This window comes from Tiliqua scincoides, chromosome 4 (assembly GCF_035046505.1).
Source record: "Tiliqua scincoides isolate rTilSci1 chromosome 4, rTilSci1.hap2, whole genome shotgun sequence".
NCBI lineage: Eukaryota > Metazoa > Chordata > Lepidosauria > Squamata > Scincidae > Tiliqua > Tiliqua scincoides.
In genome coordinates, this window is record NC_089824.1 from 80498804 (window position 1) to 80642982 (window position 144179).

The 144179-nt window shown below is 44.1% G+C and overlaps 1 protein-coding gene and 2 pseudogenes across 1 annotated transcript; 2 read left to right on the plus strand and 1 right to left on the minus strand.

Annotated features, from left to right (window-relative positions):
- Positions 1-4280: 4280 nt before the first annotated feature.
- F13A1 (coagulation factor XIII A chain) lies at positions 4281-102736 on the plus strand. The gene is made up of 15 exons (XM_066625772.1): positions 4281-4356; positions 5127-5309; positions 20030-20218; positions 35776-36027; positions 40870-40988; positions 46445-46552; positions 51787-51961; positions 61709-61847; positions 76709-76812; positions 80021-80109; positions 83380-83533; positions 84965-85246; positions 91761-91921; positions 97122-97258; positions 99841-102736. The coding sequence occupies exons 2-15, from the start codon at positions 5150-5152 to the stop codon at positions 99986-99988; spliced, it is 2217 nt and encodes a 738-aa protein (XP_066481869.1). The 5' UTR covers positions 4281-4356; positions 5127-5149; the 3' UTR covers positions 99989-102736.
- On the minus strand, positions 24773-24891 carry LOC136649832 (5S ribosomal RNA; annotated as a pseudogene).
- LOC136650584 (5S ribosomal RNA) lies at positions 46850-46969 on the plus strand (annotated as a pseudogene).
- Positions 102737-144179: the final 41443 nt, after the last annotated feature.

Below are 144179 nucleotides of genomic sequence, written 5' to 3' on the forward strand. Positions count from 1 at the left end.
ATGCTTAATAAAATGTGTTGCTTGGCCCATACGTCGAGCCCTTTCTGTATGAAACCACTGAGGATATTTTCTGCAGTCTGAGCACCATAAATATTTTTTTCAGTGGAAATTTGATCAAATCAGGCTAGAATTTTATCAGCACATATCAGGTCGCACCTTTGGAGTTTGATAAAGCAGTCTCTTCTGAAATTCAATTTTGACAGCTAGTGTCTTTACACTGAAAAAAAGAGTTAACAGAGCAGCCATAGGTTTGGATAATATTTGTGGTTTCCAATGACTATGAAGTCTGTTTAGCAGATTTTAATTCAACAAATCCCAGCCTGTGCTCCAGAAAATTCATAATTGCTCCAGCAAAGAAACATAGAGATAGATCTTCATTTTGTCTGTAAAATGTCCCATTTGTGATCTTAGTAGAATATGTGGTGTACCCCTGAGGGTGCTTAGCAGCTTGCTTAACACTGTTTTCCAAATTTAGTTTTGAAAAACGTCCCGCTTAGTTGATCCCCAGTGTGCCATATTTAAACACCATATGCATTATGATGGTATAATTTGGTTTCCAATCTTTTCAGGACATTTGCTTGCCCCCATGGATTCACCAAAACTTTAGGAGGTACTGAACAAGCTCAGTCAAGATGGTTTTTCCAGCTTTGTTACCAAAGAACAAAAATCCTGCAGAAAAGTATGATGCAACTTCGTTCAAGATTTGGCTCTGCAAGTGCCAAATCACCACATAGGAGCAGGACACATGGGGCAGAAACCACAGTTTTAGTTTTGATCATGGTTTACATTTAACAGCTACTTTTAAACAATAAATGCCTAAGGATCCCAACAGGCTATGTAAGCCCATTTGTACAGAAGCACTGTGTCATCTGTGTACAATAAAAATAAGAGTTAAGAATTGCCAACATAGGTTAAAAAAATGTTACCAATACTGCGTTCAGCTACTCTTTGATAAAAGAAGAACAGAAAAAGGGACAAAACATTCCCTTGTTTCCTTCCTCTAATTGTTGAGATAATTATTTGCCAATAATCCCCCAAAAGAAGAAGTTTCAACCCACAGGCTTATTCTGTTCACTAACAGTAGCACGTGATGATCCACAATAGAACGAGAACATTTTTCCTATGGTCTCTCTTTCTCTCTCTGTTAAGAAAAGCTGCATAGAGATGGCCCGCTATAAATACCACAATGTATTTATAAATCAACTAAGCAAGGACACAGCAATTATTGGTGGCCTGGAACTTGCTCACTCCTCCATGAAAATGTTCATAAGCATGACCCAATTCTCCAATTAATGAACAACTATGAAGAAGTAGCAAGTATCAAACTCACAGACTCAATCCTAGGCATGTCTACTCAGAAGTAAGTCCCATTAGTGTCAATGGGGCTTACTTCCAGGAAAGTGTGGATAGGATTGGGCTGTAAGATATCAATTTATAATGCTGCAATCCTCTATAAATTTATCTGGGAATAAGTCCTACTGAAATCATTGGGCCTTAGTGCTGTGCCTGTATAGGAATAGCTCTGCTTTTAGTACTGATTTCAACATCTCTTTTTGTCCCTGTAACATTGGCAACCGTTCTAATGGAAGCAGTGCATTCTGGCCAAATTAGCACCATTTTTCTGCCCACTAGGATGATGATATCTCCAATAGTGCTGTTTCATAGCACTCAACTTTTGGTGGATGTATCTCCCATGCTATTCCAGGTATTGCCGTGTCATCAAATCTAATTGGCATGTCTCACTAAGAGTGTTATTACCCATGCACTTACAATCCAATCCTATCTTTAAGCTACACCAGTATAGCTCCATATATGCCAGTGCAACGACAGCCCCACCAGTGTAGAAGCCCACCCACTGACTGATGTGCCATGGATGTTGGTGCAAACCTGGAAGAACACCACAATGTTGTAGCTCAGATGTCACTCTATGGCAGCACAACTTCATCAGCTGAGAGGTCCAAACTGGTAGTGATGTGGGAAGAACATGGGATGGACATGGGATGCTGGAGGAGGAGGTGACGTACACCATATACTAATATCCCTTCAGATGATGGACACCCCCCCAACACCTGAAAAATGTCGTGCCAACCACCGACCTGGCGTAGTAAAGAACAATGGTGAAAAGAAAAACAGCAGAAAATCTTACCTCCTGCCACCTCTGCCCACTTTTCTGTGATGGAGCATAGGATACAAACTACATTTGGCAGCCAACCACTGCACACCAACCTCCGTACTAAAGCCCCTGCCAGGGAGACTACAGCTCAGATGATCAGATGTGCCGCAGGGAACTGTACATCACTGGTCACCCAGAGGTGGTGATGGGAACCTAGGCGCAAGGCCTTCAGCTGTTTTTGCCAACTGTCATTCAGGACACAACAGCCGCGCACCTTTTGCAAGATCCATAGCTGTAAGAGATTGGATTGAGCTGCAAAATTCTGAAACAATTGCATCTTGTTGGAAATATGCTAAATGTTGTTCCCAATAAATATTTGTTACATTTGCTGTCATAGAGTTGCTAATGACTTAATAGCCCTTATTAACTAATGGCCGATTTTGACGCCGCTCTTCAATTTGATGCCAAAGTCCAAGTTGGACCATAAATGTTTTTGAAACTTTTCCTCAACAACTTTCTTTGATGTCTCTTTGATATATTTTTATTTTCAGTCCATCAAAAATATAAGTGAAGATGTGTCTTTAACGTGCCTAGTTATGTGACAGATGTTTGGGTGGAGAATATATAATGAAATACTATCATCCCAGTCATAAGGGAATATTTAGGGTTTGTCTTGACAGCAGTTGCGTTGGTTGTGTAAGGCCAAAACTAAACTTATTAAATTTTGTTTCCAAGAGTAGGAAAGTATTTTGCAGCAAGCACTGAGCTATGAAATGAAACATATACGGTAATTTTAACATATCATAAGAGGGAAAAAAATTCAACTGCAGTGCCATCCCATTTCAATCATTTGGTGCCCACTAATTCAGATTCTCCTCTAATATTACATCTATAATGAGTCGATCCACTGCTAACAGATCCACAAAGCCAATTTTACAGCCCAATCTGATTCTTAAGATATGCCAACACTATCAATACAATGAGGGCATTTCCAGTGCAGAAGTTCACCCACCTCTGGACATGCCACAATTCCAGCAGAATGTTGGAAAAATGTCACAAAAGCACCATGCTGGCATAACTCAAGACCAAGATGGTAGGAGATGGGGTGGGACATGAGCAGGATGAGGGGGAGTCAGTATATGCTATATCCTAAGCTCCCTTAAAATGATGAACATGCCTAGATGTAAAAAAAATGCTAGACCAGCAACAGAGGTGGCCTAGGACAGAGAAAATGCATAGGGAACAATGGAGAAGGAGAAAACATCCACAGCAGGGAGGAATGTGACGGGAAGGAGAGTGCTGAGCTAGAGCACTGGAGAGTGAAAGAAGCAGTAACTGGCCCATAATTGGTAAGGGGCACAGCATTTGGCATGCCATCTCAGGTGTCAGGAGATCTTGGGCTGACCCTGGTTCTGGAATCTAACGAGAGCTTAGGCAGGACCAAGGTGTGGGTCAGGAAAACGAAACAGCCAGGGCTGTTCAAACAAGCCCCCTGACTGAGTTAAGACACCTTTTCAGACAGTCAGCCATGGGTTGAGGCCTCCACTGGATCCACCTCCCTCCTAGGTCGGTCCCTCCCCCATTCCACCCTCCCCCACCCCGGAATGCCTCTCTCCATCCTAAAAAGCTGCACCACCAGCTACTTACTCCGGCTGCTCTTTGCTGGTGTCTTCCTGGCACTGGATCTCCCTCCTCCCTGGGTGCCACAAATGTGCTTTTTGGCATGTTTGTGACACCTAAAGTTGGTTGTATGCTTGTACTTCTGGCACTCAAGCCCTTAAGGTTGGGCTCCAAGTTTCAGTATTGCCCTGTTGCACATGAAAACGATGGATCATCCAATAAGGACATACAAACTGGTTGTGATGCTTCGGCAAGCCTTGTATACTTGTTATTCGTTATACAGTATTTTAGCGAGGCCATGCTCTTTGTTTCTCAAGGCACACCTCTGAGATTTAGTACTGCATTTTCCCTTGGGACGAGAACTGGGGAGATTCCCCACTAACTGCTCTGAATAGTCTGCCCTGTGGGGAGAGGACAAGCAAGAGAGGAAGAATAAACCTAGACTCCACTGCTGTTGCTAGTTCTTGAGGGTAACTGCCCTGTTGCAAGCCTGGAGGGGAGGGGATGGAGGAAAGGGGTGGGGGGTGGTATAGGCCCTTATATAGCAATTGCTCAAGCATATCTCTTGCCAGAGTTTGCTGTGCATGGGAAACTGAGGAGAATCAAGGGAAGCAACATATAAGGTATCTCTCTTTCAGCTCACTAAATGCCTGTTACAATTAAATAATTGTCATACTCTGTAAAATTGCTTGACTATGATGAGTTAGGAAGGATCTGAGCTAACACAAAACATTTTGTAAGCAGGATGCAATTAGAAATATTTCCAAAAAGCCACTTCTTATCCTTCTCCCCAACCCATTCTTTGTTTCAGTAAACAGGGAGATCTCTCTAGTAAACAAGCTGTAATGTACAAAGCAAGTATTTTGTTTTCTGTTTGTTTGGTAATTTGCTAGTCCAGCATGGGGAAGGGTCCTGTGTCTATGTGGAATACTGTTCGTGTGTGTAAACTTGTCAGTGTGAAGCTGTGACTGAGTATCATCCACAGTGTGTCAAGTAATGAAAAATTGGTTGTTTTTTGGATTTTGTTTTTAAAATCAACATTCTTTAATGTATTTTTAAAAAGTTATCATTTAGTCTTCCAAATAATTTTGTTTTTAATCCTGTTGCATGCAGTTTTCTAAAAGTTTTGACATTCTGAGTTTTCATATAAGTTTTTGTTGTTGATTTTTTTTTCCAGCCATGCATTAACATGTACCGTTTACTGCAGAAATCTAGTGGAGTTATACTTTATGCTGAAGTGACATTATGCGAAAGATTTTTGTTATTTTATATCTTTGGGACTAAAAAATTCTAGCTTGCTAGCATCACACACTTAAGATAAGCTTCCTTGGAAACTACAACTCTAACTTACTCTTATTTCCCCCTTTTCCTGCTCCATGTTCTTTCTTTAAAGAGGACACCAGTGAGATATTTGCAATGTCTGAACCAGCAGCCACTGTGAAGGAGAAGAAAAAAGGGACTCGCGCTGGTCTGAGTGGGCGAAGAGCCCTCCCACCCAATGTCTCCAATGCAGATGAAGATGAGGTTCCTACAACAGAGACATTTGGTTTGGTGCCAAGAGGGTATCAGCCAAAAGGTATGACATATCAAACACATTGTTGGATTACCAGAATTTGCAGGAGAAGGATGCAAAATTTTGCAGTTCAGTCTTCCAGAGTAATGTGAATTCAGGCTTCAGCTCCTTAGTGCAGAAGGGCAGCAGTAGCATTCCCAGAGGGGGGCACAATGCTAAGTTTTGCAGGCGCTTTAATGTGCCATGTAAGCAGCCCCTCCCCCCTCGCTGTCAGAGCTATTCCAGGTGGTGAAAGCAAAGTGGAGGAGTTGCCTCCATGTTGCTCTCGCTGCCCGGAATGGCTCCAACAGCGAGGAGGAAGGGGTTGCTTACACAGTGTGTTGAGGTGCCTGCAAAATATAGTGCTGTGCCCCCCTCTGGGAACGCTTCTAAAGGGCAGATAAAGGATCTGCTGTCCTTCACTCCTTAATCCAGTAGAAAAAGTAGTTGACCTTTCTCCATTTAGTTGAGCAGAATTAAATCCAAGGGGGACAGCATGCACACACATCACTTCCTGCATGCTGGACTGAACCTCAGGTTTAGAAGGAGGGGGAGAGAGTCAATAGGCAGGTTTCAAAAATGAAAGACACTTTGGCTTGTGTGAAATGCAGGAAACCTTGGCTTTTGTGGGCATGCAATGGGCGCTATTGGCAGTCATGTGGCTTCCTCTGGTAGTTTTACTATGGACCACGTGCAGCCTCATCGGAAGCTGGTTGTCTGCCATGTCCTGGCGCATTATGAAATTTTTACAGTACATCTCAACTGATCAGAAACTCTGGAAAATGAGTTTGGTAAATTGCTCTATCGCATGGCTCGGTGCACACAACTCAGTTTCCATGTTACTACATCTGCCTTCTCCAGGGAAGATTATACCAGTAGTGGCCACAAGATTAATGGTTGTATATTAGCACACATAGTCCAGGCTACATCTTTACCTACAGATGAACTGGTGCTATGGAAAAATACAACAGATAAAAAATAAATGCTTGTGACTAGAATGGAGCCTTGAACAACAAAACATGTTGCATTACTAGCTTTTCATGTGATAAAGAAGGAGCTCGTAGTGTAAAGAAGTCTTGCTTGGAGTTTCAGCAAGACAATACATGAGATCCCTCAGTTCCCTGAAAAGTCACTCTTGACTACTGGGGACCCTCCAGAGTGGCATCCATTGTAGAATAAGGTAATGCAGCAGGACCCCCATGTGCTCAAGGAAGCACCTAGGTATGCATGAAGGATTTTTGGTAATAAAGTAAGTGAGATATTTATAGTCAAGTTAATAATAAAGATCATTATCCTTTTGATAGTTGTCCACTTGAAAGTATTTTGTTTAAATGTTGTAATACCCGAGAGACATTCAGAGGTACTTTACATTTTTAATTTTATCGGTGGGCCAATAAGAAGATGCCTTTATTTGGCACTGTTTTAAATTTAGAAGCCATCTCCCCTCATGGGAAGAGAAACTGCCACTGAGGGAAATTAAGAGAGACTATTGAAGGGACAATTCTCAGAATAGTTATCAGTAGTCCTTCATCTGTGCTTCTCAGGAAGCGATGAAACAGACTGAACGTACAAGGAGAAAACACATGAATTAGCAAAACAGGCGGAAGGGAACTGGTGAATAATAAAGCACGATATGAAGTGTACAGTATTTTTATCCCACCTCCAATTAATAGCGGCTAATTGTAGAGAAGCAATGTCTCTGTAGCCCTAAAGGAAGCTAGCACGAAAGCAATCCTAGCTGCTTGTTGGGTGTATGTGCAGTATTAAACCTAGTGTTTTACTCCCAGTTTCGTCACAAGCTTTGGGTAAAGAGGGAAGAGAAGAACTTGTTAATTTTGGTAACCCTACAGCCTGGTCTTACTGCATTCAGCTGAGCACTGAGTCAGCAGCTTTCTGATCCCTGCTGATCTACATTTGCTTCTGTCCATCTAAATAGCAGCACGATGAAGGCCTATTTTTCAGCCCAAACTCCTTGGATCTTCATGCATGGTTCTAAAATTACTACTATCCCCCTTACTACTATCCCCTCATGTCAATTCTGATTTTTTTTTTGTACAGTCAGGTTGATCATGATGTTCATTCACTGAGACTTTTTTTTTTTAATTGGTGAGTGATCTTGGGATTGTGACACCAGAGTCCTATATGAAAACTGTTCTACACATTGCTAAGAATGACTGAAACAGTATGATTTGGGACAATGCCACATCAGAGACTGCAGGTGGAGTGTCATAATTTTGAATGCTCCCTCACATATAGAGTGGTTCCCGAACATAGTAAATCATATCATTAGCAGATACAGCTCCTTTAAGAACTGAGGTGGGGGGCACAGCCACATATTTTCTCCAAACATTGCAGTTCATAGTTGCATCTGTACGTCTTCTGATTAGGATCAGAGGCTCTGATGCTTTAGGAACAGGAAACCCTGAAGTTGTTTCCTTTGTGTGCAAGTGTGATGAGGATAGACATGTGAGCAAGGAGCTCCAGCAAGGCACACATCCTTTGGTGTCTAGAGAAAGAATGGGGTATGTGAGAAGGGGGGAAGGAGAAAATAGAGTTAGGTACCACACCTCCTGCAAGAACCACAGAGCGGACAGATAGTTGGTCTCAGGTGACCAGACACTATACTGCCTTCACAGTCCTGCAGGTGGCATTCCACCCAAATTTATTATTTATTTTATTGGATTTATATACCAGTTCCAGCATTCACAAGTGCAGCATGGGATTGAACCACACAGAAGTGTCTTTTGCATATGTACAAGGCTTTAATTTCCCATTCAGAAGATTATTTGTGATAAGTGTTGTGACATATTTGAGTCAGGTACTTCCTGGTGGCATGCCAACTTCTTCCTTCTTGTAGAAGGGACAAGGCCAAAAGGGTGGCGCACACAGCTGAGCATTGCTTTAAGAAATGCAGCTCTTCACTTTCAGCCCACACCTCTTGAGAAATTTCCTTTCCCTTGCCATTGGGAATGTCACTGAGATATATAACTTACTGTTTCCATGTCTCCCATTGTTTGGAGGTTACTGCATCTCAGTGAAGAAGAGGATCAAGGACAGCTGTAAACTTACAGCAGTCACACATAGAACAGCTGCTAGGATAGCGATTCCTTTTTATTAGTGTTCCTGACGTGTTTCGATAAAAATCCAGTTTGTTAGAGGTCACTGCAATGCAGAGTTTTGTGAGCTGGTTCATAAAGTACTCAAATATTCTCCTCACAAAGATTTTTTTATTGAAATGCACTGGGTACTCCAGTAAAAGGAAAATGAATCCTGACCAGTTGTCCTATCTATGTACAAGGTAACTCCATCTCTTTTAGGCTCCATCATTTTGTTCTTGTTGTTGTTTTGATTTGATTCCCAGGAGTCCTTATTTAATTCATTCTCATAGCTACTGGTGATAAAGGAGACACTTATTCCCAGTGCTTTTTTTGAAGGAAAAAAAAAAAAAAAAGGTGCAGGAACTCACAACTTGTTAATATTTATTTATTTATTTATTTATTTATTTTTAAACTGAACTTTGAGGAGTTTTGCAGCCTCAACTGGCCCCCATTTTGGCAACTGGCAACCAACCTTTATATTTTGCAGCCATGTAGCTCCTTCCCTCCTAAAAAAAAAAAAATTTCTTCCTCATAGGGATTTGAACCCCTAGCCTCTGGCTCCACAGACCAGCACTTTAACAACTGAGCCATAGGAACTCTTAGACTCAAAGTGTTTGGGACTAATACTTGAGGCGCTGATGGCCACCAGCTGGGCTCAAGACCTTATATATTAGTTCTGAGCACTCTAACTACAGGCTTTCCTATAGCTCAATGGAGAGAGTGCTGGGCTGTGGAGCACGAGATCAGAGGTTTGAATCCCTCCCTAGCCCGCATTTTTAAAAAAAGGCAAAGCGCAAGGTCAGAGCCGGGGGGTGCCCCCCCAAAAGGTGGAGCATGAGGTCAGAGGTTCAAATCCCTCCCTCAGTGAAAGGGGAAAAAAAGGTGCCGGAACGCTGTTCCGGTGTGTTCTATTACAAAAAAGCCCTGCTTATTCCCATTTTATAGGTAGAGAAACTGAGGCTATGTACTAACTGGACCAATCCAGAGCCAGGCAATAAACTTATAGGTGCACAGACTTTGCCCCATATTTAGTGGCATCGCTAGGGGGTGTGGGGGGTGAGGGCCTCACCGGGTGAGGCACATGGGGGGGTGACGCGCATAAGAACATAAGAACAGCCCCACTGGATCAGGCCATAGGCCCATCTAGTCCAGCTTCCTGTATCTCACAGCGGCCCACCAAATGCCACCAAAATGCGCAATGGGGGGTGACATGCTAAAATTGCGGTGGTTAGGAGTAGCCCCATCATATTATATACCATTGGATGTGGAATTTCAAGTGAAATGTAATGCAAAAAACCAGAGTGAAATATCTTCTTTCTATCAAAAGTTATGGCCAAAAAACCAGAGAACAAAAAATGCATGGATCCCTATGGAAAGTGTAAGTGAGCCGTATCGCGTGTTTACTTGTGAGTAGGCAAACTTGCCTTAGTCCTTCGGAAAAGGCAGGCTGAGAGGAATCCAACAACACCAGAATGGTCCTGATCCAATGAATGCAGCCCCCAAAAACACCTGAGAAGGAAGTCCCTCCATCCAAGCAGATGAATGTATTGAGCCCTATGGAAAGCTAAACTAAGCCTCACAGATGCGTTTACTCACGAGTAAGCAAATGTGCCTTGGCTGGTGTGGAAGATCAGGTGAAGGAGAGTACAAGGCTACCAGATTGGTCCTGATCCTATGCACCTGGAGCTAAACAAGTGCTCCAGAAGGCAGCCTCCCCCCCCCCCAAAAGGATCATAACAGAGGCTGCAGCTGATAAGGTGAGACTTGCAAATCCAGGTGGATCCTGACAGTGATCTGGTTTAAACAGAAGTTCTTAAATTGAACTGGGCACTGGGTAGGGCTGAAAACCTTACTGGTTTTGGAGGGGGGAGGGTGTTATTGCAGGCAGGCTACAGCGGAAATTCACTTGGTGGAGCAGGGCTGGCTTCTGCTTATTTAATTATTTGTTTTACTTTAATTATTTTAATTTGCCTGATTATGTCACTTCCACCATGACATCACTTCTGGTGGGTCTTGGACAGATTGTCATTCTAAAAAGTGGGTCCCAGTGCTAAACGTTTGAGAACTGCTGCAATAAGGTGTTAGTAAGTTGACACCCTGGGTGTGTGTGATACCACTAGTGACCAAAATCACTAAAAACACAGTTTGTAGGAATAATACCATCATGTTATATATCAATCAATTTCTGAATTTCATAATTTCTGCATGCATAATTTCATGCAGAACGTGTTCTATCTTTGTTCTATGAAAAGGTACAGCCAAAAAACCAGTGGGGGTGGAGTGATGGTACATCACCATGCCCACCACCTGGGGTGTTGCCCCACCCACTGCATGGGGGGTTACGTGCTGGCATTCCGCACCAGGTAACACAAACCCTAGTGATGCCACTGCCCATATCTGCAGGGTTTCTGTTCCGGAACCCCCCACGGTTAAATGAAACCATGGATATGGGCAAACACCCCTCACCCTCCAGAGGCAAGGGGAACTCTGCTCTCTGGAGGGTCCTCTAAACCCAGCAGAGGCCACGTCTGTCTGTCCACCGCCTCTGCCAGCCCAGTCTTGGAATGAAAAAAGTAATTTCTGGTTTAAAACAAAAAAAATGGAAGTGACATTTTCAATGCCTTATAAGACATTAGGAGGCCCTGGGAAGCCCTCCATAAGAGACTTTTTCATTCTAAAGAACCGGAAGTGACTTTTCTCATTCTAAGGTTCAGTCTGAGCCCAGCAAAGGTTGCAGATGGATTTATGCGACCTCTGCTGGACTCAGAGGACCCTCCAGAGGCGAGGGGAGCTGCTCCCCTTGCCTTCAGAGGGGGCAAGCGTGGGAAGGGGGGGCTGTGGACCCAATCTGCAGATAAGTGAATCCGCAGATACAGGTGCCCCTCTGTATATCTGAACTGAACTTTTCTGTGTCTAACACACAGAACATTTTCTTTAGCTCTTCTCAGGCATTATGTACCTGATCACAGTATACCAAGACCTCTCAGCAGCTTTCAGCACCATCAGCCATGATGTTCTTCTGGGTTAGGTGGCTGAGCTGCGATTTAGAGGCATTGTTTTGTAATGGCTCTTCTCCTTCTTAATTGACAGGTTCCAAATGTGGATCCTGGGGGACTCTGCTCAATGAAATTTGGGGTGCCCCAAGAGTCTATCTTGTCATGTTTGCTGTCTACACAAAGCCACTGAGAGGTCATCTGGGGTGATTTGGGGTGGGCTGTCATCAATATGCTGATGACACTCAGTTCTTTCTCTCTTTTCCATCAAATTCTGAGAGGGCTGTCAAGGTCCTGGAGGCAGTTGGGACTGGATGTGGGTTACTAAGCTGAAAATAAAATCTTGATAAAACAGAGGTCCTCCCAGTCTGGAAGTCCATGAAGCGGGTGCTACAGTACCTACCTGTTCTGAATGGGGTTGCACTTCTTGTGCAGGAACAGGTGTGCAGCTTGGGAGTCTTCCTGGACCCACAGCTACTCCTGGATCACCAGGTGGTGGCTGTGGCTAGGAGGACTTCTGCCCAGCTTCAGCTGGTGCACCAGCCTTGGTCATACCTGAGTCAGTCAGAACTGGCCACAGTGGTCCATGCCTTTGTGACATCTCAGTTAGACTACTGTAACAGGTGCTTTGTGGGGTTGTCCTTGAAAGTGGTTTGGAAGCTGTAATTAGTGCAGAATGCAGTGGCTTGTGTGGTAGCTGGGGCTTGGTGGTTCCACTCTGTTGGGCTGCGGCTCCAGTAGCTGCAGTGGCTGCCCAGTTCTTTCTATGCTGATGCTAGTCTTTAAAACCTTCTATGGCCTGAGACCAGGATATTGTAGGGACCATCTACTTCTGTATATTCCCACCTGTCCTTAAGACTATCTGAGGGTCCCTGCTTTGTATGCTGCCTCTAACAGATTTTGGGGAGTGACAATGTCACTCCTCTGTGACAGTGTTGCCACTATGGAACTCCCTGACTCTTACTAGTTAAGAATAGCTTCCTCATTAGAATTATTCTGACAGGGGCTGAAGACATGTTTATTTTGACTGGTGTGTGTGTGTGTGGGGAGGGAGGGGGTCTGACCTGTTTTTATCCTTGCTGCCCACTTTTAGGCAGCACTGCCCAATTATCACTTTTGGTGCTGCTGGTTTTTGTTGGGAGCTTAGCAGTTGATATGGCTGTTTTAATTATTACATGTTTTTATGTTGCTGTGTGATTAAGGAGATTATGTGTTGATGTTTTGGGGATTTTACTGATTGTTTTGTTTTTACTATGTATTTTATACTGTGTTCTTGATTATGAGTTTCCGTGAGCTACTTTTTGAGCTTTGGAAAGGCAGGATACTGATCTTTTAAATAAAATAAATGAAGAGTTGCAGGCCAGACAGACAGGAACACATTGCGCAACCCTGCTTCCACACTGAAACCTTGCCCTTCAAAATGTACAGTGTTTCTCTGAAGAGACAAATGCTAAACTTCCTGAAGAGACACATGCTAAATGAGTTCCTCTCTGCGAGGTGGAAGAAGAGGCATCAATGTGGTGGGGAAGATCTCCCCCCAAGTATGATGTTTGTCTCTTCAAACAAGACTTGGTGGAGGAGGTGTTTCAGCAAGCATCAGCACAGAAATTGCTTGGTCTTTGAGGCATTTTCCCCTGCAAGTTGTATTTAGGTACTGCATCCATGGATTTAGAACACAGGCTGAATAGGGCTTTAGTCCAAGGATTTTGAATACTAGAGTCTAGTGCAACATACATTCTGTGTTAATGTCTTGAAAATACCAACCTCCAAGGGGGAAAAAAAAGATAATATAATACCACTGCCATTTTCCAGAGATTGAAAATTACCCTCCTCTCCCTGAAATGTCATTCCTCCCCACCTCAGACTGTTTTCAGTTTTACCTGTGGGGCTGAAATAGTGATCCCCCTCAGTCAGCTTTTACCTCCAGCTCTTGGAAGCACCTGCTCAAGCAATCATTGCAATTTGGGGCTTTTGCATTTGTTGCTGGCGTTTTGCCTGAGCTGGTAGAGAGGATGCAGAAGAGAATTACTCCAAGCATCGCCATCATCCTGATAGAAAACCCCAGGGGGATTTCCTCACATAAATTATCAACGATCTTGTCAGGGTTGTTGTAAAGTGGCTGCTGGCATGTGTACAAGGGAGTGAGGTGAGCAGATGGTCCTGGCATGAAGAATCAGTGGGGGTGTGATTTTGAAGAGAATCTGCTGCCATGGAGATGGGGAATATCATGGCGAGTCAGGTCACTTGGGATACATTTCTGACTTGCTATATGACCTGCCAGTTATTTTGTCCAAGGAGTGAGTTAACACTTCAAGGTCAACTGGCCCATGGGATCTCAGGACCACATACTCAAACTCTTTTAAAAAGAGCTCTTACGTATCACCAGACAGCACTGAAAAAATCTGTTGTACTTACACATTTGGTTAGAAGTTTTTCTGGTACTTTAAGGATGGAAGTAATGTTTTAAAACCAATGCAGTTACTGGCAAAACCAGTATTCTGTGTTCTCTCCCCCTTCTCTGTAATACACAATATGGCTTAAAACCATTTGCCTACTTAACTAGGGCTGCAGCCTTTTAGCTGCAATCTTGAGCATACTTAATAGGAACTTACTCCCAGGCAGTCACCCATATCCAGTCATCCACAAGTCATGCTTAACTTTGGCAAGATGGTTATATTATGTATCTCCCTGGTTGAGGTTCAGGTCTGCCTGGAACCACTCATGCATGCTACCTTGAAGTCCATGTCAGAAGAAAGATGGGATATACAGTACATGCTGTAAAATAAAATAAAAAAATGCAATGGAACTTACTTCTGAGGAAACTTCCTTATGATTTTACTGTTGATTAGATTAACAAATCAAACCCCTTTTCTAATTGTCTAAAAAAGCATCCCCCATTAATTGGGCAATACATTATTTTAAAGCAAGAATTCTTTTTAATATAAGAACTTTTGAAAACTGCAGATGACAGGCACCAAATTTCACTTTCACAAGGGAGGTGATGTGCCTGAAGCAACATATACATGCACAGTTAAAGGCAAAGTAGTGAGATTTGAAGATGTGAATGAGCATGGCACTAGAGCCCTAAAGCATTCTGGAGCCAGTTTGTCTGGACTGGACAAAAGTGGCCTAAGAAATATTAATGGCCCAAGAAACTCCTCAAATGGAACCCTCTATCTACAGTCCTCTAGATCTGCAAATACATCCATCTAAGTGGAGGGGCTCTAAGACATGAGATGATTCCTCCACCACTGAGTTACAAAAAAGACAAAGGGTGCAATCCTAACCCACTTTTCAGCACCCACATAAGGGGAATGCAGCTCCTAAGTAAGGAAACAAAACATTCTCTTACTTTGAGAAGGTCTCCATGAATGCCCGCCCCCCAACTGCAGGATGCGGCACACGTCCCATTGGCAGACAGCATTCCATACCAGTGCTGGAAAGTGGGTTAGGATTTGGGCCAAAGACAGCATGCCTGGGGTTTGTGGAAAAGGCCAATCTGGGAGAGACAGCAAAGGAAGCCAAGGGACAGTTTCAGACGTGAGAAAAGACACGTGTAGCTTGATTGCTTGCAGGAGTGTGTGCGATCTAACAGCTTCTCACCATTCAGGGAAATGGGAGGCAAGTATGTAACAGCACTGCATGGTTTTCCTTCAAAAGTGTTGTTCTTGCCATATGCAAATTTATGCAGAATGATCTGATAAATTCATGTATGAAAATTCATTTGATTAATTGACTGCCTGGGAGGCCCGTGTTCACTGCCTTGGGTTCCGTAATGGAAGAAAGGTGGGAATATTAATGTAACCATAAATATCACAATTGCGGGGCTTGGGTAAGGGCAGTTTTGCTCCTCAACTCCTCTATGTGTTCAGCTTATTCTGAAAAGAGTACACTGTGTGTTTGTGTGTGAATGCATACATCACTCAGAAAAATCTCTCTCTTTCTCTCTCTCTCATCCTTCCTTCTATCCAAGTTTGTTTCAAAATCATTAGCCTCTTGCATTCAAGGTTGAAAGACTGAGAATCCCAGACACTATATTAGATTGCAGTCACAATCCCTCTTCTTTCACGTTTGTACTGATCGACCTGAGTGAACAGTCTGCAGTGAAAGACGGTTGACCTATAGGAGAAGCCCCGCGCAACACAAGTTATAGCTCTCTGTGTCTGCAGGGTTTCCCTTTGGCAAATAATGGATCTAGTGCACTCCTAGCAACTTGCTTTTGAGCTGTAGGGTCAGTTGGCTAATTAGTTCATAAGCAATTGTTTATTGAAAAACGCCAGCAGAGCAGTACCTGCACTATTCTGAAACTAATGCACAGTGGAAGGCCGACCAATCATTACATCTTGAGAGTGTGTAACAAAAGAACTTGGATGCCATGGTGATGGCCGTTGGACGAAAACCAGACAGATGCATTTGTAATGTACAGAAACAGAACACATATTCCCACCCCCCAAGAGGTTATTCCTACTTTGGATCCGAAAGCGAGTCCAAAGCAAACAGGAAATAGAACTCATTTAAACAGGAAATAGAAACCATGTATCCATAATGGCATTATTTTGTTTTTCCCCTTTTTCACTGCTTTACAATTCTTGTAAATCCTCTCCCAAACTTTGTGATAGTCACGAGGCTGAGGAGCCATTCCTTGCCTGTAATGAACCAGTAAGTTTCATAGAGAAATTGCTGATTGGAACTGAGGGCAGCAACACAGAAGCTTGCAGAGGGGGCTGTGAGACTCCAGGATCTTCATGGTGGCTTCAGGAGCCCAGCAGTTATGTTACAATGTCCCTGGGTCCCCATGGCACTGTGATCGCTTCAGCGCCATCAGGGCACCCATTCCTGGGCCCATAAGGGGAAATGGCCTGTTTCTGCTTCCCCTGGTGGGTTATGATCCACCAGTTTGGAAACCACTGTCCTAACACATTAGCTTTAAAGGTCAGGTACAGTCTTATGTAATATGTGATCCAATCCTGGGCATGTTTACTCAGTCCAACCGGATCTTTTCTAAAGTAAGCTTCCACTGGAGTGCATTCTTGAAGCAAAATACAATATATTTTAAATCTGAGGATTTGGATTAATGGACGGTGAGGGCCCAACTCTATCCAACTTTCCAGCACTGATGCAGCCACAATGCAGCCTTGAGGTAAGGGAACAAACATTCCCTTACCTTGGGGAGGCCTCTGTGACTGCCCCCCCCCACACCAAGGTACAGCCCCACCCAATTGGCATGGCTGCACTTGTACTGGAAAGTTGTAGGATTGGGCCCTTAGTGTGCTTCAAGATAATAGAGGAACCCTCCTTCTCTATCTCTGTCTGAAAGTGTGATTCATACCACTGATCCAAGTGACAGAACAAAGTTTCAAATCATGTCTTCACTGTGTGGAAAAAGTCAATTGGGAATAAGTGTTATGAACTGAAACCCACTTGCCACATCACTTTATTGCGATGATAGTGTATGATGAATCCTCTGAGAACTCCTGGCATGACTTTCCTCGGTTCACCCAAGGACAAGTCTGATTAAAGTGCTCCTGTAATGGCCGGTAGCATACGGGGCAGTATATTTTCTTAGGGCAGCTACAGTATTCTTTTGTTTGATGTGACAATAAGATGCTCAGCTGTTGAATTAAAATTTAATGTGGATGTAGTGGAATGGCCTCCAGGACACATTCTGCCCCTTCAAAGGCCCTGCATCATTCATGAGGCTGCATTTACACCCCTTCAGATCAGAAGTCAGGCAGTTGCAACTTAGGGAAATGACGCAGGCCGAGCAAGCCACAGCTAATAAGGGCTGTTATGGATGGTACAATTGCCTTAGCTGCTAGTGCATTTCCTGATGTGCACTTCCACTTGAACAGTCTCCTCTCCAATATATTTACTGTAGTTCTGTCCGCACTTCTAAAGACGGTAGTTTCTATGACAGTAGTTTTCGCACTTCTAAAGACGGTAGTTTCTATGACAGTAGTTTCCTTGTAGTTTCCTGAGGAACAAATTAGATGCAACGCTACACCTGTTATAACCAATAATCATAATCATAATCATGGACCATGTCCATAGTTACAGTCTGACCAGGAGTGTACCATCCAACCTCGTCAATGTGCTTCATAGCTCTTCTCCACACTTCCCATTCTCCCTGGATGCCAGGGAGGCATCCAAGGCAGACAAGTTTATCTCACTGTATCCAGTGAGAGAACCTCCCTGCGAAATAGAATGCTGGGCACCCAGCAGACAAATGTTGTCCCTGGAACCACAGAGTACAGCAGTGGCAGGGGTGGGGCTTGCTGGTGTTCTCATGGTTGGGCTGGTTACAGTAACAACTGAAAAGGTCTGCTAATGCATCATCTTCTAGTTAGTGGTTTGCCTTTACTCAAATGTAGTAGCCACACAGGGACCTGAAGTGGATCAAGCTGTGGCATAAGATAGGTTCTGTTTGACCTTTACAATACTTCCACACAGCTTCTTACAGAAAATTGCCCCCTCTTGAAACAGCTATTCAACTCCGAACGTGCCATTTGGCACTACAATCAGGGTCTGGACATTTTTGGCCCAATCCTATCCCACTTTCCAGTGCTGATGCAGCTGTGCCAACAAGACATATGTTGCATCCTGCTATGGGGGGATGTCACTCACAGTGTCCTCCTCAAGGTAAGGGAACATTTGTTCTCTTATTTCAGGGTTGCTTTGTGGCTTCATTGGCACCAGAAAATTGGGCTCTCTGTCATGGAAGTTAGAACACATCAGAACACATTTAATGTATATCCAACAAATAGCCACACATTCACTTGAGCATCAAGCCTGTAATTAGTCATACGCATGAAAATATTTCAAGAGGATTCATGCATAATGAGGCACAGGATTTTAGCTTGAATTGAAAACATAACAAACAAAAGTAGACAGTTTATTTTGGAGTGTGGGTGGTGTTTGGAGAATTCGGGTCATATTAGCCATTATGGCCAGCTTGTGAGTAGAAGATGTTGACTTCAGAATTACTGGATTCAGTGCTGAGTAAGGTACCATTGTAGAGCAGAAAGGTGTGAGCCACTTACTATTGTAATCTAATCCCAACTCCTGGTTTCTAGAAGAATTTGATAAACTGCTCACATGCTAAAGTTGCTCATATGTCGTCATCCACCCCTTCAGATCTTGCTAGTTCTTTTCTGCACAATGAAAGCTCAGGAATCCATGACAGCTATCAGACCATACAATAGTCACTTCGATGTACATTTATAGATTCCTTATCTAAAACTGGATGAATCACACATCATACACCAGTCACTTTGATGTACATTTCTAGATCCCCTATCTAAAAGTTGATGAAATGAGACTCTCATTTCCAAAATTAACTTGGTTGAAATACTGCAAATTCTACAATAAAACCTGAGCCCAACACTCGTGAAGCCAAAGACCACTAATGAGTATCACGATTATAACCAAAATAGCAATGTGTTGTTGATTAGTTCTGTATTCCAATGCCATGTCTACTACAAAATTGAAAACACATATGAGGATGTAGCCAATTTACATCATGTGCTAACTGGGAAGCAACCCTTAGAAACAACTCTAAAGAGGAAAGCAGCGGGCACAATTCCCAACCACAATAGCTTATAGCCCTTTCCAGTGGGGTTTGGAAGATAATGGCAAACATAACAATGCAATCCACCAAGACCTGTTTCTACATGTGAATTCCTGTAGAAGAGCTGGAAAAGTCAACTCCCATCCCAATATATAGAATACATAAAGATGATAGGGAAGGAATCAAAGTTTTTTTCCCCCCAGTGCCTTTCATATAATACATGTCACTAGTATCTGTCTGAAGCACTGGCTGTACCTAGTGAACTGTGAATGGGAGCCAGTAGATGGTATAATTGCTGCTATAGGGTTTGAATGTGTGTGTGTGTGGCGGGGCGGGGGGGGCTAGGTTCAGAACTCAGGTAGTTCATGAAGCTGGGCATGTCACTAACTCACAACCTTGGGTAGAAACATTTAACATGTTGTGTTAAATATGTTATTTGGCCCCGTGTGTTCTTTTTTCCAAGCTTAAATAGCAGCCGTGTGAGAGCAATAAGGACTGTTGTGTAGGGGAAGGGGGACTTTTAAGTCTTCACTATGGTCCTCGTCTGCATGATATCCCCGGGGTGGTCATGGTCACATTCCATTGACAGAAACAGCAAGCGGTACACTCCTTCACAGACTTTTCACAGACTTCAGAAGGCAGGCAGGTGGAGGGTGGGGGAGGGATGTTTGCTTGAATGCTCTTATATGGTTAAAAACAAGCACTACTCTCTGGACACAGAAGGGGGGAAAGAGACCTTTCCTTATTAACTATCCTTGTTCTTGATGTACCTGATCACAAAGACAATTTCTCCATGGGTACAGCAGTTGTCAGGGGTCAGGGCATCAGGAGTGAAGCAGTGGTGGTTCTCCCCACTCTCACTATCACATAGTGAATCTACACTAGTTTGTGACATTTCCACAAGGCTTCAGAATTAGTGACATCTCAGAATAATGTATTTCATGTAATATATGTAGTTCTACATTGCTTTTAGTGAGAAGAGTATGAGGCAGTTCCCTGTCCCAAAGGGTTTGCAATCTGTAATTGTGAGAATGTGGTCACGTTTGCTAAAACTATAACAGATTTCATCTCTTTCTCTATTTTTAGATGTTCTGGAAGTCCAGGATATCCTTTTGTTTAACCGCGAATATGAAATTAATAAGCAGGAACACCACACAGACAAATACTTTAACCTCAAGTTGATTGTGCGCCGAGGCCAGCCTTTCTATATGCAGATTCATTTTAACCGCCCGTACAACCCAGAAAAGGATCAATTCTGGATTGAGTATGTTATAGGTAAGTGCCAAAAGGGGACTATCATCATCATCACTGTTTATTGTTGTTGTTACGCAAGTGAGGCCCAAATCCTAACCAACTGTTCAGCAGTGGCGTAGCTGGGCCAATGGGGAGTGCACTGCATCATTCTGTGTGGTGGCAATCACGGAGGCCTCCTCAAGGTAAGGGAATCTTTGTTTGTACCTTGGAGCTGTGTTGCCCTTACCTCGATGCTTGAACGTTGGTTAGGATTGCGCCCTGAGAATGCTGCAAGTGGACATACCAGGTGAAAAGAAGAGCAGAAGTCAGCTCCTTCACATGATGGGGATGAGGGATCCCTAGACATTTTTAAAAATGCATGAAAAAATGATAACATCTTCCTAAGATCTTTAGAACTAGGAAAAGTCTTGGGCTGTACCTGTGCATCTGAAATGGGCATTGGCAGTTGAGGGTAGCAATGACAGGGCTACCTACCTAACAATGAGGGCAACCTACCTACCAATGAGGCTTAATGACAGGGCTCACAGAACATTGGGAAGAGGAGCTGGCTGAGCAGAAAGCAAACAAAATGCGTTCTCCACTTCACCAACGCAAGGAATCTCAGCCTCTAAACCAGGTTGTCAAACTCGTTTCATAGCAAGGGTTGAATAGCATTCATGATGCCTGCTGAGGGCCTGAAGTGATGCCATTAGGGAGAAAGTGATGACATTAAACAGGTCATAACCAAAAACAAGCTCTTTTTCTTACTTAGGAACTCATTAGCCACAAACAACAGAAAAGAAAATATGCAAATCTTGATCATATTTCAAGATATTGGAGAGCCCAATTTTCAAGTGGGCTGCCCTTTCTGCAGTAATACCTCAGCACTGCTCAGCAGCTGAGAGCCTGAGGGCCAGATAAAAACCTTCTGCGGGCTGCGTCAGGCCCCCAGGCCTTATGTTTGACACCCCTGCTCTAAACAATAAACAGTAAACTTTCAAACAGCAACAAATGACAAGAGGAAACAATGAGAAAGCCTTCATAATTGATGAAATCTTGAGTCTGCATGGCTATATTTATGTGTCTGTTGCAATCAGATTTTCCATGTTCAGATGTACACTTAAAATATCTATCCTTAAAATATCACCTAAGCTAGCGGGCACTGTCACATCTTACAGAGTGAATTTCATCAGTTTAATGATGTGGTGTCTAAAGAAGAACTTTATTCTGTCTGTCCTGAACTGGGTGTGATTCTAACTGAGGATGAGAATAGCAGATTATTTGTGGCTGCATATATGAACCATCTCTTTGGAAAAGCAGAATGGGGTGATATGGATGTTCTGTATGTCATGATTAATCCGTGGTGACTCATTCACACATGCAAATCATCATTCCCTGCTATCCTGATGCATTTGCATTACTTTCTGGTTCTGAGTCAGTCTGACTGCACACTATCAGGTACATCAAGTTTGTAGCAAAGCTACTATTTCGCTCTGAATGAGTTACTGGTGCTAATTTGTCTTCACAGCCATCTCCCCTACTGTTGCAAACTCTTTGAGGATTGGTTTTAAATTGACATTTAATTTATCTTCCTGGGAACTAGCTGCATTTTTGAAATTTGTGTTATTGATTTTCCTTTCTGTTGCTGCATAATAATCATGTAGCAATTTATTAAATCTGCTACTTATAAAATAGCATGCGTTTAGCTCTGGTGGAAAGATGTGCTGTATTCAGGTTCCTCCCCCTACTCCTGATGCCTTTTATTCTGGTTTGAGTTACAGTGAAGATTGCTGGGGTGGAGTAGTCCAAGTATGTAGGTGAAAGGATTGGAAATCCTTGGGATTTTGCCAGTTAGTGCTCGGCCTTTCACTGGATCTACAATATTTATGCGTTTCCCAAGGCATCCTATTGTATCTATGGTGAGTCATCATCAACTCACAGGCCAGAAGGATGCAGCGGATGCTGTGTCAGTGTCCTAGCACCATGCAGGCTGGCCTAGGATAGAATTGGGCTGTAGGATATACAACCTATGAGTGGGACTGAAAAGACTTCAAAATGAGGGGCAAGGGGGTGGGCAAGCTTGTGGGCAAGCTTGTGTGGCAACAAGACGCTTCCTTCATGATTGGGGCCATGATACAGAGGGAGTGTGGGTATAACCCTTTCCCTTGAGTTGATTTTCCAGGATGAATTACTCCGAGATGCTGCTATAAGTCACTGAAGGGAAAGCATTCAGGCACCTGTATTTGGCTAATAGCAACTCCAGGGGAAATGTTTTACTCCCTCTCCCCTGTGCTGTGCCTCCAATCCATATCGGCTCCCCTCCAATGCTGCATGTAGTAGAGGAAAATGCTGTGGGGAGCTCCAATTTGTCATTTAGCATTGATTTTGGCCCTGATTTATGCCTTGGAGTCCTGCTCAAATCTTTGGATTCTTGTCTTTGTAATGTATGCAAATGATTAGAATTTGTACCTATTTGCTTACTGTACTTTGCACAATTTATTCTGCTCCAAGAGCTAAGAAGGGCACCAAAGCCCTGTCCGCTCTGGTCCCGTCCCTGTGGTCTGACATTTGCTCCAGGCATTGTTTGTTAAGCCTGTCTGCCTTAGGTGCTAGACCAGGGGTTGGCAACCTTAAACACTCAAAGAGCCATTTGGACCCGTTTTCCAGAGGAAAAAAAAACCTCAGGAGCCACAAAACCCTTTTGACATCTAAAATGAAGATAACACTGCATATATAGTTGTTGTTTTTTTACCTTTATGCTCTTATAGGTTCCATTTTTATAATGTAGCCCCCTCTTGTAGCTTTTAGTTAGTTTTGTCATACATTCTTGTCCTGTGTTTTCAGATGCCTGGTCCTCTATGGTGTTTTGCCTGATTCCAAGGCCATTCTCTGCCTGGAGAATTATGCCCACTTTAAGCAAATTAGCTCCCCTTCTTTCTCCCTACAAATGACCCTGGTTCTGCCCTGCAGTCCTGCTGGACCCCACCTCCAGGGTACCTCACCTGTTCAACCTGCAGAGGTCCTCTCTCCTGCCAGCAGCCTCCCACCACTACAGCAGACTCTTGGTCCTCAGCAGGTCTTGGGCACAGCAGCCACACACAAATCTCCAGTGTCTCCAGCAGTCCATTAGTCACAAAGTCAGTCAGAGTATCCAGGGCAGAGTCCAAAGTCAATAAGCCAAGTCACAGTCCAAGGTCAGATTCCAAAGTCAGTCAGTCAGCCTCCTTTCCAACCTGCACTCCTTCTCCAACCCACACCCCCCTTCCTACCTCAGGTGCTCCTTATATCCCTGAGGGCCCTATTGCCTTCAAGTGGCTGCAACTGTGCAGCACACTCTGCTGGATGCCCAGGCCCCTTACCTTTAAAGGGGCTACTGCTGACACCACATCTACCTCCTCACCAGATCTTCCAGGATTCCAATACATATGGCAGTTATGACATCTGCTTATCTTACATGGATACTAAAGAACTCCCCCCACCTTCCAGAGGCACCCTGCTGGAAGGAAAAAAGGACACAGACTCCAGAGGTGGGGAAGAGAAGAAGCCAGAGCTGGGGGGGGAGCTGGGGGGCAGCCACAGGCCAGCTTCTGCCCTGCCTGCCTGTCCTCCCTCACTCAGGCTGCAACCCTCTCCACACTATCCTGGGAGTAAGCCCCATTGACTACAATGGGACTTCTGAGCAGACAAGTTGGTTGGAGCTCTCAGGTTGCAGTCCTCTCCACACTTTCCTGGGAGGAAGCCTCACTGACTACTTGTGAGTAGACCTGCACAGGAGGAGGCTGAGGCTACAGCCCTCCACACCTTCCTGGGAGGAAGCCCCACTGACTACAGCTTACTTGTGAGTAGACCTGCACAGGCAGGGGGGGGGCCTGAGGCTACAGCCCTCCACACCTTCCTGGGAGCAGCCCAGGGACTACATCGGGGCTTGCTCTCGAACAGACCTGCGCAGGCTCCCACTTACCCGTCCTTGCACTTGGCCTTGAGCAGGCTCCAAGGCTGCCATCCCAGGCACCCTTTCCTGGGAGTAAGCTTCATCTGCTGTAATGGGGCTTACTACTGAGTAGACACACAGGATGTCTCCTCAGCTGTGGAGGAAAAGCCTCTATTTGCACTGAGTGGGGATCTGCTCAGGGAAAGGCTGGCTGCAAGGGCTTGCAATGGCTGAGGAGGAGGGTGTCCTGCTGGAGAGTTGGAAAAGGGAAAAACAGGGAGCTTAAGCCTGCAGAGCGGGCAAAATTGAAAAGGGAAACCAATGTGGAGCAGGTGGGGGTGAAGGGAGAGGAGGGCAGTGAGCTCAGGGGGCGGAGGGAAGCAGCCTGTCCTCCCAACACAGGTGCCTCCTGTTACCCCCTTTGCCACTTTCACCGGGAGGAGCCGCAGCAGACAGCTGAAAGAGCCGCATGCGGCTCTAGAGCCACAGGTTGCCAACCCCTGGGCTAGACACTTGGTTTCTGAACTGAAAAATAAAACCAAGACTTTGGGAATGACCAGAATCAAAGCGCACACAAAAATCCCTGCCTAGCTTTATTGCTATAGTAGACATTATTGTGACAATGCTATGGTTGGCAACCTTCAGTCTCAAAAGACTATGGTATAAGCCTACAGCACTTGGTATTCCCAGGCAGTCTCCCATCCAAGTACTAACCAGGCCTGACCCTGCTTAGCTTCTGAGATCAGACGAGATCGGGCATGTGCAGGGTAACTATGCTATATCCTTATTGAAATGATGAGGTCTAATAATGGCTTGTTTGAAAGGCAGCTCAGTGATTGCATGTGCTAACAAGGCCTTCAATCTCTCTTTTAATCGTATCTTCCTGGGTACGACAGTAAATCTGTTGATAAAGTTATATGCCACCTCCTGGCATTATCTGTTTCTGTGCATAGTTGTAAATCTTAGGAGGTATTTGAGTCCATAAATGGGCTCTTTGGGTTCAGTTCAACCTTTTCTTGGCTCCCTTGTTCCTGTAAATTCATGGAGTCTTGGACTGAGAGTAGTTATTACTGACCCATTTAGTGTGTCCATAGACATCATGGAAGTCTGTTTCACTCACCAATCGTGGATGAGGACACATGACAGAATTGTGCAAAAAAGCTCACAGATTTGTTTTTCCTAGCTTGGCAGCTGGTGTGCAGAATTTTTTGGGTGTTCCACTGGCTTTAGGAAACATGATTTTACAATTATAAATAATATTTTCTTTAACGGATGTGATCTTTTTTAGTAAATGAGAACAATATGAAACAATTTGCTCAGGTCATCACGACCTCCTCTGTGTTAGTAAGCCTTTGCTAACTTGTTTTTTTAGATATAATTATTTTTTTATAAACTTGGCATTTGATTAATCAGCCAGACAACAAACTTAGCTGCAAATGGCATGACAAGAAAGCTAGTCTTTTTTAATTAACATAATGAGCACGATCTGCTTGAGAACACAGAGCATCCCAGTCAACTTTTGCCAAGATGAAGAAAAACTTGTGGCGCAATTCAAGATTGTATGACATTTAAATATTTGAATGTTGAAATCTACTATTGAGGCTTAAAATCAATGTGTAATTTCATAATTACATTCAATAGCACAAACATGCACCCCAAGAGAGTTCCTATGCAAGAGGCAGAGCTGAAATACATTTTGGGAAAAGGAAGGAAAGAAACTCAACCAAATTGATCTAATTGATATTTGATTTCAAAAATTCAAATTTGTGTTGTCCAAATGAAAGTTACAATTATGGTATGATTTTTAAAAAACAAACCAAAAAAATTGAGTGATACACATGTTCAGAAACAACTTGGGTGCAATCCTATCTTGCGCTGGAACAGCAAGCCAGGAGGCTTGTGCTGTATCCAGCCTGAGATAGGGTGCCACAGTGGCTCACCTGAAGGTAAGGGGAAACTCTTCCCCTTACCCCTGGGTAAGCCTCTGTAGCCCCAATGGGTCTCCTCCAACGTGTGCCACCTCCTGAGGTGGCACAAGTTCGAAGAGAGCGGAGCGGCTTAAAGTCACTGTGCGCTGCTTGGGGAACGGGGTTGGGATCCGGCATAACTGCTCTCCACCTGCCCAACCCCAGGGCTGCCCATTGCCCACCCTCCCCCCCCACCCCAGAACACTCCTGCCTCCTCCCTGCCCACCCCAGAGCCTTGTGTTGGCTGAGTTTGGCTGATGCAAGGCTTGGTCCCTCCGTTGGTGTGGAGGCTGAATTCAGCCTCCACGGGTTGGCACACCTCTGCACGCCGGCCTAACCAAATCACAAGGAGGTGCAAACATGCTTTTCAGCAAGGGACTTGCGCAGGTCCAAGGGTGCCTCAGGATTGAGCCCTATGTGATATAGCTCTCCTTGGACAATATCACTGAATGTAGGAGGGGATGTCCTATACTTGAATGTCAAAAATTCCCTATACATAGAAAATCAATATGAACTTTCTATCAAATGTGATAATCTTCTGTGTACATGGAATGTCCCCTTCTCCCAACCTCAAGCAGCATCCCAAAATGCAGTTTTTCACCTGCATTCTGAAGTGGTTCCATCCTAGGACTTCTACACCACATGCTTTTTTGAGTGTGCAAAGAAGCTCCCAGAATCACACTGTTCTAAAGAACATCGTGTGCCACTGGGGTGAAAGGCCTATCTCATTTTCTTGACAGAAAACTGCAAGGAGAAGGAAAAAGAATATTTCATTCACTGCTGGGCTGTGCAAATGGCAAGGGGTTAGCTGCTGGCAAAGCCTGCACTGAAGGTGTGGCTGGTCCTCATGTTGGCGCGGCAGTAACTGTTGTGCTCAAATGCCAGCACTGAGTTTTGTGTGGCTGATGCCTCCCAAATGTGATTGTACACTGAAGCCTTTCTCTGTCTCTCAGTCTTTCAGTTAACACCTCAAAGGATCTTATTGTTCCTTTACCTAGAGGAAAGCCTGTGTGTTGTGGGGTAGTCTAATTGGATGTGTGCTGGCTAAATAGCTGGCACAGGTCTGCATGACCCACGCCATGGGATCAGGTCTGGGAAGGGGGATAGGATATCAGCAGTGCTGGCGCCACCTACCTTCCCTTCCCAGGCCCAGTTCGCCCACCCCACCCGTCCACCTCTCCCACTGTGTTATTTGCTCTGACACATGGTGGGAGAAGTGCTGGAGCAGGCAGGAAAGCACAGGCCTTCCCATTGCCCTCCTGGCAGCACACTAAATACCGTGCTGTCAAAGCACCTTTTGTGAATGACACTGACTGCGTAATGGCAGTCAGTGCCAGCAGAGATTTGTCACGATGTTGGGAGGTCAGAATAGGATTAGACCCTTATATCAGAAATAAGCAACTGCAGACAAGCTGTGGGTTCTCCCCCCCTCAAGCTTACGTATTAGTAATGCACTCAACTTTTCTAGCAAGCTTTTAGCAATAAATAGTTGAGTGATCAGATGAAGTCTGTTGTATGTTGCGATTTTCACGTATCCAATACAGTCATTCCACCATCCAAGGCTGAGACTATAGATTGCTCCCTGAGTTCTACCATTTTCCAAGTGGAGTCAGGAAAAGTTCAGCTTCCCTGACCGCTTAACGGCCAACTGCTCCACCTAAGGCGACTGAAGAGTAATGATGATAACTCATATTAATTAAACACAAAAGGAATATGTGCGTTTCTGTAAATGGCTTTTGAGAAATTATTTCCTCAACAAGTGACTAACAAATGTGTTGAAGAAATAATAATAGGCCTGAGCTGAGGGCTTATTGTGGAGACCTGTGGAGCTACAGGTCTCCACAGGTACTGTATAGGGAAGGATTTATTTCTCTGGTTTTATTTGTAGCAATAACAGTGATTTCAATGTGGTGTCTTTTTGTTAGCGATTCTTTCTCTATGGCTGTTCAGGTGATTTGTGGAGATTGCTTGTCGAGATGCCGACCAACTATGGCTCTCATCAGAAGGCGACACCTCCCCTCTGACAAAGCTGCCCAAGTTATTTATCATTCTGCTGTAATTATTATATTTCCCGGACATGCCTGGAAGCCAATTTTTTATTCTGTGTATGAAGGGTCTATCTGAGTAAAATAAATGAATCAAACAGAGGGGAAATGTATTAACTTCACTGTGTGTAATACCTTTCCCGAAGGCAGAAAAATGCCTAAAAACAAATGAGATTGGTCAAAGACAGCAGCGCAAAATAATAATAATAATAATAATAATAATAATAATAAAAACAGAACCTTGTTATACTTTAACTCTAATATGTTATGGTGGCAAACACCTTCCTGGATTCCAAATATTACTTTAAGGATGAAAACAAATATTTGCCAGAGCAGTTGAGAGGAAGACAGCAACTGCTACAATGGTCACCCAGCCAACATTTGTTGTTTTGAGTACTGGTCTTCCCTCTACTGGTTGTGTCATGTAATGCACTATGTCTGACAAGTGCAGCCACCTGCAGTGCAGATTTTAAGGGGCCTGAGATAGATGTTGTTGAAGATGGTGTGGTAGAGGCAATGTTGCCTATGAGGATTGAGGTGCTTGTCATCATTGTCATCTATGATCAGAGATTCTGTTGTAGAACACTTCAAAACTATTCAAAAACCTGTTTGACCAGTGGGGTAAAGTACCCATTTATTTCCCAGACCAGTGTTTCTCAAACTGAGGGTCTGGACCCACCACCTAGATGGTTCACGAGCCAATTCCATTTGGGTCCCCATTCATTTAAATGCGTTATTTTTAATATCTTAGACTTGATGCTACCATAGTATGTGACTGCATTTGGGGAAATGGTACAAACATGTACTTTTAACAAACTACTATGTATATTATTTTAACAATGATAGTCAGTGGGATTTACTCCTGGGTAAGTGTGGGTAGGATTGCAGCCTAGGATTGTTAAAAATCTTCCTGCTTGATGACATCACTTCCGGTCCCGACATCACTTCCAGTGGGTCCTGACAGATTCTTATTCTAAAAAGTGGATCCCAGGACTAAGTGTGTGAGAATCACTGTCCCAAACTATATTCCTGAAACAGCTTATACCAGATTGCAGGTAGTCACTGATCAGTACATTGGATTGGAATACAAGTCTGTTCTTATTGAAAGAGGGACACACTTTCCCTACAGTCTGTACCATGTTTTAATGGACATTGCTTGGGACATCTGATGCAGCAAATGTTCTGAACCTTGTTCTGAGCCTTGTTTCAAGAGCTACTTTGCAGTTTGAATGTGGTTCCCTCCATCCCACCCCCCAATCTCAGTCAGTTTGTTTGAAAAAGAACTGTTCACACATTAAACTCGAATGTTACTGGGTACATTTGTGTATTGGGGTGCAATCATTGTTAACTGTGCCTGGATACAGTTAATTGAATGCTCCTTTCAGTGTAGGTACAACCTGTGTAAATGGGATTGTTGATTTGTGAAAATGAACCCAGGTACAGTTATTGAAAGAGAAATGTGTACCTGGTACAGACAGCTATACAGACGTACAGTATAGCTCAACTTAAGGGTAAGACAGTCTTGCTGGCTAAGGATTGCTCAGGGCTCAGTTCAAGTGAGAGATAGGAGCTCTTCCAGGCAGCAGAGCTTCTCGTGCATGAGTAGCCCAGGCTTGCTGGTTGATGTTAAGAGTATTCTGTGGTTGCTTTTTATATGACTCCAAACTGCCGAAAAGAACTGCAGCAGAAGAGGAAAGAAAAGGAGGAATACCTTGGCCCCTTCTCTTTCTGGAAAAGATTGGTGTGATGCACACACAACCTTGGATACCTAATGAGCCAATCATATACTTACTGTCCAATGTCCTAGCTTAGTGTTTCCCAACCTGGGGCTCACAAACCTCCAGTCAGACAATTGTGTAGGGCCCTTAATATGGCTCTTTCATGTTTCACTGCTGCCACCACTAAAGGCATTTTTATTTTTACCTACCCATGTTCAGCAGTGGCAGTGAAACCTGGAAGTGCCTTCCTAATGGCACTACAGGTTCCCGGTTGTGTCACTACACTCCTTAAGCATCCCCAAAAAGATTGGGAGCACTGTCCTTGTTCCTCTTCTACTGGTGCTGACTGTCATAAAAGGTATTTCCGTAGCATGCTCAGTAGCATGTTGCTGGGGACACTGTTGCAAAGGCCTACTCCTTCCTGCCCTCATAGTTGGCTCTCCCACCCTCTAGCAAAGAGGTAAATCAGCAGGAAAAAATGGGGGGATGGGGGAGGACTTAATGGGGTGGGCAGGGGTGTAAGGGGGGGGTGGATGCAGCAGTGATGGTCACACTGGCTTCTTTCCCCCTCCTGCAGCCTCCTCACCTCCTTTCTCTCCTCAGACTTGCACTAGTGAAATTGCTAGCACAGGTCGAAGGAGACCCTTTGCAGGTCAGGAGGCTTACAGAGGTGTAAATGGATTTAAATTCCCTTTTGCCTTTGAAGCCTCCCAAGCCACCCCCACTGGGTACAGGGCACCTGATTTTGGCACAGCTGCACCGGCAGGGAAGGGGGAGATAGAATTGGGCTCTATAATTGAGGGACTACTCCTGAAAACATTCCTCCGGTTGAATTTCTCTCCCATTATGTGTAGGGAGACTTATACAGCAGGGTGATTTCACACTTTCGTGTTTCCTGGCCCCATGAGTGACAGACAATGATGGGCAGCTAGGAAATGCACAATGCACTCCTCTCACAACATTGGTAAGTATTCCTATAAACAGTGGAGGATGGGGGGGGAACTCAGCATGGGGACCCAGTTTTTGAAAGCATCCTCATGTCTCCCATGTACTTGCAGTTCAACTCTAAACGTCGACTGTTTGCTGGGACAATCTACTTGGTTTTATTCTAGTGCAAGCGCTTTTGAAATGCATGGGGATTATGTGGTACCAAAGATACCTGAGGGCACAATCCTATCTAACTTTCCAGCACTGGTGGAATCACAAAGCAGCCCCAAGGTAAGGGAACAAATGTTCCCACACCTTGAGGAGGCCTCTGTGACTGCTTCCCCACCACAGGATGGTGGGGAATGCCCCATTGGCATGGCTGCATCGGCCCTGGAAAATTGGATAGGATTGGGCCCTGAATCCTTTCCTCTTCTAATCATCGGAGTGATTCACTGTGAGCATTGTACCTTCACTTTTCTATCCAAGCCAACACCAAACAATAGCCCTGAGAACTAAATGATAAAAGTTGGAGTCTTTTTATTCATATATGTTTAGGAGTAGGAAGGCAAGGGATTAAAATTTTTCCGACACTCCCCACCTCCAAATACTTCTGAACCCTGAAACTTATACACTGATTTGCCATTTTTTGTTTCAGGTATTTCTAATCGCTGGAGCATTTGTAACTGTGCATAAGTAGAGATATCAAACTGATATTTTACAATCCAGTGGGGTCGCAGTTCATCTATCAGATATCTGTCTGGTGCCACTAAATCACAACTATAATGTGTGGTGTCAAAAAGAGGGCATAAAAGTTGGGAGAACATCTGTCTGAAATAAAATACAATGAAAGAGAAAAGGAATTTCAACCTTTACCTGCATTGCACAGGGGTTAAAAATTTATTTTCTATCCACTTAAATGTAATGAACCACTACTTTTCTAGCTCTCTGTGTTTGTGAGAGGACTGGATACTATCTTTATACGCATAGTGGATGGGAATCAGAATTCACTGCATGAAAGCAGTAGCCCAAGGATAACCGAAGATAATGAACAAATCAAGGTGCCACCTTGAGAAGAAAGATCTGGCCCTCCTAATTAATGTTAGACATAATTTACCTGCGAACTGGGTAAGGGCACTCTTTCAAGTGGGTGCTCCTCTTTTACTTAGCAGGGGGAGAGTAACTGGCCCACCTCACCCCAGCAGTGTCTTTTCTAGTGGCTGTCTGCTGCTGTTCTTTTGCATCTTTTTAGATTGTGAGCCCTTTTGGGACAGGGAGCCATTAAATAGTAATAATAACAGTATTTATATACCGCTTTTCAACAAAAAGTTCCCAAAGCGGTTTACAGAAAAAAAGAATCAAATAATCAAATAACTAATGGCTTATTTGATTTTTTTCTCTCTGTAAACTGCTTTGTGAACTTTTAGTTGAAAAGCAGTATATAAATACTGTTAATAATAATAATAATTATTATTATTATTTCTGGTTTTGCAAAAAAAAACTGGAAGTGTCTTTTTTTTTGCCTAAACAGCCATTCTGAGGTCCACAGATGCTGCGGGCAGATGTATGTGGCCTCTGTGGGGCTCAAAAAACCCTCCAGCGGCAAGGAGAGTGCAGCTCCCCTTGCTTCTGGAGGGAAGGGGCATCCCCAGTATCCACAAATTCAGCTATCTGTAGGGTGTTTCGGAAGAGAACTCCCATAGATACCGGGGCATGCCTGTATTTTAAAGGTTTGTCTATGCAATCAGTTATCCCAGCCCCTTTAAGACTGTAATCTTATGCACACATTTCTGGGAGTAAGGTCCACTGAATACATACATAGGAGTGTGTACAAAATTGTTGCTAAAGGGACAAAGAGGAAGGGATAAAAGGATAAAGGGAAGCTGTGACCCCCCTAATGCCTTTTAAAGACATAAAAATGTCACTTCCAGTTTTTGAAAAAAAAACTGGAGTGACTTTTGGGGGCTAACTGGCCATTCTGAAGCCGCAGAGGCCACAAGTGGATGCACACGGCATCTGCAGGGCTCAGAAGACCCTTGCACAGCTCCCCTCACCTTCAGAGGGTGCTGGGGGAGTGCACGGGGCCCTCCCGCATCCACAGTTAAGTGAAACTGCAGGTACGGGATCTGCGGATTCGGGGGCCCCTGTAATGGAGTTTTGTGCCATTCAGTAGTGGTTCTGCCTAGTTGCTGTTTTTGAAGTGTTCTCCTTATCCCACAATCACCACATGATGGTAGCTTCACCGACAGCTTATATCTGTCTTAGTGCTTGGATAGATGCATGCCTCCTAAGGACATTAACAACACTATCTTGAACAGTAATGCATAGGCTGCAATCATGGGAGTAAGCAGACCCATTGAACAGTGAGAATTCAAAGAATGTGCATAGGATTGCATTGTTAGAACAGAACATAAATATATATTTCTAGACACAGCCCACCTCTGTAGCTAGAGGTGTGATTTTTTTTTTTAGTGAACAAATTAAAAACACATAAAACCCCTTTCTGCACTTCTCATTTCGTAAAATAAAATCTGCAAAATATCAACTGGGAAATCGGTGAAAATTTTTTTAAAAAATGGGCTGGACTGGGAGAGGGTGCATGAGTAACGACTGTGGCTGCATCTGCTGTCACTATACTGTCTATATCACCGACCTAGTCCACTTTTAAAAGTGATTATAATTATAATTTATAAACCTGTATATTAAATTGGAATAAAAACACAGCTTTCTGCACTTTTCCTCCTTGGGGAAAAAACAAAATCCGCAAAAAATAAAATTTAAGAAGACCTCTCTCTATAGCACACTGATGCTTTTACAAATGTTCAAGTTCAGCTAGTTGATTTTCTGTTGGCATTTCAGAGTTTCTTTAGGAGTTGGGTTTTGTTGTAAGTTTGGTTGACCGTTATACTATATCAGATCTGAACCTGAGCATCTACTGTAAAGAGAGGAAAGGTCAGATTTAGCAGCCATTCAAAGAAGGAGTGTGCATTCAACTCAGAGATCCCAATTGTAAAGCAGCTACCAGCCTCTCGTCTTGGTTGCCTCTTCAGTGCAACCCTCCACACCCTTTGAAGCCCCCTTTTCAAGTGTCCTTTATTGTATCTTCCCAAATGTGCTATTGATTTGGCTTTTTCTTTTCTTTCTTCTGCTGCTTCTTTTGAAAATCTCTTCCTTTTGCCACATGGCTCAAATTGTCTAGGTTATAGCTCAGGTTTTCTGGGTTATGTCACCCAAGGCTTTAAGAACCAAAATATCAGATAGAATTGCACAGATGATAATGAGAACCACAAGGCTGGCCCTTCCATCAAATCAACTGAGGCAGTCCCCAAAGGCAGCAGCAGACTGGCAGGCTAACACCCTCATCCATCTGCCCACTTGCCCCAAATGTTCCTTCGCCTCCTATTCCCTGGATTGGTAAAGGAAGAGGGGCACAGAGCAGAGAAGGAAGTGTGGAGGAGATGAGAAAGGTGGGCTATAGCCAGATCCCATTTAAAATACTGCATCAACCTGAAACGCAATTCCCAAATATGTGCTTTTGCAAAGATATCCCCTGCTAAACAAAGTTTAACCATTCTTGCCAGTACCTTGCCTGGTACAGCATGGTCCTGATAGCTGAATGAGAGCTACCTGAATGAGAAAACTGTGGACTACTCTGCACTCATCTTTCAATATGGAAGACAGGTGACCATCTTACTTCCTGTGCAGAAATCTGTACAAGTTACATCCCAAGCTACCGCATGCCTTGTGTGATTCTTGTGCCAATGCAAAAGAGAGAAAAAGAGAAGTAGGAAGGCACCAAGCTGAGCACTTGATAGCCCATTCATTTGCTTGCCTCCTGCTGTAATGGCTCCTTTGCCTCAGTCCCTCAAAAAGGGGGAGCCAAGTGGTAGTTAAGGGGCATGCCATTTTTGTTACTGTTGTAACACCATACTGGAGTATAGATTACTTATGACCTATACAGGTTGGTGGCTGTGAGAGAGCTACATGTGCTATCTCTCCTTTTGCATAGGAAACTTCATATTGAGTCTGTCCACTGGTCCATCTGGCCCAGTATTGTCAACAATGTCCTGCAGGGGCTCTCCAGAGTTTCACCCAGGAATCTTTCTCCATCCTACCTGCAGGTGTCAGGGACTGAACATGGGACCTTCTATATCCATATTTCTCAAGAGGTAGCATGCATACCACTAGTGCTACTTGAGGTGGTGTCTGATGGTACGCATGTGACCCTGGACACCCACTACCCAGCAACAAGATCAGTTATGCAACGCAACAAACAGTGTATGAGACTTGGCTTGGTGGGCAGAGCTCCAGTGTGTGCTTTTCGCTAAAAAAAAACTTCCTGTCTGAGCCTTTTACTCATGTTTGTCATGTTGCATTTGGCCTCCCAACCCAGAAGTAAGTGACAATGACACCATTACCAGTTACTTCTGGTGGTACTTCCAATAGGTGGATCATGTGAAGTGGTAGGGTGGGGGATAAATGTTGAGAAACACAGTTCTATATGCAAAACATGTCTTCTATCTCTGAGCTATGGACCCATCCCATTTGTGTGGTCATATGACTTTGTAGCTAGAACTATGAAAGAATCTGCTTTTCTCTTTGACTTTAGACTGTGCAGTTGGTAACATCTCCACAAAGTAGTTGATAGCTGCTATTATGGCCTGGAATCTTCTCTATCTAGGATGAACTGGGGGGAGAGCTAGTGGGGAGAAGAGCCCGTTGTGTACTAAGGAGACTTTTATTACTCCTAGTTCTAGAATGCATGTGTTCCCATTCTGTGTGTGCAACACAAAATTGTGTCTGGGTCAGATTTGAGTTTGAATTGTAAGGAGCAAGAAGATGTGAAAGACAAAAACTTGGAAGAAAAAGCTAAATTTATTCAGGTAGCTGATATAGTACTTATTTATGCTGACTTATGTTGGGCAGTTCCTAGCCCCAATTTTGCCTACACAGTCAAAATGTGAGACAATTATTCAACATCCTTTTTCCTCGTTTTCTTTTTCCATTTCTGCAGGACGATACCCACAATCAAACAAAGGAACATATATCCAAGTCCCTTTGGTACAAGAACTGCAAAGTGGGAAGTGGGGTTATAAGATCAACCGCAGTGAAGACAGATATGTCAGCCTGACTGTCATGTCTGCTCCCAACTGCATTGTTGGAAAATTCCGCATGTACGTTGCAATCTTGACTGATATGGGCATTCACAGAACGCGTCGAAACCCGGAGACAGATACATACATACTGTTCAACCCCTGGTGTACAGGTAAGGCATGTGTAACATGTAGACATCTTATACATCTTATACATCAGAAGTGTGCCAAAGGTCACTCCAGGGCTGCATCGTGGCTGCATAGGCACTGGAAAGTTGGATAGGGTTGGGCCCATAGCCCCCAACAGGCCCACAGGATGCAGTGGAGGCTGTGTCAGCAGCACAGCACTGTGCAGGCTGATCAAGGATAAGACCGGATTGTTAAAGACTTACAGTCCAAACCTAACTAAATTCCCCTGCTCAGATGCAGCAGTGCTGGCACAGACTACATGGCATCCCATGGGGGATTTTCAGCTGCTGAAGGTCTTCTCAAGGTAAGTGGACATTTGCCAAGAAGCCACTATGGGTCATCTTGGACCTGCTCCAGAGATATCAATTCCCCATCCCCCAGCACTATGGCACAATAGTTTTGATGTAATTCAGAGCAGAGGAAAGCTGGTATGAAATATTTTTTGAAGTGATAGGAGATCTTCCTGGTCACAGATTTCTCACATAATGCCTTAGGGTCAAACTAGATGTGCTTATAAATGTGTGCTTTTGAGCTTGCTTTTTTTTTTTTCCAGTTTAGCCCGTCACATGTTGGTAAATGTTACATGTGAAACAACCTGAAATTACAGCAGGGGTAGGGAAACTTTCACAGTCCCCGCTGTAGTTCCTAGCCCAGTTGCTTTCACACCCACATGCTGTTTAGAGTAAACAAAAAGAAGCTGTGTGTGTGTGTAAGTCCTCAACTCCATCACATTTTGTGCTATTTCTTATGCCTCCCTCATGCTATTTGGAAACAAAAAATCCCAAAAATTTGAGGGTCAAAAGCAATTTGCATGTGTATCCAGTTTAATCCGAAGTCATACTTGACTAGCTCTGCTTTTCCCCCTATTTATTTATTTATTTATTTATTTATTTATTTATTTATTTATTTATTTATTTATTTATTTATTTATTTATTTATTTATCACCTTTCCCCTTTAAAAGATGTGTTCAAAACAGCTAACAATTATTAAATGATTATAACAACAGAATAAATACCACATTAAACACATACATGCACAGCAACTCACAAAACAACAGCAAACCAAATTTAACAGGAAGACGAAATCACTGACGCTTGGAGAAAGCAGGGTGGAATACAAGAATCTTAAGGCTCTGCCAAATGCCTGCAGAGAAGGGTCCAACTTCAGTTGAGGCTGGGAGAAAATTCCACATCGTGCCACAGTGAAGACCCTCCCCTGTGTCACTGCCCACTGAGCCAGAAATGGTGACAGCACCCACAGGAAGGCTTTTCTAGAGGATCTTAATATGCTGGCTGTCACATATGGGGTGAGGCAATCCTTCAGATATTGTGGCCTTAAGCAGTGTAGGTTTTAAAGTCAACATTAGCACCCTGAACTGCACCCAGCAATTGATCAGCAGCCAGTGTAAGTTGGAAAAGCAATGGTCAAACTGCCTGGCCCCTGTCACCATGCATGCAACCATATTTTGCACTCACTGTCGTTTCCAGATGGTCATCAAGGGCAGACCCACACAGAGCTATACTGTAGTCTATTCTTGACATCACCAATGTATGGATTGCCATGGTCAGGTCTGACTGGCTCAGATATAGACACAGATGGTGCACCAGCCTAAGTTGCACGAGGACCCCTATGGCCACAACTACCACCTGGTGATCCATGAGCAGTACAGATCCAGGAAGGCCCCAAACTGTGCCTTTAGAGGGAATACAGCTCCATCCAGAACCAGTTAATAGTCCAATATCTGAGTTGTGGGTCTCCAGATCAACAGCCCCTCCAGACCAACAGTTGAAAGACTTAATTTCATCTATCTCACTGACTCCAAAAAGCAATTCATAACATCCACAGCATTCCTGGCATTAGATGGGATTGAGATGTAGAACCGGATATCATCCACCTATTGGTAACACCCAACTCCAAATCTCCCAATGATCTCTCCCAAAAGTTGAATATTGAATAAGGTGTTGAATAAGGTGGTGGACAGAATGGAAGCCCTCCAACACACCATAGACCAACTTAAAGAGCGGGAATATCCCAGGGCCACTTTCTGGAATCTACCAAAAATGGTACTCCCAAGCCCCAATCCATATCCTTCTCAAAACCTCCTCCTCTGTGCCACATCACAAGCTATCCCTTTGCTTTCAGAACCAGCTTCTGGCATAGCTGAGTGGAGCTGAAATAGAGAAAAGAATGTTAAAAGCCCCATTGCTCATATCTACCATATAGCTATCTTCATTAGTTAGGGCCACAAACTATGTGCTTCCACAGAATTGCCGGAACTTTGTTAGCCCCCAAGGCTCTAACTCATTTGTCTTGTTCATGAAAACAATACATATTAGAAATGAAAAATTTCCTCTTCACTAGAAGTATTGCTCCACCAGCTCACAGAAACTACCTGTAGGGCACTGATAATCAAAGTTCCAGGTTCCATTCTAATGCAAGCCATATCAATAGCTATAAAAATCAAAGCAGCTCTTTTCTGCCGCACACTTCCATTCGCAGCAAGCATTCAAAGAACTTGTTCTCTTTTTTCTTGAACAAAAACATGATGTAGGGCACATGGCAAAGAAAAATGTATTAATCTCCATCTCGTTTTACCAATATTTGCGAAGCAGAAGTAGCAGTGAAATGAAAACTGATTTCAAACTGCTAATATTTTCTGAGCCGAAGAAAATGTACATCCAACGCCATGAAACACATCCCAAAGTGGTGGAAGGATTATGAAAATCAGGCAAATAGTGTGCCTGTCTAATTTGTTTACATAAACACTCAGCTCACACATAATGTGTCTATGCAGCATGTGGAGTCCTGAGAGCTGGACCCCACTAATGGTGGGAGTTTATAGTTGAGCCAAATGCCTGAACCAGACCTTACTGTTCCCTTTTATTCTTCTGAGTTTTCCCATATGCTGAACCGGTCATGCACCAGCAGTGAAAAACTCACATAAATGTTCATTGCACTGGCGCTGCATATAATACTTTGCATATACATACCTTTGATGTCCACTGATACATATTTGCTTTTTAATTTGATAGTTTTAACATGTCAGTCTCCATCTTGGATAAAGTACTATTATTTAACTAGGCTGCCTGCTCATCCATGCCTTTCTTAGACAGTGTTTACACCAGCCTGTGATCCTGGGTACAGTGGGTGCTGTTTGCACAAGATCCTGAGTGGAGTCACTGATCAATGTTCCACTTCAAAATTGGTTATTAAGAACACATGTTCCTCTTTAATAAGGAACTCTTCCTGTGATATTCTGCATGATGTTTGAACAGACAGGGAATGGAGAGTCAGATCTTCTGGCTCGGAGGCTCCAGCCTTCTGCTTGAAACGGAGCCCTCCCTTGCTGGAAGCTCTGAAGGAGCCCATGTAAATTTTAAAAAGAGCCTTATACTTGAAACTGATTCTTTCCCTCCACCCTCACTACAGTGGCAGCTGGCTTATTTGTAGGGTGCTGCGGATCTGCCAGCCGAGGAGGACTCCATTTCAAGTGAGAAACTGGAGCCTTCCCAGATTGCAGATTGGCTCAAGAGTTGGCAGCTGAGGTTGGGCTGCTTACTCAGGAGAATTTTGCTCCTGCTCTTAGCAGATGCAAAGCAGAAGTATCTTCCAGGATGAGAAAGGACAAGAGGGATAGCTCCCCCCCCCCCCAAAAAAAAAAAAAAAAAAGAGAATTGGTGTAGTGTGCACATACAGTTGTGGCCTAAAAGAAACAAAAAAGAATTGGATTTCCTAAAGTCTGTTGGGTCACCTGGAGTCAATCCTTACTCACCGTAGGTAACCAGGCCTGCATTTTATATATAAAAATGAATGAAGTAGTCCTTAGTTTTTACACAATATAAACTCTTTCTTCCAAGTTCTTCAGTCAGTCTTTTAATCCCAGTCCAGGTTTCATCTTTAAATCTTTTGACATTGAGCTGCTCTCCATTACCATTAAGAAGTTTGAAATTGTTCTTTGATCTGCTAGGCAGATGCCTAATTGCATCACCTTCCTTATGAGGAAAGGCTACGGCGTTTGGGCCTCTTCAGCCTAGAAAAGAGATGCCTGAGGGGGGACATGATTGAGACATACAAAATTATGCATGGGATGGATAAAGTGGATAGAGAGATGCTCTTTACACTCTCGCATAACACCAGAATCAGGGGACATCCACTAAAATTGAGTGTTGGGAGAGTTAGGACAGACAAAAAAAAAATATTTCTTTACTCAGTGTGTGGTTGGTCTGTGGAACTCCTTGCCGTAGGATGTGGTAATGGCATCTGGCCTGGATGCCTTTAAAAGGGGATTGGACAAGTTCCTGGAGGAAAAATCCATTATGGGTTACAAGCCATGATGTGTATGTGCAACCTCCTGATTTTAGAAATGGGCTATGTCAGATGCAAGGGAGGGCACCAGGATGCAGGTCTCTTGTTATCAGGTGTACTCCCTGGGGCACATGGTGGGGCCGCTGTGAGATACAGGAAGCTGGACTAGATGGGCCTATGGCCTGATCCAGTGGGACTGTTCTTATGTTCTTATCACCATGCTCAGACTTTTCAAATTAGCAGTGCAGAATCATAAAACGCTTGATAAGAGGTGACATTTTAATCATGCTTTACGGAACCTGCTCAAAACACTTAGGAGTTGTCATCCTTTAGCTTTTAAGTTGCCTGGTTTCCAATTACAGAGATTGTGTGGGCAGAAAAGATACCCTACTGCCATGCCAGATGAACAAAAGACATCCTTTTCATTATCATCATATCATGCTGCAGTATTAAAATCTGACATCTATTATAAGCAAAGTGGCTGTATTAATGAGCCTTTATAAACAACTTTCTGATGCAGAGGATGCTGTGTTTCTGGATGATGAAGCAGAAAGGCAAGAGTATGTCCTGAATGACCTTGGAACTATCTTCTATGGGGACCCTACAAATATAAGAACTAGAAGCTGGAATTTTGGCCAGGTAAGTCCTTTTCAGTGGAACAGGCTGAAGTTCTGCTAATGCTCCAGTTCTGAGACCTTCTATACCAGCAAACGAACACTGTGATTGAATGTGGGGTCTGACTGCAGGGTTGGTCTAGTGCCATAAATCGTAGTGCTGTGTGACATAACAGTACACTTACTGTCACATCCTTCTGGCAAATACATTGTTGCACACTCTTAAGACTGGGGTGTTAGGCTGCAATCCTATCCACACTTACCTGTGAGTAAGACCCATGACTATAATGGGACTTACTTCTCAGTAGACATGCATAGGATTGGGTTCTTAGGCTACAACATAATTTAACAGTGCAATTCTGGGCATGTTTACTCAGAAGTAAGTCCCATTATGTTCAATGATGCTTACTCACAGGTAGGGGTGTATTGGATTGCAACCTCAGTTGCTTAGATGCTGTCCTGCTAAGTTTAGCAGGAATACTTAAGATAAACTTGCAGCCCAATCCTAAATCTGCTCTGGTGTGTTTGGATTTCTTCAAACATTATGTTTTTCCGATGTACAACTAAGATGTATGAACAGAGAAAACATGTGTTTGAAAATATGTTTTATTTATGTGAAACATTTTGTTCTACTTCTCCAAGGTTCAAGGTGGCTTCCAGCAAAAATAAGCTAATAAATATAGGAATAAAACGTATCATAAACATCAGTGTATTCTAAACAACAGCCTCAGAAACAGTATAACCTACAGCATAAATAACATAGGACTAAAGTGCCCATAATTCATCTTTCAGAAGAGATAGATATTGTATACTTTTCAAAAGGCTGCAAGAACTGAGCACCTTCTAACCATTTTGGGGAGGTAGCTCTATAACATTGGAGCAATTGTTGTGGCCCTTTTCCTTATCATACATACCCTCATTTCACAGTGTGAACTGTAGGCATAGATTAGGGCCCATCTCACAGAGCGTAAACAGTGAACCTATATGGGGACATGTGTTCAGAAGTGTGTGTGCGCTCCAAGGTGTTTGAAAGGTGACACTTGAATTAAGCCTGAAAGCTAACTGGTAACCAGGACAGTTACCACCGAATAGGTTGACAAATCTGTTCCTGCTTTCCAGTATCTAACAGGAGGTCAGCAGCAACTTGTTGCAGTAGGTGAAATGTCTGAGCCATCTTCAGAGTCAGGCTCAGTGAAACTGTATTGCACTTGTTGAACCTAGAAGTTACAAAACCTGGACAGCAATGACCACAAGAAATCTGATTTAGAACCTGGTGAAAGTCAGTCAGGCCAGCTCAGAGTAAAGGGTGCCTCAGCCGACAACTACAAGATTGAGAAACTTGTATTTGATTAAACAGATACTTGCTTCTGAAAGCTTGTCTCATAATAGATTTGTTTGCCTCTAATGTGCCAGAGGATTCATAGTTGTCTTTTGCTACAACAGAAACCATGGCTACTCTTTACCAGATCTAAACGCTTGAAAAATGGATGCACTTGTCTAGTTGTAAGAACACATTTCTGAAGAACCATTTCCCAGGGAGCTATTCTTGGTCTAGCATTGTTTACAAAAGTACACCAATGAGATTTGTGGGCCACTCTCTAGAATAAACAAGCAGCTCTTGAAACATGATATTGTTTCTGGAAGCAGCTCCTTTGGGAAGGTGTTGACCTCCACTGTGAACTCTGGTTAGCAATATAGGATTATAGCTCATTATTTAGTAATGAGCTTCTGTTGAGAAGGAAACAAAGAAGTAATGCAATTATAGGAAACAGAGCCAAGGAGATGAATGATGATAAATGCACAGTGTCCAACCTGGATGCAGTTGCATTAGACAGTTCAGCGTCATGTTGGTATGTTAAGTAATCAGTGACATGATCAATTTATTGTTGCTATTTTTTGTCCAGTTGGGTGATAAATTATAGTAAAACTAAGATCTTGGACTTCTCCAGGAAACCAAAAATTTTGTGCTGGAAGGTCGATGGCCATAAAATAGAGCAGGTGTCCTACTTTAAATATTTGGGGGTGGTATTCCATACAAATGGTTCTAGGAAAGCGCATGGAGAATATGTAGCATTAAGCAGTCAGCAAACCTCTTCTGCTATTCTTCAATTTATGCGAAGTAAAGGAGCCCAGCATCTGCCAGCAGCCCTTAAATTGTTTGAGGCAAAGGTGATGGCCCAATTATTGTATGGAGCGCAGTTGGGACCTTTTCCCAACATCACGATAATGGAGCGTGTCCAGTCCAAGTTTATTAGGGCCACCTTTAGTGTATCCAGGACTGTCTCAAACACTTTTTTACGTCTGGAATCAGGCCTGATTAGAATAGAGGCCTGTGTCTGGATAGCCATTTGCTCTTACTGGTTAAGACTGAACCTATACCCATTAGGGATTGCTCCCCTAATCCTCCAAGATGAATATAAATCCAGGTGGATTAAAGGGCTGGAACGAAAACTGTCCTCTCTGGGATTTTCCATACCATCTTTGTATGACATGCGACTGGCTCAGGTGGGAGTTAGGATCAAGCAGTGGATCTTTGACATAGAGTGGCAGGAAGACCTTAATAATGTCAGAAAGTTTTGTATCAAGGAGGAGCTCAGATGTATAGCTGCCCCAGCTCTCTATCTTTTGCAGTTGGAAATCCCAAGCCACAGAAGGGCGTTTACATTGGGGCGGTGTGATAGTTTGCCCTCAGCTGTAGTGGAAGGACGCTTTCGGAAGATCCCATTTTTAGAGCGACTGTGTCCTTGTGGAGCAAACCAACCAGAAACCACCAGTCATGTTTTGCTGGATTGTGTTTTTTATAGGGATATACGGTTATCCCTCATCTCCCCACTGTTAGAAGAGCTCACCAAATCCCCAGGTCAAGATTATAGTCATTCTCTTCTATCAGATGCAAATCCAGCGATAACGCGGAGGGTGGCTAAATTTTTAGCCGCTGCAGGTAGCATCAGGAGGAAAAGGGTGGATTGTGGCCTTCCAGGTTGTTCATAGAGGAGTATTTATAGTCTGAATAAGTTTTTAATTCAATGTGGACTAGAAGACTTTCAGAAGTACCTTCCTCAGTTACTGTACTCAGTTCAATCCACAATAACTAGAGCAAACTTAGTCTTATCTAGACTTAGATCTATTAATTTTTAGTATATTATGTTGTCAAGAGCCTATGTTAGAATGCTGTGATGGGTCGTATGTATGTTCAGTTGTATACTATGAATGTATTGTTATTTTTATGCTAGTCGGTGACTGTAATAAAACTGAACTGAACTGAACTGTCCAGTTGGTATTTTGGTCACTTTTTTAAAGAAACAGAGACAAGCTTGAAGCCATAAGGAAAAGTTCTAGTCATAGTCTGTGACAGTGTAGCTCTCAAAAGAGATATAATTTTGTCACATGTTCACCACTTATTAGAGAAGATCATAATTGAATTTGTGTGCCTTTGCCACCATCTTGGCAATTGTTTTCCAAGAGAGACAGTTTCATGTTTGGTTGCTATGCAATTTCTTCCGAGCAAATTGGACTGTATCTCAGGGCAGGCTCTTTGATAATGAATTTGGCTCTATTTAGGCACTTCTGCCCCCTATTTATTCCTGTCCTTGTTGTCATTAGATCCCAGCATTTAGCGTCCTTTGTTAGAATTCATTCTTAAGACAACATGTTCAGGTCACTTGCTGTTATTGGTATTTTTGCAAGACTTTCTAGACTCTAGCCAATAAGGAAATTCAGGAGGAAGCGCAGCTAGTGGCCAGCCATCTATATTCAGAGTGATTGTCAATGAGAATTTACTATAGGATTACATTTCAGCCATGGCTTGTCAGGGCTATCCCTAGAATATATGCCATTTAGCGCTGAAATGAGTACTATATCTACCTTTGAACATTTGGTGGTAGAATAGACAGCCTTCTGGTGATTATCAACGGACTTCAGAATGGTTGCTTCTTTAATTATATGTCGTACTGGCAATATTCAAAAGCTGTTTGTCAAGAATAATTACAAACAAAAAGGTGTTCTCCATGTCACTTGTGAAAATGGCCTGAGTTTGCACCTGTGGATGTGCATGAGTCTGATGTGCAGCTGACATTCACAATCTGACCTGGAACCTACAGATTCCAGGTAGACCAAGGAATCTACATCCTTTGGCATGGCTGACTAGGCTGGCCATGTGACCGTAAGCATAGTCCTGTCATGTATCATGGAACTCTTTTTTAAATGGCAGCCATTTTGTTCTGCTCTCAACCCACAGAACAGGGGCTTTAATGTTTAGGGACTCTAGCCTTACCTGTAATCCCAATCTACACCATCCAACCAACTGAGCTTTGATTTCTTACCTATTTTCACCTTTACAATATCTATCTCCCTCTCTTTTCCTGTGTGAGCCCTGCTGTGTTTGTGAGGGGCAATGACCCATTACATGTACCATGACCTCTGTGTACAAGGGTACATGACCCGTTACATGTACCATGACCATACCATAAACGCCCTGAAGCAGTTTAGAATTGTTCCAGGATGTAAGACTCTGGAAAGCCTTTTGGGAAAAGCCTTTAGTTGTTGACTTCTTAATTAAGGTTTTTGGCAGCATCAGTGGCTGCAGAAATTTCAACTTTTGTGTTATGTTGGTGTTCAGATGCTATTTGTTTTTAATGTAACTTTATGGTTTTAAATTATTTTAATCTGTCAGAGCCTTAGAGAGACAGACTATAATTTTTTATCCATCCATCCAACCATCCTCTTACCCTTTTTTCTTTCTTTTTTTGCGTCAATCAGTCTTGTTCCCCTTCTCTTTCTCTGTTTCTTTCTCTTTCCAAATTATAGTCTTGGAACAGCTGGTACAACCCATCATATTAGCAGTGTGAGTCATGCCTTCTGAGTGTAACAGTTCTGGTGTTCCTGAGGAATCCCAGTTCCTTACTGAATGTAGGTAAGGATTTTCTTGAAGTTACAGGTTAAAGACAATAGCTATCTTGTGTCTTTTACAGGTTAAACACAGTAGCTATTTAGCTATTAAAGACAATATTTAGCGATTAAAGATAACTAAACCTATCTTTTACAGGTTAAATAGCTATTTTAGAGAGATAAAGGTGGCATGAAAGAGACATTGTTGCTCATGGAGTGTGCACACCCTGGATTGCAATGCCTTTGTCATTCCGTATTCAACTCTCTTAAAAATAGACTGCCTCAAATAATAGCCATTACATCTTATCTTTATTCCCCATGTGAAAGTTCTAAAATAATCATAGTATTTTAAAAAAAAAATAGTCTGGTGCTTTGACCAAATCTTTTTTTTTTCTTTCACCCTCAAAGTAACACAACCAAAACTGCAAGGATGTAATTCAAATACTGTATACAGTAGTGGAATTAAAAAACTGCTGTACTCTCTCTCTCTCTCTCTCTCTCTCTCTCTCTCTCTCTCATTGATTCCTTATTAGCTTTCTAGAATGAGCTCTGAATCTAGTCTGTGTTCCTATATTTTTTCCCCCTTTTATTTAGTATGAAGAAGGCATTTTGGATGCTTGCCTCTACCTGATGGACAGAGCACAGTTGGATCTTTCTGGCCGAGGGAATCCAGTCAAAATCAGCCGTGTGGGCTCTGCAGTGGTATGTAATAAATATGGATGGGGTAAAATGTGCAGGACTTGATACCCCATTTGCTTATTATTTTTTCTTGGTCAGTATTCTAGAAGCATACTGAATGTGCTTCTGATATATATATATCTATCCTTAATAAAAGACCAGGATCAGTTCTGCAATTGGGAAAGGTGAGTTGGCCTGCCTCAGGCCATGAATTTTGGGGTACCATTGAAGAACAGCAAATTGGTAAGCTGTGAGGTTATTATCATATTTTCACCACCATCTGTAGGGATGAGAATATCTTTTCTGCCTCAGGTGCAAAATGACTTGGGCCACTGTTACCCTGCACATGGCTGATCTCATCTGATCTCAGAAGCTAAGCAGGATCAGGCCTGGTTAGTACTTGGATGGGAGACCGCCTGGGAATACCGGGTGCTGTAGGCTGATACCATAGTCTTTCGAGACTGAAGGTTGCCAACCATCTGTGTAAAGCACCATTGTGCAAAGTGCTTTATGATCCATTTGTTTATCCTTCAAACAGCATTTTCAGGGCACCACTGATATTCTCATTTTGCATATAGGGGAACAAAAACATAGAGAAGTGACTTGACCAAGGTTGCTCAGTGCATCCATAGCTAGCAGTGGTTTCAATTCATCTGTCCTAAGGTCCAAAACTCTTTCTATCGAACTAAACTGGTTCAGTTTTCAGACAGGCTAACTGCCTCCAGGGTACAGTTGACTTGCCTGTAGTGCAGAACGATAAAAACTGTGATGCTATTTTATGTAGTACCTGTCATTGTTTGCTGAAGGCTGGACAGTTCAGCCTCTAGCTGCAATAAACTAATCTGAAAACAGAATGAATTCCAGTCAAATATTTTCTCTCAGTGCGTCATAAGTGAGTGATCAGATAGAAAAGAGTACATGGCACCTTTACCTTTAATAAGTACAGAAAAAAATGTTCAGAGAGGAAGCTGATAGTCTGTACTTGACAAAATTCCCTCTTCTCCACAACTGTTAAAGATCCAGGAACCCTGCCCTTGTTTGGATCTGATCACCCTTACAGCATAGTTATCTGAGCTGTGTGAATTCATTGTGCAACTTCCTTATTGCCCTTAACTTACATACATACGCTTGCTTATTCCACATTTCTGATACATCAAGCCTTTCTGGCTGTCTTCCAGGCAGCTGGCGGGCAGTCCAATCCTAAACTGCCTGGAGCTGTGGGACCTGGTGGCTCCACAAAGGGCTCCCGCCGGAGCCAGAGCCTCCCGTGCTACCACGGGAGGCGTTTGTCCCCTTCTCCTGAGTAAGGAAAGCAGTCCTGCAATGGGACTACTCACTTTAGCGGTGACTGTTTGGTCGCCGCTAAAGTGAAGGCACTCGTGTAGGGCAAGCAGCCCTACCCGAGAGCCCTGGATCCTGCAAAGCTTGGCTCTGCGGACCCGCCTTTGCCCCACCCCCAGGAATGCCCCCGACCACACCTCCCCCCTCCCCGGAACGCCTCCCCCGCACCCCCGGGTACGACCCCATTCCCCGTTCCGCAGCCTGGCAGTCGCAGGCACCGCTGAGCTGCGGAACATGGGTGCCCGCCGGGCGGTGGCTCAGCATTGGCAGAGCTGAGCCATCTCTGGCAGGAGCCCGGCGGTAAGCCCCGCAAATGTGCCTTATGGCACATTTGCGACTATGGTCCGTGCCGCGGAGACACAGCACAGACCACAGGATTGGGCTCTGAATGAAGTTGCAGTATGTAAAGTTCCACTAAGTATCTGGATTCAGATGCAATACGACATAGGAGAAGGTTTGTTGCTGCCACTCTTTGTTATATGATTCTCATCCTAGCTTGCAGTGTAGAGAGCTCAATCCTGAACCCTGCGCTCCAGTTTACCGCTGGTGCACACTGTTGCAAATTGTCGTAAGGCACTTTTGTGGGGCTTCATGCCGGCCCTGCACCAGTGCTAGCCCAGCACAAGTTCATGCTGGGCTAGCACTGGTGGAAAACCAGTAATTGGCAATCACCCAAACTCTGGGGTGGTGGAGAGGTAGGTGGGGGAGGGAAGGAGGTGTTCTAGGACAGGGGGTGGGGGAGAGGGGGGAGGAGGCGTGCCGGGGGGGAGGAAGCAGGGTAGGAGGAGGGGAAAACTGGTGGAGCTCAGTGCATGGGCCGACACGGAACTCTTTGATTCTGCAGCAGCTCCAAAAAATGTCCCCTTCCCCTAAGGAGCTGCTGGTGGCTGCCCAGTTGTGCTCACGATGCTGCAGCAGCCATTTTCAGCACCGCAGTGGCCCCGTGCTCCAGGCAGCTCAGGAGGATTGGTTTGTTAGTCATGTTATTTTCTAGATTCTTTCTTGCATTAATAACATTAACATCTGCTTCCTTTTCTGGCCCAGTCCTAGTCATGGCCACGGCTCCTGCCCCTCCTTCCTCTCCTGGTCTCCCATGATTTTAAAAAGATAGAGACTGAGGGAGCAGATGAGGAAACATATAGAAGAAGATGCAAGTATTAGTCTTGGGTATCTTATGAGAGATTAAACAGAAGAGATTCTGGGGGAGCTTGGGTTGACCTTGAGGTTACTTTCAACTTCTTAAAAATTAGAATTACAGAAATAATTATGCCAAAAGAAAGAGTTTAACATTGGCCAAAATCACCGATGACCCAAAACATCCAAATGGCATTGTACATATGATATATTTATAATACAAAAATCAAAACAAACTCTGAGTACTAAAACCTCTTGGGTACCCCTCAGCCTTTCTGGATAGTTAAATAACTATGGGCGCAATCCTAACCTGCATTGGAGCAGGCAAGCCAGGAGGCTTGCGCTGTATCCAGCGCAGGATTGTGGCCAGAAGCGGCTCAGTTGGAGGTAAGGGGAAACATTTTCCCTTACCCCTGGGTAAGGGCTACTGGCCACAATGGGTCACCTCTGGAGGTGGCACAAGTCTGAAGAGAGTGGAGCGGCTTGAAGCCGCTCCATTCTCCCCGGGAACGGGGGTTGGGATCCTGCATAACTGTCAGATCCCAGCCCCGCCTCCCACTTCCCGCCTGCTCGCCCGCCCCCAGTGCTGCCCATCGCCCACCCTTCCCCCACCCGGGAATGCCTCCCCCCTCCTCCTCCCTGCCCCTCATGCCTACCTTTTCCGCTTGATACAATGAAGGACAAAGGGCCTATACATTTAACCAGTCATTCCCAAACTTTTTGACCAGTGGCTCCCTTGATCTACTGGGCTATTGACCATGACTTCTCATTAGGGCTACAATGCTATACATTGTATAGGGTGGTGGATATCTCACAAGGATTCTGCATCCCCCCCAGCTGGATTCCATGGCTCCCTGGAGAACCACAGTTTACGGTTTGGGAACCACTGCCTGTAACCATAGTATATAAATTAAGAGGGAATTTTGGCAGGTACAGCTCAACATGGAAAAGTTTAAAATGCTGCACTTGTCAAGTTTCCTCTTCTGTACAATGGTTAAGGTATGGTACTCTGTCCTCCATTGTATCTAATCATCCTGCCCAAAGCCTGCTTCACCTCTTTGTTGTATCTAATCATCCTGCCCAAAGCCTGCTTAGTTACCTCTTGGTTCAGGCAGACCTTCCACAACAGCAAAGGGTCGCACCCTCAAACCCTTTTGGGTCTGCTGCTGCATAGTTATCTCACTCAGTCCTAGGGTTCACAGGAAGTCGATTTTCTAATTAGAAACCAGTAGTTAATCCAGCCAAAAGCTTTTCAGTGTGTGATTTATTTGAGAGAATGTAGCAGCTCGGCATTAGCATAATTACAAGGTACAGAGCAAAGGAGTTTTCCGCATAGCCTCCACTGATTTGGTTCCAATTGCTGGGAGGAAATGTATGGCTCACCAATAGCGATCCATTTAGTCATTAGTCAGCAAAACTCTCACTTCATACAGCCTTACCTCCAGCAAACTTAGACAAGCGAAAGCTTTCTTGTTTTTATGATGGGCAAATCACAACGGGCCAATTTTTCTTCACATGCCACTTACCTAGGAGAAATTCTAATAAAACAAATGGAGTTGCAAAGGAGTAAAACTGGAACAAACGTAAGATTGATGTCCAATCTTCCTTGTTAATTAGGTCAGTGTTTCTTTTTAGGACATGGTCTTTTTCTGTAGTTTGGAACTGAATCGCATCACCACTTTGGTGAACCGAACATTGGGATATAGTCAAAATTCACAGTTTGAAGGTTATCGGGAAGTAGGTAGCGTCGTGATCTCCAAGTGTAAGAAGCATAAATGTTTTCATGAGCTATCACCATACATACCCCCCAGTCCTTCAGACATCATATTTATCATATCAGAATATTTCCTACATCTGCGTTTGCTAACAGAAGAACATATTTTCATAACCATCCCTTATTTGGTTAGGAGGAAATGTTTTGCTGTGCACACTTCACAATATACCTCACAATATATTTGTTGTTGTTCAGTCGTTTGGAGTGTGTCCAAATTCATGTTCATTGCCTCAGTGACACTATCTAACCATCTCATCCTCTGCTGCCCCCTTTTCCCAGTTTCAGGGTCTTTTCTAAAGAGTTCTCCCTTCTCATGAGATGACCAAAGTGTTTAAGCTTTAACTTCATCATCTGTCATTCCAATGAACAGTCACAATATATATGATTTGAGAATTCCTATATCTGTGTTTAGATTAACGTACGTTGTACACTTGAGCATTAAAGAGCAAATTAACTTTGTGATGGTGGTAGCCTCACATTCACAGAACACGTGATGGGGATTTGGAAATAGAACTACCATCTAGTGCCATGTGGAAGTAATCGTCTCTGTGTTTAGGAATTGGGGGGGAGGGGTTGGTAGTGTTGGTAGTTCCCATCCATGCACTGATTGGACTACTCCAAAGCCTGTCTACACTTCCCATGCATACAACAGAGCTTACTTCACATTCCTAACCATATAGACCAGGGGTGGGCAACCATTTTGGAAGGATGGCCACATCATCTCTCTGATACTGTGTCGGGGCCAGGAGTAAAAAAGAATTACGAGAGAATACGAGAGTAAAAAAGAATTAGGAGGCATTACGTTTGTACCGAACCTTACATGTGGAGAAAAATTGTGTCCTCTTCTAAATAATAATAATCTTCACTACCCTTTTGCCTTCCTGAATTAATCATCCTTACATCTCTTCTTCTGTCATTTTAGTGAATCTTTATTTTTTTCCAAAAAGTACCAGTTTCAGTACTTAAATGTAAATGCCAGCAGTCACTCTTTTTTTTTTTGGTCATCTAGATCAATTCTAAAGATGACGAGGGTGTGATTGTTGGGTCCTGGGACAACTCTTATGATTATGGAGTCCCCCCATCAACTTGGACTGGAAGTGTCGACATTCTCTTGGAATATCATAGCTCTAAACAACCAGTGCGGTATGGCCAGTGCTGGGTTTTTGCTGGAGTCTTCAACACTTGTAAGTATGAGATGAACCACAGATAGTTTTCTTCTAGAAATGTCTGGTATTTAACATTATCTTGCATCTAATTGCAACCATACAATTTTTGTTTAACAACAATACGAAGCAGTGTTTATTGAGAATTTTCCATAAACCTTTAGATACTTCGTATACATACCTGACACCACAATGTTATGCACATCAAGGCTCAAACTAGATAATGCTGGTAGATAATGCAGATAATGCAGGCCTACGTCTCCTCCTTCCCTCTCCCCAAGAAACATGTAGTAAAACGAAACTCATGATGTGACATGACCGCATTGTGGGTTTCATTGCCCTTGCACATCACAGCCAAGGAAGTAGAACAGAGGCAGAGAAACTCACAGCATGATAACATCAAATCATGCATTTTATTATGTGTTACTGGGAGACGGGTTGCTTTCAGAAGTAGCAGTGCGTTCTCCAGACTTACTATGCAGTGAACTTGCATAGGATTGGCTATGAACCTTATAACAACTATATGTGAAATAGGCTCGTATTATCATCCCTGCATATCATCCCTCCTATTGGTTAGGAGACTAACAGCCCAATCCTGTCTTTCCGTCCTCCCTCCTGTGCTGATGCAGCCACACCAAAAGGCTTTTGCTGCTTCCTGGTTGGGGGTGGTGGTGGCAGATCAGGAGTCTTGGGAGAAGTAAGAGAAAATATTTTCTCTTACCCCCACATAAGCCACTCAGTTGTCAATAGCTGGTCCTGAACCTACGCAAGCTCACTGGAGAAAGGAGATATGCTGGTTTCAATTGGAGGGGTTAGCAAGTGGAGCAAATTGCTATTGTCACATAGGGATATGCTGGTGTATCTCAAAGATAGGATTGGTCCCTAAGGCTGAGATAGACAAGGCAAGATAATCCTTGTCTAGTGACACCTGTTGAGCCTTAAAACAAGCAAGGATTCGAACCCAGGTTTCCTTGGTTCAAGTCTAATATTCTGTTGATCGTAACAAACATGAAAACAAGGAAGTGGAAAAACATTATTTTAAAGCCAGCATAGGCAATGGCTATTGAGCTTGTTTCTGAATCATTCATTCAAGTAACCCAACGCTCTATATGAGGAGCAATTTCCTTTATTCCCATCTACTAACTGTTTCCATTGCAAGAAAATATTACGATTCTAAAATGAAGAAGGCAAAAGTTGGAAATCTTTATGGCTCTGTTGTTGCAAAGTGAGTTGGCCAAGAAATAAAACCTACATATTTTTTTTTGTTTTAGAAGATTGTCTTTGTAAGGCTGTACATTTGTTGAAATGCACCTCTCTGTTTAGGTGTGTGTGTGTGTGTGTGTATATATATATATATATATATATATATATATATATATATCTGCATGTGGAACACACACACAATGTAACAAATACTCTATTTATATCACTGTTGGCTAACCTCCTATACAAACTCATCTTCCACTCACTGGTGGGCCTGGCCATGGGGCAGATGGGGCAAAAGCCCCAGGCGCTGAGGCCAAGCAGCCTGGAGAGGGGCGCTGAAGCTGCGGTTCCCCCCCTCACATGTGTCACTTTAAAAACATTGTTGCGTGGCAGATCCTTCAATAATAATAATAATAATATACAGTATTTATATACCGCCTTTCTTGGTCTTTATTCAAGACTTTATTCAAGGCGGTTTACACAGGCAGGCTTATTAAATCCACGCAGGGATTTTTACAAATTGAAAGAAGGTTCTCTCTTTCAAGAACCACCACATTCAAGATGTTACACTCCGATCTGGTTTAACATTCTGGCCTCCATCCTCCCACGCTCCGAGCAGATGGAACAGCTCAGCTGCAGCTTGCCAGCTGCTTCAAGGTCGCATGGTGCGGGTGGCCTCGAACTGGCGACCTTGTGGATGTTAATCTTCAGGCAAATGGAGGCTCTACCCTCTAGACCAGACCTCCTGCCCAAAGGCATTTTTCAAAGCCTCAGTATGTGGGGTGGGCGGCCAGGCTGGCCTCCCTCCGCCCCCCTGAGCTCACTGCCCGGCCCCCCAGCCACTGCCCTTCTGTCCTGTCGATCCGTTGCCGCCAGCACCTGCTTGCGTCTTTGTTTCTTTTGAATTCTGCTCCCTGCTTTTTTCTCTTTCCAAGTCTCCAGTTGCCTCAGCCAATCACCCTCCAGCAAGCTCCTGGCTTTTTCTTTCAGAATGGCTCAGGGCACTTCACTGGTTGACCAATCCTGAGCCAATCCTGAGCCTCTTCCTCAGCCATTGCAATAAAAAACCCCAGAACCTCTGCAGACTGCCTTTCCTGAGAGCAGCCTTCCTTCCTTCCTTCTCATTCCTTTCCTTCTCAGCCATTGCAATAAAAAAAACCCAGAACCTCTGCAGACTGCCTTTCCTGAGAGCAGCTCCGCATTCAGCTCCAGGAGAGGTTTCTCCACAGCAGAGGCGCAGCTGGGGGTGAGCTGTGCAGGCGGAGACAAGTCCTGTGTGTCTACTCAGAAGTAAGCCCCATTATAGTGAATTAGGCTTGCTCCCAGGAAAGGGGGGTTGGGATTGCAGCCTTGGAGCTCACTTCTGTGCATGGGGCTTTTTAAAAAATATTTTTCTTTGAGAAAATGAGCAGTGGCCAGGTCTTGCAGCCACCCCTCCCTGCCAATATTTCTCTACCCAGTGTGTAATTAGTCTGTGGAACTTCTTGCCACAGGAAGTGGTGATGGCATCTTGCCTGAATGCCTTTAAAAAGGGATTGGTCAAATTTCTGGAGGACAAGTTTATTACAGGTTACAAGTCATAGTAGGTATGTGCAAGCTCTTGGTTTAGAGGCAGGCTGCCTCTGATTGCCAGATGCAGGGCACCAGGCCGCAGGTTGTGCTGTTGTCTTGTGTGCACCCTGAAGCATTTGGTGGGCCACTGTGAGATACAGGAAGCTGAACTAGATGGGCCTTTGGCCTGATCCAGATCTTGGGGCTCTTCTTATGTTCTTAATAATAGAAACGACTAAACATTCATAATCTGCTGAGAGGCAGGGAATTGGGTGTCTATTATTACACTGTTATTCTGTGCTACTGTTAATAATAATAAATATATATGCAATAAAAAATGGACCTGAACTTAATGAGTACTGCTGCTGATGCTTTATTCTAATGCTCCAATGCTTCTTACTGTTTTACATAAACAAATCATGCATTTACTTGCTACAGTGCTGTGTTCAGTAATACGCTATTGTGCTATCCTGGCCTTCACTGTTATTTAGTCTACCACTTAGGCAGCTATCTGTGGGAAACAGAGATAAAGAAAGTAGGACTATATTGGCCTTGGCTTAGGTTGATTCACACATGGCTCTTTTGCTGGCCTTGTGGTTTTCACTATGCCCAGAAGTCTGGGTTTGCTTGCTACAGTGGTGTAGCCTTGAAATCAGTTATCAGTTGTGAGATGGCTAATGCTGCTGTGCTGTGCTGCTTCTCCAACATAGTGGTGTCTACCTTACGCTGCTTTCTGTGGGAAACAGAGATGCTAGATTGGCCTTGCCCTGGCCTGTTAACATGCTGTCTTGTGAACCATTCACACAAGTCTCTTTTGCTTTCAGTGAACTCACATGCACATGTCTGTTTTGCTGTCAGTGTCTCACTAACACTGCAAATCTGGTCTTATGGTTTTATCCCATAAATATCTATGTTGCTCTCAGTGTGTTCAGCAGGGTTCTTCCCTATGCTCTCAAGCAGTCCAGTGCTGCAAATCGAGCCTTCTGTGTGACATTAATATGCTGCTGTGCTGCTTGTCCAATGTGGTGCTGTCTATCTCAGGCAGCTGTGTGTTAGGCAGCTTTTTAAAATCACATAGTTTTGTAAATAATAAATTTAAATTAATTACATTGGGGGGAGGGGCACCAAAATTTTTGTTTGCCCCGGGTGACAGATGGCCTAGGTACTCCAGTGCTTCCACTTCATATTCATGTCAATACTAGCAGGTATTGCCAGCTATTAAAAATGTGTTTACGTCTTGGCTAATCTGTCTTCCCCTACAGTCAAACATTACAAAAACAAAAGAGGGGGAAGCCCTCAAATCCATCTTAATCAGTACTATGGTCATCATCTTCTATGACACAACCATAAGTAGGCACAGTTGTGCATCCTTGCACCAGAGTTGTCAGGTTATGCACTGCATTGTAAAACCCAGTGAAGAATCAATTCCTTAAATGCAGTGGGAGAGACCTGCTTGTATCTGAAGAGAACTTGACAGAGTGGATCTATACAAATGTTGCAAAGAAAAGTTGAACAAAAGATCTATCCATGTTATCATTACTTGACTGAAAAATATCATTACTTGTCTGAAAAATTTACATGTTATACTGTGTCAGGGTTAAGAGAGGGGCTCTCAGTGACTGCACATTGATCTAATCCAGGGTAATAATGTCTACTGGTTAGAATGCACACTTTCTTCCTGCTCCCCTCTGTCCCATGTTTGGAAATACAGCTGGGTGGGGAAAAGCCTTGGTAGAATGAATCTGCTATCACCAACCCAGGAGATTAGGCTATCCAGAGGGGCTCCCTGGGCAGAACCCCTGTCGTAGAGAAATACTGAACCCTCAGGAGTGTCTGTCAAAATCCCTCTCGCAGTAGCACCTGCAGAGCAAGGAGACATAATAATCCACTATACTTCTTGTACCAGGAACCATCAAGGTTAAAACTGAAACAGTTAAAAAGGGATGGACCAAATGAGTGAAAAAAAATAGAGAAAAGTTTGGTTGAAAAAAAAAGTTGACATCAACTGAGAGGTGCTATAATACTACTGCCAGCAGATGGCACTGAGGCACTGTGGAATTGCATGTGTGCGCTTCAACTCAGAGGGGCTCCAAGGACTTCTGAGGTCTTTGTAAGCATGGTTGAGAGATTACAAACGCAAAACAACATAAATTCTGACAGTTTTCTACTTAGACTGGTTCCCTGTCTGTTTTATCTTGACCACCTGCCAACCTTCCTTCATATTTTCCGCAGGTACTGGGGTAGCTTCTGGGGTGTGTGTAATGCCCCAAACAATGAGGAAACACATAGAAAATATACAGAAACAGAGAACACAGGAAAATACAGGGACTTGTGACACCGTGGTCCACTGTTAACATCCAAAGCAATAATATTCTACCTACTCCTGCTTTCATCTTCAATAGTGCTGCAGGAAGTGGCAGAAGAAAAACCCAGCTACTCTGTAGTCCCTTGGCAAAAAAGGAGAATGTGTTAGCAGAGTGTATTGATGCTTCCTGCTCCATATGCTGACACTAAACACAATAGGAAGTGCTGAAAGCAATGTCTATAAAAAACAAGTCTAAGATATGCACTCCAGCTCTGCCTTCCCACTGTGGGCTGAACCACCCTTGGATACCTCCACAATTCCTACTGCTGCAATGCAGATTGGTGTCAGAAAGTAGGAAAGTACCATGGGCAGACAAGTGGCAGACACACAGGCAGAGATCAGACAGGATGAAGACTGAAGTCAAGGGAGAGATTCTCGTGGCCCAGAGGGAGAATGGGAGTCAGTGGCGTCACTAGGATTCATGTCACCTGGTGCAGGAGGCCTGTGCGTCACCCCATGCAGTAGGTGGGGCAATGCCCCAGGTGGTGGGCGTGGTGATGTACCATCGCCCCGCCCCCGCTGGTTTTTTGGCTGTATCTTTTGTTAGATATTTTGTTAGATATGTTAGATATTTGTTAGATCTTTTGTTGGCTGTATCTTTTGTTTTTGGCTATGTTTGTTAGAACACAGATATTTCAGTGTGGTTTGTTTCATTGCATTCTGCATGAAATTACGCATTGATTGATATATAACATGATGATATTATTCCTCCAAATTCTGATTTTAGTGATTTTGAAAACTTGTACACACACACACACACACACACACACACACACACACACACACACCTGTGTCAACTTACTAGCAACTTATTACAGCAGTTCTCAAACTTTTAGCACTGGGACCCAGTTTTTAGAATGACAATCTGTCCAGGACCCATTGGAAGTGATGTCATGGCCAGAAGTGACATCATCAAGCAAATTAAAATAAATAATTATAAATAATTAAATTAAAATAAAAGAGATAATTAAATAAGGGGGAGCCAGTCCTGTTCCACCAAGTGAATCTACTCTGAAGTCAGTCCTATTGTGGTCAATGGGGCTTACTCTCAGGAAAGTGTGGGTGGGATTGCAGTCTGTGAGCCCAATTCTATGCATGTCTACTCAGAAGTAAGTCCCATAGTGGTCAATGGAGCTTACTCTGTAGTCTGCCTGCAATAACACTCCCCCCAAAAAAGAATCAGTGCGATTTCCAGCCCTCCCCAGTGCCCAGTTTAAAGTTCTTCTATTTCAGGCATAAAGACCCACTTCAAGATAAAGACCCACCACACTTTGCAAGTGCAAAATAGAAAACATGTCCCTTACTAGTTCAAGCCTCTTTTTTTGTCCTTTTTAGTGTGGGGGGGGGGGGAGGCTGCTTTCTGGAGCATTTGTTGCATTCCAGCTCCATCAGATTGGGACCATTCTGGTGTCCTCACATTCCCCTTTGCCTGGCCTGACCACCAGCCAAGGCAAGTCTGCCTACTCGCGAGTAAACATGACCGTGAAGCTGCTTTGCTTTCCATAGGGCTCAATAGACTCGCAGCTGGGAAGGAGGAAGGGACCTCCTTCTTGGGTGTTTTTGGGGGCTACATTCATTGGATCAGGACCATTCTGATGTTGTTTGGAGCCCTCTCTGCCTGCCCTTTCCGATGGACTAAGGCAAGTTCACCTACTCACAAGTAAACGCGGCCACGTGGCTTTGGTTTGGGCTCAATAGACTCGCAACTAGGAGGGAGGGAACTTCTCATGTGTTTTTGGGGGGCTGCATTGATTGGATCAGGACCATTCTGGTGTCATTGGATTCCTCTCAGCCTGCCCTTTCCGGCTGACTATGGCAAGTATACCTACTCACGAATAAACGTGCAATATGGCTCACTTTCAATTTCCATAGGGATCTATTCATTTTTTCTTTTTGGTTTTTTTGGCCATAACTTTTGAAGGAAAGGAGCTATTTCACTCTGGTTTTTTGCATTGCGTTCCGCTGGACATTCCGCATCCAACAGTGTATAGCATGATGGGGTAGCTCCTAAAGCTGCTATTTTAGCACATCACACCCCCCAGGGCGCATCACCCCCCCCCGGTGCGTCACCTGGTGCGACCCGCACCCCCCTAGTAAGGCCACTGATGGGAGTTGTCTCCCTCAGTGACAAGTTAGTCAGACTGAGAGAAGGCAGCAGATCAGGTCTAGCATTCCATGATTCCCAAGGCTAGGAAGCTTCTGGTTTGTGGTGTGACCCTCCCACTCGGTACTCTCAGCCATTGCCTCTCCCAATGAGAAGCCTCAGTGTCACAGAGAGCAGGGGACTAGCACCTGCCTGATCTGTAGATTTCCCAGCAACAACTGACAAATGACAGTAGGTGTGGGGGGATCTATACAGGCTATATGCAGATCTTGCAGTTTGTGAGATCAAGAGCTGTGAATATTTGTACAGAAGGCCCATCAAGATCCCCACACAAACCCAGGCGGCTTAATTGTGGGTTATTTATTTATTTATTTATTTATTTATTGCATTTCTATACTGCTGTTTCTAAACTCAAAGTGATTTACATAAAAAAATCCAACATTAAAAATATGTAATATAAAATCACATTTGTTAATGACAATCCCATGTCAACAGAACTCCAGAAAAAATGTGCACAGCATACCAATGACAGCAGCATCCTATGGCCATCGTATTTAAATGATAAATTCTGTACTCATTGTTTAATCTGTACACATCCTGCAATATCTACCTCTGATTTAATTTTAAGCTGTATAGAACTTCTAATACTTTATGGCTGCAACTATACAGCTCCCCAAGGTTACCATATTGAATATGTTGGGACAGTCATCTGTTAAAAATGCTAAAGCATTCTGAAAAAGAAGGAGCAAAGCCATTAATCTTGAAATTGTCAGCTGAATTATTTCCAATGAGCCCTGATGGCTCATGAGCTAGAAGTCTGGGAGGGCATTCAAATTAAGCTTAATCAATAGGTGCATATAGTATTGGATGCATCCAGGTAATTTGCCATCAAACAATTAAAATGAATGGGTGACATTATTCTTCTGCATAAAACACTGTAGTGCCCTTAGGCTGCAGAATATGAACTACAGCAGGACTGTCCAAAATAATACTGAGGGTCTTAACAGGCCCTTTAACGGATCCCAGTGCAGACCCAGTTAAAGATCCCTTCCACAAACTAGTGACCTCCTCCCAGGCTTGATGAACAATGACCTTAATAGGGCAGCAGAATTATCACCAGTGGCTGCTACTGCATGCCGCTGCCATAACATCAGTGTTTCATACCATTCTCTCTAAATTAGCAGTAGAGGTGTCAATAAGTATATAGACAATAGGCAAGTGGAATATGCAATATTTCCTGGAAGCTGGTGCCATTTTTCCTTACCTTTCAAGATGAAGATGTGTGCCATAGCTGAAGGGGTTAAAAATCTATTTTAACTGCCCCCACTGCTGGCTTACCTGCACTGCTGGAGATAGCTGGTAGCAGAAGCAGGCCTTCAGTGTTGCTGCTGTTTGTGGTGTTGCTCCCAAAATGGCTGGGTGAACTGAGGTCTGTTGTCATAAAAGGCTGTGTAACCCTAGTTAGGATGAGGTTGTAAGATATTTGATAAAATATCAAAGAAGATTATAAAGACAGCAGTTAAAAATTTAACTAATATGCCATGATATTATATACAGCATTGTGCAATTAAAAACAAATAGCCTGTACACGTAGGTGCACACACGTGCTAGAATCAATAGTTAAAGCAGTATTAATTGTCATGAGAGCAGCAACCAATACACACACAGAGAGAGAGAGAGAGAGAGAGAGAGAGAGAGAGAAGCAAATCCAATCAGTTCAAGTGAAGAGGGGAGGTGTCTGAATAAAGGGGAGGGAGTTCCATAGCTGGGGTACAGCTGCTCAGCTCAGAATTGGGCTGATAGTCACAGGCTGTTTTGGACTTTGAAGGTCAAGCCTAGCACTTTGAATTGATCCTAGAAACAAACTGAGAGCCAATGAAGCTCTTTCAGTAGAGATGTAATATGATCATAGCATCCAGCTCCTGTCAGCAGTCTGGCTGCAGTATTCAATTAGGCACGGAAAGGTGGCCTGCCTCAGGCAGTTAAATAATACACCCTGTTAGTTTCCTTACTTTCACATTAAACTTAATAATTGCACTCAGTGTGTGCCAGCTTGTTTCCACTATATTGCTAAAACTGCAAAAAAATATCCAGTAAATGAAATGATCTAGGTGGCAAAATGGAAATCAATTATAATGGAGGAGTGGTTTGAAAAATACAGCCTTATTAATTTATGCTAACTTAGATAAATCCAATTGTACTTATACATCCTTCAATCTTTGTGTATTGCAGTTCAGCCACGATTGGCATGACACCACTAAAAATATAGTCAGGAAATCCATTTTCTAGAATAATTCCAGAGGGGAAGCCAGTAAGTATCTCAAGCCACTTACAGCCCAATCCTATCCACACTTTCCTGGGAGTAAGCCCCATTGACTTTAATGAGACTTACTTCTGAGTAGACATGCATAGGCTTGGGCTATCAGTCAGTATATCTACTCTCAGTAATCCCAGCTGTTTAACACCCTATACTCACTCTTTCACACAAGTGTCACTATATGGGCTGGAGCAAGTTTTTCCATATATCCCTCTTCTCTTACAGTTTTGAGATGCATAGGAATTCCTGGAAGAGTGGTCACCAACTATTCCTCAGCTCATGATAACGATGCCAATTTGCAGCTGGATATCTTTTTGGATGAAGAGGGACAGGTGGATTCCAAACTCACGAAAGACTCAGTCTGGTAAGTTTTAAGTTTAAGTTTAAAAGGCAGTTTTAAGTTGACTGTAACAATGACATATTGATAAAAATCAGCACTTACAGCACAGTCCTGTTCTGGCCTCTGCCAGTGGGATAAGCACGTGCAAATATGCCATAAGGCATGTTGTGGCAGTGCAGAGGCTCATGGTGCCAGCACAGAGGGCTGTGCCGGCCTGCCGGTGCCAGTCAAATGCCTGAGCCCACCAGAGAAGTTAAGATCTCCAAAGGCCAGCGGAGAGGTGGGGGTAGGGTAGAACATAGGTGGGGAAGGGTTAATGGGGTAGGGAAGGGTGGAGAGGCAGTATATAAGTCCCAGGAGTGGGGCAGGAATGGGACCATATCCTAACCCCCTTCCCAGGCCTGATTTCCTGACACAGGGTTGTTTGGATTGGCGCCAGCTATTTTGCTGGCACAAGTCCAAGTAGCCCTATTGTGGGTGCTGGGGGTTACCCTGGGGCAAGAGAACACTCTTCCTTGGGAAGACCTCCAGCAGCCTCTAGGATGCAACAGAGGTGGTTTTGGCGCCACAACATCGCTCTGCTGGGTGGAGGAAAGGACTGGGCTGTTGGTTTTCTCACTGGAGTCCTTAAATACGAGGACTTGTACTACTGCTACTTTCTATAAATAGAAGGATGGAATACTATACACTAGGGTAGGTTCATAATATAGGTCATTGACTACCCACCCCTCCATAGAGAAAAAAATAAATTATAAACCACATTGTACTGTTTCTACATGAAGCTTAGAAACAGTGCAGACAGTTAAAACTTTGTATGAAAACTGGATCTATTCTTATGTTACCTTTCATTATTTCAGTGATATGCTCACATTTTCTACTTTTTTAATCCAGTCAGGGACCTTTTAGGACAACATGAGTCATTCCAGTGATTCCCACTTGTATTTTTTGTTTTGCATATGAATCTTCATTGTGGTGAAAACTCTTAAAGCCACAGTTCTCACTGTTAAAGTACCAAATGTCTTCTTGCTCAGAAACTGAGGGCCCAATTTTATCCAACTTTTTAGCACAGATGCAGCCACAATGCAGCCCCAAAGTAAGGGAACAAACATTCCCTTACCTTGAGGAGGCCTCCTTAACATTTACCCAGTTGAACCCAATGGGACTTAATTCTGAGTAAACATGCTTAGGTTTGGGCTGCTTGTGAGGGCAGCAAGCTGGTTCGGGTTGTTGTTTCTCCAGTGGAACCACTGCAATTTTTCACTGGCCTTGTGCCTGAAAGAGTAACACACATACAGTGTACATTCACATATACCTAAAAATATGAGCAGATGTGATTTTTCTCCAGTGGGATGGGCCTGGTTTAACCCCCCCACCTTTGTGCTGCAATTGACAGGTGCACCTCTGCTTCAAATGCTGTTAGTTGTCTGTTTTGTCTTTTCTCCTTGCTTTAGGCAGGCAATGTACTTGTTTCTTCACTTGTATAAGCACCTCTGTTATACTTTTGTGAATAAAAATTCATATACTGCCTGTTTTTTTTTTGGTTTTTTTTTAAACCTCCATTGTTTTTTCACATTGCAAAACTGCTTCAGGGAGGTGGAAAGAGGTGTGAGTGTGGCATTGGGTGGCCCAATCCTGTGCTCCCGTGGCATGTGGCTGTGACGGCACTGAAAACATCCAACATGTCCGCGGCAGCCGCGGGCAGCACCTCGCGACTGTGTGCCCCTGCAGTAAGCTGGCATGTCGAACCCAGGATTGGGCTCAAAGCCATTAGTCAATTAGAACTGTGTACAGCCAGATTCTACTTTTTATGGCAGAATCCTGACTGGCTTGTGCACTGACACAGCATGTGTTGCATCTGTGCTTGCCATTCCAAAAATGCTGTAAAGCACTTTGCAATGGCATAACAGCTGACAGCAATGGCATGAAGGCCTACATTGGCCTGCATGCACTGGGGAAGGTAGGTTGTTTCCACGTTGAGCAGCATGGAGGCAGAAAGGGGTGGGGGATGGTGGAAAGGGTCAATGACAGGGTGTCAACAGGGTGGGGGATGAATGGATTGGGTCCAGTAGGGGGGCAGGATTGGTGGCGCTGCTGCATGCCACATTTAACCCCTTCCTGGGCCTGATCTGGCAACACAGGGCAACATGGACTTCCTTCAGCAATATTACTGGTGCAAGTCTAAGTTGTTCCATTGTCCCCTTGCCCTGCACAGACCTCCAGCAGCTGAAATTCCCACACAGGATGCAGTGGTGGCCGTACCAGCACCATTGCATGGCTACAAGGGAATTTACACTGCATTGGGCTGTAAGTCTCCGAACTGGCTATCCCTGAGCTTAGCCCAGAAAAGGAATAAGTACTTCTGAGAACCACAAGGCTCCAGAGTTTCCAGAGCTCAGTAGCCATGGTTTTGAGGTATGTTTATCTGTGCCCTCTGCCACTGAATGCCATTGGTGGGCAAGGAGCAAATCAGAATTATGTGACCCTGAACAGCCAGCACATGTTTTGTACAACAGCATTCAAAGAGGAAGAGCAAAAACTTGTAATTTCAGTGTCAATGACCTGGAAGTCCACATGCGTTATTATGGAAACAACTAAGGGTGCAATCCTAACCCCTTATGTCAGTACTTTCCAGCACTGGCATAGCTGTGCCAATGGGACGTGTGCCACATTCTGCAGTTGGGTGTCACTCGCGGAGGCCTCCTCAAAGTAAGGGAATGTTTGTTCCCTTACCTCAGAGCTACATTGCCCTTATGTCAGTGCTGGAAAGCACTGACATAAGGGGTTAGAATTGCGCCTACTTATCTCACAGTGTTTTAGACAGCTGATGTAGAGGGTATCAGTTGCATATTGTTAATGTCTCACACTTTATAGCTGAAATGGTCCATTTTAAAATCTCTTCTTTATTATCCTCCCATGCTGATATGTTACTTTTCTTCAGGGCAGCTTATATACAGCTCTTTCCCAGTGATCTCCCAGTCTGCCAACTTACAGAGTCAGATCTGCTTCGTTTTGTTGGTAGAACTGCACCTTGTGCTGTCAGACTATTCTCTGAGTCATAGGGAATGATTTGTTTTTGCTCCTCCCCTATGTATATTTCATGTTTTTGTATGCCTTTCATTTTACTGAGGCATTCATTCTTCACTGCTCCTTCTAAGCCTACTTCAGAATTAAAGTAAATGCAGACCTATATCAACTAAGGGGAGGATCATAGTGGTTTAAATCTCACTTCCCCCCCTCTTTTGGAAGCTTGATTACCTTCTGCACTTCCCCTTTAATCTCCTCTCTTCATAGTATATTTATTGCTACATGATGCACATAGCCTCTTGGGGCATACATTAATTTAACCTGTGGTTCTTTCTGTTTCTCCTCTGTGTCCTTTCTCTTCAGTTACTTTCTATTGTTCTATGGAAACCTTCCTCTAAATTGTTTTCTGCCATCATCTTGATGTGAGTATAATGTAGTATTTTTAAAAGGCCACATCCAGGATATTTATAACAATTTTTAAGCATTTATTTCTTCAGCAAAATGGAGTGTATAGTGTGTTTTTGTTCTGTCTGAACTATACTCCTGCAGTAATGGGGGGAAGACAGAGTGAAAATGTTTCCAACAAAATTATATAGGGAGATATAAATATACAGATAGAGACATAATGTGCTGGTAAAAGTTCTATGAATGGATGAAGTTTACCTCCAGTGTTTTTGACCTGACTTTCTAGCAACACTCCCAGTTTCAGCAATGTTCTTATCTGGGATTTTCACTCAGGTCTCTTTCTCTCTAGCTATAGAAGTGTTCTAGAACGTTAAGTGTTTCTAATATAATTTCAGTGTATCTCAATATAAAAAAAATAAAACAGTAATAGAAATATGGTGACAGGTTTAGATTTCTGATTGGAGAACCAAGGCCTAGTAAAAGTATGAAACACGTGGCATAAGGGTGGGGTTGTGACTCTGGGGTGGTCTGTCCCTGTTCCTCTTGGAGTGGTGGAAGCATTGGGGCCTTTCTGTACCTCATCCATGGCTTCAGACTGCTTGTGGAGAGGGGGTTAAGATGCAGCCGAGTCAGCCTCCACTGCGCCGAGTTTGTTGGTAACCCAGGTCGCAGTTGAGTGCTCCCTGCCTTTGGGTAGCCACCTGCGAAATGACCTCGGCCCAGGTATCTGGCCGCTTTGGTCCTCACGAGCAGGCAACGGGGCTTTTAAAACTTTCCACACTGGTCCTCCCGCTCATGCAACCCCTCCTCCACAACACCTGGATGTAGCATCCCCAACACTATGGCAACAGGGATGCTTATCGGAACTATAGCAAGCCATGCAGTTTGCCCCTGCATGTCCCTTGTCGATTTGCCCAGCAGCATGGGCAGATGTTGTGTTGCCCCATCAAGCCAAGTCTGTTGATTTCCATCTCATTCATATCAATATGATTGTTATGATAATGGCAGAAGCAATAATGTTTAATCTGGTGTAATTTATAAGTAATCAAATCATTTCACATACATTGTATCATTAATATTTACAAAATCCCAAAAGGCAGGCCAAGATTACTTTCCTTATTTTACAGGTGTGATAGGACACAAAAGCATGTGCACCTGCACAGTGGGGACTGAAAATTACTTGCTTAAGCACAGCAGTGAGTGCCATATTCTGCATATTAAAGTAGAAGAATTCTGGAATATGCCACTTGAGACTGCAGAACATTTTTTTTTAACACTGCACAAAATAAAAACTCCCTGCATGTAGCAAGCTAGCATGTCAGGGAGTTAGCTATGCTAAACCTGCCTTCCTGATTACTATGTGTTTCCTTATGTGGAAAGCATTCAAAGAAATAATCCCACATCGGCAATCTGTATTGATACAGTTCAGAAGGTGACCACTTATGGGCACAGTCCTAACCCCTTGTGGCAGTGCTTTTCAGCACTGACATAAGGGCAATGAAGTTCCGAGGTAAGGGAACAAACATTCCCTTACTTTGAGGAGGCCTTTGTGAGTGACACCCAACTGCAGGATTCAGCACACATCCCATTGGTACCACTGTGCCAGTGCTGGAAAGCACTGACCTAAGGGGTTAGGATTGCACCCTAAGTCTACAACCTCAGTCTCAGAGGAACATTTGTCCCCTTACCAAGAATAAGCCTCCACAGTGCAGAAGGTTCAACTTGGACCTGTGCTTGCAAAATTGTAGGCACAGATCTGTGTGGACCAGTCTGCAGGATTTGATCCAGGAAATGGGCTAGGATTCTATCACCACCACTGCCATTGAAACTGCCCCCTTCCTGGAGCCAGTATACCCTGCCTCCATCGCTGCCTTGTCCCACCCTCCCCACCCCATTCTGCCTCCCCTACCAACTTTCCTACTCTCAGCAGGTTCATGATGATCCTCCAGTGTGTGGAGGAAGGCTCTGGCCTTCCTGCCGGCACTCCAGCAGTGCATGACTCTGTGCACTGCTGGAAGGGTTATTACAACTGCCGTAGTTAACTCTGGCAGAATGCTTGTTCAGCCAGCATCAACAGGCTTTGGCTCTGAGTATATGATTGAGGTGCAGTTTGATTTTGGACTTTCAGCTCATAGCTGGAATCTAAATTTTTTTAACACACACGCACGCACGCGCACGCACACACACGGAGGGGGCTAGATTTTCTGATATAAAACCTGTCTGTTCTTTTTTAATACAGTCTCTATTGCTTTGTTTGGTCCATTTGCAATTATCATTGCAAATGTTGCACACCCATGGAATTGACCTTGAATGGTACAATAATTCCTGCATACATTACCGCCAATTTCTGTTTTCAGCTTAGCTGCTACATCTTCCATGCTAAAATTATTCAGACAACCACAGTTCAGCTGAGGGCACTGTTTCATTGAAGTTTTTATCCACTGAAATTCATTGTAGAAGTGGAGCACCTTCCCCAACTAAACATACAGAAGTGAATGACATCTAACTATCACACCTACGCATGTTTTCAAAGGTTTAAAAATTAAAACCTGCATTTTTTGAAAATGATAAAAACCTCTTTGATCATTTTCAGGGATGATTCAGCAATCACCTTCCTACAAATTTTGTGTAAAAAAAATTCAGAATGAACATGCTTGTTGTTCAGAAATACTAAGAAATGTAATCTATTCCTACCAATGTTGGTAGGAATGGATGCATACAAAGCAATGCAAAAACAATCTGGAGATCTGACAAAATATTTCACACAGAGTTATCTCTGCGCTGAAAATGATTGCATAGTATTTTGTGATTTCCAGACAAACGTTTATAGCCCACTCCTAACTCCCCCTTGTCTGATGCAATTGCACCAGTGTGGCATGTGCTGCATCCTGAAGAGAAGTTTCAGGCCCCGGAGGTCATCTCTGGGTAAAGGAACATTTGTTCCCTTACCAGGGGGTAAGCTTCCACTGCCTGCATGGGTCTTCATGGATCTGTGCTATCTGTTTTGCTGGCACAAGTCTGAATGCACCTGGGGCAAGCAGAACAAGGTCTGGAAGGGGGATATGATATCAGTGGTACCGCTGTCACCAGTAGTACGCCCTTTCTGACCTCAATCCACTCCTCCCTGCCCTATCTCCTTTCCATTCCTTCCTTTACCCTCCCCATTCTGCCCAACCCCCTGTCCCACTGCCATTGGACATAACTGTTTGGTTCTGGTGGCGGTCTTCCCTCACTGCCCCCATTTGTGGCAGTGCTTCTAAAGTGGCTGCCAGAAACCATTTTACAAAAGCAGAATTGTGACCTTCTATCATAAACTCTCTGCATGCTGGCCCAATCCTGGATAAACTCTCACAAATGACTTGTACTGAAACAAGTCAGAGCTGAAACAAACATTCACAGGTATTCAAAACAGGGACATGTCATCCTTTAATGACTAACATAAGAACATAAGAACATAAGAACAGCCCCACTGGATCAGGCCATAGGCCCATCTAGTCCAGCTTCCTGTATCTCACAGCGGCCCACCAAATGCCCCAGGGAGCACACCAGATAACAAGAGACCTCGTCCTGGTGCTCTCCCCTACATCTGGCATTCTGACTTAACCCATTCCTAAAATCAGGAGGTTGCGCATACACATCATGGCTTGTACCCCATAATGGATTTTTCCTCCAGAAACTCGTCCAATCCCCTTTTAAAGGTGTCTAGGCTAGACGCCAGCACCACATCCTGTGGCAAGGAGTTCCACAGACCGACCACACGCTGAGTAAAGAAATATTTTCTTTTGTCTGTCCTAACCCGCCCAACACTCAATTTTAGTGGATGTCCCCTGGTTCTGGTATTATGTGAGAGTGTAAAGAGCATCTCCCTATCTACTCTGTCCATCCCCTGCATAATTTTGTATGTCTCAATCATGTCCCCCCTCAAGCGTCTCTTTTCTAGGCTGAAGAGGCCCAAACGCCGTAGCCTTTCCTCATAAGGAAGGTGCCCCAGCCCCGTAATCAGCTTAGTCGCTCTCTTTTGCACCTTTTCCATTTCCACTATGTCTTTTTTGAGATGCGGCGACCAGAACTGGACACAATACTCCAGGTGTGGCCTTACCATCGATTTGTACAACGGCATTATAATATTAGCCGTTTTGTTCTCAATACCCTTCCTAATGATCCCAAGCATAGAATTGGCCTTCTTCACTGCCGCCGCACATTGGGTCGACACTTTCATCGACCTGTCCACCACCACCCCAAGATCTCTCTCCTGATCTGTCACAGACAGCTCAGAACCCATCAGCCTATATCTAAAGTTTTGATTTTTTGCCCCAATGTGCATGACTTTACACTTACTGACATTGAAGCGCATCTGCCATTTTGCTGCCCATTCTGCCAGTCTGGAGAGATCCTTCTGGAGCTCCTCACAATCACTTCTGGTCTTCACCACTCGGAAAAGTTTGGTGTCGTCTGCAAACTTAGCCACTTCACTGCTCAACCCTGTCTCCAGGTCATTTATGAAGAGGTTGAAAAGCACCGGTCCCAGGACAGATCCTTGGGGCACACCGCTTTTCACCTCTCTCCATTGTGAAAATTGCCCATTGACACCCACTCTCTGCTTCCTGGCCTCCAACCAGTTCTCAATCCACGAGAGGACCTGTCCTCTAATTCCCTGACTGTGGAGTTTTTTCAGTAGCCTTTGGTGAGGGACCGTGTCAAATGCCTTCTGAAAGTCCAGATATATAATGTCCACGGGTTCTCCCGCATCCACATGCCTGTTGACCTTTTCAAAGAATTCTATAAGGTTTGTGAGGCAAGACTTACCCTTACAGAAGCCATGCTGACTCTCCCTCAGCAAGGCCTGTTCATCTATGTGTTTTGAGATCCTATCTTTGATGAGGCATTCCACCATCTTACCCGGTATGGATGTTAGGCTGACCGGCCTATAGTTTCCCGGGTCCCCCCTCTTTCCCTTTTTAAAAATAGGCGTGACATTTGCTATCCTCCAATCTTCTGGTACCGTGGCCGTTTTGAGGGACAAGTTGCATACCTTAGTCAAGAGATCTGCAACTTCATTCTTCAATTCCTTAATAACCCTTGGGTGTATGCCATCAGGGCCCGGTGACTTATTGATCTTTAATTTATCAATGAGGTCTGAAACATCTTCTCTTTTAACCTCTATCTGACTTAACTCCTCGGTCAGGAGGGGCCGTTCGGGCAGCGGTATCTGCCCGAGGTCTTCTGCCGTGAAGACAGATGCAAAGAACTCATTTAATTTCTCTGCCATCTCTAAGTCTCCTTTTATCTCCCCTTTCCCTCCCTCACCATCCAGAGGGCCAACCGCTTCTCTGGCGGGTTTCCTGCTTCTAACATATTTGAAGAAGCTTTTATTATTCCCCTTAATGTTGCTGGCCATGCGTTCCTCATAGTCTCGCTTGGCCTCCCCTATCACCTTCTTACATTTCTTTTGCCACAGTTTATGTTCCTTTTTATTCTCTTCATCAGGGCAAGACTTCCATTTACGGAAGGAAGCTTCCTTGCCCTTCACAGCCTCTCTAACTTGGCTGGTTAGCCATGCGGGCACTCTCCTGGATTTAGTGGAACCCTTCTTTCTTTGCGGTATACACCTCTGCTGGGCCTCTATTACTGTTGTTTTAAGCAGCCTCCATGCACTCTGGAGAGACTGGACTCTTTTTACCCTCCCTTTCAACCTCCTTCTAACCAGCCTCCTCATTTGAGGGAAGTCCGCCCGTCGGAAGTCAAGGGTTTTTGTCAGAGATTTGCCTGGTATTCTTCCCCCAACGTGCACGTCAAAACGGATCGCAGCATGATCACTGTTCCCCAATGGCTCAGTAACGTTTACATCTCTAACCAGGTCCTGCGTACCGCACAAAATTAAATCCAGAGTCACCTGTCCTCTGGTGGGCTCCTTGACTAGCTGATCTAAGCCACAGTCATTTAGCACGTCAAGAAATCCGGTTTCCTTATCGTGACCAGAACACAAATTGACCCAGTCAATTATGTAACTAGAATGTTCATGAATAACATTGTTCAGTGAGCAGTTTCAACTCAAAATTCAGATGTATGATTTAAATGTGAAACTTTAAACTCAAAATTCAAAATTGAATACTTTAGACCAGTGGTTCTCACACATTTAGCACCCGGACCCACCTTTTAGAATGAGAATCAGTCAGGACCCACTGGAAGTGATGTCATGATCGGAAGTGACATCGTCAAGCAAGAAAATTTTTAACAATCCTAGTTTGCAATCCTACCCATACTTACCCAGAAGTAAGTCTCAATGACTACTATCATTATCAAAAGAATAAACATAGTAGCTTGTTAAAAGTACAGATCTGTCACATTTCCCCAAATGCAATCACATACCATGGTAGCACCAAGTCTACTATATTAAAAATAAAACATTGAAATGAATGGGGACCCACCTGAAATTGGTTTGCAACCCATCTAGTGGGTCCTGACCTGCACTTTGAGAAACACCGCTTTAGACTTTTGGCATTTTTTTGCGTTGTTTTTATGATATGATTTTTTATGGTAGGTTTCAAATATGATATCTTTATTGGATGCCACATACTAATTACCATTGCATGTTATCTGTCAAATGCTGTCAGATGCTAAATACCATTAGATGTTAAAACACCTCATGTTACATAATATTGCATCTAATGATAAATACTAGGGAATATGGAATGGAAATAATTTTCAAACTATTTTCTGGCGGTCCCTAGATTCTTTGGAAGCTTATCTGGGTTTCTTCAAAGAGAAGAACAGCTAAAAGACAACTTCTTCACCACTATTTACTGCAGTGGTTTCCAAACTTTTTTGGCTGGCGGCTCCTTTGAGCTACTGGGCCATTGGTCATGGCTCCCCATTAGGGCTGCAATCCTATACATTGTAGAGGGTGGTAGGTTTTTCACAAAGATTCCGTGGCTTCCCTGGCTGGTTTCCACAGCTCTCCAGGGAGTCACAGCTCACAGTTTGGGAACCACTGCTCTACTGTAATGTACAGCCATAGCAGAATATTGAGGGTAGTGTAAGTCACATGGACAGTCAGTTCAAAATGGGTGATGGTGAGGCCCAACACTGCTCTGTGGAAAGCATTCTCCAAAGTGTTCCCAGTTTAAAACTCATTGCAATTTATGATTGTGTATCATCTATCAGTTGCACATCAGCAATCAAACACTGCAACATTTCAATTGCTGAACATCACACATTCAGCTCAAATATCACTATCAAATGGAGATGCCTGCAATCAGCATAGCAGTTGTAAAAAGGAAAGGAAAGAAAAAAAATCACGAAGGAGAACTTTTAAGAGAATATTTGGTAGCAAAATCATTTCAGTTCCAAATTTTATCCTATTAGAAACAATCCGCTTGGGACATACTGAGGAGGGGGAAAGATGGCTGCCGTCTAGCAGAATCTCGGCTGCTGGAGCTCTTATCAATTTTAGCCTTAGTGGCAACGCGGGAGGTTTTTTTCTTCTCCCAAGTTATTTTAACTAGCTGAAGATCCTGCTGACAACACTGATACTGGTTATTTTGCTGCTTTGGAATGGAAATTAGTGGTGGCAGCCCACTTTAGATCCTCCCAGTTGAGGAGCTTTGACCCCATTATGAGCTGAGCCCAAACCCCTTATAATGTTCACTGCCACCAGTTCCGCCCTATCCCCCCTGTTGTTTCCCAAGCAATCTTATCCTTGGTCCTATACATACACAGCTGTATTGTTTGCTGGCCACTGACCTCTAAAATGTAGAATTTTCACACATGTTGCCTTGCATGACAGAGAAGATGCTGAGTGCTCCCACTTTCCACCTTTTTCTGGTCGTACCAAACCTCCAAACTCACTCACCCTAAAGTGCTTCTTTTCCATCTGCCAGCCACCACTGGCAAGGCTCTGCAAGACTGATTCAACATGTAGCATTCCCAGCTGTATCAAAAATTCAAGTTGTGTGCATTGCTTTCCTTGAATAATTCCTTTTTTCATGTCGTCCCGCTTCATTATTTCGCCTGACAATTTTCTCCCTCATCCTGGCTTTCATTTCCACTTTGAAATGTCTTGTTAGACAAGCCTCAGATCCCCCTTTCCCAACTTCTCAATTCTCTTTTCTCTACCCATTATTAATGAAACAGTCTGAGCTTAATAATCCTCATATTTGCTGAGACATTATTGTTAACATTATCACACTGAGTAAAGGTAACAGTGGTTATAGTAATGTAATTATCCTTTTTTTCTCTGCTGGCAGAATAAATTTTAAAAAGGAAACTGCTGCCCTCCCCTCCTGCTTTCCCCACTATGGCTCAAATCTCTTGAAGCTTGTCTGAAAAGTGATTTCTGGGCTTATTCACTTCTGGGCTTATTCAAAGAAGTCACTTCTGAGAAAAGTGACTTCTCCCTTATTTGCACTCTTTCTTGAGTGCTAATAAACCAGTAGAACGAAAACTACAAGGCCAAACTTCTTTTTATGAGAGTTCTTCTTTAAGATATTCTGGACAGAAAGTATGTGATGACCCTGTGGGCTTCTTAGCTTCTGTTCCAGAGGGGACATTTTAAGTGTTCATTCTTTGTAGGCTTCTTTTCATCATTATTTCAGTGCACAGCAGTTGCATGAGGGTCAGCTGTAGGTTTTCAGTGGCCTCAGGTGATACTCAATCGTCCTCACTCCCTCAGGTATTTACAGGTTATGTAGGAAATGGTTTTGCCTGTTGGTAGGGGGTAGAGTGTCCACTGACGATCTCTGGGCATGTACAGAGGCCTCAAAGCAGTGACCAACTTGTGAAGTCATTGCATTCTTTATTCATTTATTTCAGGGGTCTGATGCCAGCTAACCTGATAATCATTTATCAGAAATGATAAAATACGGATCATATAAAATTGCTAAACACTGCTATTTTAGTGCTATAAAACTGCTTTCAGTGCTTCTATGACTGCTTTTAACAATCTAAGTGCCCAATCCAGACCTGCACTTGGGCCAGTGCAAGTCCCTTGCGCTGGCCCAGGAGTGTCGCAAAAGTGCCATTAAGCACTTTTGTGCCACTCAAAGGGGAGATAGGTCAGTGCACAGATGTGCACCAGCCTCTCCGTGCCAACATGGGCCCTGGAGAAAGGGTAAGTTGCATCAGCTGAGCTTGGCCAATGCAGGGGTTGAGGGGGGGGCATTGGGAGAGCAGGGAGGGGGCGGGAGGGAAGCATTTTGGGGCAGGAGCAGGGTGAGTGGCGGGCGTTCCCGGGGGTGGGTGGGTGGGAGGTGGAAGGCAGGGCCATTATGCTGGATCCTGACCCTGTTCCCAGGCAGCACCATGGGGCTCCAAGCTGTTTGGGTCTGCGCCACTTCGTCAGGTGGCACAGATCTGAGTAGACCCATTGGGGCTATTGCAGCGCGACACAGGGTAAGGGGAAAGGTTTCCCCTTGCCTCAAGTTTCACTGCTTTTGGCCTCAAATGTGCACTGAATGCAGCGCAGGCCAGCTGGCCTGCCTGTTTCCAGCACAAGTTAGGATTGCACCCATTAGAAGCATGAAAATATATGCAAATGTGTTATTTGGAATTGATCAAATCTGTCTAGCTTTGCTATCAAAGGTCTTCCTGAATAATAAATAAAGAATTGACAGATTTCTCCAAAAAAGAGAAAGGGACCATCCATTTGGACTTCCCCCACTAGGAAGTTCCGCTGTTAGGCAGCACTACCAAGAAGGTTCTAAGACAAATAGCCAACACAAATACCTCAGTGCCAAGCACACACTCCCTTGCATTCATTAGGAAAGCGGTTCTCAAACTTACCATCCTTCTTTCAATATCAAAGTAGTAGCATAGCTCAGGAAGTACAAGGGGTAGCAGTTGTACTGGGCAACAAGCTTGGGGGGGCAACAACCTGAGTTTGATACTAGTGGACAAAATTGTGAAAACTTTGGTATGTAAGAATAATACCATCATGTTATAGACCATTGGAAAGGTAATTTAATGCAGAATGCAAGGAAATAAACCACTTCAAAATATCTCTTTTCTATCAAAAGTTATAGCCAAATAACCAGAAAATAAAAACACAACTACGTTATATAACAAAAACTGGATTTTCTTAACTCAAAACTGACCAAGAGCCAATTAGGTGTTGTTATAATACAGCAGGGAACCAATAAGGTGTTAATATGGGGGGAGTCTGAGGGGAGGTAGCAGAGCAAGTGGGCGGTAAACTGCTGGGATTAGAAGCCAGATTTTTTCCCATTTTCACTTTTTAAAATGCCCGGGTGTGATGTCATTTCCAGGACATCATATTGAGTTCATCACTGGGCTAAACAATCATTAGGTACACCACTGGATTCCAGATGGCGATCCAAGATGGCAGCAACCAGGATTGCTGGGAAGAAGAGGCCACTGGGGACATCCCGCAGCACCACTGTGACTGCTGTGATGCACAGTTTGAGAATCACTGCAGTAGGGTCTTCCTGGAAGATCTTAAGGCAAGAAAGGCATTTCTTCATAAACTACGGGCCTATATTCAGTTTGCATGCTGTGTCATGCTGTGATTTTGTGATAACATGAAAAAACTCTGCATAGGTTCCGAGCTGCCTGACAGGAGGTGATTTGTACTAATGGCTGCTCCCAGTTGCTGTCACGGGTAGCAGTGGTAGTGGAAAAAAGGGGGAGCACTGGAGGCCCAATCTGTGCATCTGCAACAAAATGATGCCCAACCAGTGGGCAAAGCTCGAATGTACGTATATCACCTAATTCTGGCTACTGTTTGCCACAATACTGATGTTGTGTTGCAATGTGCATTCCACACTTCGTTTACTGCTGGCATGTGAGTACTGTACCTCATTGGCTGGGTCAGACTTGATCTGTATAGCACTCTTAATAACTTGGTCTAGGCCCTGAAACTTGCCTGATCTTGCTGATTTCCAACAACAGTCATCGAAAGCTAGCCCTTGCTGACTTCCAAGCTGATAAGTCCAAGGCAAGCCAGTTATGTACACTGTGTGTCTGCTGTGCTTTGGGAGTGGTTTATGTATTCTACCGATAACCAAGATCTCAGGTAGTGATTTAAAGTAACTTTCCAAAGGTTGTTCCTGAGGATGGTGATGAGTGCATGCCCAACTTGACTCAGTGTGTGCTAGTGCAAAGTTGATATACAATGAGAATAGTCCTATCAGAAGTACTAACTGTGTCTCAAGAAATCAAACTTTCTCCCATGGAGAAAAAGCAACCTAGCATGTTAGACCAAAGTCCTTAATGAGTAAAAGTGAGTTTGGAGATCTCAATGAAAAATCTTTTCTTTGTTTTCATCTAGAGGTGTCACCACACTATTATATGCAAAACAGATATGGAGATACTGTAAAAATCCCAAACATTTAATGACAAGCTGAAGCTAATGGCATAGTTATAATGGATAATAATATGCCCTATTATTTTATACAGATGTTACTACTTGTAAGCTGATGCTCTTATTTTTCTGCATTAAGGAACTACCACTGCTGGAATGAGGCTTGGATGAGCAGACCAGATCTTCCTGTTGGCTTTGGAGGATGGCAAGTTGTGGATAGCACTCCTCAAGAAAACAGTGATGGTAGGCATCACATTTCTTCCTCACTATGTTATATTAGAAGACTGTTAGGACGCAATCCTGAGGCGCCCATGGGCTGGCGCAAGTCCCTTGTGCCAGCCCAGGAGGGTTGCAAATGTGCCATAAGGCCTCAGAGGAACATGCCTTGGGAGGAAGCCGAGCTGGCACTCAGAGATGTGCTGGCCTGTGGAGGCTGACGTAAGCCTCCGTGCCAGCTTCCTCGGCGAGCCTTGCGTCAACCCAGGTGGGCCGATACAAGGCTATGGGGTGGGAAAGAGGTGGGAGGGAGGCCTTCCTGGATGGGGGGAGGGTGGGCAGTGGGAGGCCCTGGGAGCAGCGGGGAATGGGACGCAGGGCTGGGATCCAGCACTTATGCTGGATCCCAACCATCATTCCTGAGTAGTTTGGAGCAGCATGAAGCCACTCTGCTCTCCTTGGACTTGCACCACCTCAGGAGGTGGCGCAAGTCTGAGGAGACCCATTGGGGCAAAGGCGCCTTATCCGGAGGTAAGGGGAAAAGTTTCCCCTTGCCTCTGGCTGAGCTGCCTTGGGCCCTTATCCTGCACTGAATTCAGTGCAAGCCTCTTGGTTTGCCTGTTCCATCGCAAGGTAGGATTTTGCCCTTAGTCTCTCATTTTATTGGCTTTCACGTAGTAGGTAACAATGCATCACACACCTGAAAGGTAAGAGTTCTTCATACTTGGGCTGAGGGTACCCCAATGAAATGGATTGATAGTAGTTTCATGTCAGTCAAAGGAGATGCATAGCGAACTTACGGAATTCAAGATCACATTTTGGTGATGGTTGCTATTGTAGGTAAGGAGTATTTTCCCATGGAAAGATTTCCCTCCCCCTTCTAAAATGCTATCCTGTGTGACTTCCTGGAAGAAATGAACAATTCAGAAACCACTTCTCTTTTAGCCTCAAGAGAAAGAGTTTCACCTACCCCTTGTGATGCAAACCAATCAATAACTTATAAGAACTTAGGGCCAGTAAGGGGCAGAACTCATGAAAACTCATCAGGAAAGTTGTATTAAACTTCCTTAACCCTTGGTTCCCTAGGTAGGGGATCTATGAACTAGTGACTGCTTCCTGTGATAGAACCTATGTGTGAGTAGGTTGGTCTGGGTCACAGAAGAGGGAAGGACCAATGGCAGCTCTGGGGGGTAAAGTGAGTGTCTCAGTGGTGGCCTTTGGTGGCAGTTGGAAGCCATTGGTGTCCCTGCACTAAGGGCTCAGCTTGCTGCCTGCCAAAATAAGAGTTTTGCCCTTTTAGAATGGAAGCTAGTAATATGAAGCAGATCAATATATCAAATTCATCATAATAGTTTCAGTTCAACTCAGCAGGTCTGTTCTTGTACTCACGTTCCCAGCAACAGCAGTCAATGGAATATTAGAACAAACAGGGCTAATATAATCTAAATTGAGATAATTAGCAAAGGGATTAATGAACTGAAGTTGAGATTTGTCAGTGTATGCATCATTGGCGTGACAGCGAGTCTGATTTTTGCAACTGAATTCAAGCAGAATAATGAAACATTAAGCTCAGCTTCAGAGAATCAGCTCTTTTTATACAAATCCTAAGGAGTGTTTCATTAATGTAGATTATTAAAAAAAAAAGTCAGGCGAAAACCGGACAAGACTGAATGCCTGGCAACTAGCAGTAGACGATTAGGCCATTTCAATTGCAAAGTAACAGCCAGCTTCCTGTCCCAGGGCTAGTTAGCAATGCTGTTTGATCTGCTTGAATCAATGGGAGATTTTCAACTGACTTCAGAAGGACAGTGCTGCGGAAGGAAGCCAAAGGTTCATGTAATCCAGCATGCTTAGGCAGCAATCCTATACACACTTCCTGGGTATAAGCCCCATTGAACACAAAGGGACTTACTCCACAGTAAATTTGCATAGGATTGCAGTATAAGCCCCATTGAACACAAATGCTCTTCAGAGGCATGCTGCTGCTAAACATGGAGGTATGTTTTTATTTAAGGTGAAATATAGGCTGCATGCAGTTGGTAGTTTGGGGGGAGCGGGGATACTGGATTCCTAGGTAGCACTCTGTTGGGAGAAGCAATGCTTCCCCTCCCCGCCATGGAAATCAACCTACCTGCATGGCTGCCGACTTCTGTTTTTTTTTTTTTTTTTTCAAAGCAGAAGAATTGGGTGTTTGCTCAGAGCAGTGCTCAGTTGCTCCAAGAGTGGCTGTGAGGGGAGAGCAGGAGAACCTGCCCCTGCGCTACCGCTGTCAGAATGCCGCTCTGAGCAGCTGTCTAATTCTTCCAGTTTTTTTCAAAGGGTGTGGAATCAGAAGTAATTGCAGTATCATGTCACCACCATTATTTCCAGGCCAGGGGGTGGCATTGCAAGAGGAGGCCCTGAGTGTCACAAAAGTCAGCTGCACTGCTGGCTGCATGCTAAACTTGTTGTTCAGGCAGCTCAGAGGTGAGGGAGCCAAATGCAGAAGTCCATCCCCAATATCCATCAGCTGTCAAACTTTGGTTGGCAACCTTCAGTCTCGAAAGACTATGGTATAAGCCTACAGCATCTGGTATTCCCAGGCAGTCTCCCATCCAAGTACTAACCAGGCCTGACCCTGCTTAGCTTCCGAGATCAGACGAGATCAGGCATGTGCAGGGTAACAGTTGGTGCAACTGGATTGGCACAAGGATGTTGTGATGACACCTGTCCTCTTGCAAAAGGTTTTGCATCTTTACAGAAAAGAGGTTTGAAAAGGGGCTGTATTTTGTATAGTGTGAAATGTTTGTGAAACATGCTTCTTCCTTGCACCAGGTCAATACTGAACTACAAGCTCTGGATTTTCAGAGTTGTTTCCCATGTAAAATCCCTGGCATTGCAGCTAGAGCCTGTGCAAATTTTATTCAGAGTGTTCTTTTGTAATTTCATCTTAGAGACCACTCCTGTCTATAGAGATCTGATTTTTGTTTTCCTCCAGCACAGGAAAATAATTTTATAAAGGTGTCTTGCTTTCAAATGACTGCCTCAAATGTTTGTAAATGTGATATGTATTGACTCTGTTAGATTTATGTAACCTTTTGGTAACTTTGCTTTTTGCAATGGCCCATACTGACAACTGGACAAGTAGATAATCAGTATTGAAAGAACTGAAACCAGAAGCCTCTGGCAGGCAGGGATGAAAGAATTCCAGTGACACTGTAGGAGACTCAGGATCTCTTTGGTTCTCCACATTCAGGAATGTATCGGTGTGGTCCAGCTTCTGTTCAAGCAATTAAGCATGGACATGTCTGCTTCCAGTTTGACTCGCCTTTTGTTTTTGCAGAGGTATGCATCTGTAAAAGGTATTCTTCACTGAATTACATCAATATGAAACATGATTAAGGGTCAAACAACATATTATGTAGGGGATTGCATCTCCTGATGCATCTTCTGATTGCATCACCATTGTGATTGCATCTCCTTTTATATTTTTCTTGTCCCAAGAGCAACTGTGGGAGAGCCATTTTGAATTGTGGCTGTGGTGTGCTGGGGGGAGGGGGAGGTGGCAGGAGATTTGAATCCTTTTCCCTTGTGCTGATTTTCCTGATCAGATTACACACACACATCCATGCACACACAACTATGTAGCATTAATGGCTTTGGGGACATGGGTGATTTTTATTGAGGACTCTACATGGAGGGAGAAAGTCCCCCCCACCTTTATGCTGCTATACTAATCCAAATTGGGCTATCCTGCAACATGTTTTGGGACAAGAAAGATATGTTGGGAGATCCAGGGCCAAATACTATCCAACTTTCCAGCTCAGGTATAGCCACAATGCAGCCCCATGGTAAGGGAACACATGTTCCCATACCTTGAGAAGGCCCCAGTGACTGCTAGTCCACCACAGGATGCAGTGCACACCCCACTGGCACAACTGCATCAGCACTGGAAAATTGGATAGGATTGGGCCCCCAGTCACTGGTTTCCTGTGTAACATATTCTTTGGCCCTGAGACTTAAACAGTTACTTGTTTTTTATACATATAGTCATGTCATCACCTTCTTGAATTTTACCAACCATTGTAACATTATTATTATGTAACAGCGTGTTTAGTGCTGACAAAAACTCAAAGCAATGTACCTCCTTCCTAGAAGAATCTGAGGTTTTTATCAAGGTGGCCAAATCAAAGATAAGAGGAAAGAACCAAGATAAATAAGTCACTAGGATGGGATTAAAGAAAGTTAGCAGCAGAAAATGAATGACTAGAAAATGTTTATTAGAAAAAGTTTTGTAGAAGCAGTGTTCTCAGAAGGTTTGTCTACCCTCCAGGATTGGCCTAGATGACTCCAGGAATCAGTGTCAATCTCCAGGGGACAGCTGAAAGAACTCCCTGAGATTGTAACAGGGGTCTCAGGAATTTCCAACATTATCTCATGCCAGAGAAAAAAAATTTCCAGTAATATCTTCAGTCAGAGTTAGCAACTCTGGATTTGAAGGTTGAAAAAGAATGATACATAAGAAACTGTTCCTGGCATGTGGGCTATAATGGAATGGATTAAAATGAAACTGCACAGAGGAGAAAAGATTAAAATGGAAATAAGGGGAGACCACAAAGAAGTTATAGGATTGGCCTACCTAGTATGTTAACCCACTTTAAAATGTTCTGAGCTGCAGCTGCTACCGCATGGTAAACCATTTGCATAGTGTAGCTCACAACATGGTTGGAGCAATTTTCTCCATGCTGGCACACATTTTGGGCATGTGTGCTTGGGTGGAAGAAAGCAACCTGATCCTGTATCACTCCATATGAAACTGCTTTTTTCCATTGAGTCCTGTGCTCTGACTCCTGGCAGCTGCCAGCTCTGCCACTTGAGATCTTGTACAGAAATGCAGGGGACTGAACTTGGGACCTTCTGTGCAAGGAATATGCTCTACCACCAAGCTATTGCCTCTCACTTAAGAACTTAAGTGGACAGTCTTCCCTTCCAGTTGGGACTTCGCTGAGTGTTCAGACCAACAGAAGGTACAGGGCTTGCTCGCTAGTTGACCACCTTAGGTAAGCCAGTGTCTCCTGATATGAGATCAGCAGAATTACTTTGGAAGAGACTACCTTTTGCATCTCTGAACATAACTTTCTTCCTTCCAGCCGGAAAGCAGAAGCACAGATAGAAAGACACATAAAAGTGTCTTGATAAAAAGTGACCTAAGGTTCAGTGGTTAAATTTGTCATGGTGATTGATATCCCCTTTGTGAGTTTCTCAGCCAACCCTGGACATATTATTTAGTCAATAGTGTTTGCCAGTAGGAGCTGAGAAACTCTCTGTGTAATGAGCAAGATTCATGTAGCAAGATAACTATGCAGTATGGACAAGATGTGGGAAAAGTACCACAGAAGTGCAAATTCCTGTGGCAAGTATAATGTAATGTCTAGACCAACTCTCTGTTCCTAGCAATTGGGAAAGATTATTTTAGTAGAAGCGAAGCAAATTGACTGAAAGAAGAGAAAGAGGAAAGAAAGGCCGGAAAGGAGAAGGTTGCAATAACAGATCATGAACAAAAGTTTGGAATTAATAGAAAGAGTCAAAATAAGAGGTTGGGTATTGCAAGATGCTAAAGGTGAAGGTGTGCCACCTTCGTAAGCAACTGGTAGATCCTGACACTTAGAGGTCACAAGGTTGGTTCACACAGCTGACCCATAGATACCCTCCTCCACTATGTGTGCCCTGATTCTGACAACTCCCCAAAGGGCCACCATGATCCCAGAACTCTCAGCATCAATGTATTAAAAAAAATACCATTCACATATTATACCCTTTCACTATGCTCAGGAATGGTTATTAGGAATTGAGTGAAGGCCACTCTTGAGCTCAGCATCTCAGAAAGATCCATGACAGTGTTTCCCAAATTTCCAATTGCTGATGTGCATGTTTTTGGTCGCAATCCTAACCCCTTATGTCAGTGCTTTCTAGCACTGGCATAGCAGTGCCAATGGAATGTGTGCTGCATCCTGCAGTTGGGTGTCACGGAGGCCTCCTTAAAGTAAGGGAATGTTTGTTCCCTTCCCTCAGAGTGGCATTGCCCTTATGTCAGTGCTGGAAAGCACTGACATAAGGGGTTAGGATTGCGCCCTTTGTGAACTAAAGTTGGTGGCACACTTCACTCTTATACTTAAGAAGTTTATGAAAGAAGATGATACTTAAGAAGATGTATGAAAGAGTAGGAAGGAAAGTCCACCTTGTGCTACCTGAATGAAAGGAAGGAAGCAATCCCTGTGTTCAGGCAGAGTTACACAATTAGCTGTAGCCTCCTCCAGAGTAACTGGACTGTCTCTCTGCACCAGGACTGATTGAACATTTGAATCACAATGGATGCAGAGATCCAATGGAATTGCCCATCCCCAGCAGGGACTGATTGAATGGAGGAAAATACAGAGCAGCAAATCATAGTCACACATCAGGCAGGTTTCTCTATGAATGGGTGCTTTTGGCCTTCAAAAGCCTTTAATGATTCAACTTACTAATTTCTCATGGCCAATTACATGTTCTTTCATTCCCCAGAGTCTGGGAGTTGACTCCCAGATGACTTAAAGCTTTGTGTGTGTTTATTTTAAGGTTAACAGTGATGTTGTATACTCAAGAGCATTGAAGAATGGAAGAAAGGTGGTTGGACTTGTTGACAAGACCCAGATTGGGAAATTAATCCTCACCAAAGAAGTGGGTGTAGATGGAATGAAGGACATTACCGGACAGTACAAATTTCAAGAAGGTAATTTGATGACAAAAGTAAATAACAAATGCATGGAGCTTCATATATCTTGGTTAATGCACCCACATAGAAAGAAGAAGCCCTTAGTGTTTAAGGGCTAAGTAATCTCCAGATTGATCTAATTATTCATGAACTGGAGAAAGTGAATAGAGAGAAATTTCTCTCTCTCTCTTCCTCTCTCTCTCTCTCTCTCTCTGATAGTGCTAGAGTTTGGAGTCATCTATTGACACTGATTTGCAAGTTCGAGACAGGAAAAAAAGACACACTTCTTCACATAACACGTAATTCATAAACTGAATGCCACAAGATGTGGTCATGGCCAGTAAGTTAAGGCAAAAATACATGTTAACGTGAAACACATTATGTGAATATGTAATGGTTATATGCACAAGGGTCATCATTTGGTATTTAACAGGGACGGACAACTCGGATGACTTGGACTTGAGTCGTGAAAACATGCATTTTTCGCGACTCATACAGGCTGAAGTCACGTGCGTCAAATACTTTGGCACTGACTTGGGAGTTTTACCATAAAAATGAAAAGACTTGAATAGACTCAAGTCACGACTAGCTTTTGAGCGTGCTTGCAACTCTGTTTCGTGTGTGCTTGCTTCCTTTTATTGCCAGTTCTGCAACTCGACCTGTTTCTCGAAAAGGACTAGAGTCAAAATGACTCAAAAAGCAAGTCATGAGGGCCGCCCATTATGACTTGTTTGCAACTCAAGTTGGGGGTGGATACTCTGGACTCAACTCGAGACTTGGTGCTGTGGCTCTGGCACCTCCCTGGTATTTAATCCATTACCTTCAAAAATGATACTCCGAGCATCTACTTAACCCCTAACATGCCCTTTTGGCGTTGCCCTTTTTTGCTTATATGGCTCTGTAAAGTGTCATGTACAGAAGCTCCTCTACTCACATACAAGATACAAATGTTTGAGGTAGGAATGCAGCTGGTTGGGCTGACTGGGGCTTCTGTCTCCAGAAGCATCAAAAGTCTCATGGAGTCCAAAAGTCCTCTTCTCCGAGCTCCAGCATCCTCCTCATGGATTTTAAACCTGCAACTCAGTATGCATACTCCCCTTGCTCACTCTCTCCCCTCAGCAGGGACCCCTGAACAGTATCTAGTATCCCCGTTGCTATAGCAAAGGAGTCAGCAATTCGCAGCCTTGCTGACCAGTTCCTTCATGTCTTCTGCCGGCATTATTGCTGGTCTAGCTGATGTTGGACTTATCAAACAAAATTACTTACGGACAGACCCTGGTACCCAATGGGAACCAAATGGGTTCAGAAGTAGGGGAACTTCTGAATGTGAAAGTATCGCAATATGTCTCTCTATCCCAGTATACAAGAATGCTCAGAGCAGAGCGTTAAGCAGTGACACCACCACAGGTTTTGACGTATTTTAAAAACTTATTTCCATGTTCATTACAGGCACAGAGGAAGAAAGACTGGCCCTTGAGACTGCTCTGATGTATGGCGTTAAAAAAGATATTACCCAGGATATCACGGCCAGTGCAGAGGTTGACATGGATTTCGTGGTGGAAGATGCCGCACTGGGCAGTGACTTCAGTGTCACCATTACTTTTCGAAACAATACACAGACTCGCTGTGCTGTGACCTCCTTTCTCTCTGGCCATGTTGTATTTTATACAGGAGTCCCCAAGAGTGAATTCAAGAACTACAGTTCTGATGTGAACCTGGAACCTTTGCAATGTAAGGCAACAACAGTACATAGCATTTGTATGGTGATTTCTAAGTCTGCAAAGTACGTCACATGAATTATCTTGATGGAATCCTTACAGCAGCCCTGTAAAGTGACAGTCTTATTATTCCCAAATTGCAGCTAGGGAAGTGAGGCTAAGGGACAGTGGCTTGCCCAAGGCCACCTAGTGAAAATTCATGGCAGAGGGGAGAGTCCTGATTCAGGCCCAAACCCTAACCAACTTTTCCGCACTGACATAGCTGTGCCAATGGAGCATGTGCTGCATCCTGAAGTTGGGTGGTAGGCCCGGAAAGGTAAGGGAATGTTTGTTCCCTTTCCTTGGAACTGCATTGCCCTTATCTCACTGGAAAGATGGTTAGGATTGCGCCCTCCGTCTCTTAAGGCCCAATCATATCCTCATGGTCTCTTGGTCCTGCAAGGTCCAGTGGCACATCAACCTACCTTCCAGTCTGCACAGCACTTTCACCAGTGCAAGGGCCAGAAGACTGTGCTCCACCTGGCTGGGCCAACGCAAGGAGCAAAGGTAGGAGGGGAGGAGGTGGGAGAGAGGCATTCTTTGGTGGGGGGAGGGTGGGTGGCCCCAGGGGCGGGTGGGCAGGCAGGTAGTGGGAGGCAACACCTGTTCCTGGGGAGAACGGAGCAGCTTGTTTCCCCTTGCCTGTGGCTGAGCAGCTCTTGGTCCCTATCCTTCACTGGATACAGCACAAGCCTCCTGGCTTGCCTGTTCCAGCGCAGGTTAAGATTGCGCCCATATTCATTCATTCATTCATTTGAAAGCATTTTTGCCCTACTCTTTAGCCAACAGGAGCTAAAATCAGTTAAAAAAACAATAGCAAACGATTAAACTGGTGAAAGGCATATTTGGTCACATAGGAGTCCCAGTGTCTGTGAGGAAGGGCGCAGTCTTAGCTCTGTGTATGCTTGTGTGTGTGTGTATAATTCATTTATTTTTATTTTTTTTATTTACTGAACATGTGTTTAGTCTGCTATCCTATTAAAATGCTCAGTGCATCTTACAATAACTTAAAATGTATATTCAGTAATAAAATACATCATATTATCAATAAGGCAGTACTAGATAAGTGAACTGCAGGATCAAAACAGCAGAAACAGAATAACATGGAGGTCCAAAAGAACAGAATACTGTTCACCTAGAACCTGAAGAATAACCATTTTGGTTCCCAATGGATATCCCTGGGTTTCTGAGCATCACAAAGAAGGATGCTTCTGCAGGAACTGCCTGACTGATTTCAGAAAGCACCTGGATGTATGGAAGGTTGGTAGGCAGTCCTTAAGTTGTCCTGGGCCCAGACTAGTTAGGATTTTCTAGGGTCAGAACCAGCACCTTGAATTGAAGCTTGTTTGGATGGTCCAATACAGGCAAAATGTGTACATTTTGGCATGTATAATTAAAACCTCAATAAAGCTCTTGCAAAGGCTTCAAAACATTCCAAAGGCTAAAACCCCTACCTCCCTATCACAGCTCTCACTCTCAAAAGGCAGTGTAACTAGAAATAACTTGTGGCTAGGGCTAGAAACCCATGAAATATTTTTCATTGATTGTTTGCTTTTTAGTAAATAATTTATCAATTAAATAAAAACAACATTTGCATATTGCAACATCTTCATTCAAGTACCTTCATTGAAGCTGCTAAAGGGAAAGGACAGTTTTTCTGAAGTGTAAAATAACTTTTTCCCCCTCATTTTTGTTACTGTTCAGATATATATACCATGTCATAGCAATGTTCTCAGAACATTTAATAGTAAAAATGCAAATAACTGTAAATTATCCATTCTGGTCTATTTAATGAATTTGAATATAGTCCCCAAAGCAATGCCATTTTAAAATGCAGTTTCAGTCAAGTTTAGTATATTGACGATGGAGCCAATAGCATTATGTGTTCTGCATGCGGGAAGGTTCCGCATGAAACCCGGTTTCTTGTTGTACGCCCTGCCAATTAATCAAGGGCTGAATTTTAATATGTGATTAAAGCAGTATTTGATTAATTGCTCTGAGCAATCAATGAGAGGTTTTCATTACAGTGTTTCTAAAAGATGCCTAGGTTTTTACAGTGTGAATGAAAGAGGTTCCATTTGTGCTAGTGACGGAATGATTTTTGCAAATCTAACATCCCTGCTGCCCCCATGAAACATACTATTCTATTTAAGAGCGTTCCCGGATTTTTGGAGAATATTTTTGAGGAATGCACAGTGAAAGAGAGTTGGTAAAAATCACCCTGACTCCCCAGCAGAAATGAAATGTTTTCCATTCACATTGCAGTGACTTAGGCCTCAGTGCTATCCAAATCCCCCTGCCAATGCATGTGTGCCAAAGAAACTCACACTGCCTCCTCTGGGGGGAGGGGCCATTGCAGAGGACTCTTCAGGGTAAGGAAGTGGTTCCCTTATCTGGGTAATGATGCCTCGCCCTTCCTGGCTCAGTCAGGTGCCACCATCTTGGATTGCACAAAATCTTATGAGACCCAAAACTTGGCAGAACAGGTAAAAGAGGCCACTGGGGACATGAGTGTGCCATGATGCCCTAAGGCAGGGGTCTCCAAAGTTTTTGGCAGGAGGGCCACATCATCTCTCTGACACTGTGTCAGAGGGCCACTGTGGAGAGCCACTGTGGGGCCAGGGAAAAAAAGAATTAATTTACATTTAAAATTTGAATAAATTTACATAAGTTTACATAAATGAATATATTAAAGATGAACTTATATGAATGAATGAAGGTCTTGCAATAGCTCAAGGCCTATAAAAGGCCTTGCACAAAGCAAGGCTGGCCTTTCCTTTGCTGCCACTACTACATCACAGACCTGAAACAGCAAGCAGTGGGGGAAACCCTCATCCCACAGCTCAAGCGAGAGGTCAAACAGTCGCCCTCACACTGAGAACAGTTGCGTTGGGCCAGTACTGGCTCCAACAAATCTCCGGAGGGCCAGAGTCTCATTGGAGACTGGGGGCTCCCTGAGAGTCACATTGAGAGGCCTCAAGGGCCGCATGTGGCCCCAGGGCTGGGGTTTGGGAACCCCTGCCCTAAAGCATCATACCGCAACTGGGAATCCTTGGGGAACCTTTTCCCCCTGAACATAGGGAAAGCAGCTTTCCCTATGGGTCTCCTGTGCCAGCTGTTTGGTGGCATAGAAGTGAGAGATGAAAAGGGAGAAGGAAGCATAGCAACGGCACCACCAAATATTTGATGATGACATCATCACATCATAGCTGAACTTCCAGGTTGCCAAGCTCTCACTGCATGCTTGGCCACGGAGGGAACCTTGGATAGGATATGACTGCATACAAGTGTTGCCCTTCCCACTCCCTTCCCCACCCAGAAGCATCCCCATTCATCCCACTTCCTGCCCCATCCCAGTCACCACCCATCCCCACCACTGCCTTACCTGCCGTCGTTGCTGGTGGCCTTGTTGCACTAATCAGTGGCCTCAGCAAGTGTGACAGTGTTGCATGACACATGCCAGATCTGGCCACTTCCTCCTGTATCTTGATGCTTCTGCTAACAGGATGCTTTTTCCACCAGAAAACACTTTCAGACAAGGTTGGACCATTTGACTCTAAGCCATATTGTGTAGGGGATTTTCTCTGCTCATCTAAGAAAATAGGCAAGGACACAGGGAAAGTACAGTGGGCCCTCCTTATCCATGGGCTCGGCATCTGTGGATTTGAGTAACTTTGGATGCTAAAGTGCCACAGCACATTGTCAGGCATTCCCAGAAGCCGCTTCTCAGCTACTCAAAGGCCTGTGATCTGCTCCGAGAAGCGTTTCCCAAACTGTGCATGGTGACACACAATTTGAGAGGCGCTTCCATGATGCATTTTGGGTGTATTTGGTGCCCCTGGAAGCTGCTTCCAGGTTGTGCCAAGGTCCACCACCCACTCTGTTGGCACTGGCACACCCCCCAATGCATCGTGGAAGCGTTTCCTGACTATGACCCAACACTATTTGAATATCAGATCTAAACAAGCAGACATCAAATGGATCTAGAGCAGGGTGTCAAACTTGTTTTGTACAGTGGGCTGAATAGCATTCATCATGCCTGCTGAACAGAACTAAGCATTTTGTTCTCACCTAGGATCTCATTAGCTGCAAATTGCAGAAGAGAAAATATGTAAAACTTGATCATATTTTAAGATATGGGAGAGCCCATATCAAGCTGAGAGAGCCCAGTTCTCACACAGGGCACCCTTTCAGCAGTGCTACTTCTGCCAAGGCATCACATATAGCACAGCAGCTGAGAGATGCTCTGCAAAGTGATGACATGGCTACTGAAAATGTGGCCTGTATGATAACTGGGTTCTTCCAGTGCTGCCGTTTCAGCAGTGCCACTTCTGTCAATGCATCACTTTGTAGCTGAGCAGCTGATGGTGGTCCTGGAAGGGCTCTATTTTCATGCAGTTCAGATAAAGAGATTTCATGAACCATATCCAGCCCATGGGCATTATGTTTGACACCCCTGATCTAGAGGTGTGACCACACCAATGGCATATTTGTTATGTCGTTTGTGTGGCATTTTTTAAAAACTCAGAAATACATTGAAATTGATTCTAGTAGGATACAGGTCTAGATATGCAACCTTAATTTGAAATGTTTCTCTCTCGCCCTCTTTTTTTAAATTCTAAAATAAGATTCACTTATCACATAGCTAATTTCCTTTAGGGGAATAGGCATAACTTCCGAAGTTTTATCTAAGGTTACAACTTAGGGGCATACTGTGTAATTCCTTTGCAGCAGAGGGGCTGCATCAAACAGCTTCTGACAGGCCTTGGAAATCTGGGTCAGGTGGTTGCCTGGGAATAGTTATAAGAATGAAAGCAAGGGCTCCATTTTGATGTGCATGGAACAAAAAGAAGGAAAAGCAATGAATGCTTTTCACATTGTAGCCTTGGTGTGTAGTATTAGAATTTCTGTGGCATTTCGAAATTCCAAATCAAGGGAAGAGCCTAGAAGCAGAGATTTGTTCCCTGTGGGTGCTGTCCAGCTCAATAGAGACCTGACAGACCCAAGTGTAGCATCTTGTTTAAAGCCTGTCCAGATTCCAGTGATTTTTTACTAGGACTAAGGACACTCGGATGATCTTTAAGGGGTCTGTGATGTGAATTTACAATATTCTTTGGCTAAAGAGAACATTTGAATGTGTGTTCAGTATTCTATCCCTCACTTTTGTTCACCAGAGCACAAAGAGCATAAGAGAAACCCACAGTGGTGGCTCTACTTTCAAAGGGCAGTCGTTTGCTCCAGCAGGAACTTCAGCAATAAAGTGCCTTCTGCACTGCCAGCTCAATGGGGCGTAAGCTGAGCTGGCAGTGTGGACCAAATGGAAATGAAATACAAGTTATTGCTGCTTGAGACCATAGGTGCAAGCACACCCTCAAATGGCCTCTGTGGTGCCTTTAAGACGTTGGCTTTTTCCAGGTGGATGATGAAACTTTGAAAAATCAAGATGGATTATCAAGCTGATTTCCAAATCCCTCAACACATTTTGAATGTGTGTTCTTCCTCAGTCAAAGCTACTCAACATCTTAATTAAGAAAAAGTATTCTGATTAGAATTAATGTCCTCCAGCTTATTCAAGAGTAAAGAGAATTATTCAACTGATGTGTGATTGTTCAAACAACAACAAAACACTCACACGCACACAAACCTATTCCATGCTAATAAAGAAAAAAAATTGCTCTCTTTAAGCATGGCTAAGCTGATGCCATTCATCACTCACAGACTCAGACAGGAGAGCGGAAATGATCCCTATGCTACTCACTGCTATCCCACATGGACTACTAACAGGTATAGGCATGGAGCGAGATAGGCATGTCATCTCTAAACAATAATGGCTCAAAACTTCACATGAGGAAGCACCTCTTTACTGAGGTACTTCCTGTTTCAGGAGGTAACTTCCTGTTCCTGTTGTTCCTTGCTACAATGTGGGAATGTGTGCTTACCTGTGTGACCGACAGCACAATCCTATACACCATTCCATGGGAGCAGCATTCCCTCTCAGCTGTGTGGCCGTGCAGCTACACTGCTCTGATTGAAGTCCTGCACAGCTTCTGTCAGGGTGCGCTGGAGCTTGGCAATGATGTTGTCATCACTCCAGAGCTGCCCTCACACAGTGCCGTGAAAGCTCTGTGCAGCCCCTGTGCAAATTACAGGGAACAATGCCTGAGAGTAAGCCCCTCTGAACTCAATTAGAATTACTTCTGAGTTGATGTGCATAGGATTGTGCTGTGATATTGTCTTTCAAAAATGCATCTTTTTCCATGTGTGTGTGTGTGTGTGAGGCTTACAGAAAAAGGGAAACCAGCCACAGCTCTGTAACAGTTTTCTTACTTGTGCCTTTGAAAGCATTGGCCCTCTCTGCGAGAAGTATCTTTATTACATCTGATGGCCTATGGGTAATACAGTATCAGCAGGACTGGAAGTAATAACGGGCAACTATATTGCTTTCAGGCTTCAGTTGTGTTTCTCTGTTTGTTTGTTCCTCCTGTCAGCTCAAACTGTCGAGGTGCTAATCAAGTCGAGCGAGTACATGAGCCAGTTACTGGAACAAGCCGCCCTGCATTTTTTCGTCACAGCCCGTGTCAAGGAAACAGGAAAGATCTTGGCCAAGCAGAAGGCTGCTTCGCTAAAAATCCCCCAACTGCTCCTTAAGGTCAGTGGAAGAGATATAACAAGCAAAGAAACCAGTATAGATACTCAGATTCTGCATATAGTCTGTTTCTCAATCATCGGGCTACAGAGGCTATAGTTTGGTCATATTTGGGCATGGCATGGGAGGGAGGTTGTCCATACCTAATTTCTCCAAAAGCCTTTTGTGAGGGGAAAATATTGCATATCTTCTTATTACGTTATTAAAACAACAAACTCAAAGCTCCAAGGTCACTCTTTGGGGATTTGAACGTGTATGTGCCCAGTCTTCAAATACTCTGACCCAGCAGTTTTCAATGTTTTTCATCTCATGGTACACTGGCAAGGCGCTAAAATTGCCAAAGCATGCCATAAGTTGACAGTTGACAAGGCATACTGTGCTGCTGGTGGGGGGCTACCATTCCCCCAATGGCCCTACTAATAAATTACCTTAAACACCTGTGGTACGTTTGCGGACCATTCTGGTACAACAGTGTGACGCAGCATACTGGTTGAAAATCCTGCTCTGACTGCTGGAACAAACTGACTCCTTCAATTATGGACCCTTGAGTGACTCCTTGAGTTATGAACTATATTGCTAGAAGGGCACATGTTCTTGTCCTACAGAGACAAGGAACAGACCAGTGGGTGATTGAAGACAGAAAACAGGATTTATTAGCTTTTTACAAGCAAAATTCCCTAAACTAACAGATTGATATGCAAGATTCTTACATCTCCCAAAACAGAAGTGGTAGCACTTCTTATAGACATGTTTCTCTTGTGGGCTGTGCGCATGACACGTCTGCAATCATCCATGCCATGCCAGATGCATAACTAATGGACGTTTCCAGACCCCTTTTATACAACAGGATCCATGAGCCGGGGGAAAAAGTGTACAATGCCTGAGATGTGGCCTCATCCAGGTGCATCACCTTGGTTTGGTGCCCAAAGCATTGCAAGATATAATGACGGCAACGGAGGCATCATTACTAACAGGTGTTAAAATGAACTAAGCATAACAATTTTACCCAAAGATTAAACCCAATTGTAAAAGAACAGACTGACCATCAGGAAGAACTTGTGCAGGCCACTCACTCCTCAAAATACAAAGGTTTTCCACAGTATGCCAGTATGTGGAGCTGCCACCAAAAGAAACTAAGACTGGGTCTAAGTGGCAGGCCTAGAGATGAGAGTGCAAAGTGCCTTGTACAATAATGCCACAATAATAAACAAACAGGAACTACTAGTTATCAGGGGATAACTGAATACCCATTGGGGGTTGGCAAACAGGCAAGTTGGGTGAGATGGATAAAGAAGAGCCACCAGCTCCAGGATTTTCAGAATCCAGTAGGGCAGGGGTTCCCAGAGTATGTGTCAGGCCCCCTTAGGATGTCACAGCACACTCACAGGGGTGCTGTGGGGATGTCCAGGGAGACCTCTCATACCTGTTCTCCTAGGTGCCACCATCTTGGGTCTCATGAGATTTTGTGAGATCCAAGTTGGTAGTGCCCTGCTGAGCAAGGAAAAAGAGGCTGCGGGGCATTGTGATCCAGGTAAGTTTGGGAACCACAGCAATAGGGGACTATCATGGTAATATTTTGCATAGGGTGTCAACATGCCTCTGAACAGCCCTAGTCTAGTGAACAGCTGTACAGCTCTGAACAGCAGCTTCAGGAGAAACAACATGTAAAATACTATGATAAATACAAACTCGAAAGACCTGAAAGTTTGAGAGAGATGACTCTCTCCTCAGACACCAAAGTTTCTTTTGAAAACTCTCTGCCGACGCCAGCCTTTGTGTATCTAATTAGTGAGGACAAATGTTTATCAGCAGTGTCCTCAAATAATATTATGTCTTTTCCGAGCATTCCACAGAGGAAGCCAATAAGTCAAATAAACTTTGCTTCAAGCTCATATCTTCAATAACCACATTTTAAAAATGTATAATCCTTTCAGTTCTTTGCCAAAGCTGGAACAGCATATACAGACTCCCTGGGTTAAACTCCTAAATTGCTTAGGCCTAGCCTCTTGCAATGGAGAAGGAATATTAAACATGTGAGGGACGAGTCCCAGAGTCACTGCTTCTGAAGACACTAAGCATTTAAAATGCCTTGAAAGGGGCAACATGTTGAGATGGGACCCAGTTTTATTTTTTTTAATTCCTTAAAGTTTAAAGATTTGCGTGGTGGTAGTCTTTTTCAAAAGAAAAGAAAACAAATTCCACAATGTATTCCTAGGGTGGTACAGCAGTTCTACCAGCCTTCTATTTCAGTAGTAAGCAGCTGGTGACCAGGCCACCAAACCTTGCCTGCAGGTGGATGCCAGTTGACCGACCATTTATCTGTGTCTCTGTCAAACTCTTCATCACTGACTGACAGAGCATCTGCTTGAAATCTACAACTGCCCTGCCCACATTTTTCTGCTTCCTCACTTCAACTCCAAAAACAGGCAAACTACCAGCCTATGATTTTCAGTCTTAGCCAACTATGTACCGTATTTTTCGCTCCATAAGACGCACTTCCCCCCCCCCCCAAAAAAAAAAAAGTGGAGGGAAAGGTGTGTGCATCTTATGGAGCGAATACTGGGGGCAAGGTCCTCATTTGCACAGGCGCCACAGGGGGAGGGCAGGCTTACTTTAAAAGTAAGTTTTCCTCCTCTAAAAACTAGGTGCGTCTTATGGAGCGAAAAATACGGTATTCTCTTGCATAAGCAAGGAAGAGATGGGAAGCAAAATGGCCTCTCAGTCTTGGTCCAGCCTACTGCCAATCATTTGTGTGTTATTTTTTTTTTTAACTTTCTTGAAATTGTCATTCTTGATAATTTTTTATTATTCATATTTATATACCACCCTGCACCCAAGGAACTCAGGGTAGTGTCCAACTTCTATCCTTCTATTCTACCCTTATATTTTCGCAACTCTACAAGGGAAGTTGCACTGAGATGTAGTGAGTGGATCAAGATCACCTAATCAATTTCATACCTGAGGGGAGATTTGAACCCAGGCCTCCCAAATCCTAGTCTAACCACCACACCAGAACAGTGATGTTGCTATAAGACTTTCTCATAGGTATGGCATTCATTTTAGTTAGTAGCTGTTTGGAGCATGAATAACTTGCAAGTTACTAAGAGGGGAAATGTGAAATGTGTGTAAACCAGCCCTTCCTTTCAATGCCCATGTGCTCATGTTGGCAGGGCGATGGGGAAAGAAGGGCTCTATTACTCTGTGTGTCGGCACTGTGGACCCACACTCAACAGGATCTCTGCAGCCTGTTACACATTTATTATGTGATTTGCTCACGTGTTTGATGGCTTCAGGTGGGGTATGGCTATAAAGCCAAGGCTACCAGTTCCTATTTTCCAAGTATGAAAAGAAAATTAAGATTATTTTTTTCCTGACATGAGATTGAACAGATTATTATTTATTGCAGAAAAAAAATGAAATTGGACACTCCATTCTGTCAAAAAGGCCATCCTGTATATTTAAGTGTGTGGGAAGGAAAAGAAATTTGAATACAAAGTCAACCTTTCTTGCCTGTGTTCCTGCTTTAAGTGTCACTTAAGACCTAGCCAGAGCATTCTGTATACTCACTAGTCTAATTTGGTTCTTGCTGGTGTGAGTGTAAATCCAGAACAATGCTAATCCCTTCTGTGGAGCAGCTTGCCTTCCCATTCAGCAGCGAGAGGAATCTGATCTCTCTTTTTCAAAAAGACCAGGGAGAGAGAAATAAAGATTTAATATAATTCATAAAACCCTAACAAGCATAGGCTGAATTGGTTCATTCGCATGTGTTAAGATAAATGTGACATACCACAGATGTTGCCATGAATTATGCATGATGTAGCACGGTAGGCTTTTTCTTTCCTTTCCTTTTATTTTTAAAGAGCTAATGCCTTATGTCTTTGCCAGCAAAAGACCCAGTCAAATCTCAGGAGGTTTTACAAGGGTGAGGACTAAGGGCATCATCCAGCACCTGCTGAAACCCAATAGCAATTTTCCTCCTTCTCTACAATGGATGTTTACAGGAACACATGAAATAACCTCATACCAAATCAGGCCATTGATGCATCTGGCTCAGTATGGTTTACTCTGACCCATAGTAGCTCTCCAACTTTTCAGATTCTGGGTTTTTCCCAGTCTGAAGATACCTGAGACCTTCTGCATGCAAATTCTACCACTGGGCTATGGCTGAAGGCCTGGCTTCCTCTTTCTTTCTGTGAATAGATTTGTCTAGGAATTGCATGCAGGATCTCTCACACAGAAAACAAGAGTCATGCTCCTTGATGGTTCCAATTTTGTGAAGATCATACTGCATATTGGACTAGATCAAATTTTCTCTTGATTTTAGTGAGGCAGAAAATAGCTTTTATGTTAGAGGGATTACTTAGGCCAGGGGTGTCCAAAGTTTTTGGCAGGAGGGCCACATCTTCTGCCTGACACTGTGTCGGGGGCCGGGGGGGGGGAAAAGGAATTTATTTACATTTAAAATATGAATAAATTTACATAAGTTTACATAAATGAATATATTAAATATGAACTTATATGAATGAATGAAGGTCTTGCAATAGCTCAAGGCCTATAAAAGGCCTGGCACAAAGCAAGGCTGGCGTTTCCTTTGTTGCCGCTACTGCATCACAGATGAGAAACAGCAAGCAGTGGAGGGAGCTCTCATCCCACAACTCACATGAGAGGTCAAACAGTTGCCTTCACGCTGAGAGCAGTTGTGTCAGGCCAGCGTGGGCTCCAACAACTCTCCGGAGGGCCAGAGGTTCATTGGAGACTAGGAACTCCCTGAGGGCCGCATTGATAGGCCTCGAGGGCTGCAAGTGGTCCCAGGGCCAGGGTTTGGGCACCCCTGACTTAGGCTATTATAAGAAAATCATTACCAGCTCTTGTCCTAATCTAGCAAAGAGGATCCTCAACTGGAACAAGATATCTGAGCTCACAATGTCAGGTGCATCTGGAAGTATACACACATCTACACTGGGTCCTCTTGACCCAGATGAAGCATCTGAGCGTACCTTTGATAGAGATGAAAATGCCCAGCCTCATCCAGGGCTACTAGCTGTTACGTGTACCTAATTGAGAGCATTGAGTTCAATCAAACGATGCATTCAATTGATATTGCTGAAGCCCCTCTCAAAGAGGGTTGGTTCATATTTAACAATAGAGCTTTTTCTGACACTTTATTTTGTTATACTGATTTTGATCTGCATGCTTGCCTCAGGTTCCTGGAGAGAAGGTAGTTGGTAAGGAAATGGCAGTGATGGTGGAATTCGTCAACCCGCTGAAACAGAAACTGGCAAATGTGTTGTTACGACTTGATGGACCTGGTCTGCTGAATCCAATCTCAAAGAAGTTCAAGTAAGAAAAAGGCCCCATATCCATAGTAAATAGCAACTTCATTGGGCAGTGCAAAATGAAAGAGTGATCACCAATACCCCGGCATGCTTTCGTCCCAATCCTGATTGGGTCTCCCCACAGCTGCTATTTACCATATCAAGTCTTTCACATTTGGGGCCAAACTTTCACATTTGTAATCCAGGCCCCAATCATGCAATAGGCTGTTGCAGCAGTTCTCAAATTGTGGGTCATGACCTGATTTTTGGTGAGTCATGGGGCTGGCACTACCCCCAAAGCCTTTGTTGGCCATGTTGTACCTTTGGGTAGTGCTAGTGCATGATTGGCAGTGTTGCACCTACCAGCATGCATTGTCGCCTTGCATTCTAGGACATGACTTGCTGCAAGGCATTCTGGGGCATGATGTGACTACCATGGCTAACAGTGTGGGTTGTAGCTGTAAAAAGTTTGAGAACCTCTGGGCTATAATCTAGCTTGGCTTCTTGGACATTACCTTTTTAAACAAAACCATGATACCTAAGATTTCTGGGACCGCACAATACACACACTGCAGATGAAATTTTCATTTGACTGCACAGAGGTGGCAAGTTACACTCATAGAAAACAAACCATTGCACATTATTTAGATATTAATCCCATTTGCCGCCATATAGTGAAGATGATAAATGACTGGTCCATGTTGATGGCTTAGCACATTACTGAGAATCATCCATCACTAAGGTTACTCCAGGCAAATGGAATTAGTTCAGCTTTATTCCATTAGCAAAAAATTAAAATAAGTCTCTTTTCCTTTGGGATATATTCTAGGTTTTTAAAAAATGATCTCAGGATGCCATCCCACTGGAAGTGTTTCTTCCGGTCTTCTAGAACTGTTTCTTATTTTCATTGTAAAATAATATTCAAGGCACCTTTTAAAACATCCTGAGCAGCTTCTTTCTTGCCATCTTTCTGGTTTTTTCTGGTTATTATTTTTTTTAAAGTCTAGATTCAATGCTAGAGCGGAAACATGTTCAAAATTGCTTTACTGCTATGTTAGATCCAGGGCAAAAACTAGATTGGATGAGGGACATCTGCAAATGGGATTCGTGGCCTGGGGTGGGCAGGGTTAACCTTTTTCTCTGTGCCATTTTCCTGGTTTAAATCACATACGCACACCCAAAGTTGCCTCACAGGGGGAAACCATTCACAGGAGATGGAGCAGTTCACAAGTCGAGGGCCAACCCATTCATGCACCCAGTTGAGGCAGTGGCTTCAGTCAGCAGTTTGGCAAGGGGAGCCCACTTCTGTCCACCAACTTGTTTCCACTGCTCCTTCTCCTCCTCTTCCTACTCCCTGAATTGGAAAAGAATGAAAAAGATGGAGAGAAAGAGAAAACACAGAGCAAAGAAGTGTGGTAGGTAACTCAGAGATGCCCAGTGGTCTTCTCCATCCAGATGTGGCAGTGGTGAAGCCTTACTGTTCTGTGCCATTCTGCAGGGGTTAGTCTCCCCCAGTCTTTGCACAGACTCACACTGGGCAGCTGTTTTCACTGCCTGTCACCCCAGAAGACTCTGCACCCCAACTTCCTGGCAGAAGCGGCTACCTGGTGCGAGTCTGCGTGAAGATCAGGGGGCGTCTAACGGCTGCAGCATGGATCAGTAAGGCTATGCCTTTGTCCACTGCACCCAGACAGAAAATCTTGGAGCATTGGATCTGGCCCAGGAGCCAGGGTTTGGCAGCTCCTGCCCTTGACTTCTCCTCTACCCATCCTCTTCCACACCATCCCCATCTTTCCAATTCACAGAGCGGGAGAAGCAAAGCGTGGTGTATAAACCAAAGCAAGGGATGCTTGCCATAGGAGTGGCCATACAGACATTCATTTTCTCACTCACTGTGGTAAATTATTACTTGATAGCTGGTAGCCACCCAGATTGAGACTGGAATATTCTTCTTTCTGCCTTCCTTCTCTGCCTTCCTAATCCAAGCAAAACATTATGGGATTGCCTAAACTTTTTGTTTTCAGAAGGAGACTGTAGAAGGTTTCAGTCTCTAGGTGAAAATATTCCCAGTGGTAATCACTGACACGTTCCCAGTTAAGAATATAAGAATTAACATTCTGAAAGGCCCTCTTAGAAGTCCAGTGGGGCCCAGGCCACGTTCAGCTTTTAAGGCCATAACCATAATAAAATTTAAAAATGAGAGAGTATCACATTTTAGTCTGATAGTGATGCAAAAACAAGAAAAAAATATTTAAATTTAAGGCCTTCTTTGAACCTGAACAAATTATCCTCTTAACCCCTCCCCGCCCATTGATCCTGCTTGCTGGATTGAAAAAAGCTGTAAGTTCAGTATTCTGTTTTCAACAACAGGATGCTTCAGAAATGGATCATGAAGTTGATGTTCTTTGCCTCTGGTTGTGAATTCTCAAGGGGTGTCCTGATATATCCAACATTTTCCTTTTAGGGATAAAAAACCAATTTGGAGTCGGAAAGATATTTCTTTAAAAGACAGATGATCTTTTCCCTCACCAAGATGTCTGTTCATGTATTAAACTGAGATTTATGGCCCATATGCCACCATATTTACACTATTCTTTATCACTGCAGAGAGATTCCAAGGAATTCAACCTTGACCTGGGAAGAAAAATGTGTTCCAAGGAAGGCTGGTCCCCGAAAACTGATTGCAAGTTTGAATTGTGATGCCCTACGACATGTCTATGGTGAACTGGACATTGATATTCAAAGTGCTGTGTAAAAGAGTTTCCACCATGTTCCTTCATTTTTCAGTATTTCAGAAATTTCATTACAGGGAAACATAGGGTAGACGCATACATCCAAAGGTCATAATCCCAAGAGTGCACATATACATTCTGTACATGACCCTTATTATTATTATTTTTTGATGTGGAGATGCCTTCTCCGAAACTCCCTTGCAGAACTCTGACTGCTTTTCACACAACATTAAAATTACATGTATGTCCCAATCCTATTCCTCACCATCTTCTGCTATACAGGCATGCTGATGGAGCACACATGCTACATGCAGTGGGGTTGGGGGGGGGGGGAGTGATGAGACAGCCAGCAAGAGGTCAGTGGCATAGCTAATGATTATGTTGCCTGGTGCCAAGTTCAAAATGTTGCCCCGGAAGTGATGTCACAACCGGAAGTGACATCACACCCAGGCTTTTTAAAAAGTGAAAATTGGGAGGAACCCACCTTCTCCCCCCAGCAGCTCACCACCCACTTGCTCTGCTGCCTCCCCCCAGTCAGTGGCATAGCTAAGGCATTTATCTACAACCTGGGGTCAAATAACATTTTGTAAACACTCCCCCTCCCCGCGTGACAAAATCAAATTTAACTAAGTAAATAAATAAAAAGTTATTGGTTCCATGCTGTATCATAATAACATCTCATTGGCACTCAGAAAAAATAGTCTCATAGGTCTATTTGGAGTTAAGTAAATCCACTTTTTGTTCCACAAGGCAGTTGTTTTCATTTTCTGGTTAATTGGCCATAACTTTTGATAGAAAACAAATATACCAGTGCGGTTTGTTTCATTGCACTCTGCATTAAATTACCTTTCCAATGATATATAACATGGTGGTATTATTCATACATACCAAGATTTTCACAATTTTGGTCACTAGTGTCAAGCTCAGCTTGTTGCCCCCCCTAGTTTGATGCCCGGTGCAACTGCTACCCCCTGCACCCCCTTAGCTACGCCACTGCAAGAGGTAGCTACAAATGTCTTTGATGGCTATATAAAATAATATTTATATATTTTATTTAGTTAGTAAAGTATCTTTTACTTACCTCCCATAGGCTGCCTGGTTCCCAGTGGGTCTACTTGGACCCACACCAGCTACTTGACTGGCATAAAAATGAAGAGAGGAAGGAGGCAAGTCCAGCTGGGCACCAGAGTTAGAATCTTGGTGCATGTTGTTGCCACTGAGATCCACCCCCTCCAGTCCCCTGTCTTCCCGAAACTACACTGAACACCAACCAAAAATAACATGTTATTTTAAGGAGCAGAAAATTAAGATGAGATCAAATGAGTCCAATGAAGCTGTAGAACATATTGTTCCTGCTTGAACATATGTATTTATGGCCTCTTCCATTAAAGCATAGACAATCTTAAATAGTTCCAGTCTCTGGAGTACTCTGAACTTTAGTCTTAATTAAGATTTGATATTTCTTAAAGCTAAGTCTCCAAGTGCATTAAAAAGGCCATTAAAAAAAAAAAAGCTAAGTAAATATTATCATGGAGTGAGCTTGCCTGGATGCCTATTAGGATTTGAGACCACCAGTTAGTTTCAAAAAAGGTGTTTTTCTTCCTGGCAAATGGGTTCATATGAAAATAATGGCTGTTGAGGGGAGGCACACATTCTGTCACATAAATGCAGTAATACCTGAAGCACCTAATTTTCATGGAAAGTCACTTTGAGGCTGATGGGCCTGCTCTTCAGTCTGCACCCTTGAAATGATTTGCCAGAAACTTCTGTTACTATACAGTTTCCACTTTTTTTTACATTTCTTTGGATGGCAATTAGAAGACCAGTTGGCATTCCTTGGTGGGGAGGTCAGTTAACAGCCTCCAGTTAGTAACCCCTACTCAAACACATTTCAGGGAGACATTGAGGTCATGGCTTGCAATCCAGTACTCCTTCACCAGTTATGCAATCAAAGACATAGCTGATTGAATATCAATCAACTGTAATTACTGAACACTGTTAGAGGCATATAGTATGACACATATAAGAGGGATAAAGGAAACTCTTCCTTTAAAAACTAATGTAACCGCCTTTCTATGATCTATTGCAGCCATTTTCAACTGGTGTGCCATGACACACTGGTGTGCTGTGAAAAGTTCGTAGGCGTGCCACGGGGGTTTGGAGCACAGCAGTTGAAAATTGTTGGAAACTCTTCTGGGTTCTGCACATACATTTCCAGTGCAGCTGTCTGTAGTCATGAATTGTCTGTCCCTCTGCCGGTGGTGGAAGAGGGACAGACAATTTGTTACTATGGACACTTGCCCTTGAAACAAAGCCACAGAACCTGGAAGTGTGTCCCAGAAGTGACATCATGAGAGCTAAAGACCCTGAAGAAGACCACAGAGATCAGTCAGAAGAAAAACATTGAAAATCACAGGTAATGTAATGGTTGCATTACCAGAGAGACTGGAGTTGGATTTTAGCAGTGGTGTGACACACCAGCTTTGCACTGGGACCCTATATTCAGTTGCTCAAGCTACTTCTTCAAATCATGGGCCTGAACTATTCGGTCTCTGGTCATTAGCCACTCCAAACAGGTCTTTGATGCAATAAGCCTGGTTTTTGAGCTATTATCTAATTAAAGTATATCCTGTAAATGAATAATGCCCTGTTTGCATGTCAAATATTTGATACTATAATGCCCTGTATCAACTGCTTTTTACTTCTGTCTGAAGAACATTTTGTGGTTCAGAAGTTCATGTTCTTCCAATTTATCAGTTAAAGTTAATCCAATAAAAGGAATTACTCTAGCTAGTTGTGCATGTTTTGTTCTGTACTTATTCTTACCTGAACACTTTCCTTGCAAGTCACAACCAAGAAAAGTACAAAATGACAGTGTCAGGATTGATCCATGTGATTTCTTTTTTTTTCTTCTTCTGTTAGACTCACACTGTACTCAAACCATATTGGAGTGACAGCAAGGGTGCATAGGTTCAGGTCTGACAATCATGTTTATTTCAAAGGTTATGGTAATTTGTAAACTCTTCCAGTGTTACTCCTACAGACACCTTCTCACTCCTCTAGAGCAGCAGCAATATTTCACAGTTTTTTAAGTTATAATCTTCTAAGTCAATGTTTCCTAAACACTGGGAAAGTGGGTCGTGAGCAGACTTTTGGTGGGTTGCAAAACATTAAAAAAAAACTACTTTGCAAGTACCCTTGCCTGGTTTGTAGAAGAAAATTGTTAGTTGGAATGTTAACGTGTATTATGAGGTAATCTTCATTCCCCCAAATTAAAATGTCACATTTTCCCATTTTCTCTAGTAAATGATGTGCCATTTATCACATGCGAATATGCCTTTTATCTGGCCTGGAAGACCCTAACTGCATATTTTGCTGTTCAGCCTTCTGGCTACCCTGGAATGACTGGAAAGGTTTGGGGGAACAGACCTTGAACTCCATTTCTAGGGAAAATCTAGTAAATGCCAACACACACACAATAATATGTAAGGTCTCTAGCAGCCTCAGAAGCATAGGACCCCAATTATTTATTTATTAAATATTATTATTAATAAAAAATATTTCTTTCTACATCTTTTTTGTGTGCGTAGTGAGTCGCAATAGATTTTTGTTTTAAAATGTGGGTCCCAGTGCTAAAAAGTTTGGGGAACACTGTTCTACAGGGTTATTCTCGATCTTACAATTCCAGCAAACATCTTCACACATTTTCTTACTAATAAGTTCTCAGAATCAACACAAAAAAGGAGGTAAGCATTGTTTGGTGTATATTTAGTTACAGTTATGAACAGGAAGCCAAAAGAAAAAAATTCTATCAGTTCTATAAGAACAGATTGTGCATTTCATCAACAAAATTTTCATACTCTTCAACTTGAAATTCCAGTTTCTATCACATTATTTCAATCAGGGATGCATTTTTTTTGTAATTTGCTTTGAAACTTGGCAGTTAACCTGCCACTATGACAGAATAAATGCAGAGAGAATGAGATTCATTGACTTTCCTGTGGGTTCTGAATTTCTGTAAGATGAAAAAGAACTAACCAGCTTACAGGTAAAAATTCTAAATTATTTTGGTGTCCTAATTTTACAACAAAAATCTAAAAAATAACATAGGCCAACACACATTTTGCTGTCAGGCAGCCCAATCCTGAGCTTCCCGGAGCGCCCAGGCTCAGCAGCACCGAAAAGGGCTGCCGCCGAATCCTGCACCTCCTGCGCTACTGCAGTAGGCTCCTTGGGAGAAGGGGACATTTGTTCCCTTCCCCCAAGTAAGGTAAGCAGCCCCGCAATGGGGCTACTCACTTTACTGCCAACCAAAAGGTCGGCAGTAGAGTAAAGGCGCTCATGTAGGGCATGCAGCCCTGCACGAGCGCCCTGGATCCTGCGGAGCTCAGCTCCACGAATCCTCCTCCCGCCAGCCCCCTGGCACGCCTCCCATCCGCCCCCACTGGCCCCCCTGGAACACCTCCCCCACGCCCCCGACCACGCCCCCACCTCCCGTTCCACAGCCCGGCAGTCCGGGAGACCACCAAGCTGCCGAACCCAGGCCACCGCCCGGCGCTAGCCCAGCACTAACCAGTGCTGGGCTAGCACCAGCGGGAGCCAAGCGGTGAGCCCCGCAAACATGACTTACAGTATGTTTGTGACTGTGGCCAGTGGCACAGAGCCGTGCCGCCGACCACAGGATTAGGCTCTTAAAAGTTAGACTTCTTCCTGGGTATATTTGAGGTGCTGATTCCAAAAATGGTATCAGTTTTGCCTTATAGTTTTGGAGATATGGCAGACTCCTTAGTGAATGAGTTCAAGCAGCTTCCACATGGGGAATCCTATTGTGTTCACTAACAAGGCTGTGCCATATCTCCAAAATTAGATGTGATCGGGCAAAACCGATGCTACTTTTTGAATCAGCACCCCAAATTAATATAAAAGATCATAAATTTTGAAACAAAAATTCTGTTCCCCACAGATTAGCATTGCACTTAATTCTCAGTGTGCAAAATGCTTCACATGTATTGTCTTAATGTTGTCCTTATAACGCAGTAAGGTAAATATTATGATTCCCATATTTCAGTTGAGGCCAAGAGGGAGTGGCTGGTTTAAGACCACGTGCAGCACAATCCTATCTTGCATTGCAACAGGCAGGCCAGGAAGCCTGTGCTGTATCCAGTGCAAGACTGGGGCCAGAAGTAGCTCAGCTGGAGGCAAGGGGAAACTCTTCCCCTTACCCCTGGGTAAGCCACTGCAGCCCCAGTGGGTCTCCTTGGATTTGCACCACCTCAGGAGGTGGCACAAGTTCAAAGAGAATGGAGTGGCTTCAAGCCACCCCACGCTGCTCGGGGAACGGGGGTGGGATCCGGCATAACAGCTGGGTTCCAGCCCCACCTCCCGTTCCCCATCCGCCCCCGTGACCATCTTCCACCCACCATCCCTCAGCCCCAGAACGCCTCCCTCGTGCCTCCTCCCCACCCTCCCTAGGCCCCTGCATCAGCCAAGCCTCCGTGGACTGGTGCGCACCCCTATGCTGGCCCAGCTGACTCCCGAGGAGGCACAAACATATTTTACAACCCTCCTGGGCCAGCGTAAGGGATTTGTGCCAGCCCAGGGCGCAGTTAACATTGCACCTCTCGTGAGTTTATGGCACGAGGTGCAATTCAAACTAGGGAAATCCTGATTCATAGCTCAGCCTCTTCGCTGCTACACCGGTGCCATCTGTCTTTAAAAATTGGGGGCAGATCCAGAACCAAACTGCTTTTAATCTTGCAGTGATAGGTATTGGGAGTCCAGAGAATGACCCTGTGTATGCCTAGTATAACTTTGCCAGCAAGTTTGTCTGGCCACCACCTGAATGGGAGGCTTTTGTAAACCCCACATATATTATTCTGAGAGGGAAGGCTGCAAATGTCATACAGAAATAAGATGCTTAATGATGATGGATATGCAGGTTGGCAGAGGGACAGATCTGATTTGACAATCTGTGAGTTCAAGTGGGCACTGTTTCCTATGACTCAGGACTAATTGCATGTTAGACACAAATGCCTGTGACAAACCTCTGATGGGCACTCTTTCTAATGAAAAGCAACTTTGGAAGGGGCAATTTTTGAGCTTATAAGCAGCAGGTCTGCTTAACCCTTTCTTCTGGCCACATCTCCAGATTCTGTCTTATGAGCTGTTTGCTCCATAGCACTCCAAAGGCATGACTGACTCCTTGTCTGGATTTGCACTCCTGACTTGTGCTGCATCTGATGCCTTCTCCGCTCCTAATACTGTTTGTCTTAGAAATAGCAGCAGTTGGGGGTTTGGCACATTGTTTGCATGTAATGTGATCAGGGCTAGCCCAAGAGCCCCTGGAGATGGAGGCGTCATGCCAAATGCTGTCCTCCTCACCTGGGGACATCTGTCAGCCTCTGCTCCTTCTAGTCCCTAGATTGGAAATGGAAGAGAGGATAGATGATGAACAGGGAAAAAGTAGGATAAAGTGACCTTCCTCTTTCATGGAGTGGTAGGACATGGAGGAGCAGCGGGGGTGAATGGGTGAATAGTGGTGGCACCCCTGCCAATGTGCCGCTTGAGGCAATAATCTCAGTCAGCCTCCTGAATGGGCCAGTCCTAAGCAGCAGCTTCAGTTAAGACATTTATCAGTAGAGGAACAAACACTCCCCCTCCCCCAACACACATCATACAGATTAAATCCTATGGGATGCACGCACTCTGCAGAGGCACTCAGAAACACTATATCCACCCCTCCCCCCCCCGAAATCTATGAAGAAACAGATGTAATGTGTTCTGCGTGGTGGAGGGGTGCATGCCTGTTTCACAATCATGAGAAGGTTCTCGTTGGCTCAGTAACAAGTCCAAATCAAACAGCAGACTGTCATGCCCAGATTGGTACATGTGCCATTATATCTACTTTACCTTCTTTTGAATATGCTGCATCATATTTTGATGCATTTGAGGTGGGGGTTTTGCTGTCTAGCCAAATGCAAAATTAGGGTCACATCAACATTCCACACAATGTCTTGTACAAAATGACATGTTTTGCTAATGAATAGAAGCCTGTTTTATAGTTGACAGTTTAAGTATCCAAAATATAATGGACATGCCAAGTCCATTAATGCAGAGTACCCGAGTCTTCACTTGTGAATCTTCACCAGACTTTTCTAACTAGTGTTCTCTCCAACAATGAATGCTGAAAACAAGCATTGGGGGGGGGGGAGCTTAAGCATAAGCTGCAGGATATGCAAAATTCAAGGTGCAGAGTATGCATTTCCACCTTGTCCCTCAAGTACCTCCTTCAGATTTGCAATCTGGAATAAGAACATAAGAAAACCCCTGCTGGACCAGGTCAAAGACCCGTCTCCTCCTGTTTCCCATCTGTGCCCACCAGCCACTTCTGGGAAGCCCACCAGCAGAAGAGAGAGGTAGACTTCTCTTTTGCAGCTGGTATTCAGCCGCATGCTGCTACTGAAACCTTGAGGTAGCACATAGAGGGTGCAATCCTAACCCCTGATGTCAGTGCTTTCCAGCACTGACATAAGGGCAGTGCAGCTCCGAGGTAAGGGAACAAACATTTCCTTACTTTGAGGAGGCCTCCCTGAGTGACACCCAACTGCAGAATGCGGCACACGTCCCATTGGCACTGCTATGCCAGTGCTGGAAAGCACAGGCATAAGGGGTTAGGATTGTGCCCAGAGTCATCTTGACAGCAGCCATTGATAGACCTGTCCTCTGTGAAGTTGCCTGATATCCTTCTTATAAGTGTTCCAAGCTGGCAGCCATCACTACATTTTCCAGCAACAAATTCCACATACTAATTATGCACTATGTGAAGAGGTACCTCTGTTTGTCCATCCTAAATCTCCTGCCAAACAATTTCAATGAATGATGTCTGGTTCCAGTATTGTGAGTCAGGGAGAAAAGCTTATCTCTCTCCACACCATGCATAATTTTGTAAGTCTCAATCATGTTCCCCTTTATCATCATTTTTCTGACCTAGAAAACTCCAAACGCTTTTGCCTAACCTTTCTAAGAAGGTGCTCCAGTCCTTTGATCATTTTGGTTCTCTTTTATCTTTCCCAGCTCTACAATATGCTTTTTGAGGTGACCAGTACTGTACAATGTTGAAAGGGAGGGGGATAGCAGAGTGATCAGTGAAAGCAGGCCCTTCCTATGGTAAGCTATCCCACCACCCACGATAGTTGCTATCAATAAAACATACACAGGAGCGGACGCTTGGTTAAGGTTTCATAAGAAATAATTTATTCATGGTAAAGTATTCTGAAGTGATCAGAGACTCTAGTACTTTGCAACAGAGAACCCTAGAGCTGTTCCTATTGTGTGGAAGTGTAGGGAAAAGGGAGTATGGTCTGCCATTGTGGAAATAGAGCACACATCCCACATATCCTTCTGCGATGGTCTGGATGGAAGAGAGTGAGAGAAGGAGGGAAGGAAGGAAATAGTAAGGCCCATACCTCCTGAAAGAACCATAGAGAGCCATGCTCAAATTTCAGGATGGGTGGCAGAAGGCAGAGGGGACTCAACTGCTATACTCTTTGTGATGGACCCCATGTCTATTATTTAGAACAGTGTTTCTCAAACTGTGGGTCGGGACCCACTAGGTGGGTCGTGAGCCAATAGCAGGTGGGTCCCCACTCATTTCAATATTTTATTTTTAATATATTTGACTTGATGCTACTATGGTATGTGACTGCATTTGGAGGAATGTGACTCATCTGTACTTTTAACAGGCTACCATGTATATGCTTTAACAATAATAGTAAATGGAACTTACTCCTGGGTAAGTGTGGATAAGATTGCAGCCTTGAATTGTTAAAAATTTTCCTGCTTGATGATGTCACTTCTGGTCATGACATCACTTCCGGTGGGTCCTGACAGATTCTCATTCTAAAACCTGGGTCCCGGTGCTAAATGTGTGAGAACCACTGGTTTAGAAGCGTAATTTGGCTACATTAATTTGCTTAAAACTAGAAGGGGGTCAGAAATGGGGCTGGTGGTTTTAGTAGCAGGCTAGTAAAATTGAATTACTGAAGTAATTAAAAGAAAGAAAAAAATTGAAGAGCCACAGGCTATTTAACAACCACATAAATTAACAAATTAAATTAAAAAAAGTAAAATCTCTCACACCAGGGAGGGAAAACCATTCCAGAATAAAAAAGAACCCTCTCAGTTTTACTTTTTAATCTTCCTTTGTCAAGCTGTTATCAAATGTATTCAGCCAGAAGAGAGAGTGGTATTTTGGGGGAACACTGAAGATACAGAATCCATATATTCTTCATGGTGACTATTGTCTTGCAGCCACAAAGTCAGCAGCTTGATCTTCAAAGGTGCATACCTTAGGAAACCTCAAGAAGGGTGACTTTCAGGGTCATCTTTTTATGTCACAGGAGTGCCCTTTCATGTGAACTTTCACTTTCATGAATGTCTTTTGTGAAATGCAAAAAAGTACAAAGATTAGACATACATACAAAAGCTCTACAAAGAATAAAATTCCTGCACAAGATGACATCAGTGACATTTGGTTCAAAAAACAAAAGCCAGAACCACTGTTCAGTTCTCTGCTGAACAGAACCCAAAGTAACCAAAGTCAATGTTTCCTTTTTTTATTTGCTGTTTTTTTTCAGTTCCTTAGGGTGCTCCTTCTGATTAACCCACAACTCTTGTCTATAAACCTCAGCCATGATCCTGTCTTCTGTGCATGGAATCTGTGTTACAAACAGCTTGGTGGTACAGTACATGTTTACGTTGTCATTTGTCCAGTGACGAGCAGTGAGGTCCAAGGCTGGAAAGGCACTGCATGCAGAGCTCATCATCCCATCACCACCAAACTCCCGGGTCACTAAGCTTCCATGCAGCACATCTGCAATCACAGCAGAGGCTGAGCTTTTGCTGCCGCAGCTAAGTCACTATACAGGTATAGACTAGCACTGTGGCAGATGAGAGCTGAACCTACCTAGTAATTGCATAACCACTCAGAAACTGGGTGGAGCATGTGAGCAATGCGATTCCCTGTGATTACACATACATTCCACCAGTTTCTGAGTGGTTACATGATCACCAGGGAGGCTCAGCTCTCCTCTCCTGCAATGCCAGTCTCTAGAGCCCTCTATAGTGACTTAGCTGCATCAACAAGAGTTCAGCCTTCCCTGTGATCACGCAACCCCTCATAAAGTGGGTGAAGTGTGCATGCAACCATAGGGGAGGCCTGCATGTCCCTATAAAGGTTCAAGTTTCAGTCCCTGACATCACTAGGTAGAGCTGGCAAACAGCCCCATCTGAAATCCTAGAGAGCTGCTGTACACCAGTTCAGGCAATCCTGACCTTGAAGCCCAATGGACTGACTCAGGATAAGGCAGTGTCATATATTCACAGAAGTCACGCATAGAACCAGTTCTGGACAAAAATCCAAATCTTCGTCCCAAGGTTTCGTTTAACTTCAGTTCAAGCCTCCCATTTCCACCTCCCCATTATTTGTGAGGACATCCTTTTCCCCACATCCTTACACAGAGTCTCACTGCCTTTTATGAAGAATGTCTACCAAGAAATTTTACCAGGTATGAATAGACAGTGATAACATCCCTCCTGTGATGGTATTGTGTATAACTTGAAGTGGATGTCCTGTAAGAGAGAGACAAGATTAACTCATTCCTCACTTTTCAGTGTAGTTGGAAAGCAATGAAAGGGAAAAAAATCTCCGGGTAGCAGAAAAAAAGATCCATTTCAAAAGTGATTATGTACAATGTGTGGGAAAAATAAGTCTTGGCAGATATGATCTCCCAAACCTGGCTCTTCCATTATTCCTCACACCAACCATGGTATGAAATGCTACTGGACATGAGGATAGGCATTTGTGTGAAGTCCTAGGTTCACATTACACAATATGTATCAAGTAATTGTGTATTAATGATTGATTTGCAGAAGAACCAGCAGGGGTGCAAGGTTCCTTGCATTTGATTTGGCCCCCTTCACTATCTGCTTTACAGCCCAATCCTATCCACACTTTCCTGGGAGTAAGCCCCATTGATTCTAATGGGTTTTGCTTCTGAGTAGACATGCGTAGGATTGGGCTCTTAGTGCCACAGAGCACTAAGGGAGAAGCAACAAGATACTCCTGTCCTTTACCTCTGTCACCTGGGCCCAGCCCCAGTGGAAGGAGCCTCCTCAGGAGTAAACCACAAATACTGCCTGGACTGCGCTCCCAGGCAGAGCATCTTCCAGAGAGCAGGGCCCAAGGCCTCATGGGATCTCCAGCCAATCACATGGCTGGAAGGGGTGGGGCGTGCCAGGGCAGCTGCTGGTCTCATAAGTGGCCTGGTAACTGCAGGAAGAAGTTGCTTCTCCTGGGGCTCTGGCTGGGGAGAAGCGGCTGGGGGAAGGGGAAGCGATCCCTTACCCCTACTTGTCTCTGTAGGGGCTGAAAGAGTCCCTAGTGGGGACAGCTGGTCCCTCCCTTACAGGGGAGGCACACCTGGACTGGAACAGGGTGTTGTAGACCTTGGGACACTTGGGGGACCCCCGGAAGCCCAACCAAGTGACCAGGCAACCAACAGGTGGTGTCCTAAACAGTTCAACCTCACTGTATCTGTGCGGAAGCGAAACTCCTGTTGAGGACTATATACCAGGGCCTTTGTGACGCAACAAGGCCCCGATGAACGTAAAGAATATCACTGCATTAAACCGTTTGTGCAAACCAATCTCCAGGTCTCAGCACTGCTTTTTGCTCTGGGAAAGTTGACTGCCGCCCCCACGCTGCCCCCCTCCCGGGAATGGACCTCGCAACCTCCTTGCCATTAGTAAAGATAAAGGAGAGGGATAGATGCTTCTCTATCAGCATCTTGGCTGTGCTGAGATAGCAGCAGCATGAATCAACTCTCCTACTGCTGCTGGAGGCTTCAGAGGTTGACCAGATGGGCCCTTAAGAATCTGGGTGGTTCAGCTTGTGACCAGCCTGGCCAGCCTCGCCAGCCTCTGACACTGCCCATGAAAAGCTCCTTTACCAATTCTCCCATAATTTGAATATTCAAGGAGGAGGAGGAGTAGGTTGTGGTTGCTGTTGTTGTCAAGAATATTCAAGTACTGCTTTTCAACAAGAGTAGTTCACAAAGTGGTTTGCATAATAAAATAAATCAATGGTTCCCTGTCCCAAAGGGCTTTAAAAAATACAGGGAGGCCCCATCTGTAGATTCACTAATCTGCAGAGCAGGTCTGTGGGTCCCCTGCATTCACCCCCTCCGGAGGTGAGGGGAGCTCTGCTTCCCTCACCTCTGGAGGGCCCTCTGAGGCCTCCAGAGCCCTCTGAGCCAGCAGAGGCCACAGATGGATGTCCACTGCCTCTGCTGGGCTCAGATTGAATGTTGCTGTGAAAGACTGGAAAACACAGAGTGTTGCTGTGAAAGACTGGGGCAAAGAGGGACAGTTGCTCTCCCCTTGCTAAATATAAGAGGACAACACTTTAAAACACTTTAAACTTTAAAAGATACTTTCTTTTAAATTGACAATCTTTAAAATAAACAGGTTGTCAACACTTTAAAAGATACTTTTATGCTCAATTAGCAAGGGTAGTCACACTTCAGTCCTAAATACCGTTTTGGAAATTGCTTGAAATCAAGGGGACCTATTTCCAAGCAATAGAGTTAAGATTCACCACAGTGGCTATGTGCTTGAGAATCAAGCCCCCCTTTATTGTAATGAATCCTGCAAAGCAATTTCCTACTGTACTCAGCAGTGTTTAAGGAATTCTTTCATAACTGGCTCTACAAAAAGTGTTGATCCTATTTCAGTTAATAAAGATGTTCAGCACTTTATCTGAATAGCTTTTGAGCTATAAAATCACCAAATTGAAGTATTTTCAGACAGAAATGTGGTTTTTTCACTGATTGTAGCAGGAAGGGAGCCTAGCTTATTTAGTGACAGCTATATGCAGGGCTTTTTTTCTAACGGAACTTGGGGGGTTGGAGTTCTGGCACCTTTTTGCAGGGGCCCCTCCCCTTTGGAGGCGTTCCAGGAGGGGGGGAGCAAAACAGAGGCATGTGCTGGGGGGTGCAGGGTGGGCAGGCGCCTGGCCCCTGCCTAACCGCACAACGACCCCCTCCTGCCCCCATCTCCAAGCTCTTGCCTGAACCCAGCCCGTCTCCCCTCCCCCCACACTCTGCTTCCCTGTGCAGCTTTCAAGCCTGTGGAGGGTGTGGGGGAAACGTGCCGACGCTGAGGAGGAGGACGACGACGATGACGACGACAGCCAGCCAGCCAGGGAGACGGGCTGCGGCACCCACGGAACGCCCAGGTACTGGCTTGGTGGAGGAGGAGGGGAAGACAGCTGGCTGGTGCAGCCCCTGTGCCAATCTGCAGCACGAGCCTAGGTGTGTCTACTCAGAAGTAAGTCTCATTGTGCTCAATGGGGCTTGCTCCTGGGAAAGGGTGCATAGCCTTGCAGCCTGAGAGCCCAAGCCTATGCATGTCTACTCAGAAGTAAGTTCCATTATGTTCAATGGGGCTTACTCCCAGGAAAGTCTCATAGCCTTGCAGCCTGAGTAGACAGGCAGAGGAAGGGCTACAAGGCTGCAGTCCTCTCCACACTTTCCTGGGAGGAAGCCCCACTGCCTCTAGTGGGACTGACTTCTGAGTAGACAGGCAGAGGAGGGGCTCTGAGGCTGCAGTCCTCTCCACACTTTCCTGGGAGGAAGCCCCACTGCCTCTAATGGGACTGACTTCTGAGTAGACAGGCACAGGATTGGGCCCTGAGGCTGCCATCCTATCCACAGTAAGCCCCATTCACTATAATGGAACTTACTTCAGAATAGACAGGCACAGGATTGAACTCTAAGGCTGCCATCCTATCCACAGTAAGCCCCATTTCACTAAAGTGGAAATCCTGGCAGAGATATATATCTGCACCCGTTTTCACATGCTAAGGGCAGGTGAAAAGGGATTCTACGTGTGTACAACATGCTGTCCAGCCCTTGCCAGGGATCCTCCTTATCCTTCCCCCATAAACATGCCCTCCGCCAGCCAGAGTTTGCAGCTCCTCTCCAGCAATGCAAAGCAGCTGCTCAGGACAGCAAAGAACATACAGTTGCATGCCAAGCACCTTCCCAAAGACACAGAGTATTCTGATACCTGATTTAAACCATATTTAATCACTTGATTGCAAACGTAGCTGTTTCTATGTGCACCTAAGGACCCCTCTCATGTAAGAATTCCTTTTTTGTTCTTACTTCCACAGTTGCTTAGAGTAATTTTACTACATGGAAGTCATGTAAGCCATTTTTCGGAATCCATTCACTGCTTCCTCTCCTCGAAGTAGTGCCACACTACATACTACATGTGCACCTGTACAGTATTTTTCCCCATGTGTAGAAAAAGTAGCTAGGGGGGAGGGGATGTGGAGATTGACAGCTCAATCCTATGCATGTCTACTCAGAAGTAAGTTCATCTTTAGGGGGGAAAGCACATAAAAAATATTTTATTTCTCCAATAAAAAAATGGTTTAAAAATAAATAAATAAATAAATAAAAGAATAACAAGTTGTGAGTTCCTGCACCTTTTTTTTATATATACATACAAAAAAAAGCACTGGCTATATGTATATATCTGCATATGTAGGTCATATGCCATTTTCTCACCGGGGATGTTTCCCAGGCTTCTCACCTCTAGATGGGGCTAAAGAGTCTTTGGTCAAATGACAGCTGGGAACAAATGACAGCTGCATATGTAAGTACCTAGTTCTGTACAGATGCCTTATTTTTCAGGAGATAAGGAAATGGTGACAATGAAGGACCTTCCCTCACAATTGTATCCCTGTCATGAAATAAGCCAAACACCAGATCTTCCATTTTGTCTGTGCTTTTTTTTTTTTTTTTAAAGTGTAAACTTGTTTACTGATTGTTTGGGCTAGCATTAGGAGCTGTGGGGCCCAATGCAAAACATTTTTGTGGGGGCCCCACCCACCTGCAGGGCCCCCTGTTCACCAGAACAGGTGACAGTGGTAAGCCCAGGGCTGATGGCGCCCTGTGCAAAGCACAGTATTCGGAAGTAGGTGGCAGTGACATGATGACATCACCACCAACTGCTTCCAGAGGGTCCAATTTTGAGCCAGTCGGAGCCCATCTGTGGAACAGATGGGAGTGCCATCTAGCAGCAAGGCTCTGCTCACCTTGCAATGCCCTGGCATGGAAGATTCCATGTTGGAGCATCAGCGGTAGAGCGAGGTTACAGCTGTGGCTGCGGGCACTCCACTTGCTGGCCTCCACTTGAGGCCCTTCCAAACATGGGGCCCAAATTGGTCAAATTATCCTAAGGCCGACCTTGCAGATTATCAGAGGCACTTATAGGATAGTGCTCATGACATCATTACTGACACAGACACAGTGCCTTCACGCTTACACCCTGCTGCAGGATTTTAAAATTATTCTCTTTCTTTCTGATTGAGGGTACACATTCCTCATGTCTCTCTTCTTCTTTCACTAAGAGGTGAACATACATTTCTGCGAGAACATCTTCTCTCAACCTGGCCAGGCTTCCATTTGTATATTACTGCTGCTAGGGAAAAGCATAGAACATTGCTCAGAGGGAAATCACTGCCAGCTCTCCATGACCTCTCTCTAGATGGGGTCAGGTCAGTTAAAGCAGGTACTGGCTAAAGGTCTTTACTCTTCAGATGGCCCACCTGTCTCTGCTGATCCCTGGGTACTGATGGCAGCAGTAGTGTCTAAAGCACTGTTAAGGGGCAGGTGGGGATGCTCGGGGGAGCAGGGCAGGACTTTGCTTCAGGACCCCAGCAACTGGCCATTGGCACTGCATCAACCTTTAATAGCTTATGGAAGCATTCAAGTTTATAAGAAACGGCAAGTGCCACATGCAAACCGATTTCATTTCTTCTGCCGTTAAGCTACTGTATGTGCCCCAGCAGGCTTCATTTCATAGCCCTTCTCATAACTCTTTCAAACCCAAACCAATTTAATGAATGAAGAACCTGAAGAAACAGCAAACTGAAACAACAATATCCTCATCAAAGTTAAATCACTACTCAAGGACAGTTGTTGCAGCAACCACAAATTATTATTATTATTATTATTATTATTATTATTATTATTATTATTATTAATAACAGTATTTATATACCGCTTTTCAACTAAAAGTTCACAAAGCGGTTTACAGAGAAAAATCAAACAACTAATGGCTCCCTGTCCCAAAAGGGCTCACAATCTAAAAAGATGCAAATGAATACCAGCAGACAGCCTCTAGATCAGACACTGCTGGGGTGAGGTGGGCCAGTTGGTCAGTTTCCCTCTCTCTTTCCTGCTTATACCTATCCATTGGATTTAGGGCCCAATTCTAAACTTCCTCGGCAGATAGAAGAGATGGAAGAGATGCTGAGCTCCAGTGCCGGAGCTGGGTGTTACAAACATGTCATAAGGCTTGTCTACCACACCCAGAGTTGAGGAGCCACCGGCTCTGAGCCAACACTAGTTGGCGCTTAGCCTCAGTGCCATGTGGAAGACCAGCTGGCACTCCTGCAGCACTGGCTGGTGATGAGTAGTTTTGGGGTAGGGGGAGGTGGGGAGTGGGATGAATGGGGCAGTGGGACAAAATGGGGTGGAAGGGGGTGGGACCAGCTGGATCCTATGCTCCATGTTAGGCTAAAAAGCCCAACATGGAGCTCCTGTGGTCTGTGCTGGCAAAATAACTGGTGCAGACTGGAGGAGACCCATTGTTGCCCCTGCACCATTACACAGGGAAAGGGGACAAAAGTCCCCTTCCCCTGAGGAGGCCTCCAGTAGTCCCAGTGAGGCTGTTGGATACAGCAGTCACCATTTTGACGCTGCTACACCCAGCAGTGCTGCTGCCTTTAGATTTGGGCTGTCTACATTGGAGTAATAATTTCTGCACTCCCCAGGGGATGATGGGGCACTGCCCAAAACATCCTTCCTGAAAATCACAGGTACTCAAAGCAGTGACTCCACCAGATGTACACTGTGCTCACATTGTGTTCACATCCCAGTGTTCACATTAGAGAGGAGCAGAAGATGTCAGGGTGGGGCAAGTGCCTTTCCCCTTAAGATGGATTAAGTTGGTGGTTGGCTACCCAGGTGTAGTGTATTAGTAATTTAGAGAATAAAACCTGGGTGTGGGTGCCTGAAAAGACAGACAGCAGGAGGAAGGGAACTAACAGCTTTCACACCGAAAGAACTGTGAGGTGGTAATTTTAGCCTATTTTAGTTATATGATCTTTTCTTGTTTTAGCTACTGTAATTCATGTAAATATGTTTTTTGGACCAATTGAAGCTTCCTTAAAGTTATAATAAAAATCTTATACATGAAAATTGAGTGTAATAATTGACCAAGGAAATAGGACCTGGGGCTTGAAGTAAGCAAAATAGAAAACATTGTCCTTGGGGGGGAGGGGGGTTATGTAGGATGGTGTAGGTGGAGGATGGTTAAATCCTGCTTGACTTGGGAATCTCCCCTGGTCCTTCCCTACCCCAAGGGTGATGTTTGTGACAGAAGAGGCTCACCTCCTAGCTTCTGTAATGCCCCCTCTAATTATTTGTTGAAGGCCAGGTGGTGTTGATCTGTGCCATATGGGAGAAATATAATTACACATACAGGGAGCAGTTTATGAATTGTTGGGAGAATGAATGCCTTGTGGCTTGTTGATGACAAATTCAGTGAAAAGATTAGATAAAGGTAAGAAGCATAGAATCAAAACAGACCCTATCCCCCAAATTGTGCAGGAATTATAGAAGAATAAGCCTTCTCTCCACTAGCTGCTATTAGAAGTCTATAGACCGGGGTGGGGGAAAGCTATCTGGAAGTCAACGTGGGGCTTGTAAATTTCACTAGGGTCACCCCTATCTATACATCCATAATTCGAGCACTATTAGGGGAAAAGCCTAAAGAGAGCCAATGGTGCAGGGACTTGTGGCTTGAAAAACGCAGGGAGTAGTTCGAGATTAAGACCTGTATGAGAAGAGAGCATGAGGGTGCAATTGGAAAAAATGAGGTGGTCAGAAGTTTAACCTATTTCTGCCCAGCCCACAGATGTACACATTTGATCCTGTTGCGTATATGCAATGTTGGGCAGAAATGGCTTAAAACAGAGTTAATGCTGGAACCAAAATATTTTTCTGTGGTTTACATAGTGATATGGCCTACTTAAATGTGAAAATGTGGGCCTCAGTTGTGTGCCCTTGGTTTAAAAAGCCAAGTTGGCTTTTTTCTTTTTTTAATGACCTTGGTTCAGGTGAAAGGATGAACCCATCTCTGTTCTTTTTACTATTTCTAAGGCATCCATGCACTCTCAGGTGCTCTAACCTCCTCCTTTTCCATTCATCTTATTTTGCAATAAGTCTCTGCTGAGTCAAAGCTTGAGTTTGCCTTTCTTCCTTTAGGTGGTGGTTGCATTTTTCACAAATGTCAATGATCTTGTATTTCTGTTCTTGTTCTCTTATTCCGTTCTTAGCCACAGTTGAAAAGTCCTAAGGGGACAAATGAAAATTGAACCTGAAAATAACAGTGGGAAAAGAAAAGGTGAAACATTTTACAAATGTGAAAAGTTGCCTGTCTTCTCACCCCCACTTCCTAATTAAAAAAAAAAAATATCTAACATTGGCAAATGGCTGCTCTTTACAGCTCAGTCCTTCGGTGTGGATTTTTGTTTTGTTTGTTTTTAGTTTGTCAAAGGCATCCTGCTGAAAGTGTCTCAGAGGAAAAACACAAACCCTTTTCTCCGGACATTCCTGCATTAGAAGCCTTACCTGTGTGGGTTGCACAGTGTATTCTAGTCCTTCTATCAGCTGTGCAGGGTGGAAAGAATACTCTTACAGGGCCCAACCCTATCCAACTTTCCAATGCCAGTGCAGCCACAGTGTAGCTCCGAGGAAAGGGAACAAACATTCTCTTATCTGGAGGAAGTCTCCATGACTGCACCCCTACTACAGGATCCAGCACATACCCTGTTGGCACAGCTGCATCAGCACTGGAAAATTGGATAGGATTTGGCCCACAGTCCATAACTTTAAAGCTCCACAGGGCTGAATGAGAGCAGCCTGAAAGCCCAATATCGGAGCCATGTAGGTGTACCCATATTTCATGGCCATTTCCTTTCTCTCATTGGGCCACAGAGGCCTCTGGTGCTCAGTTATCAAACTCAGAACTCTTTAAATGGAAAACACTAAAAATGTTCTATGCAATTTTGCATAGTTGTGATGCTTGACTTTTGTCAATTTTGACTTTCTGGAAAATTGTTGTTTGTATTTATTGCCATATTGTTGAACTTCACCTTGGAAAATTTTTTACAGTACTTTTAAAAGGTAATCTAGAAATAGATTTGCTAAATGTATTAAATATTTTCATCCCACACCTTTTTCCAAGGATCTCAGAATGGTATACAGTACATGTTTTCCCCTGCCTCATTTTATCTTCACAGTATCCTATTGAGAGAGAGATACACCCCCAAGCTCACCAATGAGTTCCATGGCTGAGAGAGGAGTATTGGATCAGTACAGATTTGCTTCACAGAGGCACAGGGCCAGGAGTTCACAAGTTCTTTATAGCTAAAGTAAAGCAATGTTTTATGTTAAAACTTACAGGGATGTTAGAGTCCCAGACTCAACCAATATGTTTAAAGCAGAGCATTACAAGTTCCAACAGTTCCCAAAAATAAACATTTCCAAAATTCCTAATACAGTTCCCAGCTCTACAAAGATTTTCTAAAATCTACAACCAAAAATTGTGAAAATTCCAATTTATTATTAATTCTCAAGGACAGATCTCAAAGGAGAAAGAATGGAGACCCTCTTGAAAGGAGCCTGAAGCTTCTAAAATCTAATACAGAAGGCATATATAAATTTAATCAGCAAAAGGCTAAGTGGAAAAAAGTGTTGTAACACTCTCTTTAAGATATGAGCAATGAAGGAGCAATGGGAAGCAGTTCCATAAACTGGGCGCCATAACCAAGAAGACCATGTCACATTTACTACCAAATTCTAACTCCCAAGGAGATATCTTCCCAAAGAAGTGGGAACTCCAACAGGGCCTCCCTTAATCTTCTCATGGGTTGGGAAAATCCATATGGAAGCTTACACAGTCATATTGCCAGCTTATCTCTGTCTCCATGAGGATGGACATTTCCTGCTTTCCAGATTCCTTTGTCACAGCTTGGATTTCATCCTTAGATTTAGAAGTTCATGCTTTTAGGCTGCACAGAAATGAAATCTGTCTTCTTCTGTGGCTTTATTTAGAATAACATACAATATACACTTAGACTACTAAATATCTCAGCTCCCCCATAAGTATTTTTACACTTTTAGACATTATATGTTTACTATTGAAAGAGCAACAGCCTGAGAGCTGGATCTGTGCAGTAACAGAGGGTGTGGATAGATATGTTCATCCCCACCAGCGAGAGGAGCTGTTATACCTATTCAGTTCCTAGCATAAAGACTTGTGGTCTGCTCTTTCCTACTTTGATTAGATTTCTAATTAGCTTCTTTTCTTGGCTTGTTGTTGTGTGTCTCCCTGCCCAAGGAGCCAAAACTAGTTGCTTCTCTAGCTTTTATTTTGTGGTATGTGCATAAAGCACTTTGTGTAACTCAGCTCAGCCATAAATGAGTTTGCTTTTTCCACAGCTATGCTAAAACATACATTATATGTTAAAGCAGTGTTTCTCAATGTTTGTCCTCCACTGTACCACTTCACATGGTCCACCTATTTGAAGGATCACCCGAAATAACCAGTGATGACATAATTACCAGTTACTTCTGTGTTGGGAGGCCAGATACCATGCAACAGACACATTAAGAGGCTCAGGGTGGATTGGAGGGCTTTTTGAGTATGGAAAAGCATGCTTTGTAGCCTCCTACCACTATTTGTTGTGCCATGTTCTTGGTCTCGTTGCCAGGCAGCAGGTGTCCAGGCTTCCCACAAGTACCACCAGACACCATCAATTACCACTGGTTGAGAAACACTGTGTTAAAGCAATCTCTATTCAATGTTATACTCAACAGACGTATATTCAGCTTTAATAGATGTACGTAATGTAATTCTCACAAGTCAAACCCTAGGTAAAAGGCCTGTAAAATGTCCCCTTTGGCAACTGCTTGTCCAGTGTTGTGGGATTCTTTTCAGCTTGTACAGCCTGAGGATGTGGACAGACTCCTTTGGAGTGTGAGGCCATCTGCCTGCCTGTTTGACCCTTGCCCAGCTTGGCTGATAAGAGCTGCTTGGGGTGGACTGGCTGAGTGGACAGGGAGGGTGGTCAACTCTTCTTTGATGGAGGGGACATTGCCACTCGCTTTGAAACGGGCGGTGGTTCGCTCCCTCCTGAAGAAGCCCTCCCTGGATTCCACTGTGTTGGATAACTACCGGCCAGTCTCCAACATCCCATTTCTGGGCAAGGTAATTGAGCGGGTAGTGGCGTCCCAACTCCAGAGGGTCTTGGATGAAGCAGATTATCTGGATCCTTTTCAATCTGGTTTCAGGTCGGGCTTTGGGATGGAAACTGCCTTGGTTGCCTTGGTGGATGACCTACGCTGGGGACTGGACAGGGGGAGTGCGTCCCTGTTGATCCTGCTGGACCTCTCAGTGGCTTTCGATACCATAGTCCATGGTATCCTTCTGGGCCGATTGGCCGAGTTGGGAGTTGGAGGCACTGTTTTGCGGTGGTTCTGCTCCTACTTGGAAGGTCGGTCCCAGATGGTGGTGCTGGGGGATGCCTGTTCGACACCCTGGCCTTTGAGGTGTGGGGTGCCACAGGGTTCAATTCTGTCCCCCATGCTATTTAATATCTACATGAAACCGCTGGGAGAGGTCATCCGGGGGTTTGGAGTGGGGTGTCATCAATATGCTGATGACACCCAGCTCTATCTCTCCTTTCCTCCAGACTCCAGGGTGGCGGTTGAGGGCCTGGAGCGCTGTCTGGAAGCAGTGAGGATCTGGATGGGGGCTAACAAGCTGAAATTAAATCCGGATAAGACAGAGGCTCTCCTGGTTCGGAAATCCTCGATGCAGGTGCTGGACTATCGGCTTGCTCTGAATGGGGTTGCACTCCCTCTGAAGGAGCAGGTCCGCAGCTTGGGGATCCACCTGGACTCACAGCTGCTCCTGGATTCCCAGGTGGCAGTTGTGGCTAGGGGGACCTTTGCTCAGCTTCAGCTGGTGCGCCAGCTGCGGCTGTACTTGGATCGTGGAGACCTGGCCATGGTGATCCATGCTACGGTGACATTGAGGTTAGATTATTGTAACGCGCTTTATGTGGGGCTGCTCCTGAAGACGGTTCAGAAACTGCAATTAGTGCAGAACTTCTGAGTTCATGGCCTTTTTAACATCTTTTTCATCTTTTAGTATTTTTTACAGGCCTGATTCCTCTACGATCTGCTGCTTTATGCTCTTTTTATCTGACTTTTTATCTTACTACTGTTTTATGATATTTGTTAATGTGTTTTTAATATGTTTTTATCTGTTAATGTTTTGATCTGTTTTTAACATGTTGTAAGCCGCCCTGGGTCCCTTTAGGGAGAAGGGCGGGGTATAAATAAAGTTTATTATTATTATTATAAAAGGTCGGATACAAATTCTTCCATTATACAAGCTGGTCACCCCTTACAACTCAGAAGCAGCTCTATGTTAACCAATATTACTTAGATGTTCAACAGAATCCTGTCATTCAAAAAGGAAAGGATGACTCTTTACAACTTTCACCAGTTAAATGGCTATATAATTGAAGCATCTGTATTTCTGATGGTCTGAGAAATTTGGCAGCGTATTCCACTATTGCTTTGAGAAAAAGAGAAAACAATAGAAGTGGCAACATCCTAATGAACTGGCATGGTTTGATGTATGGACTTGGCAGGTCACTGTATCCAAATGGCATCCTGTTTATGTTTCACATGATTTCCCAATGGCTGTTCCAGCCTATTCAGGCTATTTTAGGGGAAAGTTCACTCTCATTCTGCTCATTTATCTCAACACACTTTGTACAAAATCTCAATACACTGTCTCAACACCCCTTGTACAAAATCCTATCTCAGACCCCTGCCAACAAGGGGATTGAGCTCAGGTCTCCCCAACCAGAATGTTCAGCATTCTGACAACTGTAATACACTTTTGCTTTGTATCTTTAACCCCCCCCCTTCCAATCTTGCTAAGCCTACACTACAGACTGTCAATTCAATCCTATGCATGTCTACACAGAAGTAAGTCCCATTAGAGTCAGTGGGGCTTCCTCCCAGGAAAGTGGGGATAGGATTGGGCTGTGTCTGTCTTCTTCACCATAATTCTCTGCAGGTCACTAGTGCCTCTACTGTTGTTGGCATCCTTCAGTCTCAGAAGACTATGGTATCGCACTCTGAATGGTGGTTCTGGAACAGAGTGTCCTCTCCAGTGTGCGAACCCTGGGTAAAGTAGATATGGAGGATAGATTGTTTCCCATGCAGCAAATCCCCCCTCTCCACGTCGCTGAAATGGTCCAATGGAAAGGCAGAAGCCAGTACAGTTGGTTCCAGCGTGTCGCAGGAGTTGCCAGAACGTGACTGTGTTCAGCCATGAACTGCCTCAGGGACTCCGGCTCCGGATTTTGCCTCGAGGTTGACTCCTGAAGCCTCTTCCATAACTGGATGTAGCCACAAGGCAGTGGGGATCAGAGTTTTCCTTCTCTCAGATGAGCTGCCTTCCCAGGCTAACGAGTCCCATCTACCCGGTGGCTGTTTAGTCGCCTCTACTGTACAAACAGGAAATATCCCAGTTGTGAGAAAACAGCCATGCTCTGTATAGCAGGGAATTTCAGAGAAGAAGGCACTGACCAATATTTGCAGGATAACCATGATTTGAATGATCACAAAGGGCCACAGAAACATTCTGAGGCTATGGAAACATAACCATTTTCAGTGAGTAGGTATGGCTACGATTGTCAGTGCTTTTCTTGTCATCATTACTTTTCCCTGGGCTAGGACTCTCTGGGGCTAAGGCCTAGTCTAGTAAACGACCATAGACTATGCCTGCTTAAGCCTCCTTCAAGAATGGAAAAGGGAGTTGCATGATCAACCCATGAAGCCTTTAATTGGCTTAGTTCTGGTATACTTCTAATAGTAGGATATACCTACTAGGAGCCTGGCCTTCTACCCTTGCCCAACAGTCCTTTCTTATCAATTCTGATACAGCTCACAGCCCCAGCCCACTCCTGACACTAGAATTGTGTACAAGATGACAATGCTAAATAAATAGTGACAAAATAGTACAGTACAGTATACACAACCTAATACAGCATGGTGCTGCACCACCATTGGGGTTAACTCCTGTGGGGGAGTCTACCCACAGCCTCTGACTGGGGACTTATCTTATGATAAGATGGGGTATTGCTTGTATTTACACTTGTAGAAGTGTAGGAAGATAAGGGGGAAAAAACCCAAATGTGCTTTTCATACACTTTGTTGTTATCTGGCCTTAGATTACTACACCATGTGAAAAATCCCACTTTGGTTATTCTACACCATACTCAGCATCCATTTTCTTGTACTTTTCCTGTGCAACATTCATAATCAGCTGAGTGGACTGATTTTTCTCTTCTGTTGACTCTCATTTTGTCTTTAGCCTTGAGCATTTTGGTGGACCTACACTTAAGGTATTGAAAAGAAGGTACCTGACTTTCTCCCCCCCCCCCCCGGGACCAATTAGCAGCCTGGAGTAGTGGTGATGAGTTTTGGGTAGAAGGATAAAACAGCATCACGGCCACCCCAGTGCTATAAATTCACACACACACATATCCCACCTGCATATCCATTTAAGTATATAAAAACTTGGGAGATCTAGGCACAGATCTCCCAAATGATGCATAGTGTGGCCTCAATAAAATACCATAAGCATATGTTTCCAATTTATACATATATTTAAATAGATATGTAGATGGGGGTGTGAATTTGTAGCACTAAGGTGGTCGTGAAATTACCCAGAAGGGTAATTTGTGAATGTGACAGGATACTGGGGGCCTTAGGATCAAACTTTGCACAGAGCACCCCTGCCGTCCCCTTAATAGTGCATTGGGTGCTACCACTGCCTGATCAGGTTGACTTCTGACACCACCCTTCTGCCAAACACATATCTGCCAACCAGTGCATTATACCAGTTCACACATCATCAGGGATCTATGACTTTTAAACTTGACTAATTACTAACATATAAACAAGTAAGCAGTAAATAACACACACACACACACACACACACACACACACACACACACACACACACACACACACACACACTCTTATGTGAAACTCTAAAGGGCTGATTAGATCCATACCCATCAAAATTCAGCATTGCTACAGTGTGAGTTGCATTGGCCTTTCTGAGTTAGTGAAGGAAATGTGAAAGTACATAACTGAATAAACAAATGCTAATGTGTATTGTTAGTTGCAAAGGTCATCTTTACATTTTTCCCCCCACAGTGAGGAACTGTAACTGGTTATAGTTTCCCATCACATCCTTTTTGGCAAATCTGAGATCTGCATATAACAAATGATTTTCTTTTACTATTTATTTAAGTGGTTTGATCCCTTATTTCAGTGGTTCCCATACTATGAGCCATGGCTCCCTGGGGAGCAGTGGAAACCAGCTGGGGGAGCTGCAGAATCCTTGCAAAAAACCAGCTGCCCTATACAGTGTACAGGATTGTAGTTCTAATGGGGAGCCATGGCCAATGGCCCAGTAGGTCAAGGGATCAGCCAGTTGAAAAGGTTTGGGAACCACTGCTCTATTTGAAAGTGAAAATGCTGTATATAACACTTTAATAAGTGAATGAATGAATGATGTCCTTCAAAAGGCTGCCAGTAATAAATGCGAACAAGTGAACAATATCCTTGGCTCCAAGGGCTTTCATATTTTCTGAAAATGTTTTAGAGTTCTTGTGATGCACCTCTGTTAATCTTGGTGCAAAATATGAAGTATAATCATTTAAAAGCTAGGAAGAGTGTGGAACATTATCAGTGCCTGGATGCACCAACTTCCAATCGCAGGATGTCTATCTCAAGAGCTTACACTCAGTCTGTGTTTGGCCCCATTTTATTGACTGGACAAAGAAGCTAAATGCCAGAAAACATACCTGCTTTTGATTAGTCTGCAATCAATATCTGGATGCCTAACTGTAGCTTTGATATATTTAATCTGATTCCAGTGGTAGAAGTTCAGCTCAGCGTTGCTATTGGGTTATAGTTGACTCAAAAAAGTTTCCCTTGCACAGCTCGGCAGTTTATCATCATGTCTAAAGAATATTAGTTTAAAGTCTTTTTCCCCCTGGTCTCCCATCAGTAGATACCAAAAATGAAAGAAACTTCAAAATGTTTTTAAAATTCTGTTCCCGTAAGCACGATTAAAAGAAATTCAGTAGCAGTAAATCCTGCATATAGTTAATCAATAATATTTAAATATATTTGCAGATTACCAACACCTCCATGTGCTGCCTTTTTGACCCTGTTAAAGAAGTATGAGATACCAGAATTTAATATACAAATGCTATTATGTGCCATTAAAAGCAAATGCCATTAAAAAAAAAAAATCTCTCATTTCCTGCTTCCTGTAACATACTAAAGCCAAAATATCTTTCCCAAAAAGATACGGGCTTAATTCTCCTCCGCATGGATTTAAACTGACACTGAATAAAGTTGGTGCTGATCTCTGGAACATGTGAAAAGTGGGGTGCCCACCTAAATAGTGTTGCCTCTGTCCTGCTCCAACAGCCTATCCACCTAGTCCTACACTTCTGCCACAACATTAGCACATGATAATGATAATGATAATGATAATACAGATATTTCTATACCGCCTTTCTTGGTCCTCAGATTTCTCCTTAGACTTTATTCAAGGCGGTTTACATAGGCAGGCAATTTAAATCCCCTTAGGAATTTTTACAATTTGAAAGAAGGTTTCTATCTTTCAAGAAACCACAACATTCAGATGTTTCTTTCTTGATCTGGTCGCACATTCTGGCCTCCGTCCTCCCACACTCAAAGCAGATGGAATAGCTCGGCTCAGCTTGTCAGCTGCTTCAACGTCGCATGGTGCCGGTGGCCTCGAACTGGCGACCTTCGGATGTTATCTTCAGGCAAATGGAGGCTCAGCCCTCTAGACCAGACCTCCAATCCTCATTGTCTTTTCTATAGAGAATATTTGAAGTTAGGTGAATGTTTTCTTATTTTCTTCTGGGGATTTGATGATACCCAAGAGATAGATTCTTCCATACCCCTCACCCCTGGATACAATCACAGACTGACACAAGGTATCTTTGGAGAAGATGAGAATTATGCTCTCCATTTACATTATTTTTGAATCCCAGCTTGGATCTATGCATGCTGCTGAAGAAGTTACATATGAGATGGTAGAGTTCAAAGATAGTTGAATGCATCACTTCACACTGTTTGGGGTGGAGGTAAAAATTTTTAACGTCCCCCTGCATTATAAAAATAATCTCCCTCCCTGTAATTAAAACTAGTTCAGGCAGGAGTTGACTGTGTCAGAACCTCTATCCTTGATGTGTGTGTGTGTGTGTGTGTTCCCTCAAAACACCCAAAGTTCAAATGTTACAAGTGTTAAACAATAACAAAATAATGAATCCATGCATCATTAAAAAATAAGAACTACTGCTACAAAATATGGCTGATGTAGATATGTTAGTGTTCTGTTTGCAGGCGCTGTTTTGCCTTTACTGATGCAACACTCAAAACTGGTACCTTCCTCCACCTAGAGTCTGATGTCATGCAAACCATAGGATTTTTCTGCCTCATTCTCCTGTGCATGTAGGACAAACCTCAGAATTGAGGGTGGTGGGGCAGGGTTGGTATCTCATATCACCCCAAATGCCTTGCTGAGTCATAACACCTCACTGGCTCTCAGAACAAACAGTCTCAATGGTCAATTCTGAGTTATGAAAATCCACTTTTTTGTTATATAAGGTAGTGCTTTGTTTTTCCTTTTCTGGTTATTTGGCTGTAAGTTTGGATAAAATAGAGATATTTCAACATGGTTTCTTTCATTGCATTTAGCATGAAATTACACATCAAATGATATATAACATGATGGTATTATTCAAAAATACCAAGTTTTCACAATTTTGGCTGGTAGTGGTGTCACCCCCCCCCCCCCAGAGTGCATCACCCAGTGCGGTTCTCACCGCCCACCCCCTGCATGCCCCTAGTGATGGCACTGCAGCAGTGCGTTGAGAACTCTGGCTAGCAGTGAATTCTCTTCCTTTGAGCCATGAAGCATCATCAGCAGGACAAGTTCTCATCCAGTTATTTTCTAACTTTCCCAGGCTCCCCATACAGACTGGGAGTGCTGTTGACATGCCCTTGGTGTATCCTTGGCATTTTGTGGGCTCTGCTAGTTCCCACAAATAAGCTGACTAATTAATGATGAGTTTATGTGGCAGCAATCCTAACCTTACTTTCCTGGGTGCAAGTTCCTTTGAACGCAATAGGACTTACTTCTGAGTAGACCTGGTTAGGATTGTGGCCTGTATCTACTAATTCAACAACTGAGGCTGCAATCCTAACCACAGTTACGTGGGAGTAAGCTGTATTGACTACAGTGGGACTTATATCTGCATAGGCATGCATAGGAATGGGCTCTTAGTTTTAGTGTCTTGTTGCCAATCCCAAGGTTTTGGGATGGAGTGGCCTGGAAGCTAGGTAAATGCAAACATATATGATCAGGAGTGCCTGCATCTCTTGATGATGGATATCTCCCCAAGGATATTTTAACTCACATTCTTTTTTCAGAATCTCTTAAAAACTACTGCAGTAAAATGCTAGCTACTGTGCAGCCAAGATGCTTTTCATTGTGATAGCCCACAAGTATTGGCAGTTGTCTAATGGGGCTGGCCCTCTAGTGTGTTGACTTTAAAATCTTGTCAATTTGTTTTTTTAAAAAGTGGACTTGTTATTGATCTGGAAATATTAATGCATCCCCAAAATATGTTTCCCAGCCTAGAAACATATTCTCTGAGTACATTATGTATCGCAGATACCACATTCACTGTTGTGGAATGAAAACATTGGCTTGCTGAGGTTGCAGACAGATAGGAATTCTCTAAGTTGAAATCCTGATTTTGCATTGGGGAACCTTGTTGATCTACACAGCCCAATTCAATGGACCATTTAGCATAGTGAATCTGTTGATCCATTCTCATAAATGACCCTGTGACAGTACGAACGTCGCAACACCATCACATGCAAGGGAGCTGCTGGCAGAAATGGCCAACAGCTGTACACACACACACTCCAGATTCACTTGAACATTCCACTGGCCCAAATAAGGTGGTTGATTGGGCAGTTTGGGGGGGGGGGGCTGGAGGGGTAGAACTTGGCAGCAAAAGCACACTCTGGATCCTGATCCTAATTTGCTGACCATTTGATGTCTGCTTCCTCTGCACTAGTGGAGCCAGAGAGGGGCAGAGTTGTACGGCCCGCACTGCTCTGAAACTCACCGTGTAAGCTTTTCCTCTCCTGGCTGTTGGGGCCATTCTGAGGAGCGAAAGCAACATGGAGGTGTCTCCTCTGTGTCGCTTTTGCTCATGGACAGGCTCCAAGAGCAAGAGATGGGCAGTTTGCACAGCAAGTTTTGGAGCCATGCAGGACTTACAGTTCTCCCCCCTACACTTCCTCTTCTTTTATTTGCACCAGCAAAATAGTTGGTGTGGATCTGAGGAGACCCATAGGTGATTAAGTTGCCTACTGGGAGGTAAGCAAAAAAGATTTTTACTTACCTCTCATTGGCTGTCTATCCCCTCCCCCGAACAGCATGAAATGCATGCTCCACCAGCACAACTGCACGGCAGAAGATAGTGGGGGATAGGATTGGGCTGCAATTTACATGTCCCAAAGAATATGCTAACTTTCCAATTAGATGCATGTGAAGAGGACACTAGAGCAAAATAACCTGGTTTCAGACTTTTCCCTCTGTCCTGGAGCAACGTGTCTAGGCTCTAGGGTTTCTATCTGTCAGATCTCACAGCTTTCCTCAATGGCTCAATGGCTGTTACGCTGTGAGATGAGCTAGAAAAAAGTGCTTAAGAACATAAGAGCCCCACTGGATCAGGCCAAGGGCCCATCTAGTCCAGGTTCCTGTATCTCACAGTGGCCCACCAAGTGCCCCAGGGAGCACACAAGACAACTGACACAACCTGCGTCCCGGTGCCCTCCCCTGCATCTGGCAATCAGAGGCAGCTTGCCTCTAAAACCAAGAGCTTGCACATACCTACTATGACTTGTAACCCATAATGAACTTTTCTTCCAGAAATTTGTCCAATCCCCTCTTGAAGGTATCCAAGCAAGATGCCATCACTACATCCTGTGGCAAGGAGTTCCATAAACTAATTATAAGCTGGGTAAAGAAATATTTTCTTCTGTCTGTCCTAACTCTCCCAACACTCAACTTTCGTGGATGTCCCCTGGTTCTGGTGTTATGTGAGAGGGAAAAGAGTTTCACTCTGTCCACCCCCTGCATGATTTTGTATGTCTCAATCATGATCCCCCTCAGGCGCCTCTTTTCTAGACTGAATAGACCCAAACCTCTTTGAAAGCTATTTTCATGGCAACCCCCTGGCTACTGTCTGCAATTACTTTTTTTGGCATAACATCTGGATTTAAAGTTCTGTGCAAAATTGCTTACAGTTTTGGAGTAGGAACATTAAAAACAATGCTCAGATCAAATGTGGACCTGCTCAGTACATTTGGGACCATAACTTTCACAGTTTTTGTCTGATTTGGACCCTGTGACGAATCCTCTGTGTTGCCCCTGCTTTTCCCTTTAATTGCCTATTTTTCTGTATTTGGGACAGTTTTAACTCCCCAGCAGCTTCAGTGCCATTCAGCTGCCTTCGTATTCTTCACAGGCAGCCTTTGTCCTTTCTTTATCTGAAAAACCACCATTATCAGACAGCCTTATGGGAATGTGAATCCAGACTCCATCCCTTGTCTCTGATCCTTAAGGAAGGAGTTACTTTGTCAATTGAGTAACACCCCTATCTATCTTAATCCAAGGGGTGAGATGGAGTGGGCAAGTAGTTTCCACTCCTCCAATCAGGCAATGTGATGACATCATTACAACCAAGTCATAAAACTTCCAAGTCCACCAGAACGGGGGTTGTTCCCTACCAGTGGCCTGAACTGGGAACTCAGAGAAGGGTACCCACTAGCAAAACTGCAAGTGAAAAGGACTGGAGATTCCTTGCCATATAGGTAGGTTAGTGACTGTACAGAGAATAGCATCAGGTTTGTTTTGTTTTTCATTTTTATTATTTACCCTTCCACCATTTACAGTGACTCCAGATGAAACATGACACATGAGACTGAGCAGCATCTCAGTTGTATCTGCTGGGCATGAATGGTTATTGCATTCTTTAGTGAAACCCTTTCTTTATGGTTTCTTTAGTGAAACCCTTTCTTTTCTGCCCAGCTCCTATCTTCTTTATTCATCTTTATTTTCCCATTTTATTTAATCCTTTTTGTTTGCACTTATTAATAAACTAAACCTTGGTCTGCCTGGTCCATATTTATAGGTAATTCAGTGAATTGTCACATCTATTCATGCTGTAGACTCTAATGTAGGACTGATTTTAAACAGGAACCCCTAGGGTTCAGTGTTCTCCTGGGGAGGGTTTTTCCCAGATAAACCTCTACATGGTCTCTGTAAGCCTAAAATGGTGGCAGCAGATACAGTCTACCAAGAGGTTTACTTATTCAACTGCTGGTCCAGTAAGCAGGAAGGGGGTGTGTCTATGTCCGTCCGTATAAGTGCTAACACTAGTTGCTACTCCCCTGTGTTAGCCTGCCTTCCCTGACAGGCCCCAAAGGACTGAAAATGAAGTGATCCACAATGTTTTGTAATAATCTGTAGCTGGCTTCACAGAGAAGATGCAAAATAAGCAGCATAAAACATGTCTAATGTGTCTGGTATATGTCTTGTTTATCAGATTATGGGAGGAAAAAACTTATAGAGCCCCAAGTTTCAATTTTCAATGCCATATTGTACATCAATTCATTCCCATTTAGGCTACCAAGAGAAACAAAGCAACAATCAGACAAAGTTCTATTAGGATATAAGTGCCAGGGCGAAACATCGCCAATGCCACCAGTTTCTACCACCTATAATATTGAGTACCTTATTATCATTTATGTGTTCCGTTTTCAGTCCACACAATGTAATAGTTGAAAAGTGCTTTTGTTGAAGGACTTGTGATATGAAAAATTGCCCTTAAAGGGAGAGAGAGCATTTCCTGGGAGCATTAGGACAGAGGGCAGGTGCTAACTGACCTTAAGCTGAAGGAAAGGTGTGCAGGGTTTGTAAAACCACAGATATGCTGGCAGAGGGGCAATCCTTGCACTATCTCACACTTTATGGCAGGTCTGGAGAATTTATCCTGGACTTGGTTGCAAAGTAGGGGACAACTCCAAGCCTGGCACAATTATTTGTTGTATTATTATTGCAACACAGTGTAGATCTCTTCCAGTCATTTTGAGACAGCTGAGGCCCAGATTGCACAAAAATTGTAACAGTTATAGCCCCAAACACCCTAAGCAGGTACAAACTTCAGTTTTAGAGCTGTTCCATTCAAGGTATCCTATCTAAAACAATGCAGGACGTTTTGCAGAGAATGCATAGCCTAAGGTCCAGAGGTTTATTGCCTACATCAGAAGAAGATTCAGGGCCCGATCCTGCACAGTCAGCATCAGCTCAGCACTAGCGCTAAGCATTCCAAATGTACCGTAAAGCACACCAGTTACATTTACCACCAGCTGGTGCTGGTCTAGCACCCATCAGTGCTGGGCCAGTGCTGGCTGGAGGCCCCTCATGTGCCATCCGGATGTTTTGCTCCAGGTGGTGGGAAGATGAGCGGGGATGGGGGAGGCATTCCAGGGTTGGATGAGGGCAGGGAGAAGGTGTGTAGGGGAGGGAGTGGGACAGGAGGGGGGTGGGACTGGCAAAGCTCTACTCCACTAGGCCCAGAGCCCCAGGTCAGGCCTCCCAGCCTGTCACAAGGCTGCTTTACTCTGCGCCATCTAAATAGACTTTGCAGAGTCTAGTAACCCCATTGTGGAGCTGCCTCCCTTACCCAAGGGGAGGCAACGAATGTCCCCTTCCCCCAAGGAGTCACTGGTGGGCCCATTGGCAGGCAACATGGAAACGAGGAACGGGGCACTTATCTGGCACTTATGCTGGATCCTATCTCCATTCTGGGGCAGCCCAATGCACCTCCAGGCTGCTTGGATCTGCACCACCTCTTTAGGGTAAGGGGAGAGCCACTTTCAGCCCCAAACTGGTGCTGGATATGAGGCAAGACTGCCAGCCTCCCCATTCCAGCACAAGTTAGGATTGCGCTGTTAATGTTACCTGGTTTTTGCAGAAGAACAAAGTAATTTAGATTTTGGACTCCACACTTGCTACTTTTAATATCTGTTATTTTTATCTTTTTGTTTGTTTTCTTGTCTGTTTGTTCTATGTTTCAGAGTCTCCTGGGGGAAGGGGAAAAATGTTAACTGTGTTATTGTATGTTCAAAGTTTTCTGGTTTTTGTGTGTGTTTGTGTTAATTTTGTCTTAATTAAAAAAAAATGAGGTCCTGAAGGTTCAACTTGCTTAATGTTCAGAAAAATAAGTAAAATAGATGCCAAAGGAAATTATGAAATCAGGTTTCTGGGAAATTGGAGGATACTTGTTTTGTGCATACTTTCTAGTGTTTCAATGACCCTATGGGATATTGGCAAAAACTTATACAATGGGACTTTCCAAAAGTCTTTCATAACTAGATAGTTGATAATTAAATATCACCATATGTGTTGGTTTCAGGCAAAAAAGTCATTACTCTTCTACCCAGGCTGCTTGCAAACCAAGGCACAAAAAGTCAGACCCAAAAATTTAAGACCAAAGGCAGTTTACTCACAATCTGATGCAGACTTATACAAACATTTTTCTCACATCAAGATTCTTGAAACTGGAAGACCAGGAGCCCTAAATAGCTGCCCCTGGATGCATGTATGATAAAACAATAGTTAAAAACAGAGATCAAAATACACTGTCCTGTACTGCAAAAGTCAGCAAACAAAAAGCTATATATACACAAGGAGGAATCAGCAAAGGACACACTCTTTACAAAGACCATTAAAGGGACCACTTACAATTTCATTTTAAAGAACTAGATACACAACTGATGAACACTACTCAGTGTTGTTATTCCCCAACAATATGTTGTCATCCAGAGAACACTGTTGTATAATTCTGATGATGTATGCACTTTCTTGAGGGACCTTTAAAGGGAAACTCGCAGCCCAGTCCTGAGGTGCTGAGCACCTAGAGCAGGGGTGTCCAAAGTTTTTGTCAGGAGGGCCACATCACCTCTCTGACACTGTTTTGGGGCCAGGGAAAAAAAGGATTAATTTACATTTAAAATTTAAATAAATTTACATAAGTTTACATAAATAAATATATTAAAGATGACCTTATATGAATGCATGAAGGTCTTGCAATAGCCCAAGGCCTATAAAAGGCCTTGCACAAAGCAAGGCTGGCCTTTCCTTTGTTCCTGCTACTGCATCACAGATGTGAAACAGCAAGCAGTGGAGGAAGCCCTCATCCCACAGCTAACACAAGAGGTCAAACAGTCACCCTTATGCTGAGAGCAGTTGCGTCGGGAAGTGCAGGCTCCAACAAATCGCCGGAGCGCCAGAGGCTCATTGGAGACTGGGGGCTTGCTGAGGGCTGCATTGAGAGGCCTCGAGGGCCGCATATGGCCCCAGGGCTGGGGTTTGGGCACCCCTGACCTAGAGCAATAGTGGAGCCAAAATGGCAACTGCTGTATCCTGTGAGCTTTGGGCAGCTGCTGGAGTCTCCCAGGGGAAAGGGAAAAAATGTCCCCTATCCCAGGGAAAGGTTCAAACCTCTCAATGGGGCTACTCAAGTCTGTGCTGGCTATTTTGCCAGTGCAGAGTTGAGAGGTCCCGTGTTGGGCTGGAGGCCCAAAGCGGGGTTCTTGATCCAGCAGAACGTAACTCTGCTGGTTCTGCCCCACTCCCTCCCTACCCCCTCCCCCACCTTCCCCCCACCCTCTTCCATCCTGGAATGCCTCTCCCCCCTACCCTAACGAACCTCTCCACCTCCTGAAGCTCATCTCTTGCTTTGGGTGGTGTGAGGCGGGCTTCTGGCTGGCGCTAGCTCTGCACAGACTGGCGCTGAGTTGGTGCCAGTGCTGAACTGGTGCTGAATGTTGTGGGCATGCCTTACAACACATTTGTGACACTCAGTACTGATGTAGGGCCAGCGCACAGAACTCAGGATTGGGCTCTAAATGAAAAAAACTCTTTGAGATGCTTGGATGAAAAGGCAGAGTAGAGAACATTGATCTGTTTTATTTTCTATTTGGTTACAGATAAAACTGCTTAAATGACACTTGAGACTGTTTTTTTTCAAATTTAAGATAAGTAATCAATAAAATTGGTAAGAAGAACTGCGGAAAATCCCCATTGTCTAAAAAAAAGGGTGAAGATTTCATAGTGCCCAGGGAGTTGCCATGAAGTGACACAATCATGGGCCTTGCGTCATGTCCCCTTCCCCCAAGGAGCCACTGGCAGACCCATGGGCAGGCAGCAGGAGAGTGGGGGTGGGGCTAGGATCTGGCACTTATGCTGGATCCTATCCCCATTCCCGGGTGAACCAGTCATGCATTGGCCACCTGAAGCCTGCTTGTGGTCTACAAAAATCATAGTAGTCCAGCACTGTGCATGACAAAATGCCCAAAGAAATAGATGAGAGGCAATGCTAAGTCAGGATATAGTTGTTCAGGGGAGAAGTCAGAATGAAAATTGGTAGGCTATGGGTGGAACTGGGCAGCAAATTCCCTTTGCTGGCTTCTCTGTACTGGTTATCAGGCAAAAATGCATTTTTTTCCTAATTGGACCAGTAACATACATGTTAGCAATCTGAATCACAAATTGTGTAGCCCCTTCACCTGCCTTCCAGGACAGAGTTAATGAGCCTTTTAAGAGTTTCATAGATTGGAGAATGTAAGCAGTTTTCATATGTACTACAGTTATATTAAATCTGCTTTTATCTGAGTCAGACAATTGGTCCATCTTGCCCAGGATTGTCTACTCTGTTTGGCAGTGGCTCTCCAAGGTTTGGGGCAGAATCCTGCCACCCTTTTAATCCTGTGACCCTTTTAACAGGAGATGGCAGAGACTTAGGGCCCAATCCTATCCAACTTTCCAGCACCAATGAAGACACAATGCAGCTCTGAGGTAAGGGGACAAATGTTCATTCACCTTGAGGAGGTCTCCGCGACTGTTTCCCCCCCCCCCCATTGCAGGATGCAGCACATGCCCCGCTGGCATGGCTGCATCAGCACTGGAAAGCTGGATAGGATAGGGCCATGTATCTACTTGCAAATCATGTGCACTATACCAGAGAGTCTGTGGCTCCTAGAGATCCAGTAATGTAGATCTTGCTACAGTGTTTGTTCAGAAGTCATTGGCTTAAAGCAGGGGTGACCAAAGTTTTTGGCATGAGGGCCACATCGTCTCTCTGACACTGTTTCGGGGCCAGGGAAAAAAAGAATTTATTTACATTTAAAATTTGAATAAATTTACATAAGTTTACATAAATGAATATATTAAAGATGAACTTATATGAATGAATGAAGGTCTTGCAATAGCTCAAGGCCTATAAAAGGCCTTGCACAAAGCAAGGCTGGCCTTTCCTTTGCTGCCGATACTGCATGACAGATGTGAAACAACAAGCAGTTGTTGCATGGCAACAACACAGCCCATGCAAGAGGTCAAACAGTTGCCCTCACGCTGAGAGCAGTTGCGTCGGGCCAGTGTGGGCTCCAACAAATCTCCAGAGGGCCAGAGGCTCATTAGAGACTGGGGGCTCCCTGAGGGCCGCATCAAGAGACCTTGAGGGCCGCAAGTGGCCCCAGGGCCGGGGTTTGGGCACCTCTGGCTTAGAGGGAGTACTACTCAGGAACACAAGAAAAAAAACACACACCTAGTGGGGGTGAAAATGGTTCAGTGCTGGATGAAGGGAGAATTTATTTGTTATCAGATCCCCTGAACAGGTAAAATGCTCAAATGTGGTGGTGCCATGGGTGAATCTGACTAATTGTCAGGCTGTGACGGCATCCGGGTACAAAAATGCTTCCTTCCTTGCGCCAAAGGAAATACTTGAACAACATTGTATTTAGAGCAGAAGCCACATGGGAACAACCTACTTCGGAAAGATTACATTTTTGCTTGCTATTATTTCAGCGAACAGCTCACTCCTGTGCTATTTTGGCCCAGCCACCTGCTTAGCGAGGCTCGACGTGTCGCTAAGTTTCACAGTAGCCTAAATCAGAAGCAGAGGCTCAGCCAAGAAGTATGCAGCACCCACTAATGAGCTTGCCACCGAAGTTTGTTTATTTGAGAGCAGAAATCTCAGCTACTAGTATTAGAGTAACAGTAAGCAGAGAATCTAGGAAGCTAGCTAAACGCAGCCCAGAATTTTTTTTTTTTAAATCTATGAGTATTCTTTGATATTTTTGCCTGGTTTTCATGCTCCATTTCTATATACATTCTGGTGGATTACATTCTCTAGTACATACAGTCTGGTTTTAGATCATTTGAAAATGCTGTATAGAAACCCTGGTCTTTACAGTGAGTGATAATGCCAACTATTTGGGTGAAGTCAAATACCGCATTTTTTAGTGCGAAGCTGCCTTTGCTGCCCTAATAACATGTGTACATTGCTCTGTCCTAGAGTGAGCCTTGAAAAAACCCAGTTCTGCACATTTCCAGCTGGGCAAAGAAAAGCTGATTGTGGTGGTCACCTACTGGCCAGCACCTATCACTGGAGGTGTTTGAAGAGTATGGTATTTATTTTACTAGAGAGCAGCAGAGGAGGTGAATAAACAAATTCTTCACTTACCTCTTCACCCAGCTGGTCTCCAGCCAGCCTGGAAGATTCAGCTCAGGCTTCATAGACACCACTGTACACCACAGGCCAGCTGAGGATAGGATTGGGTCATAAGAGGTGGCTTATGCATATATATGTAACAACCCAATCCTACACTGCCCTGGTGCTGCGTGGTACAGCGGCACCAAAATGGCCACTGCTGTATCCTGTGGGGCCAGAGCAGCTGCTGGAGGGCTCCTAAGGGTAAGGGAACATCAGTTCCCTTACTCTGTGTACAACTCCAGCACCTCCAACGGGTCTATTCGGATCTGTGGCTGGGGAGGAGGTATAGGATTTGACGGCAGCCTCTGTCACTGTCCTCGCCCACCTTCCAGACCAATCCGAGCTCTGGTCCGCCCTCCCTCTACCTTGCTTTGCCCCCTCCCCACCTTCCCCCACCCCAGAAAGCCTTTTCACCCAGTGGGGAAACTCATCAGCTAGCACTCTTCCTCTGCTCCTTCTCTGCATCCATCTAACATAGAGGTCCAGCGGCAACTGGCACGAGCTTCTCTGCTGTTGCTGGGTGTCTTATGGCACTTTTGTGACACCTACCTCTGGCATTGGGGTTGCAGCACCGGCTATGTGCACCATAGGGTTGGGTCCTAAGGCATGTTATTAAGCTCTGTTGAAACCTTAAATGAAGACCCTTTGTGGCCGCAACTACGAATGTACAGTGGACCTTCAGAATCCATGGGGTGGGAGGTCCATTCATGGACCCCCTGCAGATATCAAATTCCATGGACACCAACTTACCTGTACCTCAGGACACCTCCAGATGCAATCAGAAGGCACCAGCGCAAACTGGAAGTGACTTCCGGTCACATCCAGGAGACCTTCTGAGGCCCTCCAGCTGCAGGCTTGGCATCCGCAGATACTCAAATCAGTGGATGCGGAGCCTGTGGATAAGGTGTATTGTCAGTCTTCACTCTTTGTTCACCTGTTGGCACTGCTCCCACTACCAAATGCAAACTAGTTTAGAAGAGAAGTGTGCTATTACCTCTGTATCCTAATGGCGGACTCACAAGACTCAGGACCTCTAGCCAACAGGAGTTATCAATGCATGAATTTTCTTATTTCTTTCTCCATGGGCTACAGAAGAAGAGGCTCAAATAATACTACCCCACGTTTCCGCCAAGTTTTAGCAGCTACCCTCTGGGCAGCCACGTCTTATGAAACCCTGAAATTAGGTCTAGTTGCAGCTAGAAACTGGCATCATGAAACCTTTTCACTTCTCTGTAACAGGATACAGCCTTGCAATCCTGTATAGACTTTCCAGGGAGTAAGCCCCATTGAACATAATGGGACTTAGGCTACAGTCCTATCCACACTTACGTGCGAGTAAGAGCCAGTGTCTATAATGGCACTTATTTCTGAGTAGATATGCATAGGCTTGTGCTGGAAAAGTGGTATAAAGGTCAGTCCAGTATTGCACTTTTTCCCTGGTGAGAAGGATTTCAAAACAATACATTTTGGGCTAGTGAAATAAGAGACTCAGGACATCCTGTAGTAACCAGTAGTTATAACAAAACTATTAAAAATTGGTTTACAAAATGCTGAGTCTGGTATTTCTGGGGAAATGTCCCTAAGAAGCCAACACAAAACACTGTCAAGGCAGTGATTGAATAGTATATAGCAGGAAGAGAGCAGCACATTGCAAGCGTGTACAGCAACAGAAAATAAGAGCAGGGAAAATGGAAGAGGAAAAGCCACCAGGGAGATTGAACCTGCAAGTGAAGAGCTCACCACTGGCATGGACAAATTAGGAAGAGGAATTTAACGTTTAGGACGTGGATTTTGCAGTGATGGCAGTTAAAGGGGAAGGCACGAAATGAAACTGCTTTGGATCCTCAGAGGGAGTGAAGAGGGAAATTTCATGAAATGCTATGTGCAGACAAGATCTGGTAGCTTTGATGCACACTGCAGTCAGGAATAATCAAATGCAGGAAAGAACATTTATTCACTCAGGATCAAGGAACAGGGAGAGGCAATTTTGGGCATTGTATAGTATAAAGAAAGTGCAAGTGCAAGAGAGGTAGAAGAGAAAAGTCCACTTCAGTTTGGAGAAAAGCTTGACAATACAGGGATGACACCATATTGTGACTGGAGGGCTTCCTCTGTCCTCAGAATGCCTGCAAATAAGTCACTTCTGGTTTCCCTCAGAAAACCAAAAGTGGCATTTTTTTGCCTCTCCAGGCCATTCTGAAGCTCACAGAGGCGGCAGGTGGATGCATCCTGCCTCTTCGGGCTTCAGAAAGCCCTCTGGAGGGGACTGGAGCACAGCTCCAGTCCCCTTCAGACGGCACAGGTGAAGTCCAGTCTGGCTCAATGCGGGTCTGGTGGACCTGCTTTGATTTGGATCGGTGGATGAAAAATCCAAAGATAAATAGGCTCCACCTATATATAACTCTCAATGAGTCCTTTAATGCATCAAAAAGATCAATCAGAGCTTTCCACGCTAGAAGCAGTGCCCAAGAGGCAAGCGCCGCTTCTAGTGGCTGCTTCCAGGAGGTGGGTGGCATGAAAAATCTCCAAGGGAGTGGCACCCACTTCCTGGAAGTGGCCACTAGAAGCAGTGCTTGCCTCCTGGGCACCACTTCTAGTTACGCCAGCAGCATAGCATAGCACAAAAGGCTCCATCAGAACTAGAAGTGGCGCCCACCTCCTCCGAAATTGGAGGAGGCAAGGGTCACTTCCGGCCAACTACCTGGCCATTCTGAGGCCATCATCCCCTTTCTTTAAAGAGGAGAAGAGGGCATCCCTCAGAACAGCACAGAACTGCGCTGATGGTGGCTGTGCTCGTGCAGCAACTGCCGGCATGGTTCCCAACCATGCCAAAAATCTGATGGTGGGAGGGGGGAGTGGGTCATGGCGCTGCCCCCCAAGCCTGGCACCTGGGGCATTTTCCCCCATTGCTCCCCCTGGGTACACCACTGGGGAGGGACCATCCAAATCTTTATATTTAAAAATATTGAAGGTTTTCCTTCCTAAGTGATTCACTTAGCTGTGTGTGTTACTGAGGAGGAGGAGGCAGAAGGAAGAAGAGAGGCCATGACATTCCAGAATGTTCCAGCAAAACTTTGATTGGAATTTTGAGAGCAGTTAAAAGGGTTCCTGCATAGCATCCTCCACTTAGCTCCCTCCAAGAATCAATGATGCCTAAGTCAGTGCATGCCCAGCCAACATAAAGACAATTGGCACAATCAATGTTAAAGCATGTTTGCTTGATTGCAGAGCAGGTGAGAAAGGGAAAAGGAAAATGCTGGATTTAGCTCAGTGATCAGCACTTTAGTACTCTGCAGCAAACACCCCTCTGTGGCTGAGTTCACGGATCCCATCCAGCATTGGAAGTTCACCCTAACAGGTATTGGGTATTGTATGTAGATAGTCTGTATGAGGCACTGTGTTAGCAGCACCATTTTGTGTGTGCGGTTTTGATCCCAGAAGGGGATCCACACCTGTATCACCATTGCTGGGTTTAGGGGTTGGGGTTTACAGAGCCCTGTCAGCAAATTATCTGTGTAGGGGAGAAATCCACACTGATTCCTAATGGGAATTCTTCTACTTCTCTTCTACATTATTGGGGAAAGGGCTGTAGCTCTGTGGTAGAATACATACTTGCTTTGCATTCAAGGTGCAAACTCCAGCTTCTCCAGATTGGGCTGAGGAAGAACGGCAGCAGCTTTCAGTTGGTGGAGACAATATTGAGCTAGGAGATCTGACTCCATAGAACGCAGCTTCATGTGTGGCACAAGGCAAATTGAGAATGCGGCTGACAGATTGCCGGCTCCTCAGTCTTCTTTTAACTTTGTAATGCCCTACCTTGGAATTGCAAGTACTTGGCATGAGGCTCAAAAAGATAACCAGTGGTGGGCGGGAACACAGATGCAGCCTGGCTTTCTAACGCACAAGATGTCTTCCAGGAAGCACAGGTGGCTCTGGCAAATTAATCTCATTTCAGTTTTCTAGCACCAGGACCGATATCGTATAATAGCATTTACAGTAGTTGTAATTGACTCTAATCTGATTTTGGAAGATCCAAAAAGGGCATAATTGCAATATAATCAATACATTATCAAGTGGAATAAAAGCATACAGTGGAGCTCTGATTCTTGTGGGGTGGGGGGAGAAATCATAGCATAGGTTTCAAACCTCTTTTTCTTTCCTCTTCCCAGTGCTTGAGCCAGGGATGACTTTGCATATTTCAAATGAGAATTGTAATAAGCCACTGAACTTTTCCTTTACTCTTTTAAAAACTTAAGAACCCTAAAGCCTCCAGACAATAGGGGCCAGCTTCTTTGGTAACTATGCCACAAGTCACTCTCGATTGTGAGCTGTCCCCAGTCTTGAGATGGCAGTGCTTCTAATCTATGGTGTTGGGAGTAAGGGCCACAGTACAGTGATGGAAAGGCAGGCAGGGGTCACCAACTTTTGATTAAAAAAAAAAAAAAAAAAGACTGGCCTCCAAAGTGGAACAACCAAATCAAGCCAGTCTGGGTAACCAGGAATGAAGTTACAGATGCGACCAGCTTACACTGCCCAACCTCTCCGGAAATTCAGTGATTCTGAAATTTCTGGCCTTGATGATGGAAAAGTGTGGGCAGTTGCTTGCCTACCATAGACTTCCCTGGGGCAAATGCCTTAGATGCAGGCTGCTAGGACCTCGCGGAAGCCTCTCTGAGACTCCCGACGGAGGCGGAAACTGTGCTTCTGGTTTGCCGGAAGCACAGTTTATAGTGCCAGGGAAACTCACAGAGGTTTCTCTGGTGTGGGCTGTGGTCTCGTGAGGCTCTGTGAGCCTCTGGTGAGTATGGGGGGGTGGATATCTGCGTGGGGGGGGTAGTGATAGCCTGCAGGGGGGGTACCATTGTGGAGCTTTGCCCCAGGCGCGGGGTTGCGGAGGTCCACAGCTGAGTGTGGGTACAGGGTTTCTCCACAACTTCTTTGATTTGCTTCTCCACAATGTTTAGAATTTGCACAAGCACAGGAAATATGTCTCCAGTGCTGATGTATACACATAATCTGATTGTTCATGAGAGAAGAATTATACTTCTCTACTGTCCTTACAAAACCCTGACCATGAGAAGTGATTGTTCTGAAATCTGATCATCAATATATCCACTGAGCTTGCTAGACTGATTGATTTTCCACTCTTAAGGGCGACCAGAAATGGGCATGAATCCAGATCACACATATTATTTGGATTCTAGACAAGCAGCAATTTTTGATCATTGATATGAGGAGGACAGGCACATCCTATATTGTTCTGTTACTTTTAAAGGGAAGAACAAGATACTGTATCAGCAATTTTGAACCCTTCTCATGGCACACTGACAAGGCACTAGAACTGTCAAGGCACACCATCTGTTTTATTAAGGATGTATTTTACATTAAAATAGAGGCAGACCCTTTTTATCTGGGGGTTCAGAACTGTGGATAGGACTCACCATAGGTTCTGAATCTGTGGTGGAGAGCACCACCTGTCCTCCCGAATGCAAGCGGAAGTTTTTCTGAGACCCACATGCAGCCTCTCCACATCTCACAAGGCCTGCCAGAGGCCTCTAACATGCACTTCGGGTTATTCAAAAAACTGGAAGTGCCTCTTAAAGGCTTCCCACATCTGACTTTGCGAGATGTACTTGCATGTGTAAACTGGAATTGCAGCAAGTTCTACTTAAACCTACTTACCCCTTGGGCTCGTCTTATGTTCTTATCCAGTGTGTGGTTAGTCTGTGGAACTCCTTGCCACATGATGTGGTGATGGCATTTGGCCTAGATGACTTTAAGGAGGGATTGGACAGGTTTCCAGAAGACAAGTCCATCATGGGTTACAAGCCATGATGGCTTTGTGCAATCTCCTGATTTTAGAAATAGGTTACCCCAGAAGGCCATGTGCAAGGGAGTGGCGACGGGATGCAGGTATCTTGTTGTATGCTCCCTGAGGCATCTGGTGGACTATTGTAAGATACAGGAATCAGGACTAGGTCGGTCCTTGGCCTGATCCAGCAGAGCTCTTCTTATTTTCTTATGTTCTGAAGAGTGCCACAAATACAGTATTCTTTTTTCCCCCTGGATGATCAAAGGGTAAGAAATGCTGGCCCACTGTGCTTTGAGATGCTCCAATATATTTTTATACATCTTACCTGGAGACACAAGCAGTATTCTAACCAATTTCTGATTACTCCCAATCATGGCACAAGCACACTTGACATACTTTACTATCCCCACATGTGGAGAATGAG

Bases quoted from the DNA above. Each gene is read 5' to 3' on its own strand.
- F13A1 (XM_066625772.1), top strand. From the start codon at position 5,150: ATGTCTGAACCAGCAGCCACTGTGAAGGAGAAGAAAAAAGGGACTCGC. The intron at 20,219-35,775 runs GTAAGTGCCAAA...CCATTTCTGCAG, and splicing joins CTGGATTGAGTATGTTATAG to GACGATACCCACAATCAAAC. The intron at 46,553-51,786 runs GTATGTAATAAA...TTGGTCATCTAG, and splicing joins GCCGTGTGGGCTCTGCAGTG to ATCAATTCTAAAGATGACGA.